Source organism: Dermacentor silvarum, chromosome 1 (genome assembly GCF_013339745.2).
Source record: "Dermacentor silvarum isolate Dsil-2018 chromosome 1, BIME_Dsil_1.4, whole genome shotgun sequence".
NCBI lineage: Eukaryota > Metazoa > Arthropoda > Arachnida > Ixodida > Ixodidae > Dermacentor > Dermacentor silvarum.
Genome location: NC_051154.1, coordinates 209,394,216 through 209,497,873, shown reverse-complemented (window position 1 = coordinate 209,497,873; position 103,658 = coordinate 209,394,216). Strand labels below are relative to the sequence as shown.

At 44.6% G+C, this 103,658-nt stretch overlaps 3 protein-coding genes across 3 annotated transcripts; 2 read left to right on the top strand and 1 right to left on the bottom strand.

The window, feature by feature from the left end:
* Positions 1 to 19,849: 19,849 nt before the first annotated feature.
* Positions 19,850 to 20,401, bottom strand: LOC119436727 (uncharacterized). The gene has a single exon (XM_037703709.1). It carries the CDS (start codon positions 20,399 to 20,401, stop codon positions 19,850 to 19,852), a length of 552 nt encoding a protein of 183 aa, XP_037559637.1.
* Positions 20,402 to 32,553: 12,152 nt separating this feature from the next.
* On the top strand, positions 32,554 to 71,433 carry LOC119436714 (nose resistant to fluoxetine protein 6). The gene is made up of 9 exons (XM_049659603.1): positions 32,554 to 33,753; positions 49,711 to 49,922; positions 53,895 to 54,006; positions 59,445 to 59,529; positions 60,917 to 61,008; positions 61,736 to 61,915; positions 67,299 to 67,392; positions 67,948 to 68,034; positions 71,403 to 71,433. Exons 1-9 carry the CDS (start codon positions 33,351 to 33,353, stop codon positions 71,431 to 71,433), a joined length of 1,296 nt encoding a protein of 431 aa, XP_049515560.1. The 5' UTR covers positions 32,554 to 33,350.
* A 3,062-nt stretch (positions 71,434 to 74,495) lies between these two features.
* On the top strand, positions 74,496 to 99,637 carry LOC125941937 (nose resistant to fluoxetine protein 6-like). The gene is made up of 7 exons (XM_049659819.1): positions 74,496 to 74,819; positions 81,143 to 81,225; positions 84,991 to 85,113; positions 87,242 to 87,362; positions 87,738 to 87,927; positions 92,142 to 92,284; positions 99,209 to 99,637. Exons 1-7 carry the CDS (start codon positions 74,682 to 74,684, stop codon positions 99,422 to 99,424), a joined length of 1,014 nt encoding a protein of 337 aa, XP_049515776.1. The 5' UTR covers positions 74,496 to 74,681; the 3' UTR covers positions 99,425 to 99,637.
* The last annotated feature ends 4,021 nt before the right edge of the window (positions 99,638 to 103,658 follow it).

Sequence of the window (103,658 nt, the reverse complement as noted above, 5' to 3'; positions counted from 1 at the left end):
TCTGTCAACACGCTGAAATATCTTCCCTTTATGTTGGAAATTTCCTGCCTTTTTATCGAAGTATACACCATGACGAAGTGATGACTATATGATGATTCTTGACCTGGAGGACATTTCAGCTGAATATCCACGGTATGATTAATCGTGCGATCCCACACACTTGTGCCAACAACTACATCCAACAAGTTCCCGGTACGTTCGATCAGGTTCCACCAGGTTGCAGCCTTCACAGCAGTTACCTTTCAGACGTGTTGTACCCTGTCACTTTCGGCCATACTATCGCCTTCGCGTGACGTAGCGCTCAACCAGCCAATCAGCTTATCCGGTTTTCCTCAACCAGCCTATCGGCGCGCGCCTAACTACCGAGGTGATAGTATCGCCGAAAAGAACCGTCGCAGAATACGTCCCATGATGTACTCCTTCAGTGTCACCTGCCATATTGGAGTATGCGTGCGGCCCATATTGAGCCAGGAGCTCCGGTAAATTTTACAACGTTCAATTGCTCCTTGTTAATTTGCGCTTTTTTCGCCAGAAACACTACTTATGCCACTACAAGAAAGGGAAGCGGGGTGCTATAACGTAAAATGATTCCAAACTGTTTTGATTCCAAACTCCTGACGTCAAATTTACGTAACCACCGACGCAAGCATCGGGCGGTGACCCGCAGCGTTGTCTGAACAACCCAATCAAACACTCTCCTCGTTTATAGGAGGCCACCTTTGTTCGCTCTCAAAACCAACAACATTGTCTACACTCAGCGTTTTTTCTTATCTAATTGGCTGACAAGAGGCCAGCAGCTAGCACGCTCTAGTGGAGATGGTTTCGATGGGGCCGAGCCAGCGCAGGGAAAATAAATAACCACATGAAAAGGTGGTGCCGGTTTCGCCGATTGGTCCGCTTCGCCTTACTTAGCTTGCGGTGGCTGGCCGAAAATCGCGGCGGCGTGCAACGGAAGGATAAGAATGCCGTTAAAACGGATCCTCAGCAAGGAAGAGTTGGCAGAGTGATGTCGTATGCATGCCGAAAGGGCTCGATAACGTTTTACTGCCATGCAAAAAGGTTTATCATGCGCAAATAAATACATGCTCACCGGCAGGTGCGAGTAGCGAGGGCCTGAGCGATGGGCGCGCAGTCATCTTCGATTACTTTCGGAAGGGGGCAGTCTGTGGCTATTCAGAAAAATTTGCAGTTTTGTTCGGCATATTAATGCATTTTTTTTGCGTACACGTCACTTTGACGTGGTGAGTTTTCGCGGTTTTCTGAGGTCGCGTGACAGACAGGCGAAGTGGGCGTAGCCAGAAAACATTAGACCAATAGCAGAAGGCTAATGGTGAAAAGGCGTCGAATTAGTAATGATTATTTTTCTTTTGTGCGGTTTAATCATGTATAATCAGTGTATACACGTTATATCAGATGGGGAGCTATCGCAGTTTTCGTGACGTCGCGTGACAGACAGGCGAAGTTGGGAGGGGCCCTAAAATGTTTTGACCAATCGTGGAGGCTGATTGAAGAAATTGGAATCAAAACAGTTTGGAATCATTTTACGTTATAGCGCCCCAGGAACTAGGGGTGCAGTCAGGACTGGGAACAAAGGCAGGTCTAATTAGCAGCAACTCAGCTTTCTGGTTTCTGTTTCACAGCTTATTTGCGTGGCGGCCGCATACCTGTGTACGTTGCTGTGGCGTGCGTTAAAAAAACCGAGGTGGGCTAAATTATTTCGGAACACTGTACTATATGGAGTTACAGCGCAGGCGTTGCTTCTGGACGTGAAGTAGAACTAATCAATCGATTAATAAATCAGTCAATCTGGTAACATTGTTTTACATTTACAGACCTGCGTTATCCTTCAGAATCGTAAAATAATTTCGAAGCAAGATTGTATTTCATTGTCCAGATCGTTCAATGTACGTTACTGTTTAGGTTGCTTACTGTTACTGTTATTGTTACTGTTAATGTCGCTAACCACCACTTGTTGCTGGGCAAGTTGGTTCATAATAATTCCTATGTGTTAGGACGCGAGTCAAAGGAAAATACGACAAGGATAAGAGCGTCTCGCAACTAAGTTTATTGGAGACAGGCTCACTTTTTTAGAAAAGGTGCCCGGGTGCGCAAATACGCTCGCGCACCGCAATCAGAGAACGGAAAAAGAAAAAAAAAAGAAGAAAAAAAGCCGGCCTATTCAAACCTACAATCAAATAATTGGAGTTCAGTGTAGTGCAGAGCCGCAAACGTTCCGCTAATACAAATATCGTGTTTCTGACTGATGTATGCTATGTCTCCATTAATTTTCGGGCCAAGGCATCTTTGCTTCTGCTGAGTTTGCAGATATCGGAAAGATTTCGCTCACACATGCAGTGCATTGATAAATGTGCAGTTATGCTATTCTTGACAGAAATCTCGTGCTCCCTTGCCCTGTCATTCACGTAGTGGCCTGTCTGGCGGATATATACCCTACCGCAAGTAAGCGGCATTTCGTACACCACGCAAGACACGTACGGCCTAGCGTGTTCGTTTCTAAACAGGGACAACTTCTATGGTGCCTAAATGCGTGGTCCCAGGTCAACCAGCTATATACCGTGGAGCCTAAAAAGGAATATATGTACCTTATTCCCTTCAGACAGGAATCGACTGTCTATACATGTGTGAAACGTACATAATTTTATGCAGCGTGCTTGAGATTCCACTGAAAGCAAATCAAAGTTGTAAAATGACTTTTTGTACATTTTATGATGAGTCATAATTACAGAGTAACTAAATATTTGTATATTGTAAAGTCAGTCATGCTACGTTTCTTCACGAAGAGGATTGAATCACCAGCTCCAATTACATGAACAAGGTATTTATCAGTCACAAGCACTTCAAGAAAGAAAAAAAAAACATTTCGAGGTTGCTACCGAAATGCCCCACGTCAAACGTCACGTAAAACACGGTAGTGCCTTCACCAAAGCGGTACTATGTAACGATACATATCACTAAGAAGATTTCTTCTTTTCTGGCGTTTTACGTGTCAAAAACCAGTCCGGATTATGTGGCAGGCCATAGTGCAGGGGTCCGGATTAATTTTGACCACCTGAGGTTCGTTAACGTGCACTACAATGCAAACACACAGACGTTTTGTACATTTCGTCTCCATCGAAAGGCGGTCGCCGCTGCCGGATTCGATGCCGCGACCTCGTGCTCAGCAGCGTAACGCCTTAGCCACTGAGCCAAAACGGCGGGTTATCATTCAGAAGTAAAATCGAAGTAACATAGGTTAGCGGAATGTTCAATTTACTCTAAGCTTAATGTTTGTGCTCTATTCCTTGCTACCACTACATAGAATTGGCAAAAGTGGCGTCCACGAAAGTGGACGCCATGTCTGAAGGGGTTGGTTTTATGCCTATTAGCCCCTTTCTTTTGAGCCACTTCGTGCATATTAGGGTCAAGCTGAGTTGTTTTTTTTTCACACTAGCAGATTGAATTTCTGCTAGCCCTTCCATTTTTGAAGGAGGGTTTCAGTTACTGCACCCGTGACGGCAAGAATGCCCGGTTGAACGTAGCCGTGCAACTTTCCATGCATCTTGCGAAAACAACACCTCATCAATGCCGCCCAAGGATAAATGGAAGCTATTGCTCTCCTAAGAAGTTTAGTAAACGTTTGCTGAGTCGAAGGGCACGTTCACACTGGAAAATCCAGTGTCTAGAGCAACGCGATCGTGCAATTCGGCGACCTCAATATCCCCCGAAAAGGCCCTTTTCGTGCCGATTGGTTCCACGCCAATTTTCGTCACCGCTGCCGCCGGAATCCCTCACCGCGGACCGATGACAACTTGAGCCAGCTAGTAGAACCGCCAGGACTCAGAACCAGCGCTGTCGTCGTTTCTTCTTCGTTAAATGCCTCTTGTGCTCTTGATGCGTAGCCAAAGCTGTGCTTACCAGGAGTTGAGGCTTATCGTTGCGATTAACGCGAAAAAAAAAAAAAAGCACGCAAACGCGACGCGCGCGTCGTAAGCGTGCGGCTTGCGGGGATATCCCCGATGCGTTTAAGTTGGCGCATACTCAAAAGATGACGCTAGTAGTAAAATATCGCAAGCTTTTGTTTTTGTTTTCGCGGTATCTCGGGAGTTCCGGTGGTGCGATGGGCAAGCAATGTGAACAACGCAGCATTTCGGCGGCAGGAAATTTCCGGTCGCTGTAGACGCCGAATGCCTCAGTGTGAACGTGACAGAATGGCCAAAGCGTGAGCTTGAACAGTACGCCCAGCAGTTTTGTAGCCCAGAAAAAGTTGGACTGAAGTTTAAAGACCGCAAGTTTTCATAATTAAGAAGCTCGTGAGTAAAGGAAAGCCTCTTTTCAATAAGCAGCGCTAAAAAACCATACAATGGATTAGTGAGCATCACAGAAGGTCTAGCTTTTAAAATCCCTAAAAAGACGTTAAGAAATTTAAAAAACTTTAACCACCTTTGCATCGTCAAGAGCCGCAACCATATTTCAGTCAATAGAAGATAAGAACATGTGACATAAAACTAATGCGGCAAGTGAACCAATGCAGACTGCTTTACGTTGGATGTAAACTTGATCATTGGAAGAATCGAACGTCGAACAAAGATACAAGTCTAGCAATGTACAAAGTTATCAATATCATACAGTTATCAACCTGCAGCCCTCTCAAAAGCGAGAATATAATTTTGTTCAATGCATGCTCCAACAATAGGAAACAGAGGCTGGATTCACAAAGCTTTTCGTTCGTAAGTGTTGCTTGCCATTAGCCAGCCGCCTTCGCTAATGATATGTCCAACACCGCTATTAGCTGACACTTGCTTTTACGAATAGCTTTAGCGTAAGAACGTTTTTTTGCGAATCTGGGGCCAGATTCACAAAGCTTTTCTTCCATAAGTTCGCTTTGCCATTGGCTGACGGCCTTCGCTAATGATATGTCTGGCATCCGTATTGGCTAAAATTCTTTCTTACGAAAAATTCTAGCGTAAGAAGCTTTTGTAAATTCGGGCCCTGGCTCCAGTTCTTCATGTGGAACAGAATAATACAAATCTTCATCAACTGAGAAGGCAGAGCTACTGGAGTGCAGGTTTTGCAAAAAACTCCGCTACATCTGTTGGGTTCTTAACAGCGAACGGGTCATATGCCTTAAGAGTATTAAGATGCCTCGGTAAATACCGGCTAAAGTTCTGCTCCCAGGAATGGCACGCAGGCTACAACTTTCCGCCTGCTACAAACCAATACCTACCCCTCGTTACACCGTTACAACAAGATCTACCAAGACATTTACGCCAATCCCACGTGCCATATCTGCAAGACACAGCCAGCCACACTTCTACACATGCTTTGGGACTATACACAACATTACCCCGACACTAACCCCACGACCCTTTCGTCGAGATGGCACGCTGCCCTGCGTAGCTCCAACCTCAATGACCAACTCTGGGCGACCCTGCAAGACTGCCAGGCGGCGAAGAGGCAACATCTCGACGTCCCCACGTGGGAGGCCTAGCCCCAGCCACCACCTCGTGCTGGTTTTGGTAAAGTTTATTCAGTCAGTCAGGAATCGCGCTCACTAACAATGAACCTGAAAGGCAAAACTGGCTTATGGGTCTTTACACAGAGAAACACCGACAAAAGAGGCAGGATTAGAAGCACTAGTTGCTTTAGACGATTTGGTTACTTGAAATGTTTTACATTTTGAGATGGCCTTGGCCTTTACCTTGTTGACGTAGCTCTTGGCCGGGATCAAGTTCTTAGCAATTGCTTGCGCAGCTTTTCCACTGACCGCCTGGCAAGGCAACACGACATAACCACCTTCCTTGTCCGATTGCAGGGGCTCTTTCCTGTCCTTGTCTTATTTTCATTTGAGTCGTGCCCTAACACATCGGAATAAGGACGGTTTTCTTGCGACGTGTTTCAAGATAAAAATGCGAATTTGCCTTCGTCGGCGAACCTTGCCGTTAATCATGATTAAAACATGGTGTCTGTTACACTTGCGGCACCTGCAGTACGTGGTAAAAGATCGCATTCGAGATTTGTTTCCTTTAATCACTGAGGGATGTTGTGTGGACATTAAGAAGTCTGACGAAGGAAAATTGGCACTCTTTTAGTCACAAACAAGCAAGTAGCAGTGCTCAGTGTGTTATTGAACGATTCGGAGCATAAAATGTGATCTTTTTGCAAAATGTGAGCAATAACAGAGCAGCAGTAAGCACAACATCTTTTTTTTTTCTAGGGATATTAAGAAAAAAAAACAAGTCTCCGTATGCAAGATGGTCCTGCGGCCGATTACGGCTTCCCATGAGTTCCGTTCATGGTAGAAATTATCGTCGAGAGAGCCGAGTTAGCGTTTATGCACATAAGCGCAAGTGTCAGATTTGGCACGGAGCGCCGGCAATTCAAACTCTGCCTTCTATACGGACAACAAATATTTGTGGTACTTGTTTTTTCATCTTGTTTTCTTTTTTTTGCATAGTAAAGTTTACCAGTTAATATTCAATTGTACAGTTGTAACGCGGAAAGCATTGTGGAACATATTTTCTCAAAACTTTTTTGATCTGCAGATGCGATCGTGTCTTACGAAGGAAATATGCTGGAAAGAGTGATAAGTGAGCGCGATAAGCGATTCTATGCCAGCATTGGTGGGAAGTGGTAGGATATACCAGCAGTGCTATTCATCTAGCCCTCACACATTTACGGCTCAATTAGTCAATAACAATTTGTATCTCACAGGAAGACCACAGAATTCGAGGTACTCACCCGGAAACTCACATGCGTACGAAACCCCTCATGTACGCCGCCATGCAGCGAGGGACCCCAAGGCTCGCCACAGTTCTGCCGATTCACTCGTTGCCCCAAAGAAAGCGCCGCTTGTTAGCGTGTACTTCTTTAAGATCGTAATACGCATAAAATGAAGCTGAAATGCTTATATAATATAAAGATTGCGATTTTAAACAATATACATATGGTGCACTTATTAACAGTGCTCTTTGCCATTGCTCATCCGCCTTCGCTAATAATATGTCCAGCATCAGAATTGGATGGAATTTGCTCTTACGAACAATTCTAGAGTAAGAGCTTTTCATGAATACGAGTCCATATATGTGTCACTGAAAAATGAACAAGAAAGGAAAACAAGGAGGCACATCGCAATGCCTCCAATGTACTCATTTTCATAAATACACTCATATCGAGTGTCCAATACAGGTTTGCGTGTGCGTGTCTCGAAGTGTGTAGACGAGAAGCTGCTTCCATCCGCCGTTAACAGCTACAATAGTAGCTAATCCATGGCGTCATGGAATATCGAGAGAGTCGCTTTCTTGATTTATGATGAGATACGTAATATTCCTCCGATATTTATGCGGATAATGCACGACGAAGAACTGGCTCTTGAGTGGAACGCCGTTTTCTATTTCTCTCATTTTGCGAGTATTTTTGCGTGTTTTCGGGAGGCGCCTCTCCCGAGACCTTTTGCGATGAAAGTGGAGTCAGCTAGGCGTCTAGGCGAGACAGACATGACAGTGTCAGACACACCGTAGAAGCGGAAGCACCTCATGAGCGACGCAGTCAGCGAGGACGCCCTGTTGTACCACTCTTCTTCAGGGTGTGTTCGGATAAGGACAGACTAAGGGTGGGCCCAATTATTTTTAGTTTTCAGCGATATTTTATATGAGCTGGGAAAACGTCTCTGTAGAAGGGAATGAACCTTCGTTTAAATTTTCGAAACTTAGCAATGATTTCATGAAAAGGATTCTTATTTCACTAAAGGTGGAAAAAGCGTTTTAACAATTTGCAGATTTTACTAATTCGAAAGGCTATCACTCTGAAATTAACACACTGTGCAGGCATGGAGTGGTGCCTGAACCGTCAAAAAAAAAGAAAAAAAATATCGCCGAGAGCTAGTGAGGCTATGCTAGTCAAGGTGCAACCAAATTAGGAAGGCCCACTAAGCTTCAACAAAGTCACTCCCTCACCAGAACAGGAATTGGCCTCCCTGGTGCAGTATTCGGCCACTACCTCCCTCATGACTCTTACGATTTACCCATGGCCCTCAGTTCCCAGCGGCTGCGGAGCACCTGACCAAGGCGGCTGTCAGACCTGCGACGTGGCAGAGGTTGCTAAGAATCTCTGGGTCCGGACAGGCCGCCACTGGAAACTGAACCTGGCAACGTTCAACACTCGCACCCTATCGAGTGAGGCTAGTTTAGCAGGGCTTTTTGAAGAATTATCAGGTATTGCCTGGGATATTATTGGCCTTAGTGAGGTTGTAAGGACTGGTGAGGCTTATACAGTACTGACTAACGGCCTCGTCCTCTGCTACCGAGGTCTTCCAGATAAGAGAGAATTCGGGGTAGAATTTCCAGTCCTTAAGGACATAGCGGGCAACATTGATGAATTCTACAGCATTAATGAGAGGGTAGCAGTCGTCGTAATAAAGCTTAATAGGAGGTATAGAATGAAGGTAGTACACGCCCCAACCTCCAGTCACAATGATGAAGAAATAGAATAGTTTTATGAAGATGTTGAATTAGCAATGAGGAAGGAGCAAACTCAGTATACTGTAGTAATGGACGACTTCAATGCAAGAGTGGGGGGAAAGCAGGCTGGTGAGCAAGCAATTGGCAACTACTGCACCGATTCTAGGAACACTAGAGAAGAGGTGTTGGTAGAATTCGCAGAAAGGAATAGGATCCGAATAATGAATACCTTCTTCAGGAAGCACAGCAACAGGAAGTGGATCTGGAAAAGCCCTAATGGAGAGACAAGCAATGAAATAGATTGCATAATCTCTGCCAATCCCAGCATAGTGCAGGATGTAGAAGTGTTACGTAGGATAAAGTGCAGTGACCATAGGTTAGTGAGGTCTAGGATTTCTCTCAATTCTCTCAAATTTCTCTCAACTTATCCAAGAAGAAACAGGCCAACCTAGATGCAGTAAGGGCAAAAGCAGACCAATTCAGGCTGGTGCTCGCAAACAAATATGCAGCTTTAGAACAGGAAGATGAAGACAACATAGAGGTAATGAATGAAACCGTAACTGGGCTGATCTCAGAAGCAGCAATTGAAGTGGGAGGTAAGGCACCAAGGCAACCATTAGGTAAGCTCTCACAAGTAACTAAGGACCTAATAAAGAAACAACAGAACATGAAATTGTCAAACTCGAGAGATCAGATTGAATTCGCTGAACTATTGAAACTGGTCAACAAGAAGAAAGTAGGGGATATCCGAAATAATAACGTGGAAAAGATTGAGGAAGCAGTAAAATATGGACGCAGCATGAAATCAGTGAGAAGAAAACTTGGCATAGGACAAGGCAAAATGTATGCGCTGAAAGATAAGCAGGGTGATATCACCAGCAATTTTGATGACATAGTAAAAGCAGCGGAATAATTCTATACTGACCTGTACAGCTCCCAGAGCAGCCAAGCTACTTTCATTCAAAGTAGGGATGAACAGGATGCAGACGCTCCTTCTATAACTAGCAATGAAGTTAGAAGGGCCTTGAAAGACATGACCAGGGGAAAAGCTGCCGGAGAAGATGCAATAGCAGTTGATTTAATCAAAGATGGAGGAGATATCATGCTTGAAAAGCTTACGGCCCTTTATACACAATGCCTCGCCACTACAAGTGTACCAGACAGTTGGAAGAACGCCAACATTATACTCATCCATAAGAAGGGAGACGTTAAAGAATAGAAGAATTATAGACCCATTAGCTTGCTTTCAGTATTGTATAAAAAATTCGCCAAGATAATTTCGAATAGAATTAGGGCAACACTTCACTTCAGCCAATCAAGAGAACAGGCTGGCTTCAGGAAGGGATCTTCTACGATGGATCATATCCATGTCATCAATCAGGTAACAGAGAAATCTGCAGAGTACAATCAACCTCTCTGTATATATGGCTTTCATAGATTATGAAAAAGCATTTGATTCAGTAGAGATACCATCAGTCACAGAGGCATCGCGTAATCAAGGAGTACAGGAGGCATCCGTGAATGTCTTGCCAAATATTTACAAGGATTACACCACTACCTTGGTTCTCTACAAGAAAAGTAGAAAGATACCTATCAAGAAAGGGGTCAGGCAAGGAGACACAACCTCTCCAATGCTATTCACTGCATGCTTAAAAGAAGTATTCAAGCTCTTAGACTGGGAAGGCTTAGGAGTGAGGATGAACGGCGAATATTTCAACAACCTTCGGTTTGCAGATGACATTGTCCTATTCAGCAACAATGGGGACGAATTACAGGTAATGACAATTGAGGACCTTAACCGAGAAAGTGTAAGAGTGGGGTTGAAGAATAATATGCAGAAGACAAATATAATGTTCAATTGCCTTGCAAGGGAACAAGAATTCAGGATCGCCAGTCAGCCTGTAGAGTCTGTGAAGGAGTACGTTACTCTAGGTCAATTACTCACTTGGGACACTGATCACGAGAAGGAAATTTACAGAAGAATAAAATTGGGTTTGAGTGCATACGGTAGGCATTACCAAATCCTGACAGGGAGCTTACCCCTGTCGTTGAAAAGTGTACAATCATTGCGTTCTACCGTTACTAACATATGGGACATAAACTTGGAGGTTAACAAAGAAGCTCGAGAACAAGTTAAGGACCGCACAAAGAAAGCGATGGAACGAAAATGTTAGGCCTAACGTTAAGAGACAGGAAGAGAGAGCGGTGTGGATCAGAGAACAAACGGGGATAGCCGATATTCTAGTTGACATTAAACAGAAAAAATGGACCTGGGCAGGCCATGTAATGCGTAGGATGGATAACCGGTGGACCATTAGAGTTACAGAATGGATACCAAGAGAAGGGAAGCGCAGTCGAGGACAGCAGAAAACTAGGTGGGGTGATGAAGTTAGGACATTTTCAGGGGCAAGCTGGAATCAGCTAGCGCAACACAGGGGTAATTGGAGATCACAGGGAGAGGCCCTCGTCCTGCAGTGGACATAAATATAGGCTGATGATGATGACCCCACTAAAACTGTCTCAGTGCCTCTGATTGCCTCTGACTGACCCCAAAATCAGGTTGTTGTTTTTGAGGGGGGGGGGGGGGGCATTTCAGCTAAGACGATGAAGCTGAAATATATTTCTGAGAAATCTCCAAAAGTTTTCTCGCAAACTATACAGAGATGTATGCAACTACACCACCTATTTATTTCGTTATAAAATCGCAAAAACGCCAACCTTAACAAAAATAGCGATAATTGGATCATTTTAGAGACGCTTAAAAATTATCGTTGAAGTTTATGAAAAGTTCATACATTACGCGCCTAGGACTGGTAAATGTAGTACTACAAAAAGCTGTTGCATTATTTTATTTTAGAACATTGAGCCTATCTTAAGACCCATGTGTGGTCATCCCACGGCTTGTCTCGTTCTCATAATAAAATAAAAATCGCGCTCATACTGCATTCTGAACTCAGTATTTTTGTTTTAGTAAAGAGGAGTGACTCAGATTGTGTCTTTTTTGCCACTTTCTAGCCATGAAATTAGTTGAGCTTGAGTTTTGAGGGCTACTGCATCCGTATTCCTGCTACGGTGCATTGAGGTAGCAAGCACGTGAGAGCGCGTACAGCAAGTTCTTTAGGACTAGTCTAGAAAACCTAGCTTTTTCTGGCATTAATGTAAAATTACATCTGCTATTTGAAATGCTGCCAGTGTAAATGAGCGATGCACCAGCCTAGTTGGAAAGCTCGATGATGCCACTGCAGTGGATGAGCTAGCTGGGTGTGTTCAGATGAGGAAAGTCGCAAAACTAGTCCCACGTATTTTTCATTTTCGTTTAAATTTTTATATTACGCATAAAAATCCTTCCACACCGCGTAACTGCAACTTTTCCAACAGCCCCCCCCCCCCCCCCCCCAATTTTTTTTTTCACACGCAAGAAATCTCAACTGAGACAAGGTGCAAAAATCACGTTTCCGAGTGGCAAAACTTTGCAAACTTTAAATGCGCCTGGTATAGAGAACATAGTTTTCTACAGCTTAACCCTTTTACTCCACATCTATACCGCGTCTCACACTTCATTATTGCAATTTGAATTTAGTGAGTCATTACACGGTGCGGAAAAAAAGCAGAATGTTCTTTTTTAAAAAACAAGGCGGGAATTCGGTGGCTTAAAACCAATTTTGATGGTAGTTTAAGAAAAAAGATGCAATTTTAAGTATTTCACGTGTTTCTATTGAACGGGTCTCACAACACGCCTATTTTGGACAGGACTGCAATATTCATTGCATAGCCTTTGGCACAGCCACCCAGATCATTGAATGCGCAAGTGATTTCGTGAACATTCTAATTGGTAAACTTAAACACATTTTCTTCCTGCATATGAAGAAGGATGATGTAGAAGCCTTCGGAGAACGGAAGAAAGAAGAAGGAATTCTCACAACCAACATGTGGAAGAACGTAAAATCTCACCGAGGAAAGTTCTTGTACGCAGCGCGGTGCGCAAACACAGAATGGAAGAAGCAGTCAATCGCAGTTTGCAAAACTTGCTTGCCCGACTGATTATTACTGGTTGTGGATAACGCAAATGAGCTCTTTCAGAGATTCTAAACCTGAAGCTGTGGTTCTTGCACATTCATATGACTTCTTCACGCCCTCCCTTTGAACCCACATTGCGAATGATAAATTAGTCAACCTCTATTAGCCTCGTGATAACTTCTAAAGTGCTTCTAAATAGCTTCTGATAGCTTTCTAAATACCCCGTATTACGATAATGCTCCGTATGCCTCTGAATTATTGCAATGAAGTCCAGCCACCGTGAAGTTCGTTACTTTATAAACAAAATAAGGATAAGTACGCCGTTGAACAGTGAAGCGGATCAAAATACCTAATCTTTTTCAAATACCTTTATTATTAATAGAGTATAGTAACACATTTTGGCTGGCAGGTAGTCAAGAGATGGTCCTCAAGTAATTTTGCAGAAGTTGGCACTTTTTAAATTTCAAGAAAAAGAATCGCCTATTTTCAATTTGCCCGCAAGTTTCAAACAAAAGCAAGAAATTCGTGAACACTTTATTTTGTAAATTGTGTAGCACGTAAACAACAGCAAAGCAAAAGAAATTGAAGTTAAACTCTTAATCCAAGGCGCCTTAAAAAAACGTCGAATAAGCCTCTAACCTTTTCGCATATTGTCGGGGGAAGATTCATAAAAAAGTCATTTTGCCTTAATTCCGTGTGATATGTGCTGTAGATGTGGAGTAAAAGAGTGTAGAAAACTGTGTTTTCTATACCACGCGTTTTTAAAGTTTGCAATGTTTGGGACTAGATAAGATTTTTACACTTTGTCACAGTTAAGATTTTTTGTGTGTGAGAAAAAAATTAAGTTTGAACAATAGTCGCACTTCCGCGGTGTGGAATGAGTTTTATGCCTCACACAAAAATTTGAGTGAAAATCGCGCTTTCCCACTAGGCTGGTGCATCGTTCATGTGCCCGGATAGAAGTTCAGATAGCAGATGTAATTACAGATCAATGCCAGAAATAGGTTCACCCGACTAGCCCCAAAAAACTTGCTGTACGCGTACTCACATGATTGCCATGCTGCCTCAACGTACCGCAGTAGGAATACAGGGTGCAGGGGCCCTGAAAAATCAAGGTCAACTGATTTCATGGCTAGAAAGAGGCAAAAAAGACACAATCGGAGTCACTCCTCTTTACTATATGAAAAATAATGAGTTCAGAATGCAATACTGAGCGTGATTTTTATTTTGTTATGAGAACGAGAAAAGCCGTGGGATGACCATACATGGGTCGTAAAATTGGCTCAATTTTCTCACATAAAATAAAATAATGGAACATCAATTTGCAGTACTAACTTTAAGAGTCCTGGGCGCGTCATCCATAAAATGTTCATAAAATTCGGCGATGATTTTGTAAAACGTCTCTAAAATGATCAAACTTCCGCTGTTCTTGCAAATTTGGCGTTTCTGGGATTTTATAACGTTATAACGAAATAAATAGGTGGTGTAGTTGCATACATGTTTAGTTTGCGAGAAAGCTTTTGGAGAATTGTCATAAATATTTTCAGGTTATCTCCCCTCGCCCCGCCCCCCCCCCCCCCAAAAAAAAAAAAAAAACACTCGATTTTGGGGTCAGTCAGAGGCAGTTGCTAAAAAACGAAAGCTTGGAAATTGTTCAAAAACATACTGTGGGTGACATAAATTTAGGTTCCCGTAAGCCAATGGCACTAGAGGTGTAAATTTACTGAAACAGCTTTAGTGGGGTACAGTGCGTTAATTTCAGAGTAATAGGCCTTCGAATTGGTTAAATGTGCAAGTCGTGAAAACGCTCTTTTCCACCTTTAGTGAAATAAGAATTTTTTCAAGAAATCCGTCCTGGGTTTCGCAAAACGAAGGTTGATTCCTTTCTACAGAGATGTTTTCCCAGCTCATATAAAAATATCGCTGAAAGCTAAAAATCATCGGAACCACCTTTAGTCGGTCCTTATCCGAACACAGCCTTCAGAAGATCTGTCGAATGACGACGACAGGTGCCTACTTGGCAGTTGTAAGACAAAAATTGAAGAGGAGAATCATCACTGCTCCCTCGTCTTCAACAAGGACGACGGGGATGAAAAAGAACTCTGATACGGCCCCTACCATACTCTTCTTGCCCTAGACGCCAACCAACGACCTGAATGGACTAAACAGGCAAGCCATATCTATGTAATTAGAAGCTCTTGTTTCACGGTAGATTACAAGTGTGATAATTAACATGTAAGAATATATTTTGTGGTAGATGACAAGTGTGTGAATTAACACGTAAGAATATTGTTGAGTCGAGGTGAAGAACACAGCAGCATTGGATGTATTGAGCACAGTCAAAGTACAGTCGAGAGCCGGCTGTGGGTGTCCTGAGGGGGCGGCTGACCCCTCGTGTATCACTGATTGTTCTGTGAAGCCTCCGAATAATTCAGCACTGCAAAATGTTGGCACATTTGGGGCCTATCTGGATATGGCTCCTCAGACAAGCCACGGAAGCGTCCATTTTGAAATGGCATGCCCGTTGACTCAAGCCCTGCGTTTCTGATTTTCTCCAATACGTTTTCACCAATCGATTCTACATTCTTGTTGTCTATGAATTGAACATACCAAAACCCGTTCAGCTCTTAGGCTATGAGCCGTATGTGTCATCGACTTGAAATTATATTAGGAAAGTTATCATCTGTATACGGTGTGAACTGACTTATGTTCTTCATCCAGTGCGGCCTCATGAAACTAATCAGTCTGTCTGTTTGAGCGTGAAAAAACACAAACTTATGCTCACTCAAGTGGGCGCTTATCTTTCCCCATCAGGTCGTTTCGACAGACAGGGACAGATACATTTTAGCTACAACTCCTGCTCCATGGGTTGTTGGTGGGAACTTTAACGCCTATCATTCGCATTGGGAGAAAACTAGGTAGGGTGATGAAGTTAGGAAATTTGTAGGCGCAAGCTGGAATCAGCTAGCGCAAGACAGGTGTAATTGGAGATCGCAGGGAGAGGCCTTCGTCCTGCAGTGGACATAAAACATAGGCTGATGATGATGATGATTCACTTTGGGGAAGCACCAACGTAAATTGCAAAGGAAGAAGCCTAGTTTTCTTTGTCTGTGGCCATGCACTTTGCTGTCTCAACGATGGCAGTCACAGGTATCTGCGTGGCTAGACGTACAATAGCTGTTCAGACTTTGCTTTTGCCTCACGATGTCTCACTGGCAACGTCCACTAGTTCGCATACCCATGGAAGCGACCACACTCCTACCTACCTGAAGATAAAGGGCCTAGCCAAATCGGGTTCATCAAATCTTCAACAAACAATAGATTGATCGATCCGTGTTTAAATCACTTATGCAAGATGGATGCCACGAAGACTTTTCGCCCAAAACGGAAACTCACATCGCCAAGGCCATGCAGGATGCTATGCGTTCACATGCAGGATGCTATGCGGCCATTGGCGAAATTTACTAATTTTGAGGCGAAAAGACAATTCCTCCGTGCAATCAGCTGACCAGCGGAGTGACGATACAGACGGACTAAATCAGTTTACGGCCTTAGAGATGCCAGACGCATTCAAAAGAAAATTCAGCGTCGCGTTGGTGTGCTGCGAAATCAACGCTGGCTATTTTTTTTTGTGAGTCTCTCGATCCGCGTAAACCTTCCGTCCGTTGTCTGAGGAACAGTCCGTGGACTTAGAACAGCTCCTCAACAGTGTCATAAATTTAAATATCTAGCCCTCCATCTAAGACGCCGAGAAGTCGACGTAGTAGAACATTACTGCACAGCGATTCCGGGCCCGACGTACTACCCTTGTACACCTATCCATCTTGTCACCCTTGGCTACTGAGATCCGTGCATGGACGCTTCTTTCTCCATTGAAGTACTGGAGGCCGAACTCAGTAGATGCAGGCGTTCTTTGTCACCCGGACCCGACGGTATGATGTACTGTGCACTTCCAAACCTTGATCAAGAGGCCAGAGATGCACTTATTGACCTATACAACGTATCATGGCGTGACGGCTTGGTCCCTACCACGTGGAAACCCTGTTGCTTTCTCCTACTCCTCAAGCTTGGAAAATCTCCCTTGCAGTTGTCATCGTACTGTCCAACAGCACTGGCCGGCTGCTTCGGCAAGGTAAGGGAGAGAATAATTCTGACAGAGTTAGAATGGTGCTTGGAATTTCGCAACGTGTATCCAGAAGTAATGGCTGGCTTCCGACGCGGACGCTCGTCAATAGATTAGCGTTATTGACCTTGAAACTTCTTTACAGCACCAGAAACAGCTGAGACTAATAACTTCAGTCTTATTCCTTCATATTAAATTTGCTTACGCCAATGTAGCTCATCATGCAATTCTGCACGTCTTAGAAGCTGTTGGGATCGATGGACATGTCTTTCACTGGATACGCAGCTGTTTGAATGAAATATCTTTATTTTGACTGAAGACGGACCAAAGCCATCTAGTAATACCCGTCGTGGTGTACAGCAAGGTGGAGTACTCAGCCCGACAAGGCTCAACCTGGTGCTCGTTGGCCTCGCCGATTGGTTGCCACAAACCATACAACTCTCCATATATGCGGAAGACATTTGTATATGGGCCTCAGAAGAGACACGCGTGCAAATCCGCGCACGACTTCAGAAGGCTTCATTGGCTGCCAAGATATCCAAGAAGGCAAGGCCTGGAGCTTTCACCAGTACATTGGCTGCTTTAACTCGCAACATCATCTCCCCGAGGTGATCAATGGATAAATTTTACCATACAGATGAACACACCAATTTCTTGACGTCATCGTCTATAACGACATGTCTTCGAACCCTTACGTCTCGTACATGACAAAGCGTTTGTCCCGCTATTGGGGACCTTCTCGCGTTTCTCGGCGGGAAATCATGGGTCGCTACATTACCATCATCGTTTCAAATACACAACGCAGTAATTTTGGGCTTCGTGCGGTACAGATTACCTGTACTAGGAAATACTTGCACAACAAATATTCACATACTTCAGAGTGTACAAGCCCAGGAACTTAGAACGTGTCTTGGACTACCCAAAAATACATAAGTCGTGACAGTGACCCTTTCTAGAGATCAACCTATTACAGTTATTATTGCTACATTATACTACATTATTACCGTGAACACTGCTATAGATGTCTTGAGAGCACACATCCGACACCTGACTTGGCTTCCCTCACACCATCTTGCTTCCCCGCCAGCAAACACGCCACATTCAACACTAGCCACAGGTTTTGTACGACATCAGTCCTACTTGCCAACACAATTCACGCTTGCTAAACGAACATCTGCCTCACTGTGGTGTCGGCACCAGCCTCAAGTACAGTTGACAATTCCGGGCATCAAAAAGAAAGCTGGAGCGCCATTGCAAGCTTTAAAGCAAGCAACCTTGGAATGCCTTTACAACTTGCACAGGTTCCGGCAACATGTCTAAATAGATGATTCGGTAAAGCTAAACAGTACTGCGACTACAGTCATCATGCCGGCAAAATCTAAATAAATCAACTATGTTGAAAACATTATGCGTGACCACATCGATGAATGCAGAGGTTGCTGCACTCCATTCTGCACTTGATTTCATTAATCAGGAACCACCGTAAGAAAGAACAGTATTTAGTGATTCAAAGGCAGCCCTTCAGTGCGTGTATTACCCAATGCACCACGGACGCAATGAACAAATGGCCTTAGAAATTCGATAGACATATCATAGTAGCCCTGCCAAGGTACATGACATAATCTTTCAATGGCTTCCGGGAGACTGCAACATCAGCGGGAATGGCGACACCGATGAAGCCGCCGGATCTACCCATGGAAGAGGTCAATGTGTTCTGATTCCGCTTTCGCGAACAGACGCTACGGCTAGGATGCGATTGATGTCCTGTGAATGTACGTTGCCCCTGTGGGACTCGAACGTTTTCACTATGTGCCGTTTACATTCATTGTTTCCGGATATACAGATACATCTACCGGCTGGGTTACCACGACGTGAACAAACCACGCTGTACCGCTCGTGGCTAAAAGTTACTTTTACAAACACTTATGCCTTCCTTATTGGAATGGCGAACAGCCCCCGTGTGACACATGCAGTAGGGATGAGACGCTCGCACACATTATCTGTGTCTGCCAGCGCTATAGTGCTGAGAGGCAAGTGATGTGCAGAGTGCTGGATCAATCAGACGACCCTCCACTATGAGCTCTAGACCAGTGCTCCCAAAGAACCTCCGCGCAGAAGGCCTTATTCGCGCTACTAAGGTTCCTGTGGTCTACGGCACTTCATGATACACTTTAAAAACGCCGCCCCCAACCGCTCTATAGTGTACACGGTTTGTTTGTGCTCGTGTCTCTCTCTCGCCTTCCGCTCTGTTTCTCTTTTTATTCCCCTACTCGTTCCCACCGTGCAGGGTCGCCAACCGGAACTACCTCTGGTTAACTTCACTGTCTTTCCTTGGGTTCCTTCCTCTCTCTGTCTGTCTCAATGCAGAATTATACTAATGTTATGGTGGCTAGATGAGTAGGTGTGCCGTTTGCCAGGCGTGAAGCGAAGTTCAGAGCTTCTCCGTTTCATGACGACACAGGTGGCGCTGCGGTCAGAGACCTGTCACAAGCGGCGTGTGTCATGTGCTGCTGCAGCCATATTACAGTGGAAATGCGGCGTATTTATCACTCTATTTAAACTGGGAACTGTTTTCACAGTGAAACCACAGACAGTTACAGATTTCTGAATGCAGTGGAGCTCTGCCACTTGGGGAGGCAATGAACTTGCGCTCTCTGTCAGCTATTTGTTTCCCGGTTTGGTAAGCAAAAATATGGAGCTCTTAACGGTGTTTTGTTCAGTAAACAGGTTAAAATAGAGTCTACGAAGAGCAGAACAAATTATGCACGAAGGAAATAGTCTTTCATCAGTTCTAAAGGGAGAGCTACAGTTGAAATTTGTCTTGCGAATTAGTATGTAGGTGCTGCATGCGAACGTAATTCGCGCAGAGAGTATTCTTATACCCAAAATGCGTAATGAAAATGACTTGGTCTGAAGGAATGTAAATACAATAGAAAAAAATATTGATGTTTGGACTAAACCTCCTGGCTTTATTTCTTTGCCCATACGGGTGCTATTATAAACGAGTACATTTTTTCCAATAGAAATTAACTTGTATTTCTGAGAGAAAAAAAACAACTTCTTGCCTTGCTCGACGATCTATGATTATCTGTGTGATGTATGATGAGTCTAACCTCGCAGCACGCAGCACGCAGCACGAGGAACGAGGCTCATGCGCATGCACATGCACCTGAGCACGCCATAAATAAAAGGCGGCCAATGAAGATGACGATGGCCGCTAGAGCCCCCCCCCCCTCCCCCTTTTAGGAGAAGCTCAGCGATGCACGGGCGCCCAAGAATCGGCCTTTGGTGTCGGGCGGTAGGGGAAATCATTTGTTTCCGTGGTGTTAAAGCGGTCGAAAGCGCATAATGCTGGCGAGGTCGCCAGGTAGGTGGGTTTGACTCTGTCGATAGCCACGACTTCTGCACGTCCGTTGAGCTCAATGGTGACAGTTTTTTCTGTGCAGCTGAGCACCTTGAAAGGGCCATCATAGGGAGGCATAAGGGATGGTCGGATGCCTTCATACCGGGCGAAAACGTGGCTCGCTGTAGTGACGTCCTTGCTGACAAAAACACCAGTAGACGATACATCCCGGCTAGGGCAAGGGCGCAGGTGTGAAAAGATGAAGTGGAGCTGTTGAACATAACTGTCTGGATCGGGCGTGGCGACAGTAGCTGGCGCGAAAAATTCACCAGGCCTACGCAACGTTGTGCCATAGACCAACTCCGCAGTTGTGCAGCCGAGGTCCTCCTTGAAAGACGAGCGCACACCAAGCAGGACGAGAGGAAGATCGGCAGCCCAAGAATCGCGAGCCTGGCAAGCCATCAAGGCGGTTTTAAGTTGACGATGAAGGCGTTCGACCATTCCATTGGCCGATGGGTGGTACGCGGCAGCATACACATGGCGGACACCAAGCAGGAACGTGAGTTCGCGGGAGAGATATTCAAACTGTCGGCCGCGATCGGTGGTAACAACGCTGGGGCACCCGAAGTGTGAGATCCAGCAACTGACAAATGCTGAAGCCACGGTAAGTGCCGTTACGTCGGAGAGAGAAAACGCCTCAGGCCAGCGGCTATAACGGTCCACACAAGTGAGGATGTAGCGAGCACCTCTGGATGGTGGGAGTGGGCCAACAATATCGATGTGAACGTGATCGAACCGAGCGTCGGGTGGGCGAAAGGAGTGAATTGGCGATTTCGTGTGTCGTATCGTCTTGGAGTGTTGACAGTGAAGGCATTCACACGCTCAGCGGCGCAAGTCAGAGTTCACACTCGGCCACACAAAGCGAGTCGTAATGGTACGCTGCGTAGCACGAAATCCGGGAGGACTTGCGCCGTGAAGCGTGTCGAATATTTGACGGCGGAGTCGGAGCGGGACAAACGGACGTGCTCGACCCCGTGAGACGTCGCAAGCAATGGTGCTCGAAGAAAAAGGAAGGGGAACGTTGGACAGTACCCGCGAACAGTACCGCGAGCAGTGGCACGAGCGCGAGGCAAGCGCGAGGCTCGAAGCGAGCTAGCTCACTATTTCTGCACCTCACAGCGACCCAAAAACATAGAGGTTTAAGCCTATCACCTTAAAAAAACCAGAAGAAAACCAGAGAAACCACCTTTATACACCATGCACAGTAGCGCCACACCTTATCAACACGTCAAACTGAGCTTTCCGATAAGGCCGTTTTCGTTTTTATATAACAGATCGATAGACCGGGATGCTTCCACAGCTTTGACGACTCCGATCTATAGCCTGTGCCTCAATAATTTCGCGCGCATCTTTATCTCTGTGCCTGACCAGAGCCACACAATCAGCAAACAAAGGAGCGCAACCGCATTCATGACAGTGAACAGATAGATGACCATCACGCTAATTTTTCACATTTAAGCTATGCTCTCTTAAGCGGTCATTAAGACACCGTGCTGTATGTCCTATGTACTTATTAACCCAGGACAGCGACAACTCGTACACCACTTGCCTCTTCACAATCCACAAAAAGATTTCGAGGTCTCTTGGAACACCCAACCGCAGATTTTCGGCATGAGTCTGTCAACCGACACACTCTGCTAAGTTTTTCTGGAGCTGAAAAAAAAAAACATTTGTGCTTATGTGACTAGCAATTTTTCAAGACAGTGTGCCATCCTGTGTAGGTAGGGCACAACCGCTACCTTTCGTTTGTTTTGCGTCTGTTCATTTGCTGTGTCCCCAGTGCTATTTTCTACACGACATGGTTTCAACAAATCCTCTGCTACGTCCATGTTGAATCTCCAAAAATATGCGCAAATGGTTTAGATTAGAAAACAATTCTGGCACAACCCATCTCGCGATGAATCGCGGCGTTTATGGGGTTAGCATTGCAGTAATGCAGTTGCACACCATATTGCCGCTGCGACGTAAGTTACGTATCAGGCGCGTATGCAGCCGATTTCCCGTCTCGGGCTTGACGATGATGATAATGATCAATTGGCATTCCCTTTGAAACGGGGTGGTGATAAATATTCACCTAGCCTGCTTGAGCTAATCAGGTATGCTATAGATGACTTTGTCTAGCATTCTGCCTACACCTCCTTATATATATATATATATATATATATATTATCTTCCTTGGCACTTATATCTGCCTTGCACCATTTCCTATGCCTGTAACGAATCCGGACCTATGAATATCTTCCCAGGGTTTGTTTGTTTTTTACCTCTATTCCCTGTATGCATCCCCCTCATGCGTTCCAAAGGGGGGTACCCTGTGCGGCTTGCGTTGGTATCGGCGACAGGAATGGCGACGATATGATTGGACAGGATTGTGCACGTGGCCGGTGTTTCTGGGGTTATAACGGCACGCGCGTTCGTGGGGAGAGGGGGAAAGAGTGTGGCGACAGCGCTGTAGCATGGAGACGGGTAGGAGGATAGGGGGAAAGAGTGCGCCTGTGCACATGGCCTGCGCTTCAGTGGTTATAACGTAACGCGTGTCGGAGACGCCGGCGCGGCTGCAGCAATGGTTGCGGCAGATGCATGGGAGGTGCGGAGACCGCGGCGGCGCTTGTGGCGGCGTAGTGTGGTGCCGTATGAAAACAAAAAAGTATGATTTCATAATGTATGCAGCCCACGTACGCTACTTAAATAGATTCGCTGGTAATCCGTCCCCATATGAACGTTGCGCCCCCACGATTTTTTTTATGTTACCAGTACTCTAAACGTATCTCGCTGATCTCGACTGCTGATCAATTAATGCTTCCATCTACTAAATCCCAGCATTTTCAGAAGGTGTACGTTACCTGCGGGTCTTGCTGGGTGAATACCTTCACATTCAATCAGGGTGTGTTGAGTTGTCTCCAGATTTTTGCTGGTGCAGACACATGCCTCATCCTGCTGCGAACATTTGCCCCGGTTTGGTGTTGTCCTTAGGCAACCAGCTCGGGCTTCAGATAGCAAGGCACGGCCCTTTGTGTTATCCCACAGATTTTACCTTCTAATTTATTTCTTGCATTCTTGTAAATCTACATAATTTTATTGTTTACATCTTTTGCATCCAGTCTACTGTCTCTGTTTCTCTAACTTTCTTTTTGACGACCCCTGGTTGTCTATTTACACGTTCAGTTACCCTGTGCTTGGTTGCCAACTTCTTTGACCGCTTCCTCTATTCTGCATCCATGCCTTTGAGGTACAGATATCTCCAACTGAAACGCTGCGCCATCAAGCGCAGTCATCCCGAAGCCCGTGTGTGCCGCCTGTGTGAAATTCAAACAATATTAAGTTTATATGACGCGGTTTAGATTCCGCCCAGCATCGGATAAATATTCATTGATATTTTTATCATTGAAGAGTGACGCTTACCCAGTGCTGCATACCCAGGGACCCAAGTTGGCGTCAAAGTTGTTCATTGTAGAGTACACATAACCAGTGACCAACTTGGTCCTACGGTTAGTTTTGAACCTTGTTCCGTCCGCCCAGTCGCCTGATGCTGTACCCATTAGACCATGCACTACCGAGTGACACCACTTGGCCGGAAAACTCTTAGGCAGACAGGCAGACGTGTCCTCTGATAGTGCGTGAAGTTCGCGAAAAATGCTAATCGCATTAAAATATTTAAAAGGGGGTTATTGCCGCTCAGCTTCATCAAGAGAAAAGTCATCGCTCATGCTTTTCCCAGGAGTAAGGCAGAGATTCACGCACTAGGGACGGAATACGTCATTGAAACTCCTACCGATGAATGTCCGTATTTTATTAAGCTGCAGGAAGTTGCAAAGGGACACTTTTGACGCAGCGCGAAACGTAACACGGACAGAGGAAGGCACAAGTGCTGTGTGTTGTCTTTTTACTTGTGCCTTCCTGTGTCCGCGTTACGTTTCGCGCTGCGTCAAAAGTGTTCCTCACGAATCACCAACAAGCCCCCATCGCTACCCTTGTCGACTTCAAAGGGGCCCCAGCCGGATTGGCGTAGTGGCTTTGGCGTTTCGCTGCTAGGCCCCTGGGCGCGGGATCAAATCCCGGCCGCGGCGGTCGCATTTCAATAGGGGCGAAATACAAAAACGCCCGTGTACCGTGCATTTGGGTCACGCTAAAGAAGAACCCCCAGTGGTCAAAATCATTTCGCCGTCCCCAACTACGGCGTGCTTCATAATCAAAACGTCGTTTCTGCACGTAAAAGCCCAGAATTTTCTTTTACAGAGAGACGTTAAAGAGACAAATGATTTCACCTCTATTTGTAAAAACCTTTGTGTAGTACCAAAAACGGCACTCTTAACACTCTAAGGGGCTTGGTAAGCCAGAAAAGGCGCAAAAATCAAAGATGGGTGGTGACATCACTTGGAAGTTCCTTAACCACCTCGCAGTGACTCACGGATTTTGACGGCAGTATGCTAGGGCATAGTAATTGTTTATCTGCAAGAATGGACTACATTCTGTTCTAGAGGATCCATACATTGAAGATCGCCAGTTTCGGGAACTCAGCAACGCAGCTAACATAACAAAAATCCGTGACGTCACACTGACGTACCAGCGCTTGGGTTTCGGAGCGAAATTTTAGAAACGGAACTGTTATCTCCTTTTTCTTTTCCAATTATCAATAGATTATTGCGAAATTAACCAAAATGGACTTTTCTATAAATACTATGTCGGTCTAGGCAGATTTAGTTTTTCACTTTAGTGCCCCTTTAAGCTCAGAATTAGGTCATCATCGGTCGTTCAAGGACTCTTTGTGTCAATTGCAGCCTGGCGGGCTGTGGTCAATTAGCGATTGCTGCGCCAATATTGGCCCCATGCCATGACACAAGGCACGGCGTGTCGCCTATGGACGTGCTATCTATAGTCCTGGTTCCGTCTACCACAACAATTTCAATCGAGCAGGTGCAAGCAGTGGCTGTGGACTAGAACCCACGCAATTTATAGTGACGTCAAAAATAAGAGAGGAGGGTCGTCTACTGGCGCAAATCTGTGAAATGTGACGCACTTGGCCTTGTGCCAGTACCGAATAAAATAAAATAAAAAAGCTGACCTATATAGACGTAATGCGAGGAACATATGGCTATGTATTATGCATGGTAAGAGGAGCGGCGAAGCTGCTTGACGGTCTGGGTTTAAATTTCCTTGATTTTCTTACTTCAATGCACCTTTCACTCTATAGCAATTACGAAAGAGAGCTAATACGAAGAATTTGGGACGTGACGTAAGAAAAAAAAAGGGTATTGCAATTGGTTGCCACATTCCGGTTTGTACCAGAAGCTGGAAGGAGTGTGTGCCAAAGATTGAGCCATCGTTAGACCTTTTGACACGCACGCACAGACACACACGCACACGCACGTACACGCACGTACACACACACGCGCGCGCGCGCGCGTGCACGCACAGCGGTAACTTAGTGTATATGGTATGCTTAGGGTCTATGGCATGCTTACCAGATTTTCATGGGGATGAAATGCAAGAACACTGGTGTACTTAGATTTAGTTCATGATAAAGAACCAGAGGTTGTCAAAATAATCCCGAGCCCTGCGCTCTCTCATAGTCCAAAAGTTCCTTTTAACGTCATACCGCATGAATGAGTCACAAAATCAACACACACACGCTGTTCGTTGGATCTGAAAATTGCGTTTCATAAAGCTGCGCACACTGGCAGAAGCCAAGGATCAGGTGTTCGAGAGTATAGGACGAACTCTCTTTTATTCATGAAAGAAGAGAAACGTTCAGCAAAACCACGGCGTATTTCTTGCGACGTAGACCTTTTGTATGCCCCACGAACTGTTATAACTGTGACAAATGATTTACTTCGCCTAATAATGGCAGACTGCATAATTTCTTAGTGCTTCTTCACGGAATATAATTCGCGACTAGAAATGTTGATTCCTTGCGCTAAGCCACAGACACAGTGAAGCATGCTATTATAAAACCACCTGTCTCCTCTGGCCGATTGCTGGAAAAGTTTTACTGCTGAGAAAATTTCAATATGCAGTGAAAAAAAAAAAAGACCGTTGCCTAGGCTCCCAGATTTATAGGCTACCGTGGACGTCTCGCTATGGGTACCTGCGCTGCCTTCTAATGTACATATGTAGATTAGAAGGCAGCGCAGGTACCCACAGCGAGACGTCCACGGTCTTTTTTTTCACTGTATATATATATATATATATATATATATATATATATATACGGTTTTTTTACGGCGTTCGGCAGATAAGGTGTGTGGGGCAATCGTTGGTTTAAGAAGTGTAGTCACGCTGGTCAACTGTTATAGGTAAAGAAATACAATTCTCTGGCCACATCGTACACGCGACCAACATACGATTTGTGAGTGATCTAAAATTAAATTACACAAGTACTGGTGTTTTACGTGCCAAAACCACGATCTTATTACGACGCACGCCGTATAGTGGGTGACTCCGAATAATAATGACCACATGGGGTTCTTTAACATGCTCCTAAATCCAAGTACACGAGCGTTAATGCGTTTCACTCCCATCGAAATGCGGTCGCCGCGCGTTAGCCTCTCCGTCGTGCGCATTTAACGCGAGAGCGGAAGACGATGCGCGCCGTGCGTGCCCTGCCGACTTTTGGCATTGCACTTTCACCCTGTTGCTCGTCTTTTCTTTCGCCTTCTTCAGACAGCGCGCACGCGCATGACTTGACAAACGGAATCACGTCGTTTTTTTTTTCTCAGTACAGACATAGTGCCGTAATTTTTACCGGAAAAAAATGAGTAAAAAGAACAGACACTTTTTACAGTGTATAGTCACGGAAAGCGTGTGCTCCGGTATTCCAAATCGCCCTTATTGCATATCATACCTTCCTCCGCATGTAATATCCATCAGAATTCACCTCCTGTTCGAGAACGCGCTAGCTAACATTGTATAATTAGAATTTATTGTGTTCGCTCATTATATATATATATATATATATATATATATATATATATATATATATATATATTCTGTTTCACATGTAACCCCCTATCCTCTTTAATGCTTTTGGCACTGAGGGTATGTTAAATAAATTAATGAAATAAATGCGTGATACCGACTATCTAGATGCTGGTCGCGCACGAATGAACATTCTGTCTTTATCTTGCTTGCTTTAAAAAATAAGATGCGTTACCATCGGAATGCAGGGACTAAGTGCGAAGATGTTTTGTGACACATGAAGACCGTTTTGCCACCACCGCTAATAATGACTAGAAAATTTCTTCAAGAAAAGAGAATGCCGTCATAAAACACTATAAGAAGGACAATAAAACAGTAAAAAAAAAGCAAATTGCTTAAAAAAAGAAATATCATCAAAATGTAGTAAATATATATAGATAATAAAAACGTATAGCTGTTTCCAAACTTTCTGTGATAATTGCGAGCAAGAGACGATATCCAAAACGTGCAAGGGCTGTTCACCACGCCCCTCCTTTGACGTAACCAAGACGGCAGACGTCTGACTAGAATCGTAACTGAAGTGTCAACATGCGGGATGATGACATCATTCCTGCCACTGTCCATTCCCCAAGCCATCCAAGCTTTCAAAACGCGCGTCTCAGTTTTAACAGGACTACTAATGGGAACGCCGCGATATTGGTTAGGACAAGGTAGGTGTGTGGGAAGGCATGCTTACGGACTTTCGCATATCGTTAAATGAGGCGAAGAATCATGTTTCAATCGTTGATGAAAAATTATATTGAGTTATACGTGCCAAAACCACGATCTGATTATGAGGCACGCCGTAGTGGTTGACTCAGGAATAATTTGGACCACCTGGGGTTCTTTAGCGTGCACCTAAATATAAGTACACGGGCGTTTTCCTATTTCGCCCCCGAAAAATGCAGCCACCGTGCCCGGGATTCGATCCCGCGGCCTCGTGCTTAGCAGCCCAACACCGTAGCCATTAAGCAACCATGGCGGGGTCATCATGTTTGGTGAAAGGTGAATCAATGAAAGGCAATAAGGTGAAATTTCGAAGTTTCCCAATTTTTTTGTTTAAATCGCCTGTATCAGATAACCTGATGCGAAGACGCGGGTTCGTGCCCGACCCTCACCCAGTGGTTTTTTTTCATCCACTTTCATTTCAATTAATTTATTATTTCTTTAATTTCTGAATTGTCGCCGGTGAGTCTACGAGGCGTGACCATTTAGAATTATTTTCCAGAATGACACCAGTATGGAGATATTCACCATCAAACTCGCCGTAAAAATGCACTGTTGTTCAGCAAACTTTTTTAACAAAACGCTCTATTATGCATTGAAGTACCAAAGTAACTGGAACGCCCATGTATTTTGTCCCACACTTTGGGAAATAATATCTCGAAACTGGTGTCACCCTAGAGATTCACTTCAAGTGTATACGTCTTGCAAACTCACTGGCGACAATTCTTAAATTGCAATATGGGGCGTAAAGTACGTAATTAAGAAGTTGATTAGCGAATTCGTGCTAATTATTCAAATGTGTGTTTAGATTTCTCGTGCAAGTAATCTTCGCCTGTTCAAATAATCCAGCTCAAGGACAAGAATTAGGCTATCTAGCCCAGGCGATATTTAAAAGTTCAGGAGAATTTCAAAAAGATCACCATGTATATGGATACCCTGCAAACAGTAGCATTCGTTATTCCAGAAAATATATATGTATTGCCTGATTTCATGTAAAGATGGAAACAAAACAGTTACACTAGCTTCAACTACCCGTCCTCTAACTTTTCATCAACAGGCCACTCTGTGTACCATGTAATGGATGACAGGTCGGCTCCGCCTCCGTGTGATGTCCCGGCAGCGTTGTCCAGCTACTCGCTCTTGAGACGCACCGACTCTGTGGCATAGGTTATAGCGGCCCCCTGCGGATACCCGACCAAGACCACTAACCGCTACAACATTTAACAGTTCCGGCATTTGATAATTCAGCATTTCTATATCATATGCTGCTGCTGATGATGATATCACATGCATTGCGAGCTTTATTTTTTTCATATGCATTATTATGAGACCATCATTCAAATTAACGAGCTTGAAATACTCTAGATATTTATTTTATTTATTTATTTCAATACCCTAAAGGCCCTAGTGGGCATTACATAGGGGGGGATTTCAGGTGAGTACATAAATATAATGTATAAACAATACAAATAGAAGACAACAATACTTAATACAAAACAGGAAAAAGAAAGAGCATGTTCATTTGAACCAAGGTGTCCAGAATAGCACAGAAAAAAAAATAATCTACAAAATACATTGATAACGAGTACACAGCGATTTGTTACATGGCCATTAAGCCACTGATCATCAATACATTGGAAAGAACACTGCATAAATATAGCGTACGAATTCAGTATACGAAACAAAGACAGGAAGATACAGGTTAGGAATGTTTTCCATTTTGTAAATAACCCAGCAGCGAAGAGTGAAACATTGAAGCATCTGATATCTCGGCTATTTTGGACGGCAGGGAGTTCCATTCGTTTATGCACAATACTAAAGGCGAATTTTGGTACTTCTTCGTCCGGGCGAAAATGGGTGATACTTTGTGCGCATGATCGAGACGGGTTGAAGTATGAGGGGCTGGAAAAATGTGCGATTGGGCGAACGTTGTGTTGCTGTGGTAAAGTCAGTAAAAAAACGATAGTCGAGCATGTCGCCTTCGCATGACCCTGATGGTTTAGCTTTCATTTCCGGAAATATTATCTGAGCTATAGGCGGTGTTTAAATATAATAACAAACAATAAACTTCATTTGAGTAAAATAGGGCAGCGTGTGTTTGTTGTGGGTAAAATTTTTTATGAACGTAATTGCTTTTTCTCTGTGACATGAAGATTGTACAGTTACGTTTCTTCGAGTTCCTAAAAGCAGGATGCTGTAGTGCAAATGCGAGTAAATCATTGAACAGTATAGCTGACAGTTGGAACGATACCGGAGGAAGAAAAGTCAATTTGTTCAGAACACCAATGTTTCTTGATATACGGGGTGATCATTTTTAATTTTTATGGAAATTTTTCAAATCGCCTTTGCCAAATAGCAAGATTCGTGTCCATGACCTGGATTATTTGAAGAGCACGAGAAACCGAAACAAAAATGCAGCTAATTAACATAAATTCCCTAATTAACTTCTGAATTAATTACATTACGGCACATATTGCAATTTACGAACTGTAGCCGGTGAGGTTGCAAGACGTATCCATTTGAAAATGATCGGTTGGACGCTATGCATCTAACCGATCCGGTCATCACGTCAAAGCTAGTACACAAAACTACAAAGAAAATCACCTGACTCGAATCTAAAGGCCAGGGCGCGCGTTCACGGAGCGTTCTCAACCTACCACGTTCCTACGTTAAGAGGGAAAAAAAAGGAGATACCAGCAAACCATGATGTTGGACATGCCAATAGCAAGGGCGACCAGGACTTACTCACAAAAAAATTTGTAATTTCAATCACAGCTATGTCGCATGCAGTCCTCTTAGTCTCCAAAGCCATTATCATCGCCGACCTCTCTGCCTTCTAAAACGGATTTACGAATCGTTTCTTGGAGTGCTTGCTGCTCATGTAAAAAGGCTGCGAAATCTTCGGGGAATATTATAAGCGCTAAATGAATCAGACAGTGGCCTGAAATTAAGCTCAGGACAAACCGATAATTAAGTTTCGTAAATGTATTCCTTCATTGCTACTGGCGTGATGAAAATAAGAAAAATAGCATTTCGCATAGTAGGAAATTATCCGCACACATAACAGTGCAAAACTCCTTTTGTGCTTTATTTATGTCTTGTTTCTCTCTAAAAAAAGATTAAATGAAATTCGGGTGTTTTGCTGTGCCGAACAACAATAAGATTAGGAGGCACGCCGTACACCTACGCACACGAGCGTTATTGCGATTCGCCCCCATCAGAGTTCAGAACTCCCGACTTTGAGGTCAGCAGCGCAACACCGTAACCACTGGGCTACCGCGGCTGATTGTAATAAGTAGGTAATATATATATATATATATATATATATATATATATATATATATATATATATATATATCATTTCTTCTGGTTGATATATGTCTATATTTATACATACATACAGAGAATGAGAGAGATAAACATGGCAAGAGAGAAGAAAGGGAAGTAGATGAAAGGCACAACACAACGTCACGCACAGATAGAGTATGACCACTACAGATGAGATTATTATTATTATTATTATTATTATTATTATTATTATTATTATTATTATTATTATTATTATTATTATTATTATTATTATTATTATTATTTGATTTCAAGCACACATATGACAGGAAAGGGAAAGTGAGGAGCAGGCTGGCAACGGCCACGGGAAGGGGCACAACTTGGCCTGCCTACTCTTTAGAAAGGAGGTGAGAGAAACATAGAAATGAAAGATATGAAAAATGGGAGAAAAGAGATAGGAATGATAATGAGAATAATTCATAGACTTTTTCCGCCCCACAAATACCTGCGCTGTGAAGTAGTATGTAATAGAGAACGCCAGATCAGTTTTGACCATGTAGTTTTGTTTATTTCTTATTTTTTGCATTTTAGGCCCCTTGCTATGCTGTGAGTACTGTTACGAATTGAACCTGCCACGTAGTGTTCATCAGCTGATCGTGCCACATGCACAGAGCCAGAACAGCGACTTTTGGACGACAGCTGCTCGTCTTGAATAATGGCATGTCACAGGTTGCATGTCACAGGATCCCAGGTTGCTAACCTTTTACTTATAAAAAGAAAACGACTTATGCGTTCTGCCGCTTACTTTTTTTTATTTCCTCATACTTGATCAGTGATCTCTCTATCCTTTTCCTCTTGCCTTCCGCAGTAACGCCCTAGACGTGGCCGCCATCCACAAATTAAGTTTTGCCTCGAATGTGACGAGTACAGTGGCCAAGTCAGCCAGCCGTGTGTTTGCGTTCTTTCCCGTTCATTGAACAGCCCAGCTGCGAGTCGGATCTGCGTTCAGGCTGTGATTATGCTGCAGTCGCGCTAAGCTAGTAAGTTGGCCCGAATTTATGGCACGGAAATAAATTTCGAGCGATATGCTTTAAAAAATGATTCCCGCATTGTCCGAACTGTGGCCGACAGAATTAACTCAATCCTTAACGTTAAATACAATTGTTGCACTTGGTTTATTACCTAGCATGGTCTTTTTCAAACAGCCTACGCGCTGTAGCACGTTACCTTTTCGAAAGCTTCGCTTAAATCGGTTCTTACAGCAGCGCGGGAACCACCTGCTTGTTTAAAGAAATCATTTATCCCTGATCCGTTACAGGAAGAAAAAAGCAATCGTACTACTCTTAAAAGTGATTGGCAACATTGACGCAATATGCTGCGGTGGGTGTGGAAAGGAGTGCCCTGACCTTCCCCTGTGAGAGACGTCCCTTACAAGCTGGTTTTCCCTCTCTCTTTCTAGCTCACATGCCTCCACACCGAGCGATGCCTCCACACCGAGCCATGTGGCCTTCAGGCGACGCACAGAATAGTGGTAAGAGGAATGGCATAAACCCGAAGACGCGTTTAAGATAACTTCCGTTCCTTGAAGTGTGCAGAGAGCGTTAGCTGTAGAGTCATTTCTTCCTCATCGCACCTAACTAGCTCCATTGACGTGGATTTTCTGGACTAGGATCGTCATTAAGCTCCGAACCTCATGTGACTATAGCAGACGTCATTGCTCCCACGTTGATTTGGCTTCGCCTTATCTAGCGCTCGTGCGGCAGCCGTGGGTATTCGCTCGCGCTCGTTCCTTATATTGGTAGGACGTCGTGCGGCGCTGCTTTCCTTTACTTTTAAGCAACTGATCGTCTCTCATTTAAACTCAGGAATCGTTCCTTTTTCTATTCTCATTACTCTAGCTGACATCCGGTGTTACCTGCCGTCTCTACGCTTATCGTCCTTCAGAAAGCGTTGCGTTTTTTATCTGGTACAATTGTTCTTTCTGCGCACACAGTTTTGCCACTGTTACCGTTCAGAAATATCGTTTATTTTGAATCTCATTACTGTTTTTCTTAATGTCTGGCTGCACTCCGTGAGACTCGAAGCAAGCTTCAGTCGCTATTAGATTCGGGAGACGCATTCACACGCTGCCGCCCTGCGAATCTCCATCTACTTTCCGCGTGTTCCGCTATATATGACAGACTGATCAATATGCTGGCGATGCGCTAAGTTTATCTGCCCTTGCTTATTTTTTGCTTCCTCTCAACCAGACTAAAAACGGACTACGCGCTGTCGCTGACTGCGTTGACTCCTCTTTACCGGTGGTTTCCATTCTCGGCTCTGAACAAGACTGTGTATCGAATATCCATCTTCTCAAAGGCAGAGGGAGACCACTGGCCAATAAATGAGTGGAGTTTGTCTTTCCCCACGGACATCACGTTTTACCGCGATGTTCGCGCTGTCACCTGCGAAAAGCCACAGACGTGGGAATTTGTCAGCAAGAATAATTGTCTTAGCGGCGTGCTTGCTGTTCTCCATCAACGCCCGATGCTCGCGAGCGGAGAATGTGAGAAGCGCCTCTGAAGGAGAGTCCACTGCATTCAAGTCAACGACAGCAACCGCAGCGGGGGCCACTAATGAGACTGGTTTCGTGCAAATGCTACAAGGCTTCATCGCAAGTAGCTTCGACAACCTACCTCCCACTTTGACGCGTAAGCTGCTCGGGGCCGACATGCGGCCAGAGTGCAGTTTGGCGCTACTCCGGACAGTCACCGCCTTCAAAAAGTTGGAGCCATGGACATTGAGACGTGAGTGAGCACATACTTTTTTTCCCTTCCGCGTGGTGCCCTTGAAATGGCGAACACGCTTCTATACACTCTTAGAAGGAATGTTGGTAAAAAGGTAGTAACGGGCGCGGTTACTGATTTTAGCTACCATTACTACCTCTTTACAATCCGTTTGCTATACCTTCGATAATTCAGACTTAATAAGGTGTTGCCTTTACTAAGCAGTTACTAGGTTTCAGGGCAGTCTTAATGCGATGCTTAGTTTTTCTATCATTATGTTCGATTAAATATTATTTGCTGCACTCTGGCGCTCACATGTGCAGACTGTATGTAATGCAAATATAGATTTGTAACTTTGTTTATTTATCCAAATACATGTCGGAAATACCCGCACATTCCTCCGGTACAGTCTGTGCTCCTACCCGCCGTGGTGGCTCAGTTAGCTAATGCGTTGCGCTGCTGAGCACGAGGTCGCAGGATCGAATCCCGGCCACGGCGGCCGCTTTTTCATGGAGAAGAAATGCAAAAATGCCCGTGTGCTTGCGTTATAGTGCACGTTAAAGAACCCCAGGTGGTCAAAATTAATCCGGAGCCCTCCACTACGGCGTGCCTGATAACCATAACTGGTTTTGGCACGTAAAACCTTAGAAAAAAAAATGTCACAGTTTCGCCCTAAGGGCGAAGCAATGAATGCGATAGCAACACAGCAATGTCATACGAAGTAAGGTGAGCGGCTTTGGTAGCATATGAATTGTAGTAAACATGAGCTGATTAAGTAAGCAGGTGTGCTGCGGCGTACGTAAGCGCACTTTTCAACTACGAGTTTTGTTTTAATAACGGCGCCTCTAAGCCCCTGTCCTCTAAAGAGACCACAATATTGCTATGGTTTCTGTGACGTCAAGAAGTACGGCGCCACCGCTGTGTCGTCTACTCCGAAACGTTCCGAAAACACGTGCGCGCCTGTGCCGAACAGGGTGCATGCCCGGCGCTGCATGAGCGAGTGCTCCAGCGGAAACTAAATTCTGCGAGAGGGCGTGGACTGAACGCAGGCGCGGATCCAGGGGGGATGTCCGGATGTCCTGACCCCCCCCCCCCCCCTCAGATTTCTGCATCGCCCCCTCGCTGACAGGGGGATGGACCTGTCGCAAAAAAAAAATGGCCACCAGCATTCCTCAAAAGTATCTTTCGCGAGTACCTGTGGTAGCAGCCATGTAGAAGTAAAGCTAGCTCGCTCACAAGCTTAGTTGTATTCCGCAGGGGTGTGTGTTGTCGCGACGTTGCCGTAGTCACTTTTTCTCGTGAACACCTTGGACCTCCTGGCGCCGGCCGCGCCTTACTTGTCCCGTCGGTGGCGTCGAATGAACGAGGGGACGTCCATTTTGCCAAGCACGCCGATGTGCGCGCGAGCGCTTTCGCGCCTGATTGACTTACTTCCCCCTCGGGGTGTCATCGGTTGCCTCATTGGCTGTCATCGCTTCCGCGACCAACCTGCTTAATGAAAGAGATATCTCGCTGAAGTGTTCATATATAAATATTAACAACTAACAGCTAAACTAAGAACTACGCATAGGCAACTTTTTTTAACTGCAGCACTCATTGTCACAGTTACATGCTGACAATATCCAGTACGAGCACAGTACCCTTCGTACGTTACAAGTTTTTCATTGCAACTTCGCAGTTTTATTGTCGTACATAGGGGCTCAAACCCGCCGGATCCGTTTATCTGAGTGGGCGTTCTCACGTAGCGGGGCGAAGCCTCGAGCCGCGGCTGCGAAGAGGGGGAGTGTGACGTCAGCGGCCAACGCCAGCGCGCGGGTCTATAGGATGGCCACGCGTGGTTAGAGAAACGGAAGCAGATGAGTGCCTTGTGTAAAAGGATGAGGTCGAGCGGGAAACAAAACATGAAGACGCTGGCTCACGCTCTCGGCTAACACGCCACATCGTTCTTCTTGTAGGTAGCGTCGTGAGTCTTCATACGCGGTGATTCGCATATCGCAAACACCCAGCGTAGTGGTTGCCGCGTTGGAGCGGGGTGAGTCCTCCAAAGCAAACGAAGGTGTCTCAGCCGAACACAAAGAATCTTCTTAAGGAAATCAAGGTGTCCCAACAGAACTCCAAAGACGGGCGCGTGCTTACGCATTTATAACGAACCTGCAAAAGATCATCCCAAATTTTATTTTAAGAAACAATACAGGCTAGATATACCGCATAAGAATGGATAGTTGGGCGAGTTGTTACGATAACATATTCTTGATATAAGCGCGAAGAAGACACGGACGGTGGCGGAAGAAGACAGGACGAGCGCTAACTCACAACTAAACCTTTATTGGAAATAACGAACATATATATAAGTGATTGCAAAAACCGTAGCAAAGAAAACATCACATGGTCAAAAGGATAGCAGTTACCAGAAAAATCTAATCAGGAAATGGTGAAGCCGCTAAAATTTTTAAACAAGAAAAAAAGAAAGAAAAAACTCTACTTCGCACTGACGCACGTGCTGAGCAAATATTGAAATTCACCTTCTGACAACGATATTGATGCCTGGCTAACACAAGTTTCTCCTAGTCTTTTAATGTGAAATGCCTCAATAATTTCACGTGTAGTTTGGCATTTGTGTCCAGAAAGGACTCGCTAAGTCATGTACACACTGTATGCAACAAAGTTTTTCGCAACAGCTAGATAGGCTAAAGAAAGCTGGATATCCAGCACATTTGTTATCCCTAACCTGCGAAAAGCTTTCAAAATGGGTCAAGGGTGCTGCAAAAAAAAAAAAAACAGCAAGAAAAACATAAAAGAGAACGGTTTGCAGTGGTGCCCTATGTGCACAAGTTGTCACGTGGTTTACGGAATGTAGCCAGTAGGTACGACGTCAATACAGCTTTTTTCGGCTCCCTGTAAGTTGTCAAGGATGTGCCCTATCATAAAAAGGAAACTTGAGCGGGGGGGAGTAAAATGAAAAAATGATTGTGGCGTTAGGCACGTGTCCCCTTTAACACATTGTGACACAGGCATAGTCTATCACATTCCACTCAAGTGTGGTAAAGCTTATATTGGACAGAGCGGCAGATGCCTCAATATTAGACTAAATGAACATCAGCATTCTCTTAATAATCCCAACGCTTCTCATCTAGCCTCGCATTGTTTTACGTGCGGTTGTAGACCATTGTTTGAGGACACAAAAGTCCTTTCTAGACAAAAATGCCAAACTACACGCGAAATTATTGAGGCATTTCACATTAAAAGACTAGGAGAAACTTGTGGTAGCCAGGCATCATTATCATTGTCAGAAGGTGAATTTCAATATTTGCTCAGCACGTGCGTCAGTGCGAAGTAGAATTTTTTCTTTCTTTTTTTCTTGTTTAAAAATTTTAGTGGCTTCACCATTTCCTGATTAGATTTTTCTGGTAACTGCTATCCTTTTGACCATGTGATGTTTTCTTTGCTACGGTTTTTGCAATCACTTGTATATATGTTGGTTATTTCCAATAAAGATTTAGTTGTGAGTTAGCGCTCGTCCTGTCTTCTTCCGCCACCGTCCCTGTCTTCTTCGCGCTTATATCAAGAATAGATATACCGGGTGTTCAAAATAAAGCTTTATGGTTTTCTTAAAATTAGGCACTGGGAGGCACGTAAAGACCACCTGCGCAAATAAGTTATAAGTCCAAGGGGGACACAAAGTGAGATGATAATTATCGCTGTTAGCAGCCGAATTAACTAAAATTGAATAATTGACTTTTTATTGACTGCAGTAAGTGTGTATTTTTGTATTCAAAATTTAAAGGCAGTCGCGTTTCTACTCAGTTTCACTTGGAATAATTATTCTAGCATGTCTGTGCTCCGAGATATCCAACTCCAAACGCATGCAACTGCAAGAGAGTAAGGATGGCCGCAAAGCTCCTCCCTGATGTGACGCGGCTGTTGCGTGCGGCGTTTAGTCTGACAACGGGGCGGAGGCATTGGCAAAGATAATAACTGTCCCCCTTCCCCTCTCGGCTGGCGAAATGAAAAAAAAAATCGAAGAAGCCCGTAACCGCTGTCGTAACACGCGACCGCGCAGCCTGTAAAGATGGCGGCAGCTGCCATGCCGATATAATGGCGCGAACGGAGAAGCCGGAGGGCAGTCCGTGTGCGTAATGGTGACTAGACGACCGGAGATGGTCCTTGCCTGGCCTACGCAAATAAAGTGACTGCTGATTTCCAAGTATTGTCAGTTTTATTGAAATCAAGAGCAACAACTGCACCATCAACAGCAGAAACCTTTTTTAGCTATGCTAATTAATATTTCATACTGCCGCTTTAAGTTTGGTGTTGTCATGCACAAATCTCATGACAACACTTCACCCATCAAGATGTCAATGCCCTAAAAGTGTTCAAAATGCCTCCCTTCCACAGCAACGCAAAGCATAAACCGCTCTCGCGTCGACTCGATAACTCTGCGCAGTACGACAATTGAAATTTGGTGTCGGATATTTCGGAGCACAAACAAGATAGAATAATTATTCCGACTGATACTGTGTAGAAACACGACTGCCTCAGTTTTCAATACAAACATACCCACTTACTGCAGTCGACCAAAAATAATTGTTCAATTTTAGTTCATTGGGCTGCTCACAGCGATAATTATCATCTCACTTTGTGCCTTCTACATGCGGTTAGCATGTAGAAGTCGACTCCTGTCTCGCATCGTTTAGGGACTATTCAACAAAAAGAAAACTGGAAGTGTCCGATAGTGGGATCGAACTTCTGACTCTCAGCACAAGCTTGATGCTCTTATCAGGCCGCTGCGCTAACCGCCACGAGCACACACACACATCTCTCGTGCCAACGCCAACTAGTTCTTTGAGACGACTGCTTGGCACGCTCGCACGTCACACATCGCGAGCGAGAACGCATGCACGCGCGCCCGGAGTTTCCAACTTTCCCGTGTGTCACGAGCTGGAGCGTGCGGGCTTCCCCACCTTCGGGATAGGCCCGGGTTTCCCAGTCATTTCCTGGTACCTCACACGTATCACGAATGCTACGAAGACTCTATGCGACATTATGCCACCTGCGGTATTGACCAAGGCCGTAACGGAACAAGTTGTAACGTTTGTTCAGCAGAATAAAACCAACACGGTCGTCATGCCGGCGCCATCCGCTATACCGCCATCATCTTGCTACTGCCTTCACACAGAAGCTCGCGTAACACACAACACTGCTTGATTCATGCAAAAGGACGTTAGTCCATTTGGTAACCCTCTGGAGGACCCCAAACGATGAGGGATAGCCAGCTACCTGAAAAGTGCTTGCCATATGAAGGATTCTATTAAAGCAGTGCGTAGGAGCTGTGTAATGTTCTCTGCTGTTCAGTTGCGCTGCATGTCTTTCTGGCCTTATAGTCCTCACTTGTTAAATATGCACACACACACACACACGCGCGCGCGCGCACGCACACACAAAAGCAGTACGCAACAGTGCGAGGCAGTGTATGCTTACTACTGTTACAAAAATACGGCAGATCCAACGCGCTTTCTAGAATCAACGTGAAGCCGAACGTTCATGAAAAGGCTATTTAAAGTAATTTTATGTGTACACTTTTCTTTATTTTAATCCGGTGCAGCGTGTAATCTCAAGCGATATATTTATATTTATGCATCGTACAGTTACTAGCTTTATGTTATGTAGTGTTTATGCACTACACCGTTCAGGAGCTATGCCGAGTTCATGCGGATGTACAATGAGAGACGTCGACGCAGAAATGTTCCGAGGACGAAGGCGATGTTTGAAGTTTGTCGAGGGTGAAATGAATAAAGAGAGGTGTAAGCGGAGAGAAGTGTAAAACACACGTAAATAAATCTAAGGCTTTTATGTTTTCTTGTGGCACAGTGGCACATACTCGTTGGTCCAAGAATGGGGGAGGCGAAATGTAACACGTTTACGATAATCACTGTAGCCATTGAAAGTATTGAGCTATTTCATTAAGAGGTATATTCGCTTAGGGATATACCTATGAGCAGATATTTTACTTTACAGATTTTATGCTGTAGCTTATTGTGTTGGAATACAGAACAAAGGTACTCTCACTGGCACTAGCTTGTTCCTCAAAATTCCGTCCTATATAAGCAGGAGCATACAATGGCAAATACATACTTTTTAATAAATTAATTTCATTTGATTTCATTTATTTCTGAAAGTGGCCAAGAACAGCTCTAGCCCTTAGTATTGGTGCACTTGTGTTACACAAAGAACAGAAAATAAAAAAAACAGAAGACGTTAAAGTACAGTGGCAAAATGCAACAAAAATTGAATTACATTAATGACAGAAATCAGATAATGAGCAAATGCAAGAGCTGAAAATATCAACATCGTAACGCAAGGTATATTTTGTTGTATCACAAGACGTGTTACAGCGTTAGAGGTGCAAGAGGAGTTAACGTACAAAATGCTGGGATTAAGCAAGTTTGGGCGAGGCACGCAAAACGTTACAGCCGACAGTAACCGCGGACAGGAAAAGTGGTTATGAATTAGTTTATACAGTTACAGTTAGCCACTTACAAATTTCTGTGTCACTTTCCCAGGAAAGCCTTCCCAAGTGACAGAGCTCCGCTGCATTGAGAAATCTGTAACTGTCTACGGTGTCACTGTGAATACCTTTTCTAGTTTAAATAGAGTGATAAGTACACCGCCTTTGTACTGTAATACGGCTGCAGCAGCAACGCGACGCGCGCCGCTTGTGAAAGGCCTCTGACCGCAGCGCCACGTTTGTCATGATGAAGCGGAGAAGCACTGAACTACTCTCCACGCCCGGCAGACGGCACATCTACCCATTTAGCCACGGTAGCGGAGGCGTGCAGCGGAGAGAGTGCGGCTGCCGCTGACGGTGCGGGCGCATTTCTGGAATAATCCATTCACGCTAAAGGCGACGCCGCGAGACAAGCTTAAACGGCAACTGCAACACCCGGTTTGTGACGTTCTAACACCGCCGTTTTACGTCTGAATGCCGATGTGCTGCGCCGTCGCGCAACCGTTGGCAACGAATCAAGCGGACAAGCCGCGGTCAAGGCGAGTCACCTTTAATATAGAGACGGCAGGAATGTAAATATTCTGCGAAAGGGTGGCTGCTTGGGCTGGTTTGATGACACATTATACTTCAGACAAGAAAACCCTTTTTAGGGCACAGAGCTCTGAAGGAAGGCAGAAGACGACAGCACAGAGCTGCACTAACAACCAAGCTCAGGGGGTGCGAATATAAGTACAGTCCGAAGGGGAGGGGGGAGAGAAGTGGGAAATGCGGGGGATAGCAACATCACGCACGAGGACAAGCCTGTTTAGGTCTTGCCATAACCGGGTCGAAACCAGCTTTCAAAACCAAGTTGAAAGAGCTAAGGCGCGGACTATATTTCGGCGTGACGGGAACGCGTGGCACGTGTAGTGCAGATGCCCTTGTCTAGCGTCCGGTGCAGTCAGCGTGGCCGGCGGCGTTCGACGCACTTTGGCGCGGCAAACGTGGGAATAAAACGTGTCGTATCATGATCATCATTATCATCATCAGCCTTTATTTATGTCCAATGCAGGACGAAGGCACCTCCCTGCAATCTCCAATTAACCCCTGCCTTACGCTAGCTGATTCCAACTTGCACCTCCAAATTTCCTAACTTCTCGTATACGTGTCGCCAAAGTGGTCAAAGCCGCTAGACTAGAGCAACTAGAGAGCATCGTGCAAGGTAGATCCAAATAGGTCGCGAAGCTTCGGGCGAAAACCAGTTCAGAACGAATTGTCACCGACATCAGCAAGGGTGGTTATGGGAGCAGCGATTGAAGCGCGACTATGTTTGGAGGGAACAAATATTGGGAAAGAAAAAAGCGTATTTTAATGAAAGCGAGACACAGATTCATTCAACGAAAATAAAATTCCTAATCAATTTTATATACGCATGACGAGAAAAGCAGAGACAACTTTAGTTTAGTTGATCATTCTCAAAAAATAGCTTTTTTTTTTCAGCGCCCACCGATAGCGGCGGGCGTTGACGCCGCGATCACTTACAATGCAATGCAGATCTTGACGTGTGCAGAAAGACGCGCTCGTAAAGTTCACCTGTTATAAACGCCCCCCTCACATGTTTGTTGTTTTGCTTGTTGATGTTTGTCTGAATTTAGTGGCGTGGGTAATTTCATTGTTTCTTAACCTGTGCAGTCATAAGTATTGAGTTGCGACCGTCAGATAATTGTTTACTTTAGTTGTTTTCGTGCGAGAGCGCTGGCGATAAAAGGACGAGCACACCACGCCCAAAGCGTTCGTCGGCCTCAAAAGAAAGTGTGTTCTGTGCAGGGATGCGATTTCGACACCCGTACGGCTGACCTTTTCCTGCATCGCTTTCCGCGGTGAAAGCTCGAAACGCCCATGAAGTCAAATTGCGAGGGATTTGAATATACAGCTCTATTGGCAGGCCTCCGAAAATAAATTTCGCACCTTAAAGAACAAAATGACGTCACTTCTGGTTTTAAAGGATATGACGTCACATTATTTGTTCTTCCGCCGGAAGTGTTCCCTCCTCACACAGATGGCGCTAAGCCCCATGAACCGCCGATGAACCGCCATGTTTTGAACGTAGGGGCTTCTATGGAAGCTTCGCTACCAGGTATACTTGCGTCGCGTGCTAGCTTGGGTGGGCGGTAGCAGCATGCTAACCTGGGGCGTGACCGGAGATCTTCGTTCGTTTCGCGTTATGTTCAGTTGATGCAACGTCACAAAGTGGCAGTATGCAAAATTTGGGACAACGGGAGGGAGAGAGCAGCCAATCGGCAAGCGGCGAACTCCCCGGATAACAAAAGTCCGGGGACTTCGTCATTTTGGTGACGCCAAAATGACTACATGCTCCTTTCAATCATTTTGATTACGAGCACGTCGTCTGCTAGGACAACACCACCTAGGTAGCACTAGACCTACGCACTCCGTTCATGAAGTCATGCTACCGGGCCCGACTGCCATAGAATCTGATGGGGATGCTCCCACGTAAGCGACAGTGATTTTGACTTCACCGCTTTCGTTACGCCAGCCTTGGCAATGGAAATTTCGGGCCAGGTAGCATGACGTCATCGGAGTGTGTAGGCCTGTGCTATCTAGGTGGTGTTGGCTAAGAGTAGAACGCGACGAGATGTGAAGTTCGAGCGATCATGCGCTCGCTACGAGACCGTCTTCGCGTGGCACGTCTCGTGAATTAGATTGGATCCAAACGGGCGGCTGCGGCTACGGAATGTTTCACCGCTTGCCGAGTGGCTGCTCTCTCCCTCCCGCTCTCAAAAAATTTAGCTGATCGCCGGGCCGCTACGGGGTTCGTTCAGAGCTCTTAACGCTGTTTTGCTCGGTAAACAAGTTAAAATTCAGTCTACAAAGAGCAGCACAAATTCTCCACGGATGAAATAGCCCTTCATTATTCCTTCTAAAGGAGAGCTAGGCCGCAATTATGTAGCGATGCCTTATGACTTATTTTACACTAGTCTTATCATCCACCGCTCACGGCCGGCTGATCCCGTTGATAACGCGAGCGGACCGTCGCTCTTACCACTGACAAGGCGTGATAAGCGCGAAAAGCCATTATTACTTTAAAGGCATCGCTACAAAATACCGGCCCTAGGCCGGTATTTTGTAGCGATGCCTTATTCTATACTAGTCTTATCATCCACCGCTCACGGCCGGCTGATTCCGTTGATAACGTGAGCGGACCGTTACTCTGACTACTGACAAAGCGCGAAAAGCGCGAAAAGGCATTAGCATCGGAAAGGCATCGTTACAATATACCGGCCCTAGAGTTGAAATTTGTCTTACGAATTAGTATGTAGGTGCTGTATGCGAACGTAATTTGCACAGGGAGTATTCTTATACCACAAAATGCGTAATGAAAATGACTTGGTCTGAAGGAATGTAAAACACAATCGAATAAATATTGATGTTCGCACAACTAAACTCCCTGGTTTATTTCTTTGTCCGTATGGGTGCTATTATAAATGAGATGTAAGGCAACTTGTGTCCAGCTGTAAACGTTTGGAATATCAATCAACAGAATTTTTTCCAATAGAAATAAATTGGTTTCTCTGAAAAAATACACAATTTCTTACCTCGTTCCATCATCTCTGATTAACTGTGTGATCTGTGATTTGATTAACAGCTTGCATCATGGAAACTAATAGTTTAGACTCCTTGATGGTCCTATACGTACGTAGCAGCGCCAAGCTTTTACAGCAAACTACAGCCTTAAATAAAACACGGCACTGCATCACACCGCTCACAATAAATTCAATGTAGCGTAAGGTCCTTTTCTGTTCTTGAGTACGCTCAGCAGCCAATTAAGTTCTTGCTCGTCAGAAGGAAGTGCAGGCGAGCAATAGATTAACTTGATGGTGCTGTTCGTAAGTTCAACTTTGTGCTGCTCACAAGCCACCAGTCCAGAAGGCTTGAGCTGGATAAAGAAAAAACGATGTCTGCCAGCTGCAGTGGAAGCAGCAGTCATTTCCTTGTGAACTGCGGCCGCTGCACAATTCAATCTGATTTTTATTCTGCTATGTGGCTGTTGATATTGGTCGTCGTATTTCTCAAAATGTCTTCAAGCTTCTCCTGCAGTATAATTTTTTTCCCTTCTGTTGTCCTACGTGCTCTCTTGCGCTTAACCTCAAGTTATGCAGTACCAACTAGCCCACCAGTCAATTTTCTTGAGTATCATTTTGTCGACCGTCTTTCAACAGGTTCATTGCTCACTTGTGTACAAATACTCATTATCCGCTTGTTCAACACACGTTATTTTCATTCACATCCTATTTGCTTGAAGCGCTTGAGCAAGCTTGGCTCACTGTCTCTTCAAAATTATTTTAGTCGACCGGCATCCCGTCGATGCCTTGCTTGTTCTTTCTGCGGGAGTTTTCCTCAGCTAGATCGTCGGATAACATCGAACGAAACATGTCACTGATTAGCCGAAGATGCACCCTCGAATCCGCACAATATGCTTCACGAAATGCTTCTCGAAGGGGCGCTCGCAGACGGCTAATGCGGTTGAAACATTTTCTCAACACGGCGTTGTGAAAGCTCACGTTTGTCGGGAAGTTCTGGGATTCGAGGCGTCAAAATCAGTGATATTTTAGCCCGTGGCTGGCATGTTTGTAGCCGAAATTACGATTCGGCCCAAATTAAGTGGTGCCCGTCCGGCTAGTGTTCTTCTGTGCATGAGCACTTTCACTGTGCCTCGAAGCCTGAAAAGCTTGTGTATTCACGGACACCAACCATAGTATTCACTTCGCTCCTTAAACTTCTAAGCAAATCACAGGCACTCGGGGAACTACCCTGACTGCGAGCGCAGTGCACCGTGCCGTCAGCGTGTTAACAGACGATATAAATGACCGCTTTTAAAATAACTCATTGCAGTAGAAATATCTCACTTTTATGTGCTCTCTTAGCATAATATAATCAATTTCTTTCAGATTTTACTGTGAAAACAAATTACCTTAAATGTAACAGTCACACAGTAACAACAGACTCACAGTAGCAGACGACGCGCGCTTCGCGACAGGCCTCTGACCGCAGCGCCACTCCTAGCTGCTCTCATGACGCAGAGAAGCAGTGAACTACGTCTGTCGGCACTCCCGGGCCCATCTACCCATCTAGCCACCGTACCTCCGCTGGTGGTTAGGCCTGGTTAGGCGCAAGGCATTGTGGGAGAAGGGAACGCCTGGCCGCGCGTGGCTCGCACCACAGTGACGTCGAATACTAGGTCACTCTATATAGCTCGCACGCTACGCGCACTATGCCGGGAAAGCGAACAGGCGAGTTTCCGGACGCCGCGGCAGCCCGCACTTGCCATACTGAAAATAATAATGAATTTAGCCCGCAAAACATGATTACAGATCCTATTTTTGGGGCTATATATTCATTATTATTTAACATGCACCAACTAGCCCAGCAGCAAGTACTACTAGGGTATATTCCCATACTGACTTCGAGCCGCCGCAGCCGGTGCGCGCGCATTTCTGGAAAGGTCCATTGACGGAGAAGTCAGAGTAGCCTATTCCTATCGACTCTGCATGCCGGACGCTCACGGCTGCAATTCCCCAAATGATCCCAAACCGCCGAGCTTCAGGGAGTATGCCTTCGCGGGAAGTATGCAGTTAGCGCCGATGGGCTTTCCTCCTTTTTTTCTTTCTTCTTTATTTTATTACGCTACGAGTGTTGTGACTTTATAGTTTTGTTTCTTCTCTCGTGCCCGTGATTCGGGGCCACTCGAGAAACACTGCTCGCTTTTAGGAAACTGGCTGTCTAGAACGAGGTCACGGTTTTGATTCCCTGCTGCAACGGTCACATTCCGATGTGCCGTGCCCATTAAAGCAAAACAAAAAGTGATGTTCGCATACACAAATTTGGGTGCACCTTAGAGAATGCCAGGTGGTCAAAATTAATCCGGCAGCCGTCCACTACGGCGTTGCTGATACCAACCGTGTTCCTTCAGGATGTCCGACCCTGTATATCAATCCAATCAGTAAAATGTTACGCCTATGTGAACTGCACAGCTAGAAATTGTGAATTGAAATACGGGTCATACGGTAATTAGTTAAAAACCTAATTACTCATCTTTTGTTAATTAGACGAATATGCATTTCATTTTTTGGGGCAAGGTATGTCCGCCTCTTCGAGTAGACCAGCTCATGAACTAGAATTGTGTCACCTGCCACAGGCAGCGTTTAAAAATTTTTGAAAGTGTTCGCTGAAACACCCGGTATGTAAATAGGGCACAACCGCAATCTTTCGTTCATTGGACGCCTGTTCATCTTGACACCCGCCGGGAGTGGCTCAGTCAGCTAAGGCGTTGCGCTGCTGAGCACGAGGTAGTGGGATCGAATCCCGCCCGCGGCGGCCGCATTTCGATGGAGGCGAAATTCAAAAACGCCCGTGTGCTTGCGTTGTAGTGCACGTTAAAGAACCCCAGGTGGTCAAAATTAATCCGGAGCCCTCCACTACGGCGTGCCCCATAATCAGAACTGGTTTTGGCACGTTAAAACCCCAGAAAGAAGAAGAAGAATGCTCATCTTGACGGCTGCACTCCGCAGCACCCCTTTTCAGCAAGCCCTCTGCTGCATGCCTGCAAGGTCCACGGGAACCTTGCTGCAGGCAAACGTTCAGACTGGTTCATCATACAGGGTGTTCATTTTTAAGTTTTACGAAATTTTTAGAAATCGCCTGCTCGAGGTAGCATAATTCTTATCATTTAGCTCAGTTATTCTATGAGGCGGACATTAGTAGCACGAGAAATCCAAACACATATGCAACTGATTAACAAAAATTACTAATTAACTTGTAGTTAATTACTTTACGGCACATATTGCAATTTACGAATTGAAGCCGGTGAGCTTGTCAGGCGTAACCACTTGGAATGAATTTTCAGATTGACACCAGTTTGAAGATATGCGCCATCAAACTCGCCGTAAAAATGCACTGTTGTTCCACTTACTCTTTAACCAAAATGCTGTTTTATACATAGAAGCACAAAAGTAACTAGAACGCCTATGTATTTCGTCCCAAGCTTTGTGAAATAATATCTCGAAACTGGTGTCATCCTGGAAATTCACTTCAAGTGGATGCGTCTTGCAAGCTCACCGACTGCAACTCATAAATTCATTATGTGTCGTAAAATAATTAACTAAGAAGTTCATTAGTAAATTTTCGTTCATTAGTTGAATATGTGTTTCAATATCTCGTGCTACTAGTGTGCGCCTCTTCGAATAACCCAGCTCAACGATAAGAATAATGCTACCTGCCACAGGCGATTTTGTGTAAGTCTTATGATGGCACGACTTTTTTGTTGCGTTTCCGAGGCACAACTCGCTAGTCGGGTGAACTCAAGAGTTTTTTTTTTTTTTCGAGCGCGAGTTTCGAGCTTGAATTATGCATTCAGAGTTAAATCGTGTGCCCCCTAAACCAAGATGGCGAAATTTGAGCGAATTCAGTAATGTACAGAATGTGTGCTCGATTTTGCCTCTATAGCAGTTGAACTGTACAGCAGTCTGGCAACACTGACAGATGGCGAATGCAGCACGTTCTGCATTGTCGATAGGTGGTGTCGGACAAATGCCGGTGTTAAACATATTCGGCTGTTTTTTTTTATTGCCCTCTCCTGCAATTCCTTCTGGCACCTTCAGTGTACAAATACATGTTTATTGATGTTTGTTTGAGTTATAAATACTCAAACAAGTACTACTGAGTTTATTTGAGTTATAAGTACCTAGGGCTCCGTTTCTGCAGTGATCTTACGTGGAAAAGCCACATTGAAACCATTCTAGCATCTGCTAACCGCTGTCTGGGCCTCATAAAACGTAGTCTAACACAGGCCTCACCCCACATTAGGAAACTAGCATACACTACATTAATTCGGCCAAAGGTTGAGTACGCATCGGCCTTATGGACCCAGAGCAAGAGTACCTTGTTAATGATGTGGAAGCTTTGCAAAATCATGCTGCGAGATATATTTTTTCGGACTATTCACGAACAACTAGCGTCACACAGTAAAAACAGCGTGCTGAACTCGAGAATTTGTCAGTTCGTCGCAAAATAGCACGCTTAACACTCTTTCATAAGCTTTATCACCACCCGTTCATTCATGAAGATTTTTTCATACCCCGTCTGCTATACTCCCTCGTCATGATCGTCCTTTCAATCTAAAACGCGTTTTTTTTTGCCGCACCTCACGATACGCTCATTCTTTCATACCACGCACTACAAGCGAGTGGAATAACCTGTCATCTGACATTGCAACAGAACTCGACTTTAATCAATTTCAAAAACTTGTTGTTATGCCCTAAATGTTCTTCAACCATGCTCGTCCCTTGTTATCGCTCTCCCTGTTTTTTTTTCTTTTCTTTTGTCGGTTTTTATATTTACTTACAGTTAAAAAGAACTGTTTCGTAGTGCTAAATTTCAGTGTTTTGCATTGTATAACCATTGCATTGTTCTGCATTGCATAAAACTAAACTTTAACACAGTTGTGCTTACGATCTTTTTTCCCCTTTTTTTGATGTTTTATTTCTATTTGCTGAGTGTGATTGCTATTATTGTTTTTCGCCTTTCTTTTTTACCGCGTATATTGTTGTAATGTTAGCTTTGATGATGTTGCATTCCCCCCTATGTAATACCTTCCACCTGAGGGCTTTACGGTATACTGAAATAAATTGACATTTGTTTCGGTTACTTCGAAGGAGCCGTCACTGGCGAGTGGGGTTTGGACAGCAGCCTAAACAGTAAACAAAATTTCACCATTTCACCCTTGTTGGTTATCCGAATACCGCTCCTTCATCGTTATTTTTCTCGTAATTTTCTGGAATGGATATACTCGTAGCAGAACACCCTTAGTGTATCTTCATTGCACCTTTGCATTTTCTCAGAGTGTTAAAGGGGTGAAATGTGCGAAAGAAAGGTAATCGTGGTTCCGTCTTCTCTTTCCTTGTCGCTTTAAAGATCCGTTATTAACTTGCCTTAATAGAACTGTTCCAACCTAGCTTTATCTTCTCGGAAAGAATTGCTGGCCGCACTAACTGCTGTAGTACGCTTCGCATTTTGGCTGTGCTATTAATTCACTGTCACATTGAACTTTTCAGAAACAACCAGATTTTGTAACCATCCTTGAGTTTTCGTTTGACCCATTCAGCTTCCCGCGTTTCCCGGATGTATGCGCGTTTTCACTGGTCCCGACCTTCGCCGCGCGCAGTTGCCCCGCTCTCTAAGTAAATGCGAGAAGGGCATGGTGCATTTTAGGTGCACCAGTGAACACATCGCCATCATTAGTACCACTTAATTAGCAACTTCACCAAAGCTTCGCTTCACATAGATTCCAACACGTGCGTTTTATTTGCAAAATAATTTTTAAATTTTTTTAGATTGTGATTGGGAAGCTCCGTGTCACTAGAAAAGAGGGGCAATGCTTCCTGTAATATTTTTTTCCCAACGTTTGCATGCGCCCGCAGTTTTCGATGCGACAGGAAAGTACCCGACGGGCGTGCTACAGATGTCCCGCGTTGACCTTGGCGCTTTCGACGAGTGTCTCGAGACGGAGGTGAGCGACAGCTCCGGGAATGTAGTCTCGCATGGCCAGTACTGCAACCTCGAGTTTCATCTCAAGGAGGGCTTCATCGGAGAAAGAGAGATGGAACTTCTCGCATCCCTTGTACATCAGAAGGTAAGTCAATCGGTTTTTCTCATTCTGCACGTGTGGGAGGCTAGCTTTCTTTCAAAAGAACAAAGTTTTTGCCGTACACCACATCTATTAGCAGCTTCGAAAATGCCTATTTATTAAGCGTACTACGTGGTACACAAAAAAAAAAAACCCTTTCAGGAGCTACTCTATAGGCGCCTATTTACACCGCGCAACAAGTTGACCAACTTTTTACGCATTTGCAGGAGAAACATGTTATGGGTGGGCTTGCCTTATCGGACGAGCGAGAATTTGTTGCGAAACATTTAGTTCATGACTGGTTGGTCAATAGTTGAGCAACAATTCGCCAGATAGGAATAGCATGTTGGGAACATGGCGGCGATATTATAGAAGCGAACTCGCTTTGCTGTTGTTTACTCTCTTGAAAGACCACCATACTTGCAAAGAAGAAATTGCGCAAAAGGAACTTTTTTTGTTGCTTCTATCAGGAATTTTCTGCGGCAAATTGTCTTTTTGATTAGGACTGCCTAGCGACTTTGGATCATCCTAAATTTCGAAGTTTGGGCGCGTCGCCATGTGTGAAACGGGGTCGTTGATTATAGCAAATGGTAATATGTAGTGTGTCCTAGAATACAGCGTAAACTATAGCTACCACGACTAATATGGTGGCTATAGTTTACGCTATATCACGAGAGAGAAATTTACAGAAGAATAAAATTGGGTTGGAGTGCATACGGCAGGCATTGCCAAATCCTGACTGGGAGCTTACCACTGTCATTGAAAAGAAAAGGGTACAATCATTGCATTCTACCGGTGCTAAGATATGGGGCAGAAACTTGGAGGTTATTAACAAAGAAGCTCGAGAACGAGTTAAGGACCGCACAAAGAGCGATGGAACGAAAAATCTTAGGAGTAACGTCAAGAGACAGGAAGAGAGCGGTGTGGATCAGAGAACAAACGGGGATAGACGATATTCTAGTTGACATTAAGCGGAAAAAGTGGAGCTGGGCAGGCCATGTAATGCGTAGGATGGATAACCAGTGGACCATTAGGGTTACAGAATGGATACCAAGAGAAGGGAAGCGCAGTCGAGGACGGCAGAAAACTAGGTGGAGTGATGAAGTTAGGAAATTCGCAGGCGCAAGTTGGAATCAGCTAGCGCTAGACAGGGGTAATTAGAGATCGCAGTGAGAGGCCTTCGTCCTGCAGTGGACATAAATATAGGCTGATGATGATGATAAACACCATGGTGGATTAGCGGTTATTTAGGTGCGGAATTTCCTGGGCGGAATTCAGGTGCCATTTCGCTGCTACAGCCGCCGGCTTTCTCGCTCAATGAACCCTTTGACGCTTTGGCATCAAAAAAAGTAAGCTCTCTAAAAGAGCCCGCACGTGGGAGAGACGCAGAAAGCAGTCTCGAAAGCATGGCGCTGCATAGTGAATGCGTGGGAGGACAACCTAGCGTCTTCAAGATCATTCCTGATACCACGAGAACACGATGGGAAGCCCGACATGCACTGTAAAATAATTTACATCCTTAAAAGCAAAAAAAAGGGTGTACATCGATCTATAATCACACCCTTACACTCAAAAAGAATTGGGGGTGTTAGCTGTAGACCGATTTACTCGCTTATACACTTTTAAGGGTGCAAATTATTTAACAGTTGGGGGTGCATTAACGTAAAGCTAATCTAATCTGTTTCTATTTCATTTCCTCCATTAGTCCTCCGCGATTGGTCAAACGTACTGCGGGCCATGCCTACTCGGCTTGTTTGTCACGCGACGTCACGCAGCCGAGAAAACCTCTCTGTCAAAAGGACGCGTACGCACTAGCTGTGCATAATTATGACGAAAAAAAAAGATTTATCATTTTACAGATTTCGCCAGCCATTATCCCTCCGCTATTGGTCAAACATTTTTCTTGCCGTGCCCACTTCCCCTGTCTGTCAGTCGACGTTGCAGAGCCACGAAAGCACGCGTCAAAATGACTTGTACGCACTAATTATGCATTAATATGCCGACTAAGGCCAATGGATCTCTTTTTTTGGGGGAGGGGAGGAATAAGTGGCGACCTGCACCGTTCTACAAGGAACTTGAAGGTGGCAGCCCGCCGATCGCTCGTGCGCTGTCTAGTCAGGGGTGCGATCCTGTACGCGTTCCAAAATGGAACGGAGGCAGGTCCATTACATCGAGCCGCACACGATTGGTCAATTTGATCGTCACGGTAAAAATTGACCAATCGTGTGCGGCTCACGGTTCAAATTGACCAATCGTGTGCGGCTCGATGGAACGGACCGCGTCCGTTCCATTTTGGAACGCGTACAAGATCGCACCCCAGAGCTGCTTGCGAGAATGGATTTTTTTATAACTAGTTCGGTCCCATCGAAACCTTCTATACTTCTGCGCGCTCCTCGCCTTTTGTCATTGAATTAGACAGGAAAAACCTATAAAGAAAGGCAATGCTATTCGCTTTGAAAGCAAACAAAAGTGACCGGCTATAAACGAGGAGAGAGTTTGATTAGGCTGTTCAAACAACGGCGTCTGTGAGTCACCGCCCGATGCTTGTGTCGGCGACATGACATGACAAGAACTTTATTTGAGTCCTGAGATCTAGGCAAGCCGAAGGCTCCATCAGATTAATCAATACTTCTTTTTGGGCGAGTTGGTACATCTTGAAAGTTTGGGTGACAGCGCAAACAGACGACCACAAGAAGGGAGACACCGACGCACGGAATCAACTGTTAGCGTGTGTCAAAGAGTGCATTGAAGATAACGGTGACGTATCCTTCCAGAACACCGCCGGCGTGTCCGTTGATAATTTTCTGTCTTTGTTGCAGTCAGCGCCTGTGTGTCCGTGTCTCCCATCTTGTGGTCGTCTGTTTGCGCTGTCACCCAAACTTTCATCAGATTAAGTCGGTGGCTCCGCCCACGATGGGACCGGAAGACCAAGTCCCGTCGCGAAAGCTTGTGTCGGCGGTTACGTAAATTTCAAGTCAGGAGATTGAAATAAGATCAGAATAAAATTGTTTTACGCTGTGGCAACCACGATGTACTACGAAGTTTTACTTGTTGAAGCTTGCTGCCAGCTGCCCAGAGAAAGGAATGATAGAGATCATGAAGAGATATTAACCACAAAGGCGTGCGATCGCAAGGACGGAGGGAAATAGGGGAATGGAAATGGGGAGAGGAGGTAAATGCGCTCACGCGTGTCTACCGCGGTATGCAAAGTGAAATGCGTTTAAATAGACCAATCGTTCTTTAAAAAAAGAAGAAAAAAGAAGAAAAGGGGAGCCTTAAAGTGACTATTCCCTCGCAGGCCGACGAGTGGTGAGGTCAATTTCCAGTGTAGTATATATCATTCCGTCGTCGCAATGCGGCTGAGAGCAATTGTCTGAATTGGTAATTCAGATCGCGGTTGGTGACAAAATAAGTGGTCAGTGCTCCCTTCCCAGCCACAGCATCACCCGCAGCACTGTCCATTGCGCATGAAGTGTCAGGTGGATAATGTGAAAGCACCCTTTTTTTATAGCCGGCAGGCTTTAATATTCCTAGTAACTGGTCTATAAAAAAATTCTCGTATATTCAACGAAACTGAATACTTCGATTCGAAACGATAGGATGGTACACAGTGATATGGGATGATAGGATGGTAACCAGTAAGATAACCTCTCGAAGGCCTCGCGAACCATCAGTCTATTGTATGTTTTCCTAGCAAATGGATGCGGTACGGACAACACGCGTCTTTTGTTGCATGCAAGCTGCACGCTTCTTCAGGTTGCGGAGGAGCCTCGGAGTGTTTTCAGGCAGTTTCCAGTTCACATGGCATCATATTAGTTATTTCAATGTTTTCTTAGAGTACCGGGAAGCTCTTTAACAAAACATATCCGGTAGTCGATGGCTTATAAATGCTGTTCGCAGTTACTGAGTCAAAGGAATAAAAAGGTCACTACAGTCTTGAAATTCGTTGAGTTTTTTTTTTTTTCGCTTCTCTTTCAGCTGTATGATTTCAAAGGATTATTTATGGACATGAAAGTACCATTCCTTCGCATGGGACTATGCTTTCTCGATGACTGCACACAGAGTGATTTACAAGCGCTAGTGGACACATGTAAGTCTAACCACATCCTTCTCTCGCATATCTAAATTGTTACTTTCAGGCACAAGTTTTCAGTGGAATAATATATAATGGTGCACTCTCTAACCTGCCTTTAAGGTGCGTAGAAAAATATAATGAAACATGCAACTTTTTTGCTGGGGCATGATGTTACAAAAATACCCTCTGTTGGAGACATTGGTATGCTCGCTGACTTTAACCGCACTGGCAAATTTGTTAGTACAGAATGTGTTAAAATTTAGAAATAAGTGATGCTTATCTCAGAGACAGAGTTCTAGTGAATTACCTTGCACGCGATTCCTTATGCGTTCCCTGTTCACTGTATCTTGCCCTGCAATTGACATTTACTAATACCCCACAGTCACCTATAGCTTCCAAAGACCTTTGGAAAGGTTAGAGGGATCGTGCGATCACATGCTGCTTCATGATGGCTCTAGTTCGCTCCTTCCCCCAATTACGGGATGAGCTTGAAAGTACGTGTGCGACGATTTGTCGTAAGGCGCATTCCCCGGTATTGCCCCGGTAATCGAGCTAGTATTATCAACTCTCACATCATCAACGGTGCAGGCGAGCGGCTTTCGATCAAAATTTGTGAGTTCACATTGATGCGTTGAATAGCAAAGTTTCGACAAGGCGAACAACACCATTAAGATTGCTCTAGTATATTCGAAATGTTCTATAGGTCTCATACAGATTTTATGCGCACGCAAAAAATGGTTTCATCGAGTGTAATCGTTTGGCAATTATAGCGACATCGGTATAGGGGCTTGCCTTTTTCATTACCAATAGATCCAAGTAGTGCAACGTCACTTCTGTGTACTTTCAGAAAGCTTTTCATTCTTTGTTACTGTTAGTGGGAAGCGAGCACCGAAGCTGGTATTGTGTGTGTAAAACAAACAACTTACTTGTTTTTTTAGGAACTTACACCATAAGAAACCCTAAACACTGTAGGGACGTGCTGGCATGTGCGAAATGCATGCGGCTATACTATAGCCATATTAAAACAAGTTGTACCCGAAGGAAAGACCGTTGGCATTTCCCTTTAAGTTCAGTTGTGTTTTAGAGCGCAGCTCTTGGGCGCCCGTTTCTACGGCGAGCGTCGGCGTCCTACCTCGTAACCGAGCAAACGAGTACACCGAAAGATGAGAGCGAACGCGGAGTGCAGCGGGAGATGAAAGACGGGGATAGCGAAGCGATCGCGAGGAGGAAAACGCCGGAGGAGGGAATGGCGAAAACGTGTAAAGAAAAGCGTAGTGCCTCACACGATGGAATTTACGGCGACGAAGGCTACGAGATGGCGCCAGAGTAGCGCGCGTCGTCTGTATGGAAACAAAGCGCTGTATGAGCGGAGGTCTGTCTGCGGCGGCTGCTGTAAATCGCACCCACGTGTCACGATTAGCGCCACGTGTCACACTTCGCTCTGTTTGCAACGTGCCGCGCGAGACAGATTGTCCACGTCAGCCAAAATATCGCGAAATGAAAACACCTATAGAGCTGTACTCAAATTTCGCATTAGGGAGTATCGTAATCGTCGTTCAATTTTATGTTCAACGAAATGGCTAGTGATCGCTGTCCGCCACTGCCTGACACTACGAAAGTGCAAGCGAAAGCCTGAGGCACGACGTTAATGGTAGCGTGTGTATTGGGAGTGCCCACGCAAATATGATTTCACTATCCTGCTCCGTCATGTGGCTCGAACATACTGGCTGGTAGATATTCGCACGATTCAAATAAAAAAAAGTCCCATTTTCCTCCGGAAGGCGAAGTATTGCTTGCAACAGCGAAATAGTAGAAAATTATACGAAGTAAAGGTTGTAGTTTTATCGGCCGCATAAATTACAGTAAAAAGTCGCTTACTAATTAAATTAACGAGCGTGGTGTCATGCCCGCACAGGCCAACATGAACACATCTCACTCGATGACCGCGGACACTCGCTGTCCCAACGGGGGTGGGATGAAAAGTGGCAGCAGCGGCGAGCGAATGCTTCATGCTGCCTCTACAGCTTCAACGCAGCTCCGAAACTTGATATTACGCGACGTTCAATACTAAGCGTGCGAAAACGCAGCGTACACGAAGCTATCAATCCTCTCGGTTCGCTTGACTTTCGTGCCCGACGAAGAGAACCTCCAAGATAGGACGCTAAATACATTTTAAAAATATTTCATATTCAAACACAAAAGTCTTCTGTGAGGCCTCGTTAAACGGGCACTTTGATTCCCGACGGCAAAGTAAGTTTTTCATGATGACGAGTCTTGATGGACACCAAAGAACATTTATTCGAGGGAAAAAAATACGTACTCTGAATAAAATTCGTTCGTTCGCCATATAATGGCGTTGAAACTGAAATGGGAGATATTCTGAGCAAGTTGGTACCCATCATTACAGTTGACGCTATCTCCAAATAACCATGGAGAAGTTTGAACACTTGGCGGGCCATGACGGCTGTGAAGAGAGGCTTCGCGTCCACGGTGTTTTCAACATCGAAATTTTCACCCCATATAAACTGCGACCAACAAAAGTATCAAACAAAGTCAATCAAAAGTACAAGATGCAGTAGGGAAAGGTACAGGTGGCTGACAAAGCAAGCACACAGAGAAAACGTTGCTGTCTCTGCACTGACTTCTGCACTCGAGAGGTCAACGGAGCAGATTAGAAATGTGGTAGGTTCAGTCTGCGTCGTGAACAATGCGCCAGCTGTAGTGAGCACGTGAGTGTTGCAGTGGAATATACACAGTAAAGTAGACGCGCGTATGAAGCGGTTTATTGGCGTTTTGGCCGGGGTCTGGCTTTCATCAGAATACAATGCATGGCGTCGGTACAGGTATTATACGTGTGTATATCAACCGAATGAAGATATTTTTACATGAGAAAGGAATAAAATGGGCGAACTAAATGCATGTCAAATCGTTCTAAAGAACAGCTGATATGTGTATAAACAGATAGCCTTTGCAAACACATCCTCTCAATATACAAAGCATAAAAACGCACAGAAATGAAGTACAAAAGCCAATCGCCAGGTGACAACAGAAAAGGTTACCCAATATGTGCTATGCTACCAAGCAAACACACACTCAAAAAAAGAATAGTGGCGTTCTAGTAGGAAGAAAGGAAATGAGGGAACATGTGACTAGCTACAAAGACAGGCAACTGAATTTCCTACACTTGCATTCGAACCAGACGCGACGGTATCAAACTTATAGATAAGGAAGGATTCAAGGGCTTCTCTATCATAATTTGAACGAAATCCAGATTCACGCAACGTGACTTTCAGCTTCTCAAATGAGTGGTTAGGGAGATAGAGGTGTCTTGAGATGGGGAGGTTGGGCAACGTGTTAGCGTGGGATTTATGATTGTTAAAGCGCAATCTAAAAGGCCTTTCTGTTTGTCCGATGTACCGTTTTTGAACAACGTATATTAGAGCGTATATATTACGTGTTTAGTGTCACAGTCGAAATCGGCTTTGATTTTTAAACGAAAGTTCGAAGCCGTACTAGTCACCTGTTGCGATGTGCATATGTAGGGGCATACTTCACATCGCGGTTTTCGGCAAGGGTGGTATCCGTTGGCATCAGGGCAGTCAGTCTTAGATGAATATGATAGTATATTTAGAATATTTCTAGCTTTACGGTATACTGCTTTAGGCGGTTCAGCGAAGATGTCCTTGAGGCGTTCACTTTGCATTAGAATATTGTAGTGTTTCTTTAGTACATGCGAAACACTAGAGATTGACGCAGTATGGGTTAGGACAAGACTTGTCTGGGGTGAGGGAGTCAGTTTCTTCGCAGTACAAAGAATCGTCTTATGGTCATGCACGTCTGCGGGTTTTATTGCATCGTCAATTTATTGTGATGGGTAATTTTGTTTGACTTAAATGCTCTTTAGGGTTCCGCAATTTTTTTTAAATTCTGATTGTTCAGAACAGATTCTTTTAACACGTTAGGCCTGACTATAAGGAATGCTAGTCTTGCAATGTTTAACGTGACTGCAATCAAAGTGCAACTATTCACATCTATCTGTCGGCTTTTTGTATAGGGCAGTAGATAGTTTATCATTTAGCACTGAAACGCTAACATCAAGGAAGTTAATAGTAGATGCAGAATACGTGTAAGAAAATTATATGGATGTATGGACATTGTTAAAGTCAGCTATGAAGGAAAGCAGTTCCTGTTCACCATGAGACCAAATCAGAAAAACATTGTGAATGTAAATTTTGTAATGAAAAGTTTTTAACGTTCTTTTTATTTATGTCCTGCAGTGGACATAAATATACGCTGATGATAATTTCCTAGCTGAGCCATAAATATATTGGTGTAGTTGGAGCAAATCCGCGTACCCAATAACGTCCCACTAACTTGGGCATAGTGTTGTCCTTCAAATTCGAAGGTATTTAGTTCTAAAATAAACGTTAGCAAAGTTGCCAATGTGTCGCTATCGATGAGTTTCTCAGGTGATACTGCTTCGTAGCAATTGACGACTGCCATGATGACATCTGCATGCGGAATGTTAGTATACAAAGATGCTACATCAAGTGGGACCAAAAGAGAAACTTGAGGAGTAATGAGAAGGATTATATCTGACAGAAAGTCGGTAGTATCTCTTACGTAAGAAGGAAACGTAGCTGTGATATTACTAATCAGCGAATCTACGTAGCTGGACAAATTTTCTGTGACTGTACCTATACTAGAAATGATGGGACGACCTGGGTTGTTAATCTTATGTATTTTAGGTAAAAGGTAAAAACGACCAGCAACAGGACTTAGTGGAATTAGAGAATGAACCGCACTGTCAGACACCTTTTTCTTTTTGACGAGATCTAGCACCGTCCTTTTGACCCGAGATTTGTATTGCTCAGTGGGGTCATGATCAAGGCGTTTATAAAACGTTGTGTCTGCTAGCTGTCTGTGGGCCTCGGTGGTGTAATCGGACGTGCTAATTATGACAACGGCACCACCGCCGTAATTTGTCCTCCAACAAAATGAAAGAACTGGATACTCTGTCCTCTCGCAATGACATCTTCATTAAGCCTGCTGACAAAGGTGGTGCCATCCTCACGTTTTCCTCACCTAGAGAATTTCCTGACTATTTGTCCCTTCCACGGGTAGGACACTAAATGGCAGAGTAGACGTAGCAGTCTGTTCGCTGAATAGCAAAATCTGACTAAATAATTTCTAAATACTGGTGTTTTCATCCATGCTGCTATGACAGTGTTTGCAGTGTGCACCGTTAGAGGGAAAACAATTTAAGCAATTTTAAAAGCGCTAGTGGTCAATATATTTAAAGACAAAAATTCATTTTTTTGGCCTTCGATACCAAAACCGGGCATGAACATTCTTCGCTAAATAAGACAGTGCTTCCGCATGATCATTATCAGCAAGTGCCTCCTCAAGAAATGTGTCGTTCAAACATTCGCTGCCTTTCTTTCTTTTCTCAGTGCAGCCTCCTTCAATGGAGATTCGAGTGGAAAACTGCGTCACTGCGGAACCAGAACCATGGAGTACAACGCAAATAGGAATTGTGTAAGTTGCTCAAACATTTTCTCGTTCATAGTAACAAGGACCAGCTACGTATGCATGAACCCACCACGGCAGTTTAGTGGCTATGGCGTTGCGCCGCTGTGCTCGAGGTCGCGGGTTCGACCCCAGCCGCGGAAGCCGCACGCTCGTGTACTTGAATTTAGGTGCACGTTAAAGAACCCCAGGTTGGCACACTGAATCCACAGTACCCCAATTTGGCGTGACTCATAATCAGATCGTGGTTTTAGGGCGTACGCCCGAATTAAATTTCTTTAGCTACGTACAGTCAACCACAAATGTTTGCAGACCACGGGATCTCAGAAAACGTTCAATTCCCGAGCAGCCCATAGTAGTAGCCAGTAAAACTGTATACGACAATGTTGTTAGCATACTGTAGTTGAGGCCCGAAATGCAAATACCAGGCTCCGTTATGAGGCTGTGCAGATATTCACCTTTTTGTCAGAGTTCATGGTCCGTAATATTTCGTGGTTGACTGTAAAAATGGCTTGAACACACACAGTACAAACAGCTGGCACTTCCTTGGTATTTGGCTCGACCACAAATTCGACTTTCAGTGCCAGGAATTCGGACGAAAGCCAGATTCTCGTCACCAGCTATCAAGCAGCTGTCTCTACTCGTGCTGCACGAGACATTCAAGGATCATCTTTAGACTGACACTGATGGCTCCACAATCGTGGGCGGATCTGCATTAATTGTGATCTACCTCGAAAAAATTGTCACCATCAAGTTTATGACCTATTACCAGCCAACGTGGACTGTTTACTCAATGCTGGCTTTTTCAGCGTCTACCATGCATTGTCTACGTTTCGAGATGGCGTACACACCCTGCTTTTTATATGTCGTTACGGTAAATGGCCTCTTTTGACTAGGTACAGAGCCGCATTCCGGAAACTTCTGTAGAACATAATCTAATCAAATGTCTGCAATTTGACTATCATTGGGAGACACTTCGTGATCATTTTGACACCTTTTGCAAGCGTCTGCTATCTGTAAAAAATTACTCGGTCATTGGTCCTGTCCTTCGAAACAGAGAGAAGCTGTGGAAGCCTTGCGCAATTTTTTTGCGGACTCTGACCTCATTAGTTCCTTGTGAAGTTTTTCTTGAGTGACGTAATGCTGTTTTTGTCGTACCATCGACATTTTTTGTGCTTGGTGTGTTCTTTTTTCATCTCAATTTATTATCGTGACTACTTTTTCGTGTTGGTGTTCCCTGCAAAACGTACCAGGTTCTGTAACAATGTAATGAAATGTTTCGCGTAATATAGATTTCCACAGTGCGTACAATCTTTCCTTTTTTTACCTTTGTGCATACACAAACGCCTACAATAATGCGCACCAGGAATTAAGGTATCGTGTCTGTCTTGTGCAGATCATTCCTGACTGTTCTAGTCACCGTAATAGCCGGGGCCACTGCTGTCGACGTCTACATGGATTCGAAGCAGAAATCTGCACAGAAAAGTGGTGAGTACACACACACACACACACACACACACACACACACACACACACACACACACACACACACACACACACACATATATATATATATATATATATATATATATATATATATATATATATATATGATGATGACCGCAGCTGTTCGAAGTAAATATGCGATGTCTGGAATCCTGTGTAATCACTGCAGTCTAATTCTCTTACGCCATTGTTGCGGTGTGGGCACTACTAAAAGTCTGGAGTGAGAAAAACTGTTGCAGTAAATGCACCATCATCCTTGTTTTCCTAAATGATAATAACAATAGAGGTACACAATAAAACTTATTGTGGGTAATTGACCTTGTCCGGCTAACAAATATCGCGGGCACAGAGCAACTCACGCTCTACAATATTACGTCCCGTTCTAGAAGAGGCACGCGCTTTCACATTTGCACACGCACATACGAGCATATGTGCGGTATGCTTCCAGTCCCTGGTCAAAACGTATTGTTGGTCTACTTGATTTGCGATGGCTTGCAATGGCAAGCAAGGAGACGTCAAGACGATAACAAGGCGACTTGTGACCGTCTTCTTGCTTCCTTGTTTATCCTTTGTGTTCACTGGCGCCGGTTGCAAGTCTTGCTGTCCCTGCTAACTATATAGAGATGAACATGGAAAGAAATAAAGGGCTGAAAATAGTTTGCTGATTTCTGGAAACATAAATCTGAGCTTTGTCACAACTTTCTTACAGGTACGCTACTAAGTGTCATAGTGGCATTCTCGGCAGCGACAAACACGCGTGCATTGTTTCGTGTGGCCGATAGGACCAACTCCCACCAATACTCCCTGAGCTTCTTGCACGGCATACGTGCCATCTGCGTGGGACACATTGTTCTCGGTCATTGCTACCAGGCAATGTCAGATACTTGGGGTGAGCCCGTTATGTTTTCGTTTTGTCATTGTAAGCACAGTCTTTCGAGAAAATTAGTCGCTTGCCTTAGTCTAGGTCAGTTATACTAGATCTAGATTGAATTAGTCTAGATCAGTTACACTGATCTAGAGAGATCAGTATAACTGCTCTAGAGAGATCAGTATAACTGCTCTGAAACAACCACGAGACCAATGAACAAAAGGGAAAAATATGTTACATAATGTTTTGCTCCAAAAAAAACGCCTTGCTCAGAAGATTTCATGTTACTTTGGTGGTGATAGTGTAGCTAAAAATCACGTATCATATGATTACGGAGGTTTTGTGTCGTTGTTAAGGCCTCAAAACATGACTCTTATCGACGAGGGGGATTGGCCACACATAACGTGGTAATAATTACACACAAAAAATAATAAAAAAACAGTAACATTGAAATTCTTTCGTGATACCATGACATTATAACTTGATTGGCATTAACACCAAGAAAAAGAAAAAGTGCACCATGATTGGCGCCTCTTGCAGCGTTATAACCTCCGGACTCATAATTGTACTTATTGAAAGCTGCCTAGGTTGCTTGGTGTCGTGTCATCTCTCTCTCTTTCTTTTATTGTGATAGTTGGTGATGCTCAGAATCATCCAAAGTCCACGTTGTGGTCGCGCTTAGTGACAAGCGCAAAAACATGTCGAGCAGTTTAAATATTAAAAGCTGTTCGTATACTTTGCTGCAGCCGTTTTACCGCAGAAGTGGTTTTTGTCAAGGTTTCCCGGAAACTTCCGAATCCAATGGAAATTACATCACCGCTTGTCATGACGGTTCCTAGCCTGCTTCTGCCTGCTCCGACGGCATTCGATATTCTACCAAGAACTTGTCTCGTCGGGAAGAATCATAAAGAAAACCAAACAGATGCCGACCAAGCTGACTAAATTATTTAAAAAACAGCGTTTGCCCCTACAGGGGAGCCTTGTTCGGAGTATTATGATCGATAAGCAGTACGCGCCTTTTGAAGATTAACGATCGAAGTTGAGATTCCACATCTTTCTACTTCTCTTGAAGCTTTAATAATTATGGGGTTTTACGTGCCTAAACCAAGGTCTGATTATGAGGCACGTCGTAGTGGGGGACTCCGGAAATTTGGACCGCTTGGGGTTCTTTAACGTGCACCTAAATCTAAGTACACAGGGTGTTTTCGCATTTCGCCCCCATCGAAATGCGGCCGCCGTGGCCGGGATTCGATCCCGCGACCTCGTGCTCAGCAGCCCAACACCATAGCCCTCTTGAAGCTTTCATATACATTTATATACATTTTTGTGACACAGGTCTCCGTGTGTGCGCCGAAACATCGTTTTTAGTCATTTCTTCATCTTAGTCGGCCTCTGTTTTGCTTCATTCATGTTATTTGCACTATCTAAACTCACTCGTGGTGCTCGGTAATGTGTCCCGGCATAAAGAGACCGGTAGACATGTGCGACCTTGTCGAATCGAAACCAAATTCCGAGATAAGCAGAGCCGGAGACACCCAAGCGAGTACCTGAGCGTTTCCCCCAGGAAGAGCTAGAGAGGAGTGGTGCAACCTACTCTCCTCCCCCTCGCGTCGCGCAAGTCACAGGTGTCGTGCTAGCAGCAACGACGGTGAAACTACAAATGCTCCCAAATAAATGCTTTTCAATCCAAACATCTTCAGCGGCAGATTATAAGTGCGCATGGTTCCCCATATGCACGGGAAAATTTTCAAGCTGAAATTTTTACCTGTTCGCTTACAGCAACACATTTAAAATAAAATTTAGAGCTTTAAGGAGCACTTGGTAAATTGTGACGGCACCTTGCAGATTCCTTTAAGCTCGTAGCTTCTCTGCTAACGTGCTGCTGGGGGCTTCGCATCTAATCATCAAACCACTGAAGCTAAGCAGCACTCACCTGCAGTCTTATCGTTGCGAGAGAGAACAATGCTGATGGCTTCCTCTTGTGTCGTAGAATATCAAGTATCCTTCTTGAGCGAAGCCAGTAATTGCACCAGCTGCAGAACCGTTTTATATCCGTTCTCTTTTACCATGTTTTACTGGTTTCCTTCCCCGGACTTTCATCGCCATTGACCCCTGCAGGGGTGGATCCAGGTTTTTCTGATGAGGGGGGGGGGGGGGGGGGAGGAGGGTCAGCTTCTGTCAATGATGATGATGATGATGACAGTAGCCTTTCTGATTTACAAAAATTCACCGTTTCTGCTCGCGATAGACCCGCGTTTTATACGTCTAGAGCAACACCTGCAGCCCGCCGTGGTGGCTCAGTCAGCTCAGGCGTTGCGCTGGTGAGCACGAGATTGCGGGATCGAATCCCGGCCGCGGCGGCCGCATTTCGATGGAGGCGAAATGCGAAAATACCCGTGTGCTTGCCTTGTAGTGCACGTTAAAGAACCCCAGGTGGTCAAAATTAATCCGGAGCCTTCCACTACGGCGTGCATCATAATCAAAACTGGTTTTGGCGCGTAAAACCCCAGAAAGAGGAAGAAGACCTGTAGCGAAGCCAGGTGTAGTCTTCTCCGAGTTTATAGGAAAAGGACGTTACCTAATACAGCCATGTGCTTGGCGGCTGTGCCTGATAATACAGGGTGTTCAAAACTAAGCTTTATGGTTTTCTTAAAGTTAGGCACTGGGAGGCACGCGAAGACCACCTGTGCAAATAAGTTATGTGGCCAGGGGGGGCACAAAGTGAGATGATAATTATCGCTGTGAGCAGCCCAATTAACTAAAATTGAACAATTATTTTTTGTCGACGGCAGTAAGTGGGTATGTTTGTATTGAAAACTTAGAGGTAGTCGTGTTTGTACATAGTATCAGTCGGAAGAATTATTCTAGCGTGTCCGTGCTCCGAGATATCCAACTCCAAATTTCAATTGTCGTACTGCACAGAGTTATCGAATCGACGCGAGAGCGGTTTATGCTTTGCGTTGCTGTGGAAGGGAGGCATTTTGAACATTTTTAGGGCATTGACATCTTGATGGGTGAAGTGTTGTCATGAGATTTGTGCATGACAACACCAACCTTAAAGCGGCGGTATGAAATATTGGTTAGCATAGCTAAAAAGGTTTCTGCTGTTGATGTGGCAGTTGTTGCTCTTGATTTCAATAAAACTTACAATGCATGGAAATCAGCAGTCAATTTATTTGCGTAGTCCAGGCAAGGACCATGCCCGGTCGTCTAATCACCATTGCGCACGCGCACTGCCCTCCGGCTTCTCCGCTCGTGCCATTATCTCGGCATCGCAGCTGCCGCCACCTTTACAGGCTGCGCTGTGGCGTGTTACGACAGCCGTTTACGGGATCTTCGGTTTTTTTCATTTAGCCAGCCGTGAGGGGAAGGGGGACCGTTATTATCTTTGCCAATGCCTTCGCCCCGTTGTCAGACTAAACGCCGCACGCAACAGCCGCGTCACATCAGGGAGGAGCTTTGCGCCGATCCTCACTCTCTTACATGCGTAATCATGCGAACGACAATTAAAATTTGGAGTTGGATATCTCGTAGCACAGACATGCTAGAAAAATTCTTCCAAGTGAAACTGTGTAGAAACACGACTGCTTCTAACTTTTGAATACAAACATACACACTTACTGCAGTCAATAAAAGGTTAATTATTCAATTTTAGTTAATTCCGCTGCGCGCAGCGATTATTATCATCTAAATTTGTGTCCCCCTGGCCACATAACTTATTTGCGCAGGTGGTCTTCCCGTGCCTCCTAGTGCTTAAATTTAAGAAAACCATAAAGCTTAATTTTGAGCACTTGGTATATCTAGCCTGTATTGTTTCTTAAAATAAAATTTGGGATGATCTGTTGCAGGTTCGTTATAAATGCGTAACCACGAGTCCGTCTTTGGAGTTCGGTTGGGACACGTTGATTTCCTTAAGAAGAGTCCATGTCTTCGGCTAGGACGCCTTCGTTTGCTTTTAACTCCCGTATTCTCAAACAGCCCTCGACTCGAAGCTCTTCCTCCGCTCCATCTTGTTGAGCACAGCACCGCCTCTCGACTGATAAAGACGCGACAATTCTCAAGAATTCCCGTCAATGATCATGAAGCTCAGGGACCACTTCTGCGGAGGGATGGCAGTGCTATCTTCTCTCTTGAGTCGAGGTGTTGTGTTGACTAGAGGAACGTTCTTGAATACGGGCTTAACGCTCCGCTCCAACGTGGCAACCACTATATACGCTGGTTGTTTACGATATGCGAATCACCGCGTATGAAGACTCACCGCCACCTGCAAGAAGAACGATGTGGCGTAGTAGCCGAGAGCGCGAGCCAGGGTCTTCATGTTTTGTTTTCCACGCGACGTCATCCTTTTACACAAGGCGCGCATCTGCTGCGGTTTCTCTAACCACGCGACGCCATCCTAGGCCCGCGCGCGGGCGTCGGCCGCTGGCGTTGTTTTAGAATAAGAGACGGATACTAATTAACTTATGGAAAAATGACAGACGTCCGTTCGTTTTGAGCGCATCAAGAAGACTGATTTGTTCTGAATAGAAGGTAGGGAAAAGGGAGAAGGTAGAGAGAAAGGCAAAATCACAATTCACTGTGCCAAACAGGTTTTCTTGCACGCCGAACGTGCAAGCAACCCGCTCCAAACCTGAAGGGCACCACCGCACCGCCTTCCGCTGTTCGTAGGACGCGCCCGCCAGTAATTTGCACGCTGTTTGAGGGGTGTCAAGTCTCCAGCGCTTTTGCCACGGCGACCTTAGCAGTGTCGTTTTAGGTGGGGGAGTCCTCCTCGCCACATTGTCGGCGGGCCCCAGCGCGGGGATGCTTTGGCTCCAAAATGGAGGATTTACAACCACCTCCCCCGGATGAGCCAACTATTATGGAGCTCGAACCCAACCAATATAAGCCTATATAAGGTTATAGGTAATGACTTCAAAATCTCCGAGGCTTACCAACACCACCTAGATAGCACAAGGCCTACGCACTCCGATGCATGATGTCATGCTACCTGGCCCGACTGCCATATAATCTAATGGGGATGTTCCCGCGTGAGCAGCCGTGATTTTGACGTCACCCTTTTCGTCACGCCAGCCTTGGCAATGGAAATTTCGGGCCAGGTAACATGACGTAATAGGTCGGAGTGCTGTGCTATCTAGGTGGTGTTGAGCTTACTCGGGAGCGTCGCCTTTAGATTGGATGGCACTCGGGCAAGGTAGCATGGCGTCGCGGATCGAAGCGCACCGGCCTTGTGCTATCAGGAGGCGTTGGCCAAGCGCCTCAACGCGCCCCCTTGCCCGCGAGGAGTTCATAACTCGAAGGCCCACTCAGCGGTGTTCAATTGGACATTAATTCTATCGCATTCACAACTCATAAGAAGTGTTTAGGTGTCCTAGGATCTTTTTCATCCGTTTATTTCTTGCAGGACGCCTGCTGAACATGATGATCATTACCGATCATTGGATGCTCCAAATAGTAACGTGGGCATTCGACAGCGTTGACACTTTCTTCTTCCTCAGGCAAGTAGACCGTATCTCACTGAAACAAACAAGTTCTAACATTTCTACTCCACATCAATGCTAGAGTAAATAAAATATCGAAAAAAAAACCAACGTATACAATCAAGGTTTTCATGTTGTTAGCAGAATTTGCACACGATAATTGCAATTTGGCGAGGATGCAACGAGAACCAAGCAGTCCAGTTTGCGAAAGTAACGCAAGCAATTTCTTTCTTATTTATAACCGTAAAATATACTAGTATTTGAACATGCCTACGGTTATTCGAAAATCGCAACTTTTTCAGTTATTGTCATTCATTGTGTGTTTTACATTTGCAGTTTACCTGTTAGAAGTGTCGGATGGAGTGCTCTTTATTCTGGGTAGCAATGAGTAGAAAGTCATTTTCGAGTAGGGATGTATTGTCAACAACGTATACGTTGTTGACAATACATCCCTAATTGTTTTAACAATTAGTCTAATAAAGCATAGTGCGATAGCCAAAGATATTGACTGTTGTCCATGATCATTATTGCTCCTGACTATTGGTCCAAGCAAATTCTTTATCTGCGTTACAGTGGATTTTTGCTGTGCTTCGCTGTCACAAAACAGAAGAGGAATGGTCCCCTCATCTTTCTAATCGCAGTCATTCGAAGGCTCATCAGGCAAGTACTTTTGTTCTGGGTTATATACTATAATGCAAAAGGCAGGAATAAAGTCACGATTGCAAGATTTACATTGTCACCTGGGCGCTGCACTCGCTTAAGTCCATTTCTACAAGTCTGTTTGCCTATTGATTGGGGACACTTGAATACAGAAACAAGCGAGACAAGAAGATAACACGCACGCAATTTCTCTAGGGCCCAAATAGTGAAGAAATTTGAAGAAAAAAGAATTAACACAGCCATTGGAAGATCCTCTGCAGTTTTATATTGTTTTTACAGCACTACTTTGGGTATTCCTGCAAAAGTTAGGATTTAAAAGTGCAACGTGAGAAGATTTCAACTAGTATACCATTCAGTACCTAATAACCAATGTCTACATATTAAAAAGACACTTGTTATGAGAATAAATACCTAAACGAATGATAATATGACGTGAATATTCTGTACAAATAAGAGGCAGAGATTGCTTCACTGCAACAGGCAGACTCCTTTAGAAGATATATAACATCCGGTTATGTTTTATATACTTCTTGGTAAGAAATAATTTTATTGTAGTTTACACGAACCGTATGCGCCTGTGTAGCACTTGGTAACGTGCGTGGTGTTTTCTGTCAGCCCATAATTGCGTAACCTCAAAAATATTTCTTCACTGGTGTATGGCAATTTGGCCTTCATGCCTGACGTACTGCCAAAGTACTAACAGAGAAGAAATTGATGAGCGTGCCTGGAAATCACTCGATAAGCATGCGAGAGAATGTATTTACTACACAAAAAAGTACGCACTGCGCGAGTGCAACACATTGAAAAACTTATCAGTAATATATATATATATATATATATATATATATATATATATATATATAAGTCGTTTATTTAATTATATTATTTTAAATGTTAGATTCCCGCCTACTGAGGGCATCGACAAATTTTTGCCGTCACACGCAAACAAAAATAAAATTACACCGAGTACCGAAAAAACACTGAATACAGTCAAGCAGTATATATGCACATACGCAAAGTTCTACCGACGAGTCTAGTAAGGCACAGATCAAGGAGCTGCATAAACAGGCACGAACATAAAGTCAAGAGCTTGACGATAGCTTGTGTGATCGACAATAATCATTATAGTCATAATCACTACCGTCAACCTGTATATTGTCCACTGGAGGACGAAGGCCTCTCACCTCAGTCTCCAATTAACCCTGTCTTGCACCGGCTGGCACTATCTTATGCCTGCAAATTTCCTCAATTCATTACACCCCTAATCATCTGCTGTACTCGACTGTGCTTCCCTTCCCTTGGCAGCTATTCAGTTACTATAATAGAATATTAGCTTGCCCGTACTGACCCACACTTCCAGGACAAATGTTTGTGTTCTACAGGCTATTCAAGCTCGGGGTCTCCGAGTGCGTCTTGGTTTGCCAAAATGCGCGTCAAAAGCGGCAACTATTGCAATCTCCCGGCACCAGCCAATATAAACACACATTGCGGTGGAAGTGAGAGTGCCCCAGCCCGTTCCCACCACCGTGCAAAGCCATACCCTGAGAAAGGCCGGAGTAATCCTTTGGTACTACGATATCTAATTATTGCATCAACCTCCCGTCAGGCTTCACTCTCGCATCAAAGTCATCATTACTGATTGGTGTGTGGTTCGACCTGAAGTGCATCTCACTGCGCCAGAAATATGAAGAAAAAAATGTCAGCTGTCATTTATTGCTCTTAAACAACCTATATCTGGTCCTTTTTTCACGAGAGGTATGCCAACCATTTAAATATTTATACTCATGGCTAAGCAACTCTCCAGGGTCCCTCAAGAGCCACGTATCTCCCAGTGAGAGCCACCACCGTCAATTTCAAAGCTTACCACCCGACGACATCGAAGACTGCGGGAAAATTCACTCCTCGTGCTGCAGTTCGTCTCGTTGGCCAAGAACAACCTCGAAGTTGGTCGATATTCAGCTACTGGAATGTAGCGCTGTAGTCTTTGCTATTATTCCTGGGGCGCGGACCACACGAACAACTGGTATTCGAGATTGGAGATATTTTACGTTTGTATTTTTGTCCTTATACCTTGGCGGAGAAAGGGCACCTTTTTATATTCAGTGGCTTCCAAGTTACTGCGATGTCATGGATAACGAGAAGGCCGATAACGCTGCTCGTTCAGCTCTTCAAGACTGCAAAGAGGGACCGACATCGTTACCAAGGTCACAAGCCACTAGAAATCTTCGAGTGCTTGCACGAGACATCACGTTTTTTCATGTTGAACAACCAAGTTTTCCAAACAATCGGCTCCATCACTTTTGCTCTTTACTCCGCCTTCTCATCCCAACTGCTCTGTGTCGACGCAAGGCCACCCTGTTTTGTCGACTATGGATAGGAGTGGCCTTAACGAAATCTGTTTTTCGCATGGGAATCGCCAACAACGCTATGTTTGATGACTGTGGTCCTGAGAAGACTCTCCAACACGTTTTGTGTGACTGCCCTAGCTACATGTTACAGGGACATAGATCGAAACTGTGCAAGCTCACTGTGATCGCACACCATTACTAGAACAAAGGATTTTGGAATGTCGACCTCATAAGCCACAGCAGCTGAGGGCTACAAAGGCACTGTTAGAGTTTTTAATGAGAACAGACCAGCATAAGCAACCCTAGCGTAAATTGATGCCCGTTGTGCTGCTAGTGATCGTGCGCTGTGATAGTCTGCGCTGACATATAGTGACCGGCTGTGATCGTGTCTGTTATCTCTGTCTCTCCCTCTCTTTCTACTTTCTTATATTTCTACCCAGCCCTTCCTGCATGTAAAGTAGCAGACCAGATGTTCTGATCTGGACAACCTCCCTGCCTTTCTTCTTATTTTCGACACTCGCTCAAATAGACCATCGGTTATCTGTGCAACACATTGCACGGCGTGCCCAACTCAATTTCGTCTTTTTGATCTCAACTGGAATATCGGTTAGCCCCGCTCGCCTCTAATCCACACCGCTGTCTACTGTTTCTTACGTTACACCTATTGTTTCTCGTTCCATCGCACGTTGTGCGGTCATTAGCTTCGTCTCAAGCTTCTTTGTTAGCCTCCAAGTTTCCGCACCATGTGTAGGTAATGAGAGAACGTAGTGATTGTACATGTTTATTTTCAAGAATAGCGGTAAGCTTCCGGTCATCACTTGGTTAGTGCTCGAAGTACGTGCTCCAACTTATATTTATTCTGAAGATTTCTTCTTGTGATCCTTTTAACTAACAGAAACAAACGTAAAAAAAACGTTCACCGATGATTACAATACTCCCTAATGCGAATTTTGAGCTAAGCTGCTTAGGTGTTTCGAATTCGCGATATATTCTGACAAAGAGTTTGATTCTGAAACACAGCATCCTCTCGGCGGCGGTGCTGAGCCTCTAGTCGCGCCGCTCGTTTAGCAGCAGCGGCAGACGAAGCATTTACACCGGTTGCGTCGCTCATTGTTCAGAAAGAAAGTGTGAACACGGGAACGTGTGGCTGGCGTGGAGCGCATTCTCTAGCGGCGCGGCGCAGGCGAAGTGTGTCCGAAGGTCATGCCAGCGCTATGTTTGCATATATGATATCGGTGGACGCGCTCGCCGCATGCCTGGTCGCCGCTGTAGAGAATGTCTCGTGCGGCCCTCCGCTTTCCTCCTCACCCTTCCGCCCTACTCCTCCACCGCATTCCTCCTCACTCTCTCTTCGCTATCGCCGTCTTTCATCCGCCGCTGCACTCCACGTTCGCTCTTTTATACTTCGTTGTGTTCGTTCGCTCGCTTACGCCGACGGACGCCGACGTCGACGGTCAACGCATGGACGGGCTCCAAAGAGCTGCGCTCTAAAATGGATGGGTAACTTGCAACTCAACTGACGACTTGAAAAATAGGTCTTGGAAGCCATTCAACATGAAATTTCGCTACCCGCTTACCCTTCCCCCTTTGTACCTTCTGTGCAGCGGCATTTTTCGCTATGGCCAAGTGCTCCCTGCACCATATTTGTTCTTCAAAACCTGCTTCAATACACTATGCTTCCGACGCCATCGAAGCCTTAGCCCGCGTTCTCCGCGTTTTTTTATTTGCACATGGCACATGTCCAGCAAAGAAGATTCGACACGCGCTAGTAAATGTGAAAGACAGCTTTCGAATGAAAAGTGCCTGGGTTTCGTGTACATTATTTCTTGCGCAGGTTGCAATCAATTGTCCATCTTCAAGTGTACCATTGTATATCAATCAAATGAAAACTGGAAATATTGAAAGGCACCTCATAAAATATTGACATGATGTTAAAAAGCAAAAATTCTCTTCGACTGCTATCGCCGATCATTGTGTCAACGGGCCATTATATTGACTGGGAAATGGGACATTTGATGGCCTCTGAAAGTCTTTACCCTCGCGTCTTTATCTCATGATCATCATCATCATCAGCAGCAGCAGCAGCAGCAGCAGCAGCAGCTTATTTTTATGTCCACTGCAGGACGAAGGCCTCGCCCTGCGACCTCCAGTTACCCCTGTCTTGCGCTAGCTGATTCCAGTTTCTACCTGCAAATTACCTAATTTCATCACCCCACCTAGTTTCCTGCCGTCCTCGACTGCGCTTCCCTTTTCTTGGCACCCATTCTGTAACTTTGATTGTCCACCGGTTATCCATCCTACTCATTACATAACCTGCCCAACTCCATTTTTTTCTCGCAATGAGAATTAGAATATCGGTTATCTCCATTTGCTCTCAGATCCACACCACTCTGTTCCTGTCTCTTAGCGTTACGCCTAGCATTTTTCGTTCCATTGCTCTTTGTGCTGTCCTTAACTTGCTCTCGTACTTCTTGGTTAACTCCCAAGTTTCTGCCCCATATGTTAGCACCGGTAGAATGCAATGATTGTACACTTTTCGTTTCCACGATAGTGGTAATCTCCCAGTGAGGATTTGGCATTGCCTGCCGTAGGCACTCCAACTCAATTTTTTTTTCCAACTCAATTTTATTCTTCTGTAAGTTTCCTTCTCATGATCACGGTCCCCTGTGAGTAATTGACCTAGATAAATGTACTATGTGCCTAGCCCTCATGCGTCACCACTCGCCCTAGTGCCTCGTCGTTGCGGTGCCCGTGACGGTGGTTGTGACGGTGGAGCGTCGTTGTGGCTAGGTCGCTGCTGTCGCGCCGTACCTTGTCGCGACGTGGCAGCAGGAAGAAAACAGCAGGCCGGTAGAACACCAGGCCACTGCTGTAGCAGGCCAGTAACGCCTGGCCTGTAACGCCTCGGCCGCTATAACGTCGGGCTCGGTCGGCGGACAGGTAGCTCAGGCGCCCCGGTGGCCAGCAGGAAGCACTGCACCAGGCCGCTGTCACAGCAGGCCGCTGGTAGACAGGAGAGCAGAGCCACGAGCGGGACACGACCAGGTCCGCACGGTAGCAGGACGCCCGGTCGCCAGTCCTCGGGCTCGCTCAGCAGGCTGGTAGCTCAGGCGTCCCGGTCCAAGCAGGAAGCACTGCACCAGGCCGCTATCACAGCAGGCCGCTGGCGCGCAGGAAAGCCCAGCCACGAGCTGGATCTCCAACCAGGTCCGCACGGTAGCTGGACACCCGGTCGCCAGTACCCGAGCCTAGAGCCACGTTTTGCGAGCTTGCGTTCGAAGCTGCCATACAATCACCAACACTTCAAGCTGGCTTGTCACGCACTTTGTTTTGGCACCGCCACACGCCACTATCCACATCATCACAGTACTGCTTTACAGACCGTAGAAGCTCACTGGTGATTATGAATTCTTGTTTCCTTGCCAAGCTATTGAACATTATCTTTGTCTTGTGCATATAATCTTCAGCCCCACTCTTACACTTTCTCGGTTAAGGTCCTCAATCATTTGTTGTAATTCATCCCCATTGTTGCTGAATAGTGCGTCATATGCAGACCGAAGGCTGCTGAGATATTCGCCGTTGATCCTCACTCCTAAGCCTTCCCAGTCTAAGAGCTTGAATACTTCTTCTAAACATTCAGTGAATAGCATTGGAGAGATTGTGTCTCCTTGCCTGACCCCTTTTTTAATAGGTAACTTTCTACTTTTCTTGTGGAGATCGAACCAAGGTAGCTGTGGAATCTTTGTAGATATTTACCAAGATATTCACGATGATGCCAAGATATGATATTTGATGATATGATATGACGCCAAGATTCAGATATTTGCAGATCAGGATGATGATGAAATAAATCTCTAGACGATAAAACAGCGCATGACGATGACTATTGAATTTTAGCGCCATCTAAAGAAGGCATATAGGATTATTACAAAAAGGGTACCTGAAAATATATTATTTTCAATTCATTTGCACAGATTTGGACCAGATAAAATGTATGTACAAAATAAATGCGAATTGAAGGCACAAAAATTATTGGGCTGCCACCCTTCGTTCTGAACAAAAGTCTCGATAAAATTTTTTCGCCGTGTTGCGTTCCTCTTAAAGGAAACACCAGAATATATGAAAAACGACGGTGGTATTTTAGAGTGGCTAATGACACGCAACAGCGCAAACAATCTTTATTAATTGAATAATTAAAGTATATGCTTTCTGGCTGATATTCTTGAACACGAAACATGTAGTTTCTTGTATTTCTCTTTATTTTGCTGCAGGATTTGTGTGCCACTATTCTTTGTCATCATGTGCATATATGTGCTTCCTCGCTTTGTAACTGGACCGGATGCCAAAGGGTTTTTCCGGACGTTTGACAAGGAGATTGCTGAAACCGGGTGGACCCTGCTTCTGCAGATTAGAAATTTCTTCCAAGTTACCGAACGGGTAAGCATCGCCGGTACAGTTGCTTTCACGCGGCGCTAAAAAAATTACTGTTGGACTGCTGTTGTTGCATTTTGAGGTGTGCCATATGCGAGAATGTTTGATCACAGGAAAGAGATTTTTCTGAACTTACTCAAGTCAACCTACCCACAATCGCAAGTATCAACGCCGGACACGATTAACGGCAGCGTCATCGCGCGTCGCCTCTATCCAGCCTGGAATCTCTTATTAAAACCCGTATGACGCTTTCGCTGCATTACGCGGTTTCCTTGCGACTATAGGTGGCGGTGGAGAATGCCCGCTCCAAGAAGGTGCGGTGACTCATTGAACTAATTATTAGAGTAGCACACTCAAATTTGGGGCGGTTCATAAAATGTCGAGGGTGATGTACGTACAATGTTATAACTGTGTTGGGTAATTCAGCCCATTGTAAAAAATTACACAACGTTTTGGTAATTGCTCTGTACTTGAGGTATCGGGCAGCATGCCGCGCTTTAGAAATAGATCCCGCATATAGAGAGAGAACTTGCCAAAAATAAAATGTTGTTTAAAGTAAATATGTTCGATAAATGTTATAGTTGTGTGCGCACTGGGAGCACCGCTAGAAATTATCATGATTGTGCTGATTGGAGTTCTTCTCGACGCTTCTGTGGCGCAAAAGGTGTGTCATTTGCAAACTGCTGAATATATTGTGACGCTTTGTGGAATGCACTAGAGAAATGTCAAAGTTGTAGATGCTTTGAAGGTACTGTAAAAAACGCGAATGGCTAACAGAACCCTTAGAACGTTCCTCCGAGCAGTGAATTCGGTTTTAGAATTGTAGGTGTGAGCAAACACCTGAACATTTCTGCTCGAAAATTTTCTCACGTATGCGGGAGGCCTTCTACGCTTATAGTGAACCTCTCGGTGTATTTTTGTTATTTGAGAAATATTTTCCCACCATTGATAGTTAGCAGTCAGCAGCCACGCGTCAACATTTCTGCTTGGAATTTTTCACATATATATGGAGGCATGTTACGCTTATAAGGAACTTCTCAAAGTATTTGTTTTAACGCGTAAGCATGCTTTTGCAAGTACCCCAGCAAAATCTGTCTGTCCCGTGACGTCTTATTTTTGCATAAATGCAAAATAAATGCGTAATTGGTCAAGTGAACGCATGTAATAGTTATAATAGTGTAATAGTAGATGATTGGTAGCGCTAGAAAAAAAAATTAAGCAAATTGGCGGGTACCACGAATAGGTGGGAATCGACGTAAAGCGAACTTCATCGTCTTTCATGGCCGCCACGCGTTGCTGCCTTGCCTCACGTCTTCGAGCCAGCATACATTCGCGGTCTGCACCACTTTCCACTGCGTAGCAAAGACGCTTCTGTTCCGCGTGACGCTTCTTTCGGGCCTGGGTGTCCTCGACGCTAATTGCACGCTTTGGAGTCATTTTGCTGGCGCGGGTTTACCTGCTCCTTCTGCATACGTGGCCAGCACCACGCCCAGCACCTGCATTTTTATCGAATAGGAACGCACGCACAACACGTGCCATACGCACAAACAGTGAAACGCTGCCGCAGCGGCGCCCGCCGTGATGGATGGATGGATGCTGTGAGCGTCCCCTTTGAAACGGGGAAGGGGGTTGTGCCACCAAGCTCTTGTTATTATTTTGCCTAATGTCCTACCTATATTTTTGAGAAAACACACAAATACAAAAGAATTCCATGCACCAACCTTTTCGAACCATTACTGGGAGCTCTGTTTCTGTACGTCGTTGTTGTTTGTGATCTCCCTACTTTTCTGCCACCAAACCTCCAACTGCCTCTTACTAATTGTCCGGGATGCGCGGAGGTGAGCGCCATGTGGTGGTGTTGAAAGAAACCCAGCGGCACGTGCTAGCAAGACCATAGCAGCGCCCCGAAAGTCGGGAGAAGAGGCAAAGAAAGCTTCGCTTTAAAACGAAATTTACTGTATAAAACAAAATGAATTTCGAAACGAAAAACTTCGGTGGTGGCTATATTTCGAAACGACGACCGCACGCTCAGAGGCCGAGTGTCTTGCCCACTGGGTTAAACACCCACGCTTGTAGAAGGTGACTATATCTGAACCATATGAATGTGTGGTACCGGCGGTGCAAAATAAATGTCAAAATAGAACAGTTTCTATGAAGGTGTACGAGGACGTGACGGCGGCGAACGAGCCGGGCCGTCGTTCCTATTCAGAAGTGGCGAAGGCGGTGAGCCGAGCGGAGGCTGCGACGACCAGCGTCTCAAGCTTCTAGAACAACACTGCGCATGCCGAGCTTGTGCCTCGAGCACGCGCTGCGCATTGCTATTTTTCTCTGCCTTGACAGCCGGCGCCAAGGCACCGGCTGAGAGCGCCAAACATAGCGCCCCGCGTGACATCGTCGGTGGGCGCTACAAAGGCTTTGTTGAAAGCTTTGCAGATGGCAGAATAAAATCTACCTCTTGGACCACATGTACAGCCGACTCGGAGCACTGTAGACATGAGGAAAATTCCGATTTTGCGAAAATTTAATGCTACATCCCCGATGCGTTTCGATGGTCGCGAGATGCACCTTCCGTTGGAGCGTTCCTTCGCCGACCGAATCGCCACCAACCTCTGAGGGCTCATGCGCTTCCGGTTGCGCAACACAGACAGATAAGCAGTCAGCGAGTTGATAAGGATGATAAGGATAAGGAGTGATGAGGGGTTTTATGGGTCTCATCACGGTTGGTAATGGTTCGACGCGAATGGATAAGGTGCTAAAGAGGATAAGGGCTTATAATTGTCGTAGAAAATCTGATAAGGTTAATCAGCACAGAGACGGGTTGATAAGGGTCGCATCAAGTCTGATAAGGTTGATAAGGAGCAATAAAAGTTGATAAGGGTTTAAACTTGTGGGACCAAGTTTCATACCAATGATAATGACACGGCTGCGTGTAGATGAGCAAGTGGCACGATGCTTACGCATACTTAGACAACTCCCAGAGGAGTTTCTGCGTGAAGTGTTATTCCATAAGTATTAATTTCACACGGTGTATTGTAAGAAGTCAGGCATTCAACGGCCATCCGCGCAACATATGTAGCTCGGCGTGACGTGCACGGAAGGTTAGGGGGGTGCACAAAGCCGAGAAAGCTACAGCACTTTTATGCTAGTTTGTCGTGCCCCTAGATGGCCTCGATCGTTGTGTAATGTTCATGATCACTTATGATATCGTGTGTTGTAACAGCAATCTATTTGTCGTGTAACGCCGCTGAACCTTGGCTTAGGCAACTGGCAGCGAATTTTCTGATATGGAATGCTTTTTATTTTAGTTTCTCTTGTGTACTGATCGCGGTGGCAATCTAATATGGCAGTTGCTTTCGAAGGAGGTCTTGCAGCCGCACACGCTGGACTACATAACTTCATTAAAACTTTTTTGTTGTCATATATTTTCTCTGCCAAGTATTTATTAGCAAAGCATGCCATCTCACTGATGTAACTGGGGCCGTAAATGCAGAGTACGCGATAAATAACTCATACAAAGCACTATAAGTTTCCTTTCATGTTTTGGTACGCACTACCGGCTTCTATTCGTTTTATTGCTAAGGCGTCGGTCCGTTAACTTGCGCACAGCATTCCACCTTTCAAGGGGCAGCAAGGACAATTTCGATCCCATACCCGAACTGTTTTTGAACTTATTCAAGTCTTTATGCAGACAATGACAATGGCTGTGCCTTTATTTTTGTTTCTTTTGACGGGAAGCGCCTTTAAAATCACTCAGGAGGCGTTGCTTGCTAAAACCGCATGTAAAGAAAACATGTTATTGCATTATTGTTTATATTTACGCAACGGTACTACCCACGTGCCTTACTTTGGTATGGTTGTGTAGAGGAAAGAAGCCGTTACTCTATCATCTATGTGTCGCACCACGTATGACACAATCGGAGCTGAATTTAGCGTCTCGCTCGGCGTTCAGAAAGGAATAGCTCGGCAGTGCTTTCGTCGATCCGAGAGGGAGTGGACGCGTTTGAGAGAGCTTATTCAACCTTAGTAGGTGCGATCCAAACTGAAACCAGTGCCCATCAGGAGTTATCAGGCCTACAAGTGCTCAATTGTTTTCAAAATATTTTACGCTTTCTTGGTTATAGCGCCCCCGCGTTCGACACGCAGAGTCCAGAAATGGCGTGAAGAGATTCATACCGCAAGACAGAGGGTGCCAATTGGCGCCCATGATTGCAAGATTACATCGTACCCTGTAAACTCATTTACACCCTTAAGGGTAGATAAGGGTGTGAGGGTGTGAGTTATAGACCGATTTGCACACTTGTGCACACTTAAAGGTATAAATTAGTTTGCAGCGTATAGGACGCCCACTAGCTGTGTCATATGTTAAGCATGTCAACTTTCTAATGCGTTGAAGGTATGTGCTTTACTGTTGATATCGTTGTGTAGAGGAAAGAAGCCATTACTCGATCATGCATGTATCAGGTGCGCAGATGGCGATGCTGTCGCACCGCGCATGACCCAATCGAAGCTAAATTAACCTCGCACACTGCGTTCAGAGAGGCGTAGCTCGGCAGTACGTTTGTCCATCCGAGCAGGAATAATGGCCGCGTTTGAGAGAGCTCACTATGCCATAGTATAGGTATAATCTATCAAACTCCATATGGTGCTCATCAGGCGTTATAAAGCCTACAAGTGTGGAACTTGTTGCAGAACTTTTACGCTTGCTCGGCTGTGGCACCCTTGCGTTCGGCACGCACAGTCCAGAAATGGCGTGGACACACTCGGGCAGCAAGACAAAGGGATATATATCCAACCGCTTTGACCACGGCAGAATTTGTCCGTCTCCATAGGCAGCGCACGCGCAAGAGATTGAGCCAAGTGCACAACAACCAGGAACCACAACCATCTACGAGCGCGGTGGGCTCGAGCTGCCGAAGGCAGTCTGGGGTGCCACCAGTAGGGGGGTCACTTTTTTACTCTAGAACTCACACACCATCTACAAAACAAACCGGCCCAGTTTCATAGGGAGCGAGCACGATTGCAAAATTTGACCGTAAGACTCCTACTAGCAGTAACATAAATTAGGCATCTAGGCTTTATAATGCGTCAATAAATGTAAATTGTATATTTGGTTACGTCATTTGTGTACTCCATAGCACTGTAGTCCTTAGTATCAGCCCTGGGGCGCGGACCAGACGAACAACTGGCATTCGAAATTAGAGAACTAATCCATTCCCTGGCTGAGGAAGGACACCACGTGACATTTCAGTGGCTTCCAAGTCACTGCGACGTCATAGGTAACGAAAACGCCCATAACTATGCTCGGGCGGCTCTTCAAGGCGGCAAAGCAGAGTCGATACCGTTATCAAGGACAGATGCCGCTAGAAATCTTCGAATGCTTAGACGGGATATCATGCTCTCCATGTGGAACACCCGAAGTTTTCAAGGCAACCGGCTGCGCCACCTAGACTCTTCTCTTCGCCTTCGCATCCCAGCTGGACTTTGCCGACGTCAGGCTACCCTGCTTTGTCAAACATGGCTAGGAGTGGCTTTTACAAAGTATTTTTCTTTCCGAATCGGATGCGCCGACAACGCCTCGTGGGAGGACTGTAGTAGCAAGGATACTCTTCAACACGCTTTCTGCGACTGCCATCGCTACAATTTACTGAGACGATCGCTCGCAATCGCGATAGCGCGCTTTGATCAAATACCTCAAACAGTGGAAATTATATTAGAATGCCGACATCACAAGCCATCGCAGCGGAGGGCGATGAGGGCACTGTGGCAGTTTTTAAGGACAACAGACTTGGACAAGCTGCTCTAGCCTGAACTGATGTTCTAAGTGCTACTGTGCTGTGTGGTGATGGTATGCGGTGATAGTGACCGACTGCGACTGTGTATCTATGCTTCCTTTCTTTCTCTCTCTCTACTTTCATATCACTTTACCTCCGCCTCCCCTCTCTCTCTAGCGTAGGGTAGCAAACCGGATCTTCCCCTCTGGTTAACCTCCCTGCCTTTCCCCTTTCTTCTGTCTTTCTCTGTACTCTAACGGGCCCATACACGGTCTGCAGCATGCTCAAGACATTTCACGTGCCCCTCTGCGGTTGTGTCCCTGATATAGCCTACCCAATCTTTTTTTTCTATGAGGATACGCATTTTGGTGTTTCTGAACTTCTTGCCACAGTTTCCCACAATTATGCTTAAACAAAATACGAGAGCGTGGCTAGAGGATATCCATAGATCTGTGTTCGTCTTTGTTTGCATACTTAAAAGAAAAGAAACAATTTCCAATGTTCTATGATGGAATGTTTAAAACGGTGCATATATATGTGCGTTTTTTTTTATTTCAGACCCTTCTTCTTCATCTATGGTACTTGTCTGCAGACTTCCAGCTTTTCGTGCTCTCTCTTCTCATTCTACTCGTGTTGAAAAAGTGAGTTGGTATATCAGAACAGGCCAGCACATTATAGTGAGTGGTGGCGTATATTAGCAATAACCACTTTGAGGTTATTTCTCTCTATGGAAAGCTAATGCTTAGCAATCTGTTAAACTAAGTGTAGGCTTCAATGTTCAGTTTAAAGACGGGTATAAATTTTGTTTTTGTAAGACGTGCAGGTCCTATTTTAAAGAAGTTGCTTTTTTCTTTGTAATCTGTGATAGAGTACAACCTTATTCTCGTTTAAAGAGTGACAGGCTACCCTAAACTGCTGCCTGAAATCATGCCTTCATAATGACACCTTCCCATTAAGAAGATGCTTATGGATAGAGTTAACAGGATCATGAGTGGCTGAAGATTGCCAAACTGTTATTAAGGTTAATAGCACTAGATTCCCAAGAAGGGAAGACAAATACCGCACTGCAATGAAGATAAACTAGAAAATATACACAAGATGCTGTATAGATGAGTGATCGAGGCGTACACAGATTGTTTTATGTGCCGGTTAGCCTGATCAACGTACTGTGGTGAGCACTGTTAGGGTGAACACCTCATTAGTATTCAAGTTGGTATAACTTCAACATACCTTCTACTTCCGGGGGGAAATGCGCCGAATACGACGCCTAATGATGACACCGATAAAATAAATAATAGTTTTCTTTATTTTGCGCTAAACATGCAGTGCTACAGGCTCGTGAATACTAATGAGGTTTTCACCCTAGCACTGCTCACCACTGTACAACACTTGTTGCGTTGTGGTACAGGCTTCTAGTGCTCGTAGCAGCAAATACCCATAATGCGATGCTTTCACGAAATCTGTACATGTGTATATGAGTTTATTAAGCCCCAGGGCAAGATGAAATGCCTTTCTCTGTGTTAGATTTATCTTCTACAAGTTAGATACAAATGCTTTGCACGCAGAGTGACAAACATGACACGTTTCATGACGTGCACCGGCGAGTTCTATGTTTACTAAAAATGGGGAAAAACATTTTCAAGCCAAGCCTTTTCTGACAATATACCAGCGAATACTAGGCTTACTTGAGTGCTACAAATTGGGCACTGTTTACTTTCTTCAATTATTGATACCATGCTGAAAAGTTACCTTAATGTTTTAGAAAGAATTGCTAATGATGTATATTGTATTTGTTCAGTGATTTGTATAAGCGGTTTAATACTTTTATCATTTTGGCTCAGCAAAAAGGTGCAATTGTAGGTAAACATTGCGTTTCTCTGGTACAACGGTGCTAGTGCTATTTTAGTACACAACTGTCTATTCGACAGCCATCTAGCTGTCACTACAATGTCAGTGCCATGTTGAATATATACTGACATCGGTGCCCGCGGCTTAACTTGGATACATGAAATTCTTATATACGAGGACGATGAGTCGGAACCTGCTCTCCGCTTCGTTCTGAAACAAAATAGGGTAAACAGCACAAGCTTTGGCACAATATTTACTGCTTGTCATGCATAGAAGAATTTGGTTGAACTGAGTAGATGAACAGGTGCTTATCTCTGGACTACTAAAGCGGCTGGTCCACGGCATGAGAGCACTACTATTTATGGTGCACTATGAGGCACGCTTTTTTCTTTTATATCATCCAAACGTACTGGCGCTGTAGTGTTGTGGGAGTAGACTACCCAGGAAGCAGGTGAATCATTGTCGCCACGGCTCGTGAAATCTGCCAATGAAGAGAAGATATGGTGCCTACATCGCCCGCAGCGGGATATTGTTATGACAAAGTAAAAGTTTATGCTAGCCCGTTCCGAGCAATTGTTGACGTGCAACCTACGTCGGAAGTGTAAAGGCTGCTCTGCAGATGACGGCAATTCTTTTTTGACTGTGCAATGGCTCCTCTGTAAGACTGACCGCCATATAAGCACAAAAAAGTAAAATTTGCTTCCTTCTTTGTTATGGTGTCCGATAACCGGCAGTGGTATAGAACCGTGCCTGCACAGGCATACAAGAGTCACGAGCTAATTAAGGTTCGAACTTTTGACTTTGAAATCCATTCCAACTGCAGGAAAACTGATTGGAGTTGACTTTGTATGTTGCGATGGATCAATATTAGCACTCATGACGCTCACGATTTATAAAAAAAACTAAGACATGTCTTCCGCTACTTTGCAGCCATCCCAAAGCTTAATTAGTGACAACCCTGCTGCATGGTCTGAAAAGATTACCGGTATCCCATCGACCGTGGATCTTTAACGCAGATGGTAAACATAAACCTATACTAAAAAAAAGAAAAAGCTATAAGAGGAGGTTCGTCATTATAAAGCTCGGAGAATTGTCCGCAGTGATTCCCAGTTTCATTGCTCATTTCCCTTACTACAAACATATTATTTTTGAGCGAGGGAATAATAATAAGAATAAGCTGTTTTCACCTGCTGTCGTCTTCCACCTATTTAGCGGATTAGCTTCAGTGCGTGAAAGTAATCGGAATATTTCTTTCACGTAGGTCTTCCGCGATCTTAATGATATGCTGCTTTTATGCTAAGTGCGATGACAGAATAACTATTGCAAGCATTCTTTATAAATTAATGCGGCATGTGCTGCATTAATGGTGTATTTGTTTCACTTCTAACAAGCGTAATTGTTTTTATTTTATTAAAATTTGCCGGACATGCTCGTGACATATGTGCGCATGTTATCTTCTATACATATGCTAGGCTTCGACGAATAATGCCAAGAATACAAAGTGCAGTGCGCGTCCTTTTCATTGCACATTATGCAGTCCCAGTGTGCGCTGCTATGAATTGTTCAGATGTCAACCAACATAAAAGCGCCAAATTTTTTTCATAATGTTTATCGCTTCACAAAACATTGTGCACTAAATGTTTATAAGGAAGTGCATTAATTCTTGTTACTTTTTTGTCTGTTAATGCACAATAAAAGATTAAAGTTATCAATTTCAGTTAAAATTAAGCATTGTCTGTTCTGCGCTGACTGTGTCATATATGCATGCTTGATTGCCGGTAATTGAAGCGTGCGCTTCTTGCGAGCACTTTTATAAGTCAGCTGTATCATATTCTGCATGATGAAAATAATTTTCTGCTATCTGTCACGCAATTTCGCGTTAGTCCTTTATCATTGTCATGTACACTGCCGAACAACATTGTACTCACATCACAGCTTCGCCTGTTTTTATGTAAAAGCGTGCATCATCTGATATTAATATACCATACGTACGCACTTATACAACAGCAGTCTCATGGCATGTTCTCCCATTGCCTTTGAGATTGCGCGAGCAGACCATGTATCTCTGAATACCTACGCCCACCTATGCGGCATGACCATGCGTGCACATATTCGAATGCACGAAGGAATGCCCGATCGCTGCAGATGGCGTAGTGATGCGCGGAGTGACTAACTGTTGTATGCCATCGATTGGCGCGCTTGCTGCCTCATTTAACTTTGATAACTAGGCATAAGTCTTTGGAACTCAGCAAAACAGCGTTGCTCGAACGCTTCTGTAAAAAAACCGTTTGGTTTACAAAGAATTTCGGTACTCGAGTCGCTAGTGTTTGAAATCAAGGAGCAGCAAAGCTGCAGCGAAACTGAAAATAGACATGTGTAGGAGTGTGCTGGTCTGGGCTGGTTTCGACTTGTGTAACACGCCGAAATAAACATGGACGTAATTCACTCGTCATTAAGCTTATCCCATTTAACGCTGCATTGAGAAGATGTATTACGATGTTACGCGCTAATCGGAGGCGTGTCGTCTTTCCAACGACTTGCTTTTCATTCCTCCACAGGTGGAAAAAGTTGGCGCTGGGAACGTTCAGCGTGCTTTCACTTTTGGGCTGTGCCATCGCAATGTGGACAGCGACTAATCCAAATGTTTTACCCTTTATGACCTATCCTGCTTACACAAAAAGGTGAGCCCTAAGTGAGATCTGAGAATCCGAATGTTTACCTAGTTTGAGGCATAATTGTCATGACGTAAAGAATATACAAAGATCTACTGTATAGCATCTGTATCTGCGATATATGACCTGATATATACAATATCTGCTATATTCTAAACGTTGTCAGCGGGGAACTTGTGATTTGATCACACATTCTAGCGAATCTGACTTATAAGTGTTGTGCATGGCCAAACTAGAACTGAAAACGGAGGTTTAGTAAACTAATTTGCGTAAAATCACACTCAGACTCACACTTTATTCAAATATCAACCCGTTGAGTGTATGCAGATACATAAAAAATATCACCAGCTCTTCCCCTGTCGAGAAAATGGGGGTCATGTGTGTATCTGACCTCCGTCGGGATAACGTAACGTTCGCGACATGTCACAGTAATAAAACATAAACGTTTATTAAATGTATACATCGAGGGAAGGAAACGTACAACGCAATAGAAGGGAAAGTTGCACGAAAGGGAAACAAAAGTAGAAGGAAAGGGGAAGTAGTAGGTCAAGTACACACACGACAAGCTTCGCATACCCCCATTTTCTCGACAGAGTAAGGGCTGGTAATTTTCTTTCTTTCTCTCTATCTATCTATCTTTCTCTCTCTTTCTTTCTCTCTCTATCTTCCTCTTTCTTTCTATCCTTTTTCTCTTTCTCTCTCTCTTTATTTCTTTCCTTCTCTCTTTCTTATTTATTCCTTTCTCTCTTTCTTTCTCTTCCTTTCTTTTTCTCTTTGTTTCTCTCCTTATTCATTTCTTTCTCTCTCTCTCTCTTTCTCTATCTCTCTTTACATTTTTCTTTCTTGTCCCTGGTATGTCCCATTGAGCTTGGGCCCTTTCTGCACTTAACACCAGGATCGACCCACTTTTCCGCCTGACCACCACCGCCGAAACTTGTCAGCCTATAAAGCTTCCCTTAAAAAGGTTGGCATCCATTGGCACGCATGTACAGCAGAAGCCCTTACGTTTTCCGGGGAAGAAAGTTCAATAAATATTTATTTTTAACCGGGTGCAAACCCGCCTTTCTAAGGCTAATGCCTTCTTGGATATATAATGGGGAGGCTAGTCGTTGGCAGCAACGATTTACTTTTGTTGCCATTGCGAGAGCTAATTGATCACCAATTCGACACGCTGAAACTTTGAATAAAAAACCGAGTTCCGCGTAAACCCGCAATTTCGAGGCCGATTCATAAATTGGAAAGTTAGGAGGGAATGTAACCCTGTAGAGCTTGAATCCGAGCTAGTCGGTTAAGCAGAAACCCGTATGGTTTTTCTTTGCCGCTTCGTGCCAATTCCAAGCGGATGTCAGATTTTGCTTCTAATAAACTTCATTGCGTAGACGTACATGCATTTCTCAACTTCAAGCATATTGTTGAACTCCACCATGTGAGATTCCTACTAGCCATGCAAACCTTAAGCGCACTCGATTATCGCGTTCCTAATATACGCGTATATTTCGCCGAATCGATTACTTAAGTTCTTTTTACTCATCACGCATGTGCCTTTTTAAGCCCTGTGTACATCCGAATCAAGCGGCTAAAATGATTGTGCAAGTAGACTTCAACATTTCAATCCTCAGTTTCTAATTTTCTCAACTTGAACTATGTACACATATGAACGTAAAATACACACCAAAAGTAGAACGATTGCAACACATGGGTTATTTCTCACAATATGACTATGCTTCGTCTCATTTCTGTTTACAAAACAACAGTTAACCGGCGAAGAGCTAATGTTGTTTCTAGTTGGTTGTAGATGTTGATTCAGACGTGCTATTAGAATGACAAAGACGCATAAATGTCTGTATTTTCTGCGTCATTGCTGTTGTAGTAAAGTGTTTCTTTAGAACCTAAAAGTCGTAGACGAATCATTTGTGGTAGATAGCACTATTACGCCATCGTGGCGTGTTCACACAAAAATGTACGCCTTGCACGACAAATGACAACAATTTAATTTATATGCGCTCACACATGAAAAAGATATTGACATGAAACAACAGCAGACGGTCCTAAGTTGACTTACCCACATGCTGTTTTTTACGACGATTGATTCAAATATTTTTCAGTATTACGTCACAAATTTTTGTTCTTTTTACAGCCTACTAATGACAACAATGAACCTACACTACATGCGACCTTTCTATCACGCCGTATGCTTCTTCAGCGGTTGCATGACGTTACTCGTCTTGGACGACTTCAGCACCCGTAAAATTTCTAAGGTAAGTAAGCGTTTATAACTAGGACCTGATTTACGAACAATAAAAGAATAGTTGGAAGCCATACTTTGGCTCTGTTAAACGCAAATTTATTATTCTTTTTTTAATCGCAACACTGTTGCTTAACGAGTTTTCTTCACGCAAACACAATCCGCTGAGAACGTTATCATACAGTAGCTACAGCCTTTCGACATTCACGCACACACGTTGCGCACCAGGCTAGATGAGCGGTATATTACAGCTGCTGCACTTGTTTAACTATGTGTGATGTCTGTAACGAGTTTTTTTTAAATCTTAATCTTTAATCATTTCCCTGCTGGCTAAGTTAAGATAAATGTTTGTTATATTCATGAAAAAGTTACTTTTTTTCTCGAATAGACCATGCAGCTTATGTGCTGGTGCGTGGCCGTCACCAGTGCGCTCTGCGTCCTCTTCATGAAGATTCCCTGGTACAAGAGTCCTGATGCCCCCTCTGAAGTCTCAAAACTGCTGGCAACCTTCTTCGAGCGAATCCTGTGGTCGCTGTTCCTTGCCTGGTTCACGTTATCTTGCGCAACGGGACGAGGAGGTGAGAGCTCTTTAGTTGTTCCGCGAGCATCTTACACTCACTCATGGATTTAAGAAACATCTTTGTCCCTGTCCCCATGGAGTTCCCTACTATATGAAGGTCCATGCCCCATATTTCTCTTTTTTTTATTTTTGCCCCATCTATGTCCTTTCTGCGAACAATGCATCAGGTGTGACCACCCGTAAGAAATTACTTGAGCTTAACCTTGAAATGTTAGAGGAAGGTGACAATTTGACGAATACACGATGAAGTACTTCGTACCCACCGACGTGAGAGGAACCAGCTCATCTGCGCCTGTATGTTGGAAACAAATGTCTTCACCACTCAGCCACACTAAGTACAAATCTAGCGATAAATATTTGGGATTACAATGTAACACTAAGTAATGGCATCTCCTCGTGAATTCTCCATGACGCTGGTTACAGCGTCGAACCCGCCGCCGTAGCCGAGTGGCTATGGCGTGGCGCTGCTGAGCACGAGGTCGCGGATTTTATCACAGCCACAGCGGCCGCATATTCCGATGGGCACAGAATGTAAGAAACACTCGTGTACTATGCATTTGGTGTACGCAAAAGAACCGCAGGTTATCATATTTATCCAGGAGCAATCTACTACAACGTCCCTCATAGACGTTACACCTCACAGTTTTTTCGCAGTATTCGACCGGCACGCACCGGTCGTGGAACCGGGGATGCTGGCGGAGCGACCGTGGGGACCGGGACATCTGTAATATGTGCGGCGCATTGCATGAAATGGCTGGCATGGCAATGCTATTACGAAACTTCATATGTGGGGCTTGATGTCTTGTAGCTGCAGTGTTGAATAAGCAAGCAAGGGGGTTCACGAGAGTACCGTTAGGCCTAAGAGGGGGGCGAAACATAACGTTTGAGCTCTGAGACATGTACTGGTCGTCCAACTGAGGTGCTGGTTGCGGTATGTTTTAAGTGGTAAGATAGATTACCAAGCCTGCCTGAAATAGCATATGGACCATCCCATAGAAGTGCTAAGGACGCCGAAAAACTTTTAGCAGCGTTGCTCAAAGGATGCGTACGACGTAATACTAGGTCAACTGGTTCATACTGAACGTCACAGCGGTGCGAGTTATATTAACGGGATTGCTCGAGTAGAGCACTATGCAGGTGCTCACGAGCAGCAGTGATAGCAGTTGTAAGCCGCTTACGTCGTGGATTCACAAAATGGTGTGTATCAGAAGAAGCCGAAGGCGATGGTACCAAGATATGGGTCAGTGGAAATGAGGTTTTCCTACCAAAATTCAAATATGCATGTGTAAAACCAGTGGATCTGTTGACCGTGGTACGCGTCGCGAATGCCATTTCGAAGAGGTTAGTATCGCATGCCGTATGATCGGTGGTATGTGCCATAAGCATGGACCCCAGGTTTCTGTTGACGCGTTCGGTTATGTTAGCCTGTGGACGGTATGGCGTTGTCTTTTTGTGTTTGATGCCGAAGGCAGAACACGCCTTCGCAAATGTGCGACTCGTGAAGTAAGTGGCATTGTCAGTTATCAATTGTGGGGGGAAATCAAAATGCGAGAAGACATCGAGGAGGCAGCGCCAAATGTTCTGCGTATTAAGAGCACGCAAAGAGTATAAGTAAACCCACTTCATAAAGTGGTCGGTAACTACCAATAAGTATCGGTTTCCCCACGTTGAGCGCCAAATGTGGGCTCAGGGTCGTGACTTCAGAGCCAGTGGCCAGCTGAGGCTTTCAGTATTCAATCTTTTCACGACAAAGTAGGTGAATTCAATCTCTTGAGTTCTTACGGCGATTGCATTCTTTATTACAACGAAGCAAGACGGTTGGACGCTGCAAGTAGAACCCTAACGGGGAAGGAACGTGCGAGAGAGACAAAGTCTATGTTAACCAGGACTGACCCCGGCTGGTGACCCTGCGCTGGGGAAAAGGGGTCAAGGAATGAATGTCAACTGTTCATGTGCACTGCAGTCGCCGATATAGTGGAAATCTCAACGCTGTGTTACAGGCAGTCGCTCAGTCCTCTTGCCTTGAGGAATTGTAGCAGCGCTTATGTAATCGTAGGTGTTTGAAGAAGGTCTAAGACAGAATAAAAGGCAGGACTCATTTGAGGAGTTTCAGGCTCGAAGAACGGTGGCCGTGGCAATGCGCCAGATGAGGCTGAGATGGCGATAGCCGAGTGGCTCGCTTCCCGCCAGCCTCAGTTTGTGCTCTGCAGTGGCACTTCGGCCTGTGCGTGTGGGCTGTAAGAATACGGTGTATTCAGAAAGTAACTTTTATTGTAACTTCTTGTAACGTTCCCAGCTCTATCGTTTTTTGCTTTGTTTTTTTTTTTGCTTTGTTTGTACCGATACGACATAGCTCACAACTAGCAATGCGTACCTAACTATGCCGTTTAATCCAGCGGCCGTGCCCTTTGCCTCGGGAAAGAAGGCGAGATATCTCATTTACAACATGAGTACTTAGAAATGAAGAGTAACACATAACGAAAGAACCATATGAAGTGAACATACAATGGAATCAAACAAAGTGTACGGAAAATTTGCTGTTATGTTCTATTGAAATGGGGAAATAATAGGCCAAAGACAACTTGCCGCTTGCAAGTGGGAGCCGAACCCACATGTTTAGCATTACGCATGCGCGGATGTACCATTGAGCTGCTGCGGCTGCAGTCCCCTCGTCGACTTTATTGGGTATTGGCGTAATTGTACAAGATTAGCCCTGGGAGCGTTACCCAGCGTAACGCCTATGGCGGCGGATATTGAGAGTCCTTTCAACCATAGATATCCCGTAAAGGGTGAAATTAGGGGCAAGCAACTGGCACTCGTAGTGGCGATTTAGTGGCTATGACCTTGTGCTACTAAGCACGATGTCGCGGTCTGAAATCCCAGCTGTTGCAGCCACATTTCGATGGGGAAGAAATGCAATAACGCCCGTGTACCGTGCATTGGGTGCACCTTGAAGAACCACATATGGTCAAAATTAATCCAGTCCTTCACTACAGCGGGCCTCATAATGAGATCGAGGTTTCGGCACGTGAAACCCGAAAAATTTATTTATATTTTTAACTGGCTAATGAACTGGTACCTCATTCATGGCACCAAGCTAAGGCTGCTCAAGTGGACAAATTAGCTAGAAAAATATGGGAACGGATGGGCTCCATATTTTGTTAATTTAATCCCTATGATGCAAAGAAACAGTGAAGCCAGAGAAATCATACGGGAAGTTAGCTATTCGAACATATTGAAGTGTATAAATAGCAAGGAAAGTGTAAATGAAACTGCGCGAGAAGATAACTTACCGCAGATGGGAGCCATCCCCACCCGCGGTGTAGTCCTTCCATACATAGTACGTGAAATTAGGAGCAGGCTCCTCTTATTCTTAATTCTCGCTCATTGTACAACTAACGCGCCTAATTTGGCAGACTTGAAGCCATGAGGTTGCATACCAGTGCTTCTTGGCCATGTCACGTACTGAATGACGACTGCAGTTTAAAGGATGTTTCACCTCTGCCGCCATGGCCTCGAGTAGCGGCTGGCTGACATCCCCAGGGATAATCCTGTACAAATACACAAATACAAAAAAAAACATCGTAGGACGTCCGCCGCCTTAACTTACAGGTAAAGCACACCACGCGTAATGCGGAAGACGGGGCTTTGGGTCCCACCTGCGGCAAGTTGTCTTTTCGTACACTTTCATTTCTATTTACCTTATCGTTCCTACATTTCAATTAAACATAACAAGTAACTTCCCTTTCCTTTCTCTGGCTTCATTGTCTGTTTCTTTATCCGCCGTGGTTGCTTAGTGGCTATGGTGTTTGGCTGCTAAGCACGAGGTCGCGGGATCAAATCCCGGCCACGGCGGCCGCATTTCGATGGGGGCGAAATGCGAAAACACCTGTGTACTTTGACTTAGGTGCACGTTAAAGAACTCCAGGTGGTCGAAATTGTTCAGGAGTTCCCCACTGCGGCGTGCCTCATAATCAGATCGTCGTTTTAGCACGTAAAACCTTATAATAAAATTTTAATGCATGTTTCTTCACGTGCTTGGAAGTATAACTAAAATTCTAGCGCCTAGGTTCTCTTTATTCCTCTCGCACAAAAAGGAAAATTTTGTCTAACTGACCTGACCATGCATAATTTAATGGCGGGAACGTGCTCTCAACCATGTTATGCTTTTGCATAATTTTGAAATGCATTTTTTTCCCATTCTTCTCGCAGGATTCGTCGGTCGATTTCTGTCTTCGAGCGTCTTCGCACCGCTAAGCAGGCTATCATTTTGCGTGTACCTCATACATTACCCCTTCATCATGATAATGTTACACGCGTCCAGGGAGCGTATCCACTATTCTCACTTTACTCAGGTAAGGCCCACAATATTGTAAAAAGTTTTCTTTTGAAATAAGAGTGCGATCGCTATATGTCGTGCACTTGCTTGAGGCGTACGCTAAAACTCGACTTCAGGCTTAACTTGTCACTTTCGTAAGCAGTTATTCATGCAACCCTTGCTTTTATGTATCACGTATTACACAATGTCGCCATCCACCAAGTATGTTCTGTGTGTGTGTGTGTGTGTGTGTGTGTGTGTGTGTGTGTGTGTGTGTGCGTGTGCGTGTGCGTGCGTGTGTGCGTGTGCGTGTGCGTGTGTGTGTGTGTGTGTGTGTGTGTGTGTGTGTGTGTGTGTGTGTGTGTGTGTGTGTGTGTGTGTGTGTGTGTGTGTGTGTGGAAATATAACGCTTTTACGGGGCAGTGAGGGATGAGAGGGGGGGGGGGCATTTACGGAATCCTTCACTGCTCACTCCTTCAGTTACGCAATCATACGACGAGCGAGCAGATGCCGCTGTCTGGTCCTTCATTTAATTTTTTAAGGTTTCCTAATTGCTGGCTTTAAAGGGGCCCTGCACCACTTTTTATCGAAGTGAAGAAAGACATTTGAAGTGAACATTTCAGAAATATTTTGCCGCAAAAAGTACGTCAATGCGTTCAGCAGAAGCGGAGTTATTTCGACCTCCAGAGTTATTTCGACCTTCGAACCCGACCTCCGCTCTGCTCACCTTCCTCCTTCAATGCCTTGCACTGCGAAGGCTACGGCGGAGTGGGGCGGGGCGACAACGCTCCGCCTTCGAAATGTCACCGTGGCGCGCAGTTGCAAATTTCATTTTGGATGTTTGCGTAGACGCCACGACTTCCGATTTTGGTGCCTACGACGCACTAAACGTAAGCCAAAGGCGATTGTCCACAGCGAGTTAACGTAGACGCCACGACTTCGGATTTTAATGCCTACGACGCGCTAAACGTACGCCAAACGCAGTTGTTCGCAGCGAGCAGCCAGTGGACTCGTGGAGGCACCCCGCGGCGGCCGCGGTGTAGCCCTCGCAGCGACCAATAGCAGCCGCATATTGGAATGTGCTTTATTACGTAATAAAGCACACAGAAGAAAGTGAGGATCATGGCTCTTGTTGAAACGAGAGCGTTTGAGAGAAAGGTGCCTTCGTGCTCCGATTGCGAGCTCCACGCTGATTCTACGACAGCAAAACTTGGCTGAGATGTTCACAGCAGCGTATGCTACCCGCGGACTATGTTATTTCACTAATCCCGAGGGATGGTTTAGGGCCCCTTTAAGGGCCATGTATCCCTTGATAAGATATTTATCGACAAATTTACGCTTTAATTCTTCTGATTTTGAATGTAGAATGTATGCTCCCAATGACAATAATGACATCCTATGGGTATCCGATGGACTTCCAGGGCCAGAAGATGGATATGCTGCGTATATTTTACGGACATATGCCACGTCCTTTTGCACAGCGTTTGGCATAACGTCTAATGCGTTCGTAGCACACGCTGTCTGACATATGAAACGGGTAGAGCACCTATGCATCAAGTACACATCATGTGCGCACGTTACGCGCGCACGCACGCGAGCGGAAGTGCAGTATCCTCCTGATCCTTCTACGCCTTCCACGCGCAAGTGGCTCATTGAACAAGCTGTACTTTTCAAAGTAAGTTGCGTCAGAAAATTCGCAAAGTACGACGCACACACGAGCTGCAGACATGATAGCTTCGAAATGTAATTCGAACATGCGAGAAAACAACTCTGCTAAGAGGAAACTGAAAGACAAAGCGTCTTGAAAGACAAATATTCACGTGTATATATGCCAAAAAGGATTCAAGTGCGATATCCTTGGGACATCTGTGATACGGATCTCCCAGCGATATCAATATCTGGGCCATGTGCAACATCTTAGGGACGTCCGTGGTAGGATATTCGAAAGCGGACGTCCGGCGGATGGCCTACTTGTTTCCGAAACAATGCACGGACAATGGGACACTGACTCAGATGTCCTACGGGCGAATAAGAAGAATGTAAGATTGGGCTTGTCGGTAAAATATGCTTTAAAGTTTCATTAACAGCGCAAGTACACCAAAGGGGACAGCAGAGAGAACGCAGTGCTGACTCAGCGCTCTGTTTATCGCGAGAGCCATGTCTACATTTTCCGTGTATTAACTCAAGCTAGCTGTCCATTCACACGCCGTTTGCAAAAATGAATATGTCACCATTAGGTGGGCCAACTGCTCCGCAGGAAAGATACCTTTAGAATTATGAAAACGGTCTATTGCAGTGCTGCAGTGCTTAGGCATCCACTTCGTTGTCGTGCACTCGCTCCACACGCGACGTTTAGTGGTCAACAGTGGTCAAATAAAGCATATCTCAAGCTGAAGAACCAACACTTCGAGAAGGTTACTTGTCTTTGTCAGGGTGCTTAGTAACCGGCAGATTCGCTCGGCGAGATGAGACGCCCACGCGGTTGAGCCTTATGTATACAGGCAGTGGATCCGCCACATCTTGAACGCCCATTTTGGGAATCGTAGGGGCGGAAGGTGGAGAATCAGCAGATTTAGCAATATTTTCCGGTTGTGAAATGATTTACTGCGGCATTATTATGATGTCACAGTTGCCACCGCCATCCTTTCAAAGGCTACTACTTCTCGATTCTGTCAACACCGTCTTCGTTCGCTAGAGCATTACCTTCAGTGGCCTCGACAATACCGGAATAGACGCCAGCACTCCAAGAGTCAGTGTGCCCCATGAAACAACCATATTACTAAGTGCGAATGATGCACGATAGTTCTGTGGTGAGCGCGTCCTGCTCCCGATTGCGCATTACCTACACTGTAAAAAAACAGTTGCACTCGTTTGGGCGTATTTTTGCCACACAACAATAATCGTAATCTGTCTCGCGTGGCTTTCCTCTCTTTAATGCTGTGCGCCCGGTACTTCTAGGTCACGAACGGCAGGAGCGTTATCAGCGTGACACAGCGTTCTGGACAGAAAAGTAGCAAGTGCAGAGTTTTCAAGAAAGGAAACGCAACCAAGGGAGAGGACCATTATTGTTGTGTGGCATAAAAAAAAAAAAACCAGAGGCTGCAACTGCTTTTAGAGTGTAGGACAACGACTTAAGCAACCAGAAAAAATTGTTTCACATCCAACAGCAGTTGTGAGCTAGGGAATAGGTTGATTACGTGCTTCTGTCAGCTTACAAAACTCTCAACTATTCTCATGCCACAAAAGGATACTTGCTGCATACAGTTGAAAAGTTTGAAGATTTGAAGGCTTGTATATACTTTGTTACGTTGAGGGCGTAGCTGTAGTAACTTAATTAGTTCACAGCCACCGAAATTGCGATTGTCAGTAGATTTTTCTAGCTCTTCCGTAAACGTCGAAGTGCAGATACGAGAAACTAAGGGCATTATAGTAGCAACAACTTGATTAGGGTGAGTTGGTTCATCTTGAAGGTACATTGAAGCAGCGCGAGAAAAGCAGCGCTACTCCTGTCGTGGTTACTTTCTTGTCCCACGCCCCATCACGATACTTCAAGATACCTTCAAAGGCATTCTAGCTCAATAAAATATGTACAAGTACACTCATATCAAGCGCAAGTGTACGAATGTGCGCCAACTCAGTCATCATATCTGGTACAATGTTATCTGACATCGCAGACGCTACCAGCTTCAAAGAATGGGAGGCCGGTAGTTGGTAAATTCATTGATTTCGTTTTTTCGTGACTAATAAAAGAGTCCGGGCATGTACTGGCTCGTTTTTGTTTGCATGCGAACGTGATCGATCACACTATAATATGTCTTCCGGACTGCCCATGACTATCCAGTGAGTGCACTTAACTAGTGGGAGTTACCCTAACATCTCGTTTGGATGGGGTACTGATGTTTACCGCTTGTACGACAAGAGCCCTTGACTGGTCACTAGGCATCTCCTTTTAAACCATGGATGAGTCCATTCTCAAAGAACGAGAAAGACTGTGTACATGAGTTTGCTGGTAAACCGTGTTTTCAGTCATACCAGAATATAAAACCTTGTCCTTGGTTTCATGCAGATCGGGGGTTACAAGCAAATCAGGCTGCTCACTATAGCCTCTTTAAATAACATGCAAAGTTCATTATAAAAACCTAAGCTTGAAGACTGCTTGATTAGGGCTTAACCTTGGCTTCCTTGTGGATCACTCTGATGGCGTACCAGAAATGAATTTTGTAGCAGATATGATCACTGAGTGAGGAGAAGGACATGTAATCTTTTCGGTTTTGTGGCATGAGGTGTTCAAAACACACAAACGCACGGGAAGATTTGACTGGCCCGCAGTTAGATTAATGTGGGAACGGGATCTAGTTAGGTTTATAAGTCACTCCTAGATTTTCTTCGTGCTTTCACCAGAATGTGACCGGTTTTCCAAGGTTTTTGTAACCTCTTTGTAATATTCTGTTTACCGCGCACATTAGTGCAGTTTTTTTTTTGTGAAAAAAGCTTTTCGAAAGGGGGATATTTGTTGTGATTTGCACCGAGTGAATAAACAGAAGATGAAGACGGCGACATGTGAAGAGCGACGACAACGCATCGGCGCCAGAGGCACGTGCCCAACTGAGTGGTGCAGATCTCCCCAGGTCTGCACCAGCGTCGACCCTCGCTGCCAGCATCTACGCAAGTCCCCCACGTACCCACAGTCTGTACCATGACTCGGTGACAGTTTTTCATCACACGTTATAGTGATATTTGAACATTGGTGTTAACACCTAGCTTATTGTTTTCTATACCTTGTATTCAGCTGTCCTGTAAATATATTTTTGTGTGTTTGCTGTGCATCTGTACAGACGGCCTCGTCATTAATGTTTGTTTTCAAATGCTTCGTTTTAAAAAAGCACTCTAAACACCAACCGCATAGTTTCGTGACAATGGCGTCCGCGACTGGACGAGGCCATCTGTAAGCGCACAGCAGAGGGAAAATACATGATGAGTCTCAGAGAGCTTGTCGAGAAGGGTGAAAGTATGGGCTTTCAGAAGGCAGAGTTGAGAGATTGGGTGGAGCAACAATGGACTACGGAGTGCGAGGAACGCGCCGCTTTAATGGAAGCTGAACACGCTCGTCGTCACCCTGCGAACTCCCTAACCCACCCTTCCGCCTGCTTCTTTTTTCTTCTAACTCAGTTGGGCACGTTCGTCTGGCGCCGATGCGTTGTCGCCGATCTTCCCCCATGTCATCGTCTTCTGTTTATTCACTCCGAGCACATCATGACATGCTTTTGCCGCGCAGGCCTGTAACCTGTTAAAAATTGCCTTTTGCAGATAACGATAATTCTAGTGCTTGAGCTGGGTTATTCAGAGAGGCGGACATGTAGGATAAATGGCAACACATGTTTACCTAATTAGCGAAAATTCGCAAACAACGTCTTAATTAATTTATTTATGGCACAAATTGCAATTTGATATACAGCCGGTGAGTGTGCATGGTGTGTCCACTTAGAATGAACTTCCAGAGTCATTCCATTTTTAATATATGCGCCATCAAACTCGCTGTAAAAATTCACTGTTGTTCAACTTACTTTTTTTATCAAAACGCTTTTTTAGGCATTGAACATCAAAAGTAACTGGAACGCCAATGTAGTTCATCCCACACTTTAGGAAATAATATCTCAAGACTGGTGCCATCCTGGAGATTCATTTTAAGTGGGTGCATCTAACAAACTCACCGTCGACAATTCGTAAATTGCAATATGTACCGTAAAGTAATTAATTATGCATTTATTTATTGAATTTTTGTTGATTAGTTTAATATGTGTTCCGATAGCTCGTGCTAGTAACGTCCACCGTTTCGAATAATCCAGCTTGATGCTATGTGCGACAGGCGATTTTTAAAACTTCCGTAAAACTTAGAAATGATCACCCCGTAGAAATCGGAGCGCAAGTTGCGCGCATGTCCGCACCTCCACATCATGGCTATGAGTGGTCGCTGCGGCCTGCTGACTGGAAGCAACGCGGCACTGCTTCTATTGATTCTTAGGCCAATGGCATTCTTAGGCCTGTGCCGGGTGTACCAGCAATGGTTCAAGCTCCTTTGCGCTTAACCCATTCTCAATTCTGTGTGTTACTTCAGACACGGCAACGTGCCGAGATAGCGCAAATTGTGAGGGCGAGAAGGCCCCTTTAGACTCACACAGGTGACTCGCAGAGGTCGCGCGACCAAGTTGGTCTCAAAGTCAGCGGTCGCAAATAGTCGCTTTGGTCGTAAAGCGACTGATTTAGGTCCGTCGCTGTCTGCTCGATTTCTCAGTCGCTTGACTACAGTCGCAAACCTACTGAACCAATCAGCGCTGAAGGAGCAGGAAGTGTGCTTACGCTGACGCTTATTTTACGAGGTGATGGCGGTGCGACCAGATGTGAGTGGCATCAATTGCGAGACATTTCGGTGTGACTACGGGCAGGTCGCGCTTGCCGGTGTGAACTTCGGTCGCCGTTAGTCGCTCCTTGGTGGCCAGTCGCAATCGGTCGCACGGCCTCTGTTGATCGCAGGTGTGAATGAGCCCGTAAGGCTCGATACTTGTGTTACATACACTTGTTCTCTTGCTTGCTCCTCCATTCAAAACGTCCGTTGGCCGATCAGGTCGCCATGCGACCATTCTTGAAGCCAGCGCTTCTACTAGCCTATATTCTTCGGTGCTCCAGAAATAACCTGAGCTCTGTGCCTTTTGCGTATTACAGCTGCCTTTTTTAGACATTGTTGTGCTGGTATAGGTCGTTAACCTGCGCACACTCCTCACCCTACTCTCACCTGCGCGCTTTTTCGTAGCTAGCCAGATACTCTGTTCGTATTGCCCCGATTGTTATCTCCTTCTTCCCTGTGACAGACCACGTGGTGCAGTTCATGTGGTACCCGCTAATAGTGCCGTTTTTATTCTACCTGATCACAGCGGAACGAATGTTTTTCTCCGATTTATATCAGGTGACCCTATTCTTTGGGGTGTTCATCTGGAGCAACCTGCTGGCGTACATGGCATACCTCGTATGCGAGGCCCCAACAGCAGCGCTGGACAAGCTGGCCTTTCAAAGACAAAGAGATCGAGGAAATTCCGTGGAGCACGAACCTCGGCCTGACAGTGGCGATACAGTTTTAAAACTCGGAGACGCTTCAGCTCATTCGTTCTCTGCTCGTCTTTAACATCATCGAATGTATATATCCTTTAAGCAAATCTTTTTGCCACTCTCTTCACCTAATATATTTATCTGCTTGCGACACTTTATGAGCAAGCAGTTCACATACAACGTACATCGACATCACATCAGCGATTCTTAAGATGGGGCTCAACGTTCCGTCAATATTTCATTTCCATGTAGAAATTTCAATAAACATTCCCAAGTGAACGAAAACTTCAATATTGCGGTTCATTTTCATGTTTTTCATTCTAGATGCAAACTGCACAGTGCGACTTTGAGAACAAAGTACGTACTGAGGTCGTATAGTAAAGGTGAGGTATAGAACAAGTCATATTTAAGAATGACTACGCCGGTATTAAACCGCTGATGTAACACGTATGTTCAACGGACATTTTCACGGTATTTTCATTGTTATTTTCGAGCATTGTTCTCTTTTATGCAAGACATAGTAGGGGTGGGTAGACGAAATGTTACATAAAATGCATAACATCAGAAACTGTCATAAAACAGCATTAGTGGGTGTAAATAGAACGTACATGCAATGAAAAAAGCTTCCTAGCAAACAACAAAATTAATCGCTTCATTGCAAAGAAATCTCAAATTTAAGGGTGCGCAGTGTGGTATCTAGGTTATTCTACACTTTAGTACAAAAGCGCAAACAACAACAACAACAACAACAATAACGAGTACTTATAGTCTTTGAAGTAACGGAAAGGTGCATTTTAGATTGGTTGTCAAGCAGGGATCTCAGAATAGAATTGCCGCATATACAACTTGCCCTTACAAAAATTTTTGTTGAGAATGCATTGAAATATCATTGGTCAATGTTGAGTTTCGTATTGAGCATTCATTGGGAGTTTGTTGGGATATCATTGAGCAAAGTGTTGAGGGCTCTTGAATATTGGCCACTGAAATTTTATTGAAACACAATTGGGCAAGTCAATGTTGAATAGTTGTTGAGTTAGTATTGAAAGCACATTGTGCTTAGACATATCATTGTGTAATTTCTGTTGAATTTCTGTTGGGTTTCCATTGATGCAGTCTTGGAATGCTGTTGTGATTGTTCTGTTGACCATTTGTTGAGTGATTATTGACACAGCATTGAAAAGTACATTGTGCGCCTGTTGAGATGGCATTAATATTTCGAAAATTGCCACTGAACTATCATTGATATTTTGTTGGGCTTGTGGCATTTTAGTGCACTTAATTTTGAAATTGCTTTGCTATTTGCAATTGCATGCCCTGGTGCCTCTTCACATAACTTTCTCTAATCCGAACGGAAGCAAAGGTGCGACTGACATATTTCATGTACCCTAATATGTAATATAGCGTGCATATGACACATTATTACAGTATATAAGGCACAACTGTATGAAACCTGAAGACATACGCTAGTGCCTACAGTGCTATTAAGTGTAAGGGAGTAGAACTATAGCACACATGCTGAAAAAATGTAGCAAAAGCATACACATGCCTAGTTAAACTCGCAACAATTTTTTCTGGAAGATATACAACACCACCTGCACTTACAGCATAAAAAAAGCTTCCTGTGCCTGTACAGCACAGCACAAAGCAGGGTCATGAGAACTGAAAAGTAGAACTTAGTGGGTTTAAAACTACGATGATGGATGAAATTGATAAATTTTACAAAGTTATCACTCTTATTGGCTACCTAAGGGACTCGTTGAACTTGACCTACAAAGATGTACAGCAATGTTAAAAACAAACGGAAGATGGAAACCTATAGCCTTCTTGCAGCAATAAACAATGCAAATAGCCTTATGTGTCACAATTTTACGAGCACTTTGGCAATTTCGTGTATGTACAGACTTGACAAACAGCAGCTCAAACAGAGATGCGAATGCTGAATTAAGATAAGAATACACACGAATGCTCACTCAACTTGAAGTTTATTACAGCAGAAAGAATTATATTTCACAATTACAGCAGAAAAAAATATTTTGTAAAAACAACAGTCAAGTGACTCAAAGGCAGACCTTAAGCATACCCTTGTAACTAACTTTGAACACATGAACTCTTGGCTTGCATGCATAAATACAAAAATGAAGACCACTGGATACCTTACAGTAAAATGCTTCACACACCAGTAAACACTCACAGAAGGGTTTACGGCTACCTGTGAGTAGGCAAAATAACAAGTAAACTGGAAACAAATGACTTCATGTATATATATACAAAGCACCTGAATCGTGTTTTTCAGAGGTAAACTTCTAAAACATTTGTGCTGTAAAAGCAGCTTACCTCCCTGGCATAAGTCAGGAACTGCACAGTATTTCAAGACAGTAGAGGCTTGGGCTAGTCAGTGCATACTCGAGAGGGAAACAGCGCAAAAAAACACAAGATGACAAGAAGCGCTGGTGTGTGTCTCCCTTCTTGTCGAGTTTTTTTGCGCTGTTTCCCTCTCTAGTGTGAACAGTATTTAATTTCATGTGTTACTTTTGGGTGCGGGAGAGTTTCCTGGTGGCATTTTCTAATTTAGTGAGCTCATCAGTGAATTTTTTTCTGGACTTGAACAAAGCTAATGAAATCATTTCTTTGGGCCTTTTTCACCCTACACAGCGACTGGTACCTCGGTCAATAAAAAGCTAATGCAAGGCTAATACTTTCAATGATATAATGAAGTGACATAAAATACACAGACAACTGGAGTGACACACAGCTAACGCAATTCCCAACAGTGAAATAAATGGTCACCTGGATCATCAAAGAGCCTAGAACGACTCATTATAAAGCATGAGAAAAGGTTTCAATAACTGTACAGCCAGATTGGAGAGCTAGTAAAAAACGCAAAAAATGCACATACAAAACAACATTTACCACACTTGCACACATAAATATATATAATTCCACCAGCATTTCGCTGCATAAAATATATAAAAGTTGCGACAAAGCAGTAACTGAAAGACGGAAGGAGCTGCACTACCCATGTTGAAAAAAAAATATCGAAAGTGACATACATGCATATTTAATCTGACAGAAAACGTCTTTCCAAGCTATATATTACAAAAACTGTACAACAACGTTAAGAACAAACGAGATGAGAAGCTATACCATTCTTGCAGAAATGAATAGTGCAAATAACTTCATGTATCTCAATTTTACAGATACTTTGGTAATTTGGTGTGTGTACATACTTAACAAACAGCTCAAACAAAGATGAGAACGGTGAAATAAGGTAGAAACACACAATAATGCTGACTCAACTAGAAGTTTGTTCGTGACGACAAAGATATTAAGCACACTGGCCAACTTGACAAAGAAATAGCCATGCATGCGTGGCAGACAGCCCGGTGCAACAAAAAAAGGAACGAAAGACATGTTTTGTAGTATAAATATGCAGGTAAAAAAAACAGTGAAAGATGTCCTATAAGTGATACCACCAAACAAGGAGAGCTCTTTTAAAAATCCCAACTCTTTCCCATTAAGAGCAACAGATAGCTTATGCATTTGTCTTCTTTGCAATCAATAAATAAGGCTTCCATAGTTTCTCCTGTGTTCTGGTCTTTGTGATGAAACAATTGTTCGTTCTACCCCTTACAGCAGAAAACACAATTTTGTTTAATCACAAAGGCCACGCATACATGGTTTCTTATCTTTGTCAAGTTCCAATGTGTTTACAACCTGTCTTGAAGAATAAACTTCTAGTTGAGTCGGCGCTTGTATGTGTTCCTACTTATTTCATTATCCACGTCTGTGCTGATGTTTCAAGTACGCATGTACCACTTGGTTAGGCTGATAAACATTCTCACAAGAAAAAGGAACTACCTCCACTCACAAGGTAGCCAATTCTTTACAACTAAAAGGCAGAACACATCGAAAGTAAGCCTTCACAGCGTCCATGAAAGTAAGTGTTCACAGAGTCACAGCGTACACCACAGGGCAGAATAAAAAATAGATAAAAACCCCACTTGACGCAGAGTGGCAACAGAGATGCGAGCCTCCTGGTGAATCAGCCGCAGATCAATGAATGTCTCTTGCGAGAAACGACGCCAAGCTGTTCTTGACGAACGACACGTTAGCACCTGGGCATTTGGTGCATGTGTAACCTGTAGAGAAGGGAATGTAGACAGAATTAGATAATGCAAATTAAAAATCTGTCACACAATATACATAACCACGCACTAAATATTAGCATGCACTACACTGGCAATTAAAAATTTGCGTCTCTTTCAAGAGGGCCGTCGCGAAAATGATGAAATGGATTGTTACAGTAAAAA

Coding starts and splice junctions, on each gene's coding strand:
- LOC119436727 (XM_037703709.1), bottom strand. CDS start 20,401: ATGGCTTGCCAGGCTCGCGATTCTTGGGCTGCCGATCTTCCTCTCGTC.
- LOC119436714 (XM_049659603.1), top strand. CDS start 33,351: ATGAGTGGAGTTTGTCTTTCCCCACGGACATCACGTTTTACCGCGATG. Junction 33,754..49,710: donor GGAGCCATGGACATTGAGAC/GTGAGTGAGCAC, acceptor ATGCGCCCGCAG/TTTTCGATGCGACAGGAAAG. Junction 67,393..67,947: donor GACACTTTCTTCTTCCTCAG/GCAAGTAGACCG, acceptor TCTGCGTTACAG/TGGATTTTTGCTGTGCTTCG.
- LOC125941937 (XM_049659819.1), top strand. CDS start 74,682: ATGTGCATATATGTGCTTCCTCGCTTTGTAACTGGACCGGATGCCAAA. Junction 85,114..87,241: donor TATCCTGCTTACACAAAAAG/GTGAGCCCTAAG, acceptor TTCTTTTTACAG/CCTACTAATGACAACAATGA. Junction 92,285..99,208: donor ACTATTCTCACTTTACTCAG/GTAAGGCCCACA, acceptor GATTTATATCAG/GTGACCCTATTCTTTGGGGT.